At 36.4% G+C, this 106,893-nt stretch overlaps 2 protein-coding genes across 2 annotated transcripts; one reads left to right on the forward strand and one right to left on the reverse strand.

Annotated features, from left to right (window-relative positions):
- Positions 1 to 6,773: 6,773 nt before the first annotated feature.
- On the reverse strand, positions 6,774 to 51,156 carry NHLRC2 (NHL repeat containing 2). Its single transcript, XM_033131391.1, has 11 exons — positions 50,484 to 51,156; positions 47,447 to 47,599; positions 44,957 to 45,412; positions 41,978 to 42,099; positions 36,917 to 37,046; positions 25,633 to 25,732; positions 22,132 to 22,363; positions 21,202 to 21,324; positions 20,080 to 20,286; positions 18,791 to 19,010; positions 6,774 to 14,447 (listed from the first exon to the last, which is right to left on the reverse strand). The coding sequence occupies exons 1-11, from the start codon at positions 50,659 to 50,661 to the stop codon at positions 14,191 to 14,193; spliced, it is 2,178 nt and encodes a 725-aa protein (XP_032987282.1). The 5' UTR covers positions 50,662 to 51,156; the 3' UTR covers positions 6,774 to 14,190.
- DCLRE1A (DNA cross-link repair 1A) lies at positions 16,038 to 72,514 on the forward strand. The gene is made up of 11 exons (XM_033131392.1): positions 16,038 to 16,274; positions 16,797 to 16,871; positions 51,725 to 52,819; positions 56,099 to 57,775; positions 59,238 to 59,371; positions 60,459 to 60,577; positions 61,654 to 61,794; positions 63,204 to 63,349; positions 64,136 to 64,290; positions 70,249 to 70,390; positions 71,474 to 72,514. Exons 3-11 carry the CDS (start codon positions 52,336 to 52,338, stop codon positions 71,632 to 71,634), a joined length of 3,159 nt encoding a protein of 1,052 aa, XP_032987283.1. The 5' UTR covers positions 16,038 to 16,274; positions 16,797 to 16,871; positions 51,725 to 52,335; the 3' UTR covers positions 71,635 to 72,514.
- Positions 72,515 to 106,893: the final 34,379 nt, after the last annotated feature.

Here is a 106,893-nt window from a genome sequence, read left to right on the forward strand (position 1 = left end):
TATGGACTTGGGGTGATAAAGATGCATCAGTGTAGGTTCATCAGTTAGAACAAATGCACCACTCTGTTGCAGGACGTTGGTACTGGGGGAGGCTGTGCATGTGCTGGGATGGGGAATATATGGGAACTACCTGTACTTTCTGCTCAATTTTGCTGTGAACTTAAAACTTCTCTAAAAAAATAAATTCTCTTTAAAAATTCACTAGATGATTTGAACAAGCAGAAAAAAGTTAGTGAACTTGAAGATAAATCAATAGAAATTATGCCAACTGAAGCACAGAAAGCAAAAAGAATGAAGAAAATAAACAGAGCCTCGGAGAAATGGGGGACACCACAAAGCACATCAATATACGCATAAAAGGAATACCGGAAGGAGAGGAGAGAGAAAGCAGCAGAAAAAACAATACAACCAAAGAAATGAAAAAATTCCCCAATTTATTGCAAAACAATAACCTAGACATCCAGGAAATTCAACTAACTCCAAATACTATAAATGAAAAGAGATCTATGAATAGATACATCATGATAAAAATGATGAAAGTCGAAGATAAGATAAAAATCTTGAGAACAGCAAGAGAAAAATAACTTATCCCATACAAGGGTGTCTTCATAAGATGAATAGCCCACTTCTCAGCAGAAACAATCGAGGCCAGAGACAGCGGAATAATGGATCAAAGTGCTCAAAGACAACAACTGTTGACCAGACAGAGTTAGTATATGCGTAGACGCCACACGTTAAAGGGCCTGGTCCACAAAAAGACTGATCTCATGTCAGATCAACTGGCCATAAGCCCAGGGGGTTCCTATGACCCCCTTGGGTTTAATTAGTCACAGAACTCGGGAAAACACTACACTTGAAACCCAATGAAGAGATATGTAGGGTGAGGTCTGGGAGGATCCCAAACACAGAAGAATCTCCATGGAATCCGTCACCTTCCTGGTATATTGATGTGTTCACTAGGAGCCTCCACCAATTGTGTCCAGAGTTTTTGTTAGGAATTCATTTCACAGGAGTGATTTAGTTAACATGGGTCATGTGATTGAACTTTATCTCCAGCCCTTTTCTTTCCTTCTCTCCTGTCCTCTCCCCTCCTGGGAGGTTAGGAGGCCAGGCTGACATGTGGCTCAGAATATAACCCTTTAATCACATGGTTGGTCTTTACAGCCTGCACTGCCCCATCCTGAAGCATTAGTGTAAAATTAGATATGATCCAAGGGTTCATAAATAACAAAGATACTTCATCAGGAAATTCCAAGGGTTTTAGAAGCTCCAAACCAGGAACCTTGGGGAAAGGCCAGGCAAATTTGTTAGTATACAGCGGTCATGGCATGTCATTCTTTCTATATGTTGCTAGATTCAGCTTGTTAATATTTTTATTGAGGATTTTTGCATCTATATTCATAAGAGATATTGGTTTGTGGTTTTCTTTCCTTGTGATGTCTTTGTGTTATTTTGGTATTAGGCTCACAGAATGAGCTGGGAAGTCTTCTGTTATCTTTTTGGAAGAGTTCTGTGAAAAATTGGTATTAATTGCTTCTTAAACATTTGGTAGAATTTCCCATTGAAACCATCTGTTCTTGGGAATTCCTTTTGTGGGAAGTTTTTAAATGACTCAATCTGTGTTAGAAATCTTTTAAGATTTTCTATTTCTTCTTGAGTCAGTTTCAATCATTTTTGTCTTTATAGAAGATTTGCCATTTCATCTCAGTTGAATTATTCATATTATTTATTCATAATCCTTTTTATTTCTGTAAAGTCGGTAAGACCATCTTTTCTTTCATTTCTGCTTCTCTGTATTATTGTTTTGAAGATGGGAGTGGGGATTGTGCCCTGTTTTCTATGGATTGACACTCATGCTTTGTGAGCATGGTACTGGGTGGCGTTGTCTCGGCTACGGAACCTCTGGTGTCTTCTGCTATGGCACCTCTGTCCTGTGAGTGAGGTGGAGTGAGGGTGTCCAGGGCCCCGGTATTCTTGGCTTGCTGTGCCTGGGGTAGAGCCTCCATTGTATGAGTGGGGCTGGGTGAAGGAAGGGAACCCGACCTCTTGGCTGTACTCACCGGGAATCAAGTCCTTTCCTCACAACGGTAGTGTGGGGAGGGGATGGGATAAAAATCCTGGCAGCCTGCCCTCCTGAGGAACTATTGCAGCCCCTTACAAGGAACTGGGGGGAGGGAGTCTAGTCTTCTTTGCCACACCCACCTGGAGCAGAGCTTCTGTTCCACCAATCCGTGGCAGGTGCAGACAGACTGGGTACTGGCTCTAGTGGCACAGATTCTCGAGGTTTTAGATTTTCTTGAATACATGTTTCTTCATTTGCTGTATGCCCTTGGGACAATTTACAGAGATTTTAGATGGCTACTTATAATTTTCACCAGTTATAGTTCACCGGAAAAAGGGTCCCCAGAGCTCCTCATGTGACATTCTGGCAGTATCCAGCATTAGTTTATGTAATGTGTTGCTTACTTCTTGGCTTTATAACTTTAGGTGACTGTGAACAGTTCAGGGAGGGCTGACAGGAAACAAGACTGAGAAAGGGAATTTAGGAGGCATGTATGTGGGGAATTAATATTAAAGAAAATGTTAAAATATGAAATGATGAACTTTGATTAGAGAAGTTAAGGTTATAAAGAGCTAGTATATGTGTTCATGGAGTAACTAATGAAAAGCTTACAGGCAGAGCAAGGTACATAGATTAGAATGCAAGAAATAGTCTCTTTGCAAGGTTGTTAAATAATAGAATGTAGCACTCAGAAAGACCGCAGAGTCGCATTTCACAACAGGTTAGATCCTTCAGGTGATCTCACGAGTGACTGAAGTGCAGCTTCTCCATTACCTCATTCACTATAGAATTTGGCAGAGGCTCTTTATTCACACAATTATGAAAGTAGCTTCAATATTGTACCTTTCACCTACCACACTGAATCTCAGCAAAACACCCGAGAGTATTTGTAATAGCAAGGTGCCAAGGAAGCCAAATAAAGCTCTCGGCCATGCAGATGATTATTTTGTTCTTCTTCCAGAAAGTTAAAACAAATAAAAGCTTCTGTCTTTTCTACTTGACTTTCTACAAGGCTGACTGAGGTGTGTTTCTGCACCAAGACTGGGGCACAGGGTAAACAGCCTCATTAGATCCCCTGTGATGCTTGAATTCCTAGGGCATGGCAGTTTCCTGAACATGGGCAAGCTATTGTTTTTCCCTTTCCAAGATGGGGAGATAAACTATATTTCAAATATTTATCCTCCTTATCTTGCTTACTCCAATAAGGGAATTTGGTTGTATTGTCATTTCAAGTGAAATGCCAACTACAGAATGATTTCAATTTAAAGAGATAGCTATTATTTTAGTGAGCTCTTTTCAAATTAACATCTTAAAAATATTAGGGGAAACGAATGCTCTCATGTGTTGGCAGGATTACAGAACTTGGTCTTTCTTAGGGATCCTCCCACTCTTCTCATGGCAGTTCAGTGATTTCTTCCAGAAGAAGCAGAAATAACAACAGATACGGTGATACTGTCAAGCTTCTCTTAGCAACAAAATTAAAAGATGCTGGCCATATATTTAAATTGTAATTTGCAAAGTATGATCAAAATTACTACTTATTAAAATGAGGCTCTAAGATTGACTAGAATTTGAAATTGAATTTGGGTGAAAAAAGGGAAACTAGAAACTACAATTGGTCAAATATACATTTAATTATGCATACTAAATTATATATGTGTCACAATTGTCTATCTGTATTTATTTATTGATCGATTGACAGATAGTGATAAACTGATTTGAAGTAATCCTGTTTGTTTATTTTAAGGGGTTTATACTCCTCTTGGAAAATAATTAGCACTGACACATCACTGGGCTGCTTTACACATTAAAAGGCGAATTTCAGGTTGTAGAAGTTTGGAAATGCATTTGCCTGTCATTTCAGTTATCCAAGTTCCTTGACTGTATCTGCTCAACATCTGACAAGCTTAGAATTGAGCACAAAATATCATCAATGTGTAGATGTATTCCACGTGTTGTGAAAAAAAAAATCACATAATAATGAGCAGTACATATATTTTTTTGCAAAGTTTTAAGATTAATGTCACAAATCTATCAAATAGAACAATTACGACATGTTGGATAGCCCATGATTTTTTATAAACCTTCATTTTAATGGCGTTTAAAAATTTCCTAAATAAGGTTTTATATACTTAAAGGATATTTCAAATCTTTTTTGTGGCATATTCATAATAAAAGGGAAGGGGATGAATATCCTTTTTTTTTCCCCTTCAAAACCTTTTGCTTAGAAGTTTCTTACCTAGTTAGGAGTTCAAAATGCAATGGGATTAGCTAGAGATTGGAGTTAAACAAAATTATTTACACTAACAGGCTGCATTTGGTTAGCTAAGTGTTTAAAATAGTTTTCTGAGTCTTATTAAAAAATCTGTGAATGTTTAAATGTATGGATATTTGAGTTGTAGTGTGTTTTATTCTAAAAAATTATTCTCCTAAAGTCTTAAGGCATAACAAATTTTTATTATTTTGAACAAACAGATTTTCCTGTACGTATTTCAAATCACAGAATCTTTGAATGGCTTAGAACTTGAGGTCATCTAATTCCATGTCCCACCCACTGTGATAAATACTTAGATCAACTATCTTACAACCTCTATTCGAAGACACTCACGGGCAGAGAACTCAGGGCTCTCCATGACATGAATGACTCAGTTTGGAGCATTCACTAGTTGTTAGTCACTGGGCTACGTGCTTTTCTAATATTATCATGAAACAATTGGGAGGTATTAATATCCAGTTTAACAGATGAGGAAACTGTTGATGGAATTGAAGTAACTTGCTCAAGGCCATTCTGTTATGAAGTGATCGTGTCAGGTTAGGTGGGATGGAATTGGTGTTTGGGACACGATACTATGCTGTGTGACAAATTTACTCTCATTTTTACGTTTTCTCGTCACATATTCTGAGATAACCATCATAGGCTGCCCCCACCCCCAACAAACATTTATTTATTCAACACTGTTTCTCATTACCCTTCTGCCGACCTTTTCTAGGATGCACACAGAGCAAGTAATGCGATTGTGGGAAATAGAAATATCTTTTTCCCACTTTAGTTTGCTCTAAAAAACTCACAATATTAATTCATAAAAGGTCCCACAAAATATAGGTAACTAGTCCCTCCCTATCCTCTGTATTTAACTTTATATACTCATTAGGAGTTTGTTGTGTCCTTCCGTTTATCTATTTTTTTTATATGTGCAGGCAGCCCTTGCTTTAAGCCATTCTGAAGTGCACAATCTGTTACTAGTTTAAGTGACACCAGCCCCCCAACAACACAATTTCAAGTTGTTACCATGGTATATTACCTGAGCAATTACCTAAGTACAAACGTCACTGTTAGCTCTTCAGTTCACACACTGCTGTGTAATAATAGATGTGTCCCATGACCAGTGACAAATAATGTCACTCCTTTCCAAGTGTGTTGGTGATGGGTCACTGCATGTTATTCAGTTAGTGCACAGACAGCACGTTGTGTAGTTGTGTCACCTTCTTTCCTACTGGTAGAACCATGTGCCATTTTACAAAACTGGATAATCAAAAGAGGGAATTGGCCTCCAGGACAAAAATACAGCGAAGAAATGAAAACTGCAAGACTCTGGAAGTGAAATTTGAATTGGATGGAAGTGGAGTTGTACATAAAGTAGCTGACCATGGGAATGTTTACGAGGCGCTAGGTTCGCAACCAGAGAAACTTGGTTGAGGGTGAACTTACTGACATAAATCAGGAGAGTGGCTGTGATGAAAAGGATGATGATGTCCCAGAGGAAGTGACTCTGGCAAAAAACTTCACATTAAAGGAACTCTTGGAAATATAGCACAACATTGAAAGGACGAAGATTAAAATGGTAGCTGATACAAACTTAGAAAGGAGTATGATAATTTGCCAGGGCAAAGATACTTGCTCTGCAGTATACATTTTATAATGAGAAGCAAGCAAGCCCTGTTCAAATACTCTCGATGAGTTTTCTCACAAAGAAATCAAAACTTTAATTCTCAATAATTGTAATGTTTTAAATGACAGTGTACTAAATATTAGCTTTATTTTTTTTTCCATTTTCCCATACATTTATATTTGGCACTGAGTTTTTAATATTTTTAACAAACATTTTTAAGGTCATGGGACAATCATTTTCCCCATTAAGACTGCTTTGCAGTTTCAGCTTGCATGGTCATTTTTATGGTTTTACTGTACAAAGTAAGGACTGTCTACGTATTTTATGTGTGTATGTGTAAACATGTAGAGAGCTTTGTTTGTCACTGAAAGTTTGTACCTTTTGTTCCTCTTCACCCATTTTGCCTCCACCCTTCTCTACCACTGGCAACCACCAATCTAGTCTCTATCTATGATCGAGTAATTTATTTTATTTTTTTGTTTTAGATCCTCACTCCCAACACTATATTCTCCTTCATTTCTTCTGGCATTTTTTTTCTTTTTATCTTGTTATTAATTCCATTCAAATTCTGTGTATAGTTTCAAGTAGAGATCTATTTTTTTCTTTTCAAATATTCCCAATACCATTTACTGAATGGATCACCTTTTCTGAATGTTTTTAAAAAATCTGTTGTAATTATGATTGCATTTTATTTTGACTTACATAATTTTTTTTAAAAATTCAGTATTATGCTCATTTTTCCAAAAGTTTAAACAAGAAATCATGACTTATAGTTTTCTAAGCAGTAAAATTATCTCATGATATACTTAAAACAGAAAGCATGTTAAAATCAGAAACATGGCTTTAGAGAGAAAATATTTAATCTGTTTCATGAAAAAATGTACAAAGCTTTAGAAAAGAGTCATTAGGTTTCAGTGTACAGTACAGTATAAATACATCCTTGCTTTCTACAATCACATACATTACACTTCTTTTGAGTTGGTGATAAAGACCACTGCACACTCATTCCAAACCATCTTCTGTTCACACATGCACTTGAAAAAGTCACTGAAAGTAGTCTTGAAATAAATGTAGAAATAAAGTGTACAAAAATATATTAATCTGTCTACATGAAATGCTTGAAAAATGCAAACCAAGTAAATTCTTTTAGAACTAGACCATGTCTAGAAATATCAATATGTCCTTGTAAATTGGATTTTCATTGCATTTTTTATTTTTGGAGAAAAAAAATAAATATAATCAAACCTTTGGAATGACAGATATGAAGTCAGTATAGCAGACCAACTCTATTCTCAAAAATAAAACCACAAGTTTATCCACACGAGAGAGGGGAAAAGTTTGTCTCTAAAATTTGACAAATTTATGAAATGTTACAACTTGAAAGTAATTACATATATATATATATAATTATCATAGATAAATCAGTTTTCTGTGTGAATGATATTACACAGAAAACTTTGATATGTCCATTATCCAGATGTAAAGTAATGACAGCAATGAAAACATATCTAAACTGGCTCTCAGTGGATCCTAACAGTGAGAACTTCAACCTTCTTTTTTCTATATTAACCTATGTAAAACGTAATTAGAAAGTACTCCTCAGAGTAGAGAGAAATTAAAGTCACATAGGATAGGGTACTGTTCTCCTCCTTTGGAAATTGAGATATTAGGAATTCTAGGAAAAAAAATTTACAACAAAATCATTGTTTTTTCTGTTGTGTGACCACAATTCTTCACTGAAACTTGTACAGAAACTACTATTGTTTTTAAAGAGAGGGAAGCCTGAAGTGTGGGGAGGAAGTGGTAGTATACTCTTTGCAGAGAAATTTGGATGACTATCAGAGGCAGGCAGGAACAATACGTTTCAACTCTGTACAAACAAACTTGTTAGCGTCTCGAATACTGTAATGAACACAACAATCAACACTATATCCTTGCTCACAGAATGAATATATTTCTGGTGGGACTAAGAATAATGGCTACAAATTCTAAAACTAGAAGCGAGTTACATGGCAGAGTCCTACTATTTTCAGAGAGGAACAAACATGTCTATTTTTACTCTTCATTACCATAATTTACCAACTGATGTTTTGCCCGATATATTTTAGCATGTATTTTTCATGAACACAGCGCAGTAGGTAATCAGAAAGATACTGCTTAAATTGGGCCTATTTAAATCTGAGGGCTATTTTTCCCCTCTGCTTCTCAGTATTCTGAGGCCTCATCTCACTTTATTTCAAATGTAAGTATGTAACCAAGCGTATTAAAAGCAAAAGGGAATATATTCCGTTTGTCCATCTAACTCATAGTTTCAAATTTCCAAACCTTAGAAATAATCTGACAATTGTGCCTGGAAGTTAGTGCTTAGAGGAAGGACTGCCTGTTCTTACCCGCCGTTGGTAAGAACGCCCTCAGCTGCAGGCTGTTCAGTGCTGCTGTGCTGTGCTCGAGGAAGTGCTTTTCAGTGTGCGATTGCTGGTCCAGGCTGGGAAGTGCATGGGACAATCCTTGGGATTCTTTCCTTTGGACTGTGGAGCTTTCAACAGAATGAACTGTCCTTAGTACACTTGAGAGCGACATACCAGCAAAAAGGGACATACCAAACAATGAATAACTACACTAGGCAAACATTCCACAGAGAGTAGCTAGGGTTTTCGCTTTCCAGCTCTAATCTTTGAAAATAATTAACCCCCGTCAGCACACTAAGAAATGGAAGGGGTGCCGCCAGAGGAGCTGAGGGGCGCTGCCTCCTGTCCCACTTCCCCAGGCTCTGTGGTGACACCGCGGGACAGCCAGAAGCTGGCCCACCTCACCTCTCCTGCAGGCTCGTATCTGAAGGGCCGAGGCTTGCTGGACATGGGATCCAGACAGATCAGTTGAGCCTCTAACTTGTAATACCAATCTTTCTACTACCCTATTGCAAGGAAATGGGAAAATGCCAACTTTTAATTATTCAGAACGAAATAATGACCTACGGTTAGTGTGAATTCTTTACTTAAATAAATTATGTATGTGCCACTGGAGGAAAAAGGAGGAAATCTTGGTGAGCAACAGTGAATTCTACTTCTAAAGTATGACACGATCATTCCTGTTTTAAGTTGACGTATAATTCCTTACGGATTCCAGAAATGGGATTTTACAACAAAATTAACAAATTCTAATGTTTCTTAATTTAAACTAGCAAACTGTTTAACAAGGAAAAGATGTTTACATTCTTTTACCTGGATGATCATGGACCATGATCGGTGGTAGATAGCATTTTACTTCATTCCTTTTAATACTAGAATAATAAATAGGCTGACCTAGTGTGTGAGGGGTGAGGTCCACCTACTGCAGTGTTATTTATGAAGCAAGTAAGTTTTTATGTGTGTTAACAGATTGGCCAAATGTTATGTTTCTAGAGCTGACTTTGGTTATTAAAACAAATTTTTCTTAAAGAAGCTTTTTGGATTTGAGACAGTTCTATGCTAAGAATTCAGTTATACTTTATGACAAGGTCTTATAATTACCTTTTGAAGACCAATTAAAATAGCATTCATTGTTGGAACTAACACTGAAAAGATATTTAATTCCTTAATATATCCATCTGCCAAGAAAAACTTTGGATAATAATCTGAATTTAAGAAAGAATGGTACAGAAAATCTTTTGGAGAACAACAATAATCAGATTGTTTCAAACCCTGAAGGATAAGAGTGTAGAATGAAAAGTCCAAAAATATAATTAAATGGATTTAATTTAAATTTCAAAACCAGTGATCACTAGGACTTTTTGGATTCTTTGGATTGATTCATTACTACTTAAAACTATGAAAGATTTATGTTTTCAAGAAAACTACTTTAAGAGGCAATGCAGCACAGTAGTTAAGCAGACTCATCCGATTCTTAAATGCAGGATCTTGACTATGTTTGCGTAACTGCTTATAACTTCTTTGTGTCTCAGTTTCCTCATCAGGGAAATAAGGAAAATTAGGTCCTCATAAAGTGGTTGTGAAGAGTAAATGAGTTAACATGTATAAAGCACTTAGAAAAGTGCCAGGCACATAGTAAGCACTCAATACATTTAGCTATTATCTTTGTGACTTTATTTAAATACTGAAAGGCTCAAGAAAGCATTCACAAAAGTAAGGTAAGTACTCCGAATTCCGCAGCCCCTTTTCATTCTACATCTAGGAGTAGAGCTAGGAATTACGAGACTGGTGCTCAAATACAGGATCCATCACTCACCCTTTACCCTCTAGTCATCCAACCCGACCGGCCCAAGCAACTGCTCCTACCAGGCACTGCTCTAGCATCGGGCATTGTTCTGGGAGCTCTGATGTTGAGATATGCCACCAACTTCCTACAGCTGTTTCCTATTCTGCAAAATGGACACAACATCTACTTGTCTGGTTCACCAGATTACTTTAAGGCTCAAATGAGGCAAAAGGCACAAAGGTACTCTGAAGATTTCGTAAAGCACCATCAGGGGGTGTTACAGGAATGTGATTCAGGATGAGTACATCTAGACCCTTTCAAAGGGCATTAATTACTCTAGAGGGTCTTCAAAAACATATTTTTAATAAGACTGTAGGCATGCTTCTTTGTAACTACAATATTATTTATAAAATAGTAATATGCTTTATTTCTCTTCTTGTATCCCAACTCTATGGAGTATATTAACATATCAAATAGTTGGTAGAGAAATAGTTTCCTATAGAAACTGGTTGCAGAAAAAATGCCAAGCCATGTGCTTATGGCCATAAATTGTTATTAACTAAGGCGGGAACTAGCAGTTTCATTAGTTACTAAATGCTTTACAAACACCATTTCATCGAATCTTTAAGCCACCCCATGAGGCAGGGCTAGCAGCCTCATTTTATAGGGTCAGAATCTAAGTGAGTGCGCAGTCCCTGCTCTTAACCACCACACTGCACAATGAAGAAACCAGAAGAACCACAATCATTTCTGTCTCCACCACACCACACACTTAGAACCGGGAGATCCAAGAGCTCTAAACTATGTTTTGATCTTTGGTAATAAAAGTGACCCTAGAAAAGTTATTATATAATAAATGCTTACTATGCAGTTCATTTAAAATCTTTAAAAAACATTTCCAGTTGGGTTTTTTCAAAAAAATTAACTCATTGCTCACTGAAAAAAAAAAAAAAACAAAAGCAGAATTAAAATAAAAATATTCATAATTCCGCCATTCAGGAAAATTGCCATTGACACAGTCCCTCTGCATATATTTTTATGCAATTGTGAACTATGGAATTTAGTTTCTGATGACTGTTCTTAAACATGATGCCAAATATAGAGGCCAGACTGAAGTCTTTTTAATTGGCAGATATAAATTATAGTAAATTTTGTGCCGTATCTTCCCAAATTTTCCAACTATGGAAAAACAAGCAGAGAGTAACTTATTTCAGTGGTATTAGCTCAAAAATATATTGGCCATAAGAGAAACTTACGTGAGAAATTCTTGAGTTGATCTTTGTATCTGTGTATGTACATAGTGACAAACATATATACATGTACATATACTCATTCATACATATTAAACCTTTTTGTAGCTGTGTTAAGATTTATAATATGATCAGACCTATGGAAAGCTAAAACTAAATATATTATTAGAACAGTTAAGGAGAAAATTGTTTTTTTAGTCACTGAACTTCGCCAAAGTTACACTTATGGGTGATTAAGCTGTAAAAGTTTTTCCTTGTGAATAGTTGTTAAATATTTGCTTGAAACAGCATATTCGAGATAAGCAAAATTCTTTTCAGGGATCATATCAATCCTGAGTATACATGATATCACAAAGAGTGGTGGAAAAAATAGAAACCAGCAGAATAATTTAGGACAAAGATTCCAGGTATTATGTCAAAGTGTGTGTAACACCACAGGCACTTTGATTAAGGTGACTTACGTACACTAAAGTCTTACTCTTCATAAAAGTTAAAAAATACAGACGTTCTTATAGGAAACAAGGCAGATGAGGATCAAGAAATTTTTAAAAATAAACTTCCTAGGACTTCCTCTTATGTAAGCGGCTTATGTTAGAGGCTTATGTTAGTCATAAATTCTAGGAACCTATTTATATTGCTTTAGTATAATTTACAAAAAATCATACTAATCATATAAGTAATATTCTGAATGTAAAAAATGCAGACTGGTGGCTGAGTAAGAATAAGAATGTTCATTAAGACTGTACTTTGAAAGTGAAGTATAAGCTTAATACTAACCTAAAACTGTCTAGACAAAGGGAACATTATTAATAGATTCTAAAAAATATTTTTGGATTTTTAATGTACATAAAAATACATACTGTATGTGTGTCTGTGTACAGTATTGAAAAATTATCAGGTACATCTGAGTTAGCAAGTTAAAACTGCATAAACTTCTTTTAGAGAGTGAAACTGTTTATATCCTTAAATAGGAAAAGATTAAGCCAAAATATTCTTATCCTGTCCAACTGGAAATGAGACATATGATAATGAGATTAAAAAACGACTATGGCCTGTCCTTCATAAAAAAGAATATTAACATTATACATTCTTTTATTACGGAATAACATTTTTTTGTGTGGAGAGAAAAAGTTTATGAGGTAATTAGATATAATTTTAAACATGATTCCTGTACATTTATATTTCTCTTTAAAATAGCTTTAGCAAGTTATAAATTAAGTCTAAGTCTTAATGTATGCATTTCCTTACTTCAGAAATTTAGGTAACCTGTATAAAAGAAGAGAATAGTTATGTTCAAAACTGTATTTCACAAAATATATAAAGAACTGGGCAGATGACGGTGCTTAAAAAATTACACTTCAAATTTAGCACTGTTTTTGAAGGGGGAAAGGTATATTATGCCATATTGTCTATAAATATTTATTGAATAAATATGGCTCGCCTGATTTTTTAAAAAAATCTTGTAACCTTATTAAATAACAAACAGTTGAATAAGTTTTAGTAAAAACGAGAATAGGCTTTCAAAGAGTTACGAAGAGAAATTATGACTATAAAAAAACTTTCAGTATCTTTTAGTGACTATAGCTTTTGGGGTTAAAAAGAAAACCCAAAACAGTGTCATCAAATCACTACATGTTTCAGCCTTAATATTTTAAAGAGGAATATATTAGCATATACTATATATATTAATAGCATGAAAGTGCATCATATGGAAATTTTCACTTTGAAGGCTTAAAAGTGATTTTTAAAACATCACCATAAATGATCATAATTTAAATTTTGAATATGTGAACCAAAAAACCCAACAAATCTGTATTTTATGCTTACAAGTGAAACGTAAATTTCTAAGACAACATACATACCCATTCACATCAGATTCAGCTGTCGCAATTAATTCTTTATCATTAAATAATATCACAAACAGTACTGTGTCCTTACATCCCTTTCTCCGTGAAAGTCATATTTCTGAGGACTTGTTTGTTATTTAGTAAGACTGTTCATTCAGAAAACAATTAAAGGAGTGAGTCTGTATGTCCTCAGAGCTTCTGTCTTTACCTTTTCCTGTACAGAGTTATAAGGCATTAATAATGGTAAATTAAAATAGCTAATAATTTATAATAAAAATAGATAATTCTCTTTTAAATATATCTCTCAACTGTGAAAACTGCAGAAGAGAACAAAGAACATATTTACCACCCAGGTACACTTTTAGTTTCTACTGTGATGAAAAGACTTTTTTGGGGGGAGCTTAAAATAGACCTTACACCTTGAATGTCAGGCATCCTTATACCAACATGTGGATTGGATCTTAGGTTCTCTTTACAGTTACTGTGAAATTCACACATTCAAATGTGCTGCTTGCTATTAATAAAGGTAGGAAAAGTTAGTTAAAATATTTGGTATCATTGTTATCCGTAATCATTGCAAATTATCTCATAATGATATTCTATACTATAGTGTGGACTTAAGTCTTACGCCAAATAGCAGCATAGATTACAACAACGTGGTTCAAAGAATGGTCAGTGACTGAGCTGATACACAGCCGGAATGAAGGCATTTGTTCACAATAAATAAATAAGGAGCAGAGCTTTACTGTAGTATCAGTTGCTAGAACTGAGCAGTGGGTTTCTTGGTAACCCAGAGGCAGCAGAAAAGCTTCTTTCGTAAGGTGCAGTGATGGTGAGGATGGACACAGGCATTGCCAGCTATTGGGTGGGTGCAAAAGTCGTTGCGGTTTAAAAGGTTAAAAATAACTGCAAAAACCGCAATGACTTCTGCACAACCTAATAGCTTGCTAAAATACATACTTGAGCTCTACTGGAGCTGAGGAACCGTGTTGTGCACTGGTTATCTGTAAAGGCTGACTGAACAAAATTCCCTTCATCATGCAGGCACTGCCGTCTGCGCTACAGTAATAAAGAAACACGCTGATAGATACAACGGCTTCGGGTGATAAGCAATCTCCAGGAACCTGCAGGGAGATGGTTGGCTGATTGGAAATGTTCTCTATTTCTCCAGATGGTGTCTGTCCTTGAAGAAGCCATTCATTGCCTGGAAAATAAAAAGGTAAATTATTAAGACTGTATAAGAAAAAGTGTTCAGTAATATAATACGAAAATACAAAACTATCTAGGGAGTACGAAGGTATGTACAACTCTGCAGGGACTGGCAAATTAAGATTATGATGAATTATTGAATATGAAAAGGTAATAATAAAAAAAGTAACAGTTTTTAGAAACAAGTAACACTGCATATATTATTCTAATAGGCTCAGAGATTTTGTCTACCTCTTTTTAGTACATAAAACTCTTCCAAGACTTAAGGACATAGATTATCTATGTAACAAGTCTACTAAACCACTAAAAATCTTTAATCTTCTAGGACTAAAAGATTTAAATGTCTTTATTCCTGCAGTGCCTTCTGGCAGAAGGCACACACATGTCATATGGAGGAAGCACATACTTACAGGTATTCAGCTTTACAGGGGGTTAGATATCAAGAGCCAGCATTTTGAAATGCAGGACATGCTTTCCTGCCATCTTAAACAGAATACACTGAACAAAATCTAATGACTCATCAATGATGTGGGGCCATTTGCATAAAAAACGGTACCATCTATTGAGTAGTGATGAAATTCTATGCCTACTTTTTGGCTTCTGTCTCTTTTGACCTCAGTCATCACCCAGAGTACCTGCCTCTACTGGTCCTCTCCATCTTTTAGTTTATTGCTTCTATATTCTGTTGATTGAAAAATTCAATTTGAGAAAAATTTGTCAGGTAAGAGTCAGGAGAAGGTGAAAGGTAAGAATCTAAAGAGTTAAGTCCAGAGCTTTTATGCAAGAGCTTGTAAACAATTCTTTTAAAGTTCTCTTTAAAATTCGTTGGCCTTTGCTGATTTCTGGACTGAGGAGAGTGTTTCATTTTATTTAGTGTTTGGTTTTGCTAGATAGCAGATTGATGGGGAACTTCTTATATTTTACATCAAACAGGAAAGTAAATTGGGTTATTTTAATGTCTAATTCTAGAAATAAAATACGGAAAATGTTTCTTCTGATATTTTTCAGATGTATCACACATGGGATTTGTGAGGTTATAATATGCTAGTGGTGCTTTTATGCTTTTTTTTTTGGCTTAAAACCTTCACATATGCTGAAAACTTTAAGTTTATACAGACCAAAATTTAGTTAAAGTGTTCCTGTCTCTAAATAACTGGTCAAGAAGAAAAAGTCCTTTAATCGTAGGTGTATAAATGTACCCTATAAAATAATTTTCAAAAACCTGAGTTAGGATTCTTGCCTGAAACCTTTTTTGTCCCTATACAATAAAAATGCAGCCAATATCTTGGACAAGTGATAAAACAGCGAAGAATTTGCTCTATATACTACTTTACTCTCCTTTAATACTATCCATATTTATATTCCAATGACTCAATATCAATTAGTGTTTGACAAAGTAGAGTTATCATAAACACATTAATGTGTCAATATCCTATTTCAAAAATCAATCCACTGCTCTTTAATTTTATGCAGAGAAGTTAAATTAACAGTGATCTCCAACTGATGCAATACTGCAGACTAATGGACGCAGGCAGGACCTTTGAACTGGCAGTCGAGAACTGACTCTGAGCCTGCAGAGGAATGACAGGGTTTGCGTGCTCTTCTGTCCACAAAGCTCTTGGCTCCCAACATCCTCCTGTACTGCACCAGCTCAGCTCTCTCCCTTGTGGGGAGTCGGAGGGGGTGTTTCCCCACAGGCTCAGTCAATCACCCCAGGGCCGGCCTCCCAAACCGAGCAGTTCCTCCTGGCTAGACGACGGAGGTCTGTTCTTGATGGAGGTCTGTTCTTTTGGTGTGGATGCCGCCCTGAGAATGCTCCAAGGTAAACGGCAGAAAGCCTGGGTCTGAGTCACGTACAAAAGAAAAGTGTGTGAGAGGGCACGAGGGAGGAGGGGTGGGGGAGGAAATGGAAGCTTGAGTGAGAACATGGGAAAGAGCGTGGGAGACTAGGTCAGAGGAAGATCACGAGAGACAAGAAGTCAGATTTACTTCGGGACTGTGAGTATTTTACTTTAAAATTGTGTCCATTCTGTTAAAGATGTTGGAAAGCACTGCTATAAGGCAGGCAGTATACTGACTCCTTATTATAAATTAATAAGTTCACAGTGTGATTCAAACACACTTCAAATCTTTACCTAATTTGCAGTAACTGAATACTTTGAGAACAGACCAACAGGAAGTGTTCTTAGATTAAGCGATCACGGATTAGTGAGTGAGGCTCGGCCTGGATTCTGATCAATAGTAATTCACTTGTATTTAAATTACATATCCTCCAACAACGTTTTATCCTTCTACTTGAATGACATACTTTTAAGATACGGCTTTGGAATCCATTTTCTTGTAGTAAGCAAGTAATGGAGCTCAAATTCTACCTCTGGCATCTCTAAAGAAGAAAATGCAGCTTCGGGCTTAATAACTGGTAAGTCAAGTCTTAATGATACTACCACATTGAAATAAACCGCGATTGAAAGCTCTGAAGCATTTGATAGATGCTATCTGGAAAAGTAAAGAATAATAATGAAACAACTGAAGAATTGAATTGGAAAGTGCTTATGTCAAGTTACTTCAGTTAAAAGAAAGGCATATGTTTTTTAAAAATGTCATACTCAAGGGGAAAATCAATTTAATTCTTTAAAATAGAATCTGTGAGATTTCTATTGCTATATTACTGAAAGGTAGAGTGGTAAACACAACTAATACTAAATCAGTGTTCCACACCTGAGTTAATTACCTGCCATTGTAGCACACCTGCTGCTTAACACTGTTCAGTAAATACTCTACCTACACTGCCTGCATCCTGTGGCTCAACTTGGCTGGAGGAAAACAGGGGGACTAGCCTGGCTTTCAATTCATGACAGCTAGCCTCAAGCTGTTCAGCAATCACACTGTGCTTCTGTATTTCCCTCGGGTAGTCACCCTCCCACCTTCCTGGATGACCCTCTTTTCAAACCTCCAAAAGCTTCTCCCCTCTCTCTCATTCCCTCTCAGTTGATGGCCTTACTTCCCAATGTACTAAGAAAACAAGCATTTAGAAAAAAGCTTCCACAAGAACCTACTCCCCCACTCACCCATTTAGACCTCTGGATCACCCTTGAGCCTTCTCTCCTTCCTGTGCGAACGTTGTCCCCGTTCCTGGCAAAGGCCAGCCTTCTACGTGTGCACTCATCCCATCCCCTCTCATATGCTCAAGGATACCCACCCATATCATCAATTCTTGTCTCTATTGGATCTTTGCCATAATATATGACATGCTGTTCTCTCAACTCCATTTTCTCTCAACTCCATTTTCCCTTTCTAGCAGCTGTTCTGTTTTCTCTTATCCCGAAAGAGTTATCTGTATTTGCTTTCTCCAGTTCCTCTCCTACTCTTTTTTAACCTCCTCTAATCAGGCATCTCCTCATCCATCACTATGAAACAGCTCTGGTGGAGGACATTAATTAACCCTTCACATTAAATCAATGATCAATTCTTAGCCCTTATCAATAGCACTTGACACAGCTGGTCGCTCGCCTTAAACCAGCTGGCTCCAGGAAACGACACTCTTGGTTTCGCTCCTACTTGCTTATTCACTCTTCAGTCTTCTTCCCTGGTTCTCCCTCCTCTCTTTGATCTCTTTATGTTGGAGTGTTTTAGAACAGTGCCACTCCAAGCATAGTCCGTGGACTGGTGCTCATCCACAAACCATGATGTATTAAGTACAGAAATTGAGAGTAAGGTTTAAAAACTTTTATAACATCCAAATGTGTAACTGGTGGCACTGAATTTTATATGTCTTCTTAAAAAATTTAATTTCGTTTTTAGGGCTAGAGCTATTTTGAGAGGGAATACACAGTGAAAAAGACACTAAATAAGAACAAACAGAACTGGGTTCAAATTCCATTTTTTGACCTAATTCAATATATGCCCTTGAGCATTGATCATAATGAGCATTTATTATAATCACTTTATCTCTTTGAGCCATTAGTGCCCTCATTTATAAAAGAAGAGGTTTAGAATAGATGGTGTCCTTTGGCGCCTTTCACAGCTCTAACATTCAAGAACCTGTTTTTCTGAGACTGCGGAAGTCTGCCTCAACTGATGGACTTGTCTGGCAGCAAATGGGGGCAATTAGGATTGAGTAATTTTGGGTGCGTTACACTGCTCTTTACTGAAAGAAGAAGGAACCTCAAAGACTAAAAACTGCTACCGTGGAGTTAGATCTGGATCTGTTTTGTCACAAGACCTCCCTCAAATCCTGCCCAACTAGAGAGTCAAAATTCACATAATAAATGAGAAAGATTACTAGATTAAACATCAAGAAGTTCTGGAAAATTTGCATTTCTAAGATTATTCTCATACCTTCAGCTGTTAGAAACCAGCAACTGGCTACTCCTTCAGTTAGCTTTGTTCCTGATGGGAGGTCTAATCTTAGCTTGAACTGAAGAGTCTGTCCTGGAGATGCGGCCACTGGGGGAAGACTAATGACTGGAGCAGATTTAGGCAGTTTGGGTACCGTCTTCTGTTCTTCTGCTAGGAACGGGCCATCTACCATAGCATTTTCAGATGTGAAGACTGGCAGCTAGGAAATAAGAAAATCTGTTTACGAAAGCACAAGTACTTTACAGCAACTGTAGACTGAGAGTTTACTTTTAGACTTCAGTCTAAATTGAGATTTTATGTCATAGAGCCTCATTTTTCTATGAGGTTCTATCTTAATGAAACTTAATTGTCATTCCAGTCTGAATTAAAATGTGTTTACTTAGACGTCCTCATGATTATTTTGTAGGTTCAGAAAAATATTTCATCCTGGCCAAAAGATTACCAACACTTACAAGTAAAACAGAATTAAATTAATTGTTCAGTATGTTTACAGATAGTAGGAAATTAAAATAAAACTTTATCATTTTAAATGTAGTGGATATAATATACATCTTATAATGTTGATTGCCAGCTACAAGATGTCATTCATCTTATAGCAAAGATCTATGTTGAAAGGAATGACATTTATGATGGCAATCTGTGTTTTTATTTTAAAACATATCTTAGAAATTCCTATAATTTTAGAAACAATAATTTGCATTTTTTTTCATCAAGGGAGAAACATCAAGGGAGAGCTTGAAAATTTTATTAGAGACCATGTCCATATCTTTAAAAATTGATTAGAACTTATTTTTCTTCCAATCTTATTTTCAATGTCTTGAGAAAGTGGCTTCTAGAACTTCCTTTGGAAGATTGTTTGGTAATGGATTTACCATAGGAAACAAAGATTACACGTTAATCTAAGAATCATTAAAAATAAAATAAAAAGACTAAACAACCCAATCCACATTGTATGTGTGGGTAGTGTGTGTGTCAGTATGTCTTCACATTTAAACACAAATCTGAATCCTCTTTTTCCTTTCCTGAAAGTTCTTTCCATCAAATCTTTTCCATCTTTCAGTATCTTTCTCAAACACTTTCAGCACAAATGGAATTTTTACTTTAAAAATAATAGGATATCCTTGAAACAGACATTCCCTTATGACTCTATCTATGTGTTTCACTTTCATCACTAGAGATAGACTAACCAAAAGTGCCTCGGTCAGTGCTGTGAGGATCTCAGTAGCATTTCTAAAATCTCTTTTAACTTATATTTTAAGATTACTTACCACAGAAATCGTTTTTGTTTCTAAATCCATCACTTTAATTTGATGGTTATTGGTGTCTGCTACATATAATAACTGACCATTCTCTCCAATACACAAGCCTCCTGGTTCATTAAAAGTTGACTCGGTAAAACTGGAACTGATATTACTTGCATCTCCAGTTCCTGCTAATGTTGTACAGTTTTTTGTTTTTGGATCCACAACTTTAATCTAAAAAGAGAGAAAAACAATTTGTATACCTGAAGCTTAAGCTCATGTTAGTAGTATAGAATAGTAACAAGCAAGCCAGAGAATTTCTGCTTGTTATTAGTATTCTTAAAAAACAAATCTCAGAAAAAGGCATTTCCATATTTGCTTGAAAAAACCAAATATTCAAATTAAAGTCTAAGGGGACTTTAATTTACTCCATTCTGACAGCTAAAAACTATGTAAAATCCCCAGTTACATCTTGCCCTCTGTAAGCAATCTTTGATGAAATTACTTATGAAATTAAAATTTTTTTAAATATTTTTTTCTCACAATGAGACATAGTTGAACTTTCTTCTCATGAGCACCTAACATTGGCTGAGGATTTGCTACATATTTTAAACTTAATGATTCCCCATGTGTCTCAATTGTGTTAAATGTATAGTCTCTCATCATAAAATATTAATATTTTCCACTGATTTTTGTGAAAAATAAAAATAGAAGTAAATAGTCAATGCAACAGAGACAGAAATTGAAATGCTGCTTAAAATGGAATTATTTCCTAGCAGGCATTGCAATTATTCAATAGCTCAAAATATTCATTTGTTAGTTGACATATTAATTTCTCTGCTACCTGCCTTCTCCTTATTTACTGAATTTGTTACTAAGCAGTTTTGATGGGTTGCAATTCACAATTCTGGCTATTGCCATTGGGAATTTATCTGTCAGTGCTTTCCCCAGCTCAGAGTACCATCACATCCTCCTTGCAAAGAAAGGACCAAAAACGAACAGAGAAGACTGACTTGTATATATAGTTGTCAAAGACTGTGATTCCTCTCGACATTTCCGAGTGGCAGTTGTAGGAGGCTCACAGATCTTGCAGCACTTTAAATGCCACAAATGAAAAGCAGGGTATCATTTAATCCTGTCAAGACTCACCTTGTGATTGTAAGAGTCTGTTACATAAAGTAAATTCCTTTTCTTGTCCCACGTTACTCCCAGTGGGTGCTGAAGCTTTGCGTCCATTCCTACTCCATCGACATCACCAAAAGCAAATAAATTCTTTTTTTTTGAAAGAAAAAACAAACAAACACGTATTAAGATTTTTACGATGCTTTGTCAGGGTCATAAAGTGAAAATTAAGGCGGCTGTATGTGCTACTTCAGTTAAAGGGGGAAAAGATCTGATTTTGTATAAACAGGGCTGTGCATTTGATCCAGACTCCTCTCCATAATCAGTGTGGTGCCCTTCCTTTCTCCCTGAAGCCTGGACATCGATACAGAGGGTGCCAAAAAAATACATACAAGTGGACACTTTGGTCAGCGTTGCTCAAGCAGTAGTTCTCTTTAATCAGAAGTGTCTGGATGCTGATGGGAACCACTTTGAGCACCTCTTGTAATTGCAGAAGTCAAACGTGACTTGTATTCATCTTTTTCTATCGGTATATATTTGAGTATTACAATTTCAATAGTTTTTTCCTTCCTTAAAATATGTATACATTTTTTTGACACCCTCTGTATATAATCAAGTAGAGTCAGTTTATTTTTCTTAGATGGTTTTGTTACTTGTTTCTTTTTGTTCAGATTTCCTTTGGTCTGACTTCCACTTTTAACTTATGATTAGGTCCAAGAGCTGACTGTTTCTCCCTCTCTCTCTCTCTCTCTCTCTCTCTCTCTCTCTCTCTCTCCCCTCTCTCTCTCTCTCTCTCTTCTCTCTCTCTCTCTCTTCCCTCTTCCCTCTCTCTCTCTCTCTCTCTCTCCTCTGTCTCTCTGTCTCTCTCCCCCCTGAATTTTACTAACTCTTCACAGTTCAGAAAACTGCAAGCTTGGTAAGTGTCTGGGCACACGGGACGACCACGACTTTCAGTACCATGGGATCTCTTTCGCCTCCTACGAGGTGCTTCACTGCTCCATCTTTCAGCGAGACGGTTCGCACTGTGCTGCTCTCACTATCGGCTACAAACAGGCAGTTCCATGGATCTTCTGGGGCCAGAGAGAGACCTGAAGGTTGGGCAAAACCTGCCTTGTGAGGATATGCATTATTTCGATTCTCTTCATTTCCACTACCAGCAAACCGAAGGCAGGTTCCTTTTTTTAACTCACTGAAAAAGATAAGTTCATAGGTCAAGTCAACACTGTTACATTGTGCCCAATTTAGTTATTAAACAAATGATGAAATCAGTGGTGATAAGCATTATAAAAAAACAAACAGACAAAAAAAAAAACCTAGTGATCTTGGCCTAGTTAAATTGTGCAAGTCAGCTTTCCCGGTACTTGTTCTAAATCATTATTTATTCACTGTGTAGGGACCTTTCTTTCCTTCCTTCTTTACCTTCCTTTCCTTCTTTTCTTCCTTCCTTCTTTTTTTGACATACAAAACTGAAACTATTCTCAATGGCCAGATAGGAAATCACTGAGAAGGTTAGAATTATGATGATCGCATCACTGATGGGATAGATTTTTTTTTTTCTCCAAATGGTCAGAGATGGTACAGCTGGATTCCACCTTAACTTCTTGACCTCTTCTTAGCCTCATGTAATATTAGGTTCTGAAAGGGAATTGAAAAGATTATCTAGCTCTTGATAGTTAAAGCTTAAATTTTCATTGAAAATGTTTTGTTTTCTTGTACATAGTAAAGACTAGCAAAAGGAATTTAAAAAAAATTATTTTGAAAGAGAGCCAGGTCAAGCATTACCCATTTTATGAAACTGACATAGGATGATTATGCTGCTTTAACTAATCAATTATACAACTCAATTTCTTATATACACTAGGGAAATTTCTATTTAAAGGATTATTGCAATGATTTTTTTTGTGATGCAAAAAGTAAGTTTTATACCTTAATTTCTAAGTTTATGCCAGATAAATTGTAAGGAAGGGAAGAAGCTGACATAGAAAGCAAAATAATCAGAGACTCTGTGTATATCAGATCCAAATATGGCACATGTAAAAGTCTAAAATGACCATCAATCACTACTGGTGGATATGTTCCCAAGGCTAAGTTAGTAGGGAGCAGAGGATGGAGGCAAAAGGATACAGAATGTATAAAATATGGCCAATTATTCAAGGAACTTATAAAAATAATCTAGTCAGAGAAACACATGTAATAACTAACATATCAAACAAATGAATTAAAAGGTAATTACTATAAGGAGTCTCAACAAGTTAAAAAGGAGTTCCCTTAATTAAATAAAAGGTAGGGAGAAACAGTAACTTCTAAAATGTTAGGAGTCATTCCCTGTTGAAGATTAGTAATAAATAAAGCACCCTTACAATTATGATACAGGTAAGTGTGATCTGGGTGGACATTTTCCTATTAAATATGAGAGTGACCACTCTACTTATTTGGAAATTTAGTCCACTCTTGACTATCTACATCCAAAACAGCCATCACTTAGAAAGGCGTATTCTGGCTATCTCTGTTATTTCTTTTTACTGTTTCTAATTGTGTCTCACATGAAATGTTATTGGTCACTTCACTGTTCAAGCCACTACCATCTCTGGCCTATAGAGAAGCAACAGCCTCCTCACTGCTGTCCCTAGTCTTGTCCCACTCCCAGTGCTGACCAGTGTTCTTTCAGAAACACAAATATAATCATGTTCCTTCACAGCTTAAAACTTTCTATACGGGCATGTAAAATAACGTTCAAATCTCTTAAAAGGGCTCACGAGGCACTTCTTGATCTGGCTTGTCCTGACATCACCAGTGTTGTTTCTTCCCCGGAAAACCTCCACTCTCTCTGTCTCACGTCTACTCCTCCATCAGGATTTAGTTCAGTAGCTTCTTCCAGGAAGCTTTCCTTGATACCTCAGATCCATCCGGGTGATCCTTATTTATGTAAGGGATGATTTCGGTTTAAAGGACTACTGTAGTGATTCCTTTTACACACAGCACCTGTACTTCCAACTTTGTCTTGTCTGTTTGCTGATCTGATGCTTCCTTTATACACCCACTGAGGACAGCAACCATATCTTTTCATTTTATTCTTAAGTAGTGAACATGTTTCATCCCTATTGCCTAGCATAGTGCCCAGCATTTAGTATGTTTAATATTTGTTAGATGGATGATTAAATGTTGCAAATCATACAAAGCCACACACACACACACACACACACACACACACACACACACACACACTATTTGAAATATACCTGATATTTTGGGTTATCTATCTCTTCCTTTCTACTGATAAAAATAACTTGATGACAGGCACGTACTTTCTGTGGTGACTTGACAGTCTATGGGCTATGACTTTCATTCTTTTATTCTGCAAACCCTTACTGGGCTCCTATTATGTACCAGATACTGGGCTAGGTATAGGGGACACACAGATGAATGAGGGTCCTTTCCTTTAAGAGGCGGTCTAGTAAGAGGAAATAGCTAAGAAATAGGTAAACAAGTACAACCAAAAACAGAGAGAGAGAGAGAGAGAGAGAGAGAGAGAGACAGCGCGCGGGAAAGAGAGGTGGGAGGGGAGCGAGAAGGAACTTACCAGTGCAGCAGTAACACTGTATGCCAACCACAGACAAGAGTATGGTCAGTTCTACTAGGGTGTTAGGAAGCAGAGGAAAGGCTCCATCGAAAAGATGTAAGAAACTCTGTGCAGACACCACTTTTTTATCTTTATAGCCCCAACAGTGGCAACAAAGCTACCAACATTTACTGTATATGCCAGGCACCAGGCTGAGCTCTTCACACTGAGTACTGATTCTTAAAACATAATCTATATAAATAAGGAAGCTAAGGCTTAGGAAGTTAAAGTGGCTCTCCTAAAGCTCACACAGATAGTTAAGTAGCAGAGCCAGCATTCAATTTCAGGCCGAACTACGAAACCTGAGCTATTCACACTCTGCTGTACAGGACTCAAATATCTGAACTAACAATTGGGGATGTCTGAACTACACGTTAAAAGATGAGTGCCCACCAATGTTTCCAGTTCTCTTTCTGGATCCTTCGGGGGATTGCGCTTCTCAGGTTCCTTGAAGTTAGGTGTGGTCACGAGACTTACTTTGGATGATGAAACATAAGTAGAAGTGACATGTCACTTTTGAGTAGGAGCTTTACGAGCCAGTAAGCGACTTCCCACCTGGCTTTCTCTCTGCCAGGATGACTGGCAAAGCTCCAGATCATGGTTTCGTCATCAGCCACGGGCACAGAGCAGGTTTGCTCCCCAGCAAACCTATGTGACTGAGCAGAAAACCAACCTTGTCTTAAGCCACGGAGGATCTGGGTTGTGTGTCATGGTAGTTAGAATATAGCCCAGCATATGCTGACTAGTACAGTGGGTGGGGCAACAACGGAGACTTTGGGAAAGGGAATTATGTGAACCCCAAGTCATGCAGTTTACCCAAAGAGATGGTTGCCACTTACTTTTTCTTTGGTAGTCTTCCACTGTCCAGTAGGAGTGCCCATATCTGATGAGTCCCTGCCATGGCTATCCACAAAATGTCATCTCTTTGGACCTCTAAACCTTTATAAAAATGAAGAGTAAATATTATATATATATGTAGGTATCTGGGTAATACAAACATGCCAATGGTTTGAGAAATTTAAATTAAGGGAAGAGAACAATATATTTATAAATATCTGATAGAAGAAAATAAAAATATTGCAATGTTTTAAGTTGTTTTTGAAAATTTTTTGTTTTCCTTGTGAAAGGAAAAGTACTTGTTTACTTATCAATTTACTTGTAAATTCAAAGAAATCCAAACTATTCTTAATAGCAGTATGTCCCTCTCTATCTCTGGGCACAAAGTTTTTAAATATTTGAATCTCTTATTTTATGTGATAAAAGAAATGGGTTAAAACATGGTTTCCAAAGAAATTCTGGCAGTCAAATACCTATCACTAACCACCTAAATTATAGGCTTTAGTAACAGCTTCTTTTGAATAATTTCCCATGAAAAAAACTATCTTTTAATGGTTTAAGAAATGTATATTTCTGCCACAGAATTAGCTTTTAGACTTAGATATACATCACAACTACTATTTAAAAATAAACCAATTGGTTATGAAACTTTTTCAAAAAGATATAGTTGACATACAAAAAAGCTGAGTACAGTATATTACAATATAGCTGTTTATCAAAATACTGTTTACTAAAATTAAATAATACGAATAAATAAATAGTTGTAAAAATTAAATTACAAATTATGACAATGTGGCAAGGCTCTATTTCTCAAATTAATTTTACTGTTAGAATATTTAAAGAGTTTAATTTTAGATGTATGTCGAGTCTACTTTCACATGTAAGTGAGACATTTTAACTAAAATAATTTGGTCAGACATATCTTATACTATAATAAATATCTTGGTAAGGCTATTTTATTTTCTTTAACTTGAAGTAGTTTGTATCCAGGAGGAACTCTTCTTCCTTAACTTGTATTAACTTTCAAGTCTTTCAATTTAACAACAAAAATGATGATGATGGTTCTCAATAAATTGTAGTTGCTATGTGCCAAGCACTTTACAGATTATCATTTAAGTTTTCTCAAAGCCCCAGAAGACAGGTAGTGTTATTAGGCCCTTTTTACAGGCGAAGAAACAGGCTTAGAGAGGTTAGGTTAACTTGCCAGGATCACAGAGCTAGCAAATGCAGAAAATGGAAGCTGAACCTAGGCAGTCTAACAGAAAAATCTATTTCACACATTGCCTCTTTCTCTGTATTCTTAATTGCTATCCTATGAAATATAAAGGAAAGTAATTTACTTCAATTTAATTTCTCACAGTCAAATATTTTTATAAACATAAACTGTATTAAAAATGACAATGGCACCCACATATTCTGGGGACTCAGTCTCTGTTTAATCACTCTAAAACTAGATCCAAAGCTTTTCACACTTATTTATTTTGGCCCTTCCATGTGAGGAGCAAAGCGTGAAGGTGACCATGTATAAGCCAGAAGAGAGCTCTCATCAAAACCTGTCATGCTGGCACCTTGACCTTGTATGTCCAGCCTTCAGAACTGTGAGAAAATAATTTTCTGTTGCTTAAGCCACCAGTCTGTGGTGTTTTATGGCAACCTGAGCTGACTAAGACATTCCTCTGAGAACAGAAATGAGACAGGATATCTGCTATCAACACTCACTTAGCATCATATAAAGGTCCTAATTTGTATAGCAAGTATGAAAAAGAAGCAAAAAGCATGAAGATCAGAAATAAAACTATAAGTAGGAGATGACATGCTTTTAAAGCCTCTACCTTGCCTTGCCAAAGGAGAGCTGTGTTGGTATATATGTGAGAGACCAAGTCAGGTCTCTGCTACCTAGTTATCCAAATAGGCCAGTGTAGTACAACTAGGGTCTACTGTGTAAAAGTGAAAGCTTCAAAGTGTGAGAATCTGTTTGGTCTTTGTCTATCTAATCTGTCTGTCTGTCTGTCTGTCTGTCTATCTATCTATCTATCTATCTATCTATCTAATCTATCATTTCCTTAGAAGCCTGAGAAATGAGAAAAAATATAGAAGTACAGGCTAGTCAGGTCAGGATTCAGGTATCTGGGACTCTGCATACCAGATGATGACGATGATGAGGGTGACGGTGAAAATGATAACCATCCAGAACACTTCCTATGTTTAAGGCACTGAGCTAATAAGCACTTTACAGGGATTATTTCCTTTAACAATCTCGGAAGTCTTATTATCATCTCTATTTTATAAAGAAAGGGAAAATCAAGGAGTTAAATAATTTGTTGAAATTCAGACAGCTAAACCTGGAATAATAATCCATGAGTGAGTCTGATTCCAGATTATTAGTGTTCTGATCAGAATGAAGGAATACAGAAGGGAGCCTGTTCTTCTGGCCAATTCTCTGCCTGGCTTGTTCTCCCCTCCCTTCCTTCTGCCTCTACCCCATGAATCAGTGCACTTGGGGCCTTGAAGCCAGAGCTATCCTGTGTGATCAGAAACAAGGACCTTATCTAATGTAACCATGGCTTTCTACTCTAGGATGTGTGGCTAGGTTCACGCCTTCTGCCCCTCTCTCCCGATAGCCTCTGGAATAGTGTATGGCTGAATAATCTCTTACCAGTATTTTTTTCCAGTCCCTTGCCTTTCCATTTTTGGATGGTGCAGCTTAGCAACTTCTCTTTGTGACTTATACGATGAGACTCTATCTTATAACAATGATAATAACAAACATTGATATACATTGCAGTACTTTCTGTGCCAGGAACTGTTCTAAGTGCTTTCCATATATTCATGTTCACTAATTCTCATAACAAGCCTTCGAGGTAGGTACTATTGGTATCTGCAATTTAGATGAGGAAACTGAAACATATTCTAGGTGTTAACTAATAAGATGTGAAATTAATAAGAACTCAAGTGGTCTGGCTCCAAAGTCCATGCTTATAACTATCTTGCCATACAACCTCTCAAGAAGTTTTTACCTTGCCTGATCATTTCACTGAGGCCTGAAGAGTGTGTTCTTACAAATAAAATGAGTTTTAAAAAGATGGCATTTATAATATCTATCAAACTAACAAGAGTCATATTAATAATTTATACTGTTCATCCTGGATTTTGAAATCTGAAGCACATAGTTGTGTCACTGAGCATGGATATTAGTTTTGTCCCTTCTAAGAAGAATGTGGCAATCATGAACATTTCAATCTTAAATTAAAAGTACACTTAATATCATTGACTTTGAAAAGTCATAAATTAAAAATAAAAAAAAGAACAGTGCCAAAAGCTAAAAAGGCTTTGGAAATATTTAAAAAGGTAAAACCCCTCATAATTAACAGTAAGGATTAGTGAAATAGTTTCAGAAAACAGGAACAGAATCAGCAAATGAAATATGAAAATGAAAAAATTACCTGCAATCCAGCTTTTAAAAATCCTGTGTTATTTTAAGCAACTATGATCAAAATATATCCCACTGACTAGAATCCTCTTAATAGCATCTGTGAAATTGTCCATTAGTGTAAGTAGTTTTTTGTACAGTCTCTAAACCTCCTATGAAGCAAAGCCTTAAACCTCTAGGAAAAAGCAGCAAAGCCTGTCACCCATAGGGCACAGCAAAAGTGGAGGAAGGGTAGAAGAAAAAATCTCTACTTCTTGGGGAGGGACAGGCAAAGATCCCATACTGATACCAAGCAGACGTTCCCCACTGCTCAAAACCATTCACGGATACAAGGCAGAGTTTGGCTGCCAGAGAAAGAAGGAACAGGAACAATGAAAAGCTCCCCACCTCCTTTCATGGATGTCTAAGCACACAGGGCCTCCCTAAGATTGAAGCTGATCAGAACAACAGAGAACACTCCCTTACAACCTAGTACACAGAATGAGAAACAGCAGTTTATCCCTCAGGGAGTTACAGTGTGAACAGATAACCACTCGTGACTGCCATGCAGGGTGACTGAAAGCTGAGGGTGGAGTATTAACACTGAGAAACACCTTCCATTATCTAGGCCCCCATGCTTAGGCAACACCAGCCCACTGCTAGAGAAAGTCAAACTATGGTGAACTGACATAGCAATAACACTCAGACCCAGCCCAGCTTCTGACTATACTGACTCAACCTCCCATAATTCCTGCATAAATACTACTGATCTCAGCTTATATAGTTCTACATAAGATGACTGGAATTTTATAAAAAATGAGAAGACACAGATAAAGTAAGCAAAAACCAAACAAAAACCCAAACAAACAAAAAACCTCAGCAGAAAAAAACAAACAGGAAAAAAACATTTTCAAGAGACAAAGCAAGTAACAAAAATAGACTCAGAGATGACCTTAAATTTGAAACTATATGACCACGGGCTTTGAAATTACTGTGCTTCCTGTGTTAAAGAATCTACAGAAAAAGGTGGCCAACATACTTAAATAGGTGGGGAATTTCAGCAGATAGATGTAATCTATAAGAAATACTAAAATGGAAATGCTACAAAAAATGTCAGAGATGAAAAATTCCTTCAACATGTTCAACTAGACACAGCTGAGGAAACAACGACCCTAAAGATAAATCAATAGAAATTATCCACACTGAAAAATAAAGAGGAAAAAAAGGTGAAATAAAAAGAATATGTAAGAATTGTTGAATATAATATCAGAGTCTAACATATGAGAAAAATGATATTCCCCAAAGAGGAAAAAGGAGCAGAAATAATATTTGAACAGATTACAGGTGAGAATTTTTCACAGATAATGAAGGACATCAAACCACAGACTTAAGAATCCTAAGCAGGATAACTCCTAGACATACCAAACTGCTAAAAGCCAAAGAGAAAATCTTGAAGGCAGCCTGAGAAAAAACATACTTTATATACAAAGGAACTAGGAAAAGAAAGAAATAACACCTCTTATTTAAAACTATGTGAGCTATAAGAAAATGGAATGACATTTTTAAAGTATCAAAGAAAAAAAGAGTTAATCCAGACATTAATGGAGTAAAAATATCTTTCAAAAACAAAGGCTAAATACTTTTCCGGACTTCCGTCACCCATCCCCACCTGCCCCCACCCCCCAAAAAAGGCCAATAGAAATCATTGTCAGTAGACACATGCTCCAAGAAATGTTAAGTAAGTTCTTTAGGCAGAAGCAATGTTATTCCAGAAGGCCACTTGGGACTCTTAAGAAAACAGTTACTTTGGAAAACAGTTTGGCAGTTTCTTATAAAATTACACATACCCTTATCATATGACCCAGCAATTTCATTCCTAAGCATTTGCCCAAGAGAAATACATATGTCCACATAAAAACCTGTATACATATGTTTAGAGGCTTTAATCATAATTACCATAAACTAGACACCCGAAATGTCTATCAACTGATGAAGTAATAAATTGTGGTGCAGCCAATACTACTCAACAGTAAAAATGAACAAACTTGACACATGCAACAGGAATGAATCTCAAAAGCATTATGCTAAACAAAATAAATCAGACATACCGTGTTTCCCCGAAAATAAGACCTAGCCGGGCCATCAGCTCTAACGCGTCTTTTGAAGCAAAAGTTAATATTAAGACCCGGTCTTATTTTATATTATATAAGACCTGGTATTATATTATATTACATTATATTATATTATATTATATTATATTATATTATATTACATTATAATTATATTATATATTATATTATATTAATTATAGACCTGGTCTTATAGTAAAATAAGATCAGGTCTTATATTAATTTTTGCTCCAAAAGACACTTTAGAGCTGATGGTCCGGCTAGGTTTTATTTTGGGGAAACACGGTAAAAGACTATACTGAGGAATAAGAAATACATTGTTGTCAGTGGCTGGAGTGGGTGGTGGAGGTGGTGGGAGGGAGACTCAACAAAAGGTCATGAGAGAATTTTTTGGGATGATGAAAATATTCTATATCTTGATTATAGAAATGGTTATAAGACTGCATATGTTTGTCAAAATTCATAGAACTTATACCTAATAAGAATGAATGTTACTTTCTATAAATAATACCACATTAACCTGACCAAAAAAAACAAAAGTCTTATAAATATCAAGTCAGTGTGGTAAGATAGTATAATCATCTCTCAAATTTTAGACATAAAAATACAACTGTTTTTAACAAAATAAAAACACACTAGTCACACTGCATAAAATTTATTCTTCAAAAAACTCCGCATTGTATGATTATTTTTAAAGGATAAATATTATTTTAAGTATGACTATTTTATCTATTTATTTGAAGCACAGTAAAAAAAAAATGGTACATTTTGGAAACTCAGTGGCATAGGATAAATTTTTTATGGCATTTTATAGGATATTAATGGAACTCTGAGAAGCATATTATCTAAGAACATAAGTACCAACACTGCAGATTATAAGACTAGCATACTAAATAGTTGGATTTCAGTCATTAAAGGTTGTATAAGAACAGCTAAACTTCTATCTAGAGAAAATACTGATTAAAGGACCAAGGAAGGTTAATGGGATTCGGGTACATTATCCTTTCCATAAATGATTCTAAATTAGGTAAAGTCTACTTAGAGACTAGCAGGGGTTTTAAACTTTATGATAAAAAAATCTCTCAGATTATTGTCTGGCATGAGTTAAGTCATGAATTTTAGAAACATGACAGTTTCTGCTGAAAAAATGAATTTATTACAGTAATTATTTTTAGTGCATTATGTAGTTTTGACCATAGAGTGATAATCAAAAATGAACAAAGATGAAACAATCATTTTTTAAAAATCACTTTCTGTTCATTATTTTTATGCTTTTATCTCTGTAATGCCATAATTAGGTTAAGTATTCAGACACTATTTAAAATACCTACACACACATATTTACATGTTACATGTATGTTTAAAATAATCAGAGGTATTTCAAGTCTCTTTCCTTACTCTCTTCTTGAAATAAGTTGTTTATTAACCGGGCTTCTTGGTAGGGTATATTTAACTGTGTATTTGTCCTTGTTATTTTTAATTATCTTTACCTATTTTGCTTTTTTTAAGGTTTACTTTTTAATTAAATATGCATATGAATGGATACATTATAAAGTTTAAATAATAACTAAACATCCACATGCATACCACCTAGCTCTAGAAAGAAAACATTAGAACACCTCGTGCATCCCTCTATGACCATTCCTCCCCCTCTTTCCAGAAGGAGCCACCAGTCTAAAATTTTTTACAGTCTTCTCTTATTTTTTCATGCTACTATGTCTGGATGGATCTCTCAATATATATAGTCTTGCTATTGAACTTTCTATAAAAGAAATCATACTGTAGGTCTTATGTATCTTGTTTTTTTCTCACACAATAGACTCCTTCTGATACTTGCCCATGCAGCTAGGTGTAGCTATGCTTCATTATTTGCACTGTAGAACAGCCTAATATATAAAGATATAATACCTAATCTGTTCCTCATGTTTTCCTCCTGATAAATTCATCCATTCTCAAATTCCTAACTATGGTAGAATTTCAGACTGTCTATAAAATTCTTAAAGTATTGAAAAACTTAAGTGTTTACATGAACAAATTTTCTCAGCCACAATCCTCTTCAAGTTGCGTTTAAACCCACATCTGTTTAAACCAGTTGTACAATTATGTAATTTGAATTTATCTGAACCAATTCAGTATGAATGCAAAAGGAAGTTGTTTCTATGAAAACAAAGTTGAATATTTTGGAGAGACTCAATAAAGGCAAGAAGCTAAGTCAAATTGTTGTTGAATTAAGTGTGGTCCTAGATCAAAATATTGGCTAAAAATTGTACATTTATAGTTCTTTAAATAAACCTTTTTAGTTTTATGACTGGCAGACAATAGATTTTTTTTCTAATAGATTATCATAGCCAATTACTTCAGTAAAGGATTCTACTACACTTATTTACTTCTACTTTTATTACATAAAGGATTCAGGTAGCTTACAAAGAAATAAACCCTAATAAAATAAATACGTTTAAATAAGAAAATTGAAGCAATAGGTAAAAAGGGAAGAAAAGAGATGCAACCATACTAGTATTAAAAACCAAATGCCATGTTTCTATTAACCTTTGCTAAAGATAAATTTGCCTCTCAGTTTCCTAGCAATCAATACAACAATGCAAACACAATCAGTTATGATATTCAAATTTCCTAGGAACTTAAAAAAAAGTTGGATATTTAGGAAAAAGTGTAACTACCTATAATACCGAGAGGTTATTTAAAAGGTAATAATTGAAACTACCAGCAAATCCTACGGTAAAAACAGGAACAAGTCTCATAGGGCTGTGTTTTGATGAAATACATACTATGAAACACATGCACAAACATATAAATATAAATGAATGTGATGCTTATGCACTGATGCATTTTTTAATGAATGACATGTTGCCAAAACATAGTTTAGTAAAAATAATTGTAAGGAGAGCAAATATTCTCTGACCCAATTTCTCCACACTCTGACAATGTACATTAATCCAGGATTAGATTTTAGACTAATTTAAAGAAGTGGCTCTTAAAATGTTTTGGGTTAACATACCACTTTGCAACTCTGAAGAGAATCTGACCCATTTCCCCAAATTTTAAATGGAATTTCTGGGATGTTTAAGTACCTCATAAAGCCTAACCATGAACGCCTTGGGTATACAACACAAGGTTAAAAACTCTTAGGTAGAGCAGTCATGGTTATTACAGGTCCTTCATACAGTGCTTGAAAGCCACTTTCTCTTAGCCAGCATCTTGAAGGGTGTTGCACTTACGTACATTCAAGATTACTCCTTTTGCCAAGTACCCAAAGTGAAGCTATTTTAAGCTGTTTAAACGCAGAGTCACATGCTTATAATGATCTGTTGAGCTAAGTAAGGTAGGACTTACTTCCTTTACTCAAAACTGAGCTTAATAATGACACAAGCTTCAGACAGCACGTCACTCCAGTTGGAAGCTGAAGGAGTACTTGTCAATAGAGCCAAGAATTTCTTGGAAAGCAATCTGGATGCATTATCAATAAGAGACAGACAAGTAGAAATTCCACGCCATAAAGTATGACTGAAAAACTTTCAACCTAGAAAAATATTTAAGCACTCCTTAGCCATTAAATAAACCCAACTTAGTAAAGCAACCAGGAAAGAACATCCTGTATATAAGCAATGTAAATTCTGATGCATGTGACACATTGAATGACTGGTCTCAGTTCTTGACTCCTCTGTAGTAACAGCACACATCCACACCCTTGCTACGGCCTCACTGTAAGGGCAGTGCCTCGCCTGCTCCACAACTTTGAGCTTAGTCATGTGACTTGCTTTAATAATAGTAGGTAAGCAAATATGACCCAAACAAAGGCTTAAAATATGTGTAACTGGGCTTACTCTCTGTGCTCCTGCCTTTTGCCAAAAGAATATGCCTGAGATGGTGCTGGTCCAAGGAGGGTGAGAAACAAATGAAGCAGATCTGCACCCAAGAAACACCTTGGAACCAAGCCCAAGCTCAGCCTTGATCAGCAGAACCTCAACTCTATATATGAGTGAGAAATAAAGGCGTAGGTTTATATGAGTTTGGGGATGATTTTTTTATGAAGCATTATTGTGGCAATTACTGACGGTAAATACAGGACGTAAGTTGCAAAATGTAAAAATCAATAACTGAATACTATATGGACTATTAGCTATAAATCATTAGGGGCTTACATACTAAGGGCAGACATTCTTTTTTCCCTGGAGGGAGGGTAACAGCATACCAAAGTAACAATTCTCCTTCACTTTCACTATTTTACTGATAGATGTTTCAGAGTATTTTTCGATCTATAAGATTTATGTTGAAATAGTTCAGTAGTGTACCAAAGGCAGGGAGGCAGGAGTGGTAAGTCCTAGTGGGGATAAGTATTTTTAACCCTGAAAAGATTTAAAATTGCTGATGCATGGTGATAAAAAGAAGACTGAGTTGTTGTTGGTTTTACTACTGTTTTTAAATTCTCTACATATATTCCCCTACTGATTGCACCTGGGACGTACGGCTCTCTCTACCTTTCCAACTCCTTCCCCAGTATGAGCTACTAAAACCACTCATGATAATTAAGATACAGAATTCCAAAAATGAAAATCTCAGAAATAATTTACACAAAATACCTAAGTTACATAGATTAACTACCGATAGTACCAGAAGTTCATTCAGTTATTTTATGAATATTAAAAACTTTATAAAAAGTTAATCGTAATGAAAAAATTAAGGCCTTTGAATTGTTAAGCAAATTGGCCTCATCATAGAATATTGTCTCAGATGTAAAGCCATTCAACTAAACTGGTGCTTATTCGCTCAATAAATTCCAAGGGTGCCAAAAAAAATGTATACAAGTGGACACTTTGGTCAACGTTGCTCAAGCAGTAGCTTGCCATAATCAGAAGTGTCTGGACGCTGATGATAACCACTTTGAGGACCTCTTGTAATTGCAAAAGTCAAATATGACTTGTATTCATCTTTTGTTATTGGTATATATTGATCATTACAATTTAAATACAGTTTTCCTTTCTTAAAATATGTATCCATTTTTTTGGCACCCTCTGTATTTTAAGACCGTACAAACCAGTTAGTCCCAAAGTCCATTTTCAGTATATTCTACTAACTTACTTTTGCATTAGTCTAGTTTTAGACATGTAGATAACCATCTTAGCATCACTGAGGGCCAATAAAAAATAAGTATACTTATGCTCCTGGATTATCTTATAATTAATTAACACAGGTAATAAAGATTGTAAAGATAATGTAAATCTTATTCATTATCACTATCTACATAATTCAGTAAATTCTTTTAATTGCTCAAAAGAAGCGATCATATTTCCATACAAATTTTAATAATCTAAAAAAAGCAGTTGTCACTTTTAATTTCTTTTTCAAATGAGAATGAAAAGGACATTGTTAAACGGTATCGTTCATAATCTTTTGAAGTTCTGAAACTATAATCCTTCCAACTTAAGAATATTCAGAACTATATTAATTGAAAGTTGCAACTAAGATGAAATTCCTGAACATTAGTTTACAGTAATATATACCTTATTGTGTGTATAAAATATGTGTGATGTTATATATAATAATAAATACTCTGTCTTGTACATATTACTGCTGGCTTTGCTCGTACACAATTAACAAATCCTAGCCACAAGTATAAAAGTATAAAATAACTAGCAATAATTAATCTAAATGAATGTCCCCAGAGTATTTTTTAAATCTTACATTTATTAAGCAAAGCTTACTTATATTTAATATTAAAAGTTTACATACCTGATCTTCCAAAAACTACATCCCAAGGGGAACTAATAGGCTGTTGTTCTCCTTTAGCTCCACCTTCTTTATCTGTACCTTGAATTCCAATGCCCGCTACGGTGCTCACCATCTCAGCTTCTAGGTCAATCTATAGAAATTAATACATATTTTATACAATACATGTTCTTTTTTTTCTTTTGGTACATGAAGATTTTCAATAGAACACATAGAAAGCATTTGCAACACAAATACTCTTTTTGGAAAAAAAAAAAAAGCATTAAAAAAAACCCCACTAACCCAATATAGGGTGACCTTGTTATTCAAAAACACAAAACTCAGTCCTTTTCATTTCCTCACCCATCCATTTCCCAAATTTCCTCTTGCTCCCCCCACCCCCAGCATGCCTCTACCAGAACTGGTGTTGATCTCATCTTAACTATAAAATATTTAAAAAATGAAATTTGAAATTTGAAAGGAAAATCTAGAAAAATGCGTGTTTAAAATTAAATGTATATATTTCAATTACTGACACTATAGAGCTCAATGTATGCTAGGCACTGATCTAGGAGTCATCCATCCATCCATTCATCCTCATAATAACCCTATGATTGTGTTTTTCATTATTTTAGAGGAAACCGAGACACAGACAATTATGTAACATTCCCAAGATCCCATGGCTAATAAGTCCAGGATACGGGATTTGAACACAGGCAGTTCTAGCTCTGCTATGCTATACTGCCTCTACTGCATAAACTGAAAAACTAACGCATTCCACTGAAAAAAAGACGCTCTGGTTTCATCTCCTGAGACCCTTCCCCCAACATTTTACCACGAAAATTTTCAAACATACAGAAATGTTCAAAGAATTTTGCAGCATATACCCATACACCCACCACCTACTATCAACATTTCACTTATTTGCTTTATCACATTTTATCCAGCTATCAATCCCTCGATCCATTTGTATTTTTGATGCATTTCAAAGTAAATCATAAACCTTAGTACACTGTTCTTAAATATCTCAGCGTGCTTATCATCACCTAGAGTTCTGTATTTTCTGCGAGTTCCTTGTTCCTTTATTAAGGCAAAACTTACAATGAAATGCACAAATCTTAAGTGTATAATTTGATGAATTCTCATAAATGCATAAACCTGAGTAGCCCCAACTTACATAAAGATATAAATGTTACCTTCACTCCAGAAAAGTTCCCTCGTGCCTCTTTCCAGTCATTCCCGCCCCCAGAGGCAAACAGTATTATTATTTTTTCCAGTCATAGGTTAGTTGTATCTCTTATAGGACTTCAGATAAATGGAATCATACAGTATGGACTCTTTTGTGTGAGGCTTCTTTCATTTAACATGTTTCTGAGATTTATTCATGTATCAGCAGCTGTTCCTTTTTATTGCTGAGCAGTATTCTAGCACAGGAATATACTACAGTTCATGCATACATTTTCCTACTGATGGACACCTGTGCTCTTTCCAGTGTGAGGCCTTTAAATAAGAGTTGTTATCCATATTCTTGTATAAGCTTTTTGTGAATATATTTTCACTCCTCTTGGGTACATATATAAGAATATAACTGCCTTGTTAAAGCATAGGTATATGATTAGTTTGATTAAAAAAGCTGCCAGCAGGTTTTCTCCAGCTGTCCGCCATTTTACATTCCCACCAACCATTGTTCCAATTGCTCCATGTCCTTGACAACCTATAGTGTTCTGTCACCACGCAAATTTTAATCATTATGGTGGATGTACAGTGGTATTTCATTGTGGTTTTACGCATAACTTACAATTCCTTTTAAACTCATGATGATCACTTTTTTGTGTACTTGTGCTCATTCTTTCGTCTTCTTTGAAAAATGTCTGTTCAAATCTTTGACCCATTTTTTACTGGGCTGTGTTCTCATTTTTCAGTTTTATGAATTTTTGTGACTATTTTCTGACAGCCTGTGGCTTTTCATTTTTTTAACAATAAATTTTAATGAGAAGTTTTAAATTTTGATAAATCTGAATTTATCATTTTTCTCTTTTGTTATTACGTTTCTGTGTCCTGTCTTTAGAAATCTGCCCGCTTGCAAGTCACAAAGACGTTTTCATCTAAAGGCTTTATGGTTTCAGCATTTGCATTTAGGTCTGTGATGCATCTTGAATTGATGTGTACTAGGTGTGAGGTATGGGCCATGTTTCTTTTTTTCCTATAGAAGAATCTAGCTGTTCAAGCACAATTTGCTGAAATGACTTGCCTTTTCCCCTTGACTGTTTTGATGCTTTTTTTGAAAATCAAATAACTGTATAGATCTGAGGTTTCTTCGGGGTGCTCCACTCTTTCTTGTTGATCTAGATTCTATCCTTATGAAAGTATCACACAGTCTTGATTGGGCTTAACATTATAGTAAATCTTGAAATCAGTCTTTTAACTTTGTTCTTTTTCAAGATTATTTTAGATATAATGAATCCTTTGTTTTGCATTTCCATGTAAATTTTAGAACCCACTTGTCAGTATCTACAAAAAAAGCCTGATGGAATTTTTGCTGGGATTGCACTGGATCTGTTAATCTATTTGGAGAGAACTGACATCTGAGCCTTCCAATCCAATACTGGATTAATTTCTCTCAGCAACATTTTATGGTTTAAAGCATACAGGTCTTGTACATATTTTGTTAAATTTATTCCAAGTATTTTATGTTTTTGGTTGCTACTATAAACAGAAAATTAAAATTTCACTTTCCAATTGACTGTGACTAGTATATAAAAATGTAGTTGGTCTTTTTATACTGACTTTGTATTCCGCAACCATCCTAAATTCTCTTATTAGTTGAAGTAGCTTTTTCATAGACTTCTTCGAGTTTTCTATGCACATGACATTGGCAAACGAAGATACTTCTTCCTCTTCAGCCTGTATGCCTTTCATTGCTCTTTGTCGCCTTATTACAATGGCTAGTACTTCCAGTGTAGGCATGGTGAGAGTGGGGATCTTTTCCTTGTTCCCAAATTTGGAGGAAAAGCGTTCAAAATCTTGTATTAAGGGTAGCTATAGGCCCTTTATCATATTCACAATGTTCCTTTCCTTTTCAAGTTTACCAATTTTATCATGAATAGGTATTAAACATTTTCAAATGTTTTTCTGAATACAGTAAAACAATCGTATGGTTATCATCTTTTATTCTGTTACTACAGTGAATTACATTGATTTATTTTAGTGATATCCTCTTGCATTATTTCTAGTGACTGCTCTATAATCTCTTAAAATTGTAAAGAGTATTATCAGTGTAACCTTTTATATTTTTACTGAACTCAATCTGCAAAAATGCAATAGGCAGGTAGGGATAGGCCCTTGAAATAATCTGGATTTAAAAATGTATCACTGAAACTGATATAATAATCAAAGAATTCATCTTGTAAAAAGCCCCAGGCCCAGGTAATATTACAGGGGCATTTGAATGAATGTTCAAAAACCATTAATTCCAATGTCAGACAAATTATTCCCAAAGTAAAAAAGAAATGAAAATGAACCAGCTCATTTGATGAATTTAGTGTGACCTTGATTCCAAAATCAGGGAGAACAGTGCAAGAAAATACAGAGCCATTTAATTTATGAACATGAATTTTTAAATATTAAATATAATTTTGGATAACCAAATCCAACTTTACTTTTAAAACAACTCATCATTAGTTAAGGTTTATCCCAAGAATAAAAAGATGGTTTTACATAAAAAAAAGAAAAGAAAAAGAAAATCTACTAATTCATCACATCATCATACTAAGGGCAAAAAACTTACACATTTCAATAAATGTAGAAAATGTACTTCATAAAATTATATAATAAAATAATTCTTAGTACCTAGGAATATAAAGCAAGTTTCTTAATAAATATTTTTTCCTCAAAGTTACAGAAACTATTAAACTTTTGGGAGAAAATTTACATGTATTCCCTATCACTACTAATGCTTAAAAGCAACTGAGGTTCTGTCTAGCAATATAATAGAAGAGAATAAGAAGGGAAGATATAAAACTAGCATTTGTTTTTTACAGACAACATAATTATACGAGAAACAAACAGAAGTTTTGCAGGAATGGAGAAGCTGATCCTAAAATTCATATGAAATTGTAAGGGACCCAGAACAGCCAAAACAATGTTAAAGAAGAAGAAAATGGGAATATTCATATTTACTGATTTCAAAACTTATTAAAAGTTATAGTAATCAAAACAGTGTGGTATCGATCAATGGAATAGACTTGAAAGTCCAAAAATAAAACCATACATGTATGAATAAGATTTTCTACAAAGTTGCCAAAATTATTCAATGGAGAAAGAACAGTCTCTTCAATAAATGGTTCTGGAATAATGGGACAGTCACATGCAAAAGAATGAAGTTGGATCCCTACCTCACACCACACACAAAAATCAACTGAAAATGGATTGAAGGCCTAACTCTAAGGGCCATAACTATAAAAATCTTAAGAAAAATAGGAGTAAAGTTTTGTGGCTTTGTATTTGAAAATGGATTCTTACATATGACAGCAAAAACATAGGCAATGAAAGAAAAAAAACAATAAATTGGGAATCATCAAAATTTAAAACTTCTGTGCAAAGACATGATTAAGAAATTGAAAAGACAACCCACAGAATGTGAGAAAGTTTCTGACAATCATGTATCTGGTAAAGGATTTGTATCTAGGATATGTAAAGAACTCTTACAACTCAATTAATTTAAAAAAACACAAATAACTCAATTTAAAAACTGGCAAAGAATCTGAATAAACAAATCACTTCGTAAATAGCAGTTAGGAAAATACCTCCAAATGAGGAGCTTTGGGTGATTTAGTCACGATTTTGAAACAAAGCACACACACACAAAAAAGGACTTGATTGATGGGTTTGTCTTCCTTGACAACTATAGGATGATACACAGAAAAACAAGATACCTAAGAATAAAACTAAAACAAGTACCTATGAAGACAGCCAACTAAGGATGATTCGAAGCATTTACGCATTACCCTCTCACTTTAAATATGTAGCAAGCAAATATCAGTTTTTCTGATTAGTATTAAAACTTTATTTAAAATGGAAAATTACCTTTCTTATAAGGTGGTTTTCAGTATCTGCCACATATATGATATTATTCATTATGGCTACACCCTGTGGTGAATTAAAAGCTGACTCTGAAAATATTCCATCTTTTCTTCCCGGGTTGGGTCCTAAAAGACAAGATAGCCATAAGATAAAATTTTTCCACTTAAAAAGTTATCTCAAAATAAACCCTCCAAAATAAAATTTGTGCTTAATGCTGGGATTTTAATATAAATTAACATGATGTTTCTACTTGAACACTAAAATGCTTCCTAAGATACCTATTTTTCTCAAGAGTAACAAGTTTTACTAATGATAGGGCTCTGGATAATGCTACTTTTGCACTTAAGTATAGTAAGTAACATATCAGAAGAAAATACTTTTAAAAGCATCTAATTACCTATTACCTAGACTACAAAGAATAAAATATAAATTTAATCTTTTAGCACCTAGGTGAATGATATTTAATAATTTTGGAAGATATGCTCATTTGATAATACCATTGACCTCTGAACAACATAGGTTTGAACTACGTGGGTCCTCTCACATGCAGATTTTTTTCAATAAATACTGTAAATGTATTTTCCTTATGACTTTTTTAATGACATTTTCTTTTCTCTAGTTTAATTTATTGTAAGCATACAGTATATAACACATATAAAAATATGTGCTAACCAACTGTTTATGTAAGGCTATTGGTCAACAGTAGGCTATTAGTTAAGTTTTGGGGGAGTCACAAGTTATATGTGGATTTTTCACTGCACGGCGTGAGAGGGGATTGGCACCCTAAACCCTGCATCGTTCAATGGTCAACTGTATGGTGAAAACTATGAACACTTTCCTTATAAAAAAATACACATGCCCATAAAATGTGACAAACTATTTCAGTGGGTGCCTAGATCCTGAAGGTCATTCAAGCATTTCTTAATCGTCCATGGACCCTAGGTTAAGAATTCTTCATATTTACTATTTCACTTTGCCACAAAGTTCTATAATATTTCATAAACCCTTTAAGAGAGACAGAATGATTCTACTCTCATGGCCTACATCTCTTCCATATCTGTGAAGATTCAAGGGTGGAGAATACATAGTATAATGAGCTATAATTGTTACTTCGGTGACCAGAGAACAAGCCTCTACAGCAGTGTTTCTAGACTATGCTTTGTAGAAGTCCACTGTCCGCAAGATGTTAGTCAGAGAGGTAGTACAGTGTGGTGGGCAGGAGCATAAACTCAAGAGCCCAACAGCCTGGGTTTCAATCCCAACTCCACATCTTCCTCGCTGATGACCTGGGCAGGTTCCTTGTGTCTCAGTTTGTCTTCTGTATAACGGAACTAATAATATACCTAACTCATAGCATTGTGAGGACTAAATAAATTAATACAGGTAAAGTGCTCAGAATAATGTCAGGCATATACGTATTACTATTACTATTATTACTAGTATTCATAACATTGTTGATGAGATTTCTCTTAGGGGGAGAAAGGGAAAGTACTGTGGCCACTTCAGATTCGAAGATACTGTGTACTATAATCCCCTCTTGGATATTTATGAGGTGAACTAGCAGAATAAAAGATATGAGAAGTCCAGTGAAATTACCACCAACAAAAATCTGTTAAACCACATCTAACCAGTACTTCTTGAGTATATCTGAGCACAGCATTCCTTTTAAAAAATTGTAGAATAACTATTAATTTGTCACAAGATAGCATTCCTAAAAAACATGTTTGGGAAAGCTAGCTTGCTGCTAGTTTCTCTGTTCAACAAAAAAGAACACTCACCTACACTATCTTAAAACTTACAGAATCTATTAAAACCTCTTTTAGCCATTTAAATTCAAGCTGCTACAACAGATACTCTTTGAGTAACAATTCTCATAACTGCATGTCATAAATTCAAACACGAAGTTGCTAAAACAAAATAAACAAAACACTCAAATACTAACAAAAACCAAAAAATTCAAGAGCTAAGGGAATAGTAATATCTTGGCACATGAAGAATAGCACCAGGGATTAGGACTAAGATTCGTTTATTAGCATGGAGGACTCAGGAGTCTCTCTGTACTAATGCTGCATGTGTTACTAAAGCTGGATCGCAAAGAGATGAAGTACTTTTCTCCCTGACTGATACACTATTAATTATTTTAAAAATAAGATTTTATTAATTTATTATTTATTATGTAGATGGAAATTTATTATGTAGATGGAAATAAGAGTGCTTTTAAGATCTAAGACCAGGGAGATATGGCACAAATCGATGTATGCTTGAATGATACTGACATTTTGCTACACACAAAAGGAAATGATCCAGAAGTATGCTTAAGTTCTTATGGAAGGAGAGAAAAGTAAAATTATGTACACATCCTACGTTATTTATTTTATAATCCAAGTCTCAAGTTCCTAGGGTATTGTTCTGGTCTTTAAAAAGACATGGCTATACTTTGATAGAAAGTGAAACACAATACTTCCATTCAAAATGCCCCAAATCCAAAATGTATATATAAAGTAGGTTCTCAAATAACATTGTTTCATTCAATATTGTTTTGTTATCATGTTCATGACATGCCACAGGAACTTACTTATCTCATCTTGATGTGACCTAGCCCACAGTAAAATTTTGTTTTGTTATACATCATTTCACTTGACGTCACAGAACCTATGATGACGTTAAGTGAGGACTTACTGTAATACTTTCATAAGATACAGTAAGTGTGGCAGTTTTTTGAAAAAACAAGATACAAATATGCTTAAAAATTATAACTTAAACATTTCTTCCTTTTGATTTGAATGGGGCTTTGTGGGTATTTTTGTTTTTTGAGGAAGTTAGAAGACATTACTTGAAACACCGTACAGTAACATCATTTCATGATGAAGTTAAAATTCAACTTATATTGCCCTTCTATAATTAGTTCGTATTCACATATTTCAATTTTGATACAGTTACTTAAACTATACATTACATGTCATAATTAGAAACAAACTTTACCTCCAATGCTGTACTGAATTTGTCCATTCTCCCAGACGACCAAAATTCTATGATGTCCAGTGTCTGCTATTACCAATCTCTTAGAAATATGGTCTACTGTTACTTTGCCAGGAAACAGCAATGGTGAAGGTGGCAAAGAATCTTTATAGAGTTTTATTCCAATTTTATTATCTCTGATCTGTCCTCTGTCTTTGTAATACTTTAAAGCTATTGAAATATACAAAAACAATTTATCTTTGTGTCCCTCTCCAATCAAAGAAAACAACATGTTTCCACGGGGTCCAAGTATGACCAGAGTTGGCCAGCAGGAAACTTCCAGTTCTTGCCAAAGACTGGCATCGGCATCATTAACCACAGGGTGGGTGATATTGTAGCGAAGAACGGCACTTTTAATGTTATCCAGGACTTTTTCATTTGGAAATTTAGCCGAGTGAACTCCAACAATCAGAAGACCATCTAAATGAAAACCAATTGTAAGTTAAATAGGATGAAGTATTCAAGTTTGAGTATCACGATCCACGCATTAGACGTTGGGTCATTAATAAATATAAACAGACCAGAGATTTAAAAAAAGAAAGAAAGGCAGAACTAAATTAGTGTCTTCAACTGCATTTAAACATGTGAATAAAAAAATTAACATTTAAATCTCATGACAACCTTGAAAACTACATAAAAACACATATGGTCAAACTCATGTGGCTATTTCAGGATTAAAAATGCCAGGTGTCCTTTATTCAGACAAAGCTTTAAAAAAATACATTCTATTTTTATATGAGATATCGATATTTTGTTAACTGTTTTCCCACCTTCGTAAGCCCCTTTGAAATTCACAGTGACTATGACTGTTTTTTGTTGGTATTTACTGTCACGTTACTCTCTTACATTTTTCTGACCTAATTACATTACACATTAACAGACCAATATAAGATGTTTACATAATATGGGGTCTTTGATTTATTTAAAATTCTTATTATGTAATTCTAGAACACACCTTATTATAGATAGCAGAAATGCTGAAAACTGAAAAACTAAAAACAATGTATTTCTTTTACTTAATACAGTATGTTAAAAAGATAGTATAAGGGAAAAAAGTGTTAGGCTGAATTCAGAGAAAAAGACTCAATACTGACTACCAAGTAGTAGAGGTAATAATGGCTATGTAAATTAGAATTTCCCAACACACCCACCAAAAACCAAACCAGCACAAAGAAATAAAACCACACAAACTGGGAGGTGTAATTCCTTGACAGCCCATCCTTCTTCCATTTACAACTATTAACTCCAAACCAAAACACACACACACACACACAGCTGAAGGACTCAGAAAAGTAAACAAGAGCAGGTAGACTGTTAGACATTTGGAAAAGCAAACCATTTGAGGGTGAGCTTCCTATTTTGCTTCCCCTTTCATGGCTTTGCACTGAGGATGGGTCCCAGTTTTAGAGCAATACAGGTGGCTAAAACTCCGTTAGAAATGCCACTACCTTTCTGGCCCAAGGAACCAGGGCAATTGAAAAGAATGGGGAAGAGAGCTAGAGAAGGTGAGTCCCCATTTCTGCGTATGATTACTCACAAGTCTCGGCTTAACTCCTAAAGTACACATGTATGAGACAGACCCAAAAATGGAAGTCCTAGCTAGAGCAATTGGGAAAGAAAAAGAAATTAAAGGCATCCAAATTGGAAAGGAAAAAGTAAAGCTGTCACATGTATACTCTATTCTCATCCTTCCTCTCACAAAATCAGCGACCCTCTCTCCTTTTTATCCACTCCAAGAGTAGAATATGTATTAATTTAAACCTAATCAAATGAAATCTCTAGTTTCATTTACCCCCATGCTCTCTTTAGAAAGAAGTAAACAGGAAAAAAATCCGAAAAGTATTCTAACTTCTAAAGCAAATACTAAGTATAATCTTTTACATATTCAGAATTTGCAATACCATAAAAGAGAGATTTCTTAGGGTGCTCTGGAAGACATTAACCTTTATAAATCATGTTTTCATACAGTAGGATCAAAGAAAAAGTACCTGTTATAATAGTTTGTATTCCACTGTTGCTCATGTCATTTGAAATTAAAGGAGGCCTAATCACATTTCCTAACTATAAATATTTTATGTCAGTGAGAAGATTACAAAATTAGTCACATGTCAATTTTCATAGAAGAAATTTATATGTAAGTCTAGATATATAAAATGACATTTTAAAAATACTTGATCATGAAAAAAGTAAATTATGTCCTTATTCTTAGAGAAAAACCATATACTAAATGCTAGTTCTTTCAAAAGGCAAACCAGTATCACTAAGCTTGACTCTTTCATGAAGAGTCATGAAAACATATATGGAGTCCTTAATTCATGAATTAGATTATTACTTTTAGAATTACTGAAATCTTCTTATCAAATGTTCACTCTCCTATAGGCAAACGAATCAGCTACTCTTCCAGTGCCTTTGCCAGGAAAGTCTGTTATTAAAAAACAATTAAAGGGCAAATACCTTTATCAGAGTAGGAGTGTTCTAAGGCATGGAGATCAGGCAATAGGTGAATACAATTTATGCAGCAATAGGTGAAGAAATCAAAGATGACCACTTTCCCACATAGATCCTTGTAGACAGAAATAGGTTCTTCAGTGTTCAGCCATTCTAATCCTGAAATTTACACAAAATTGTCATGATTAAAGGAAAAGACAATTTATCTAAAACTTTCCACTAAAAATGTGAACTACTGTTATTTCTAAGGAGAGGACGGGTCGGGGAGGGGATGAGGGGAACAAGATTGGAAAGAAGCTATCATGAGGTAGTCCGCAAATATAGCAAGAAAGAGCTACTAAATTTCTTTCAGAAAAATAGTATAATAGTCTGTGTGTGAAAGAAGTAAGATCAACACATTTAGGTAAAAACAAGAGGAAATATCAAATATTAAGAGGGACTAAGTACACAATTAGGTACAAATGTGCTATTGAGAATGAAGGTCAACCTTAAGAATAGCAAGACGTGACTAAATATCAAACAGGAGAAAAGTGTTAAAAGGATAAACATACAAAATGCATAAGCCAATTTCATAAGACAGAGCAAAAATGCTTTGTATTTGAATGAAACCTTAAATACAAATTATTTTAAAGTCAAAGTTAAGCAAAATACACTATTATAGATTTTGTGGAAGCAACATTAATATTGATGAAGAATGTTTTCCCTTCCCTACAAAGAAAAATAAAATCTCATTAATCTGTACTTTTGCAAATCACAATTTATAACCACTTGACCATGATTTACAATTTTAATTATGCACTATGAAGATTTTGTTAAACTAATAGTAAAGGTACAGCATCTTCATTCAACAAATTTAAGAAAGGAACCATAATGAGTTTGATACAAGAAAATAAAAGTAGCTACTAAAACAATTATACCTTTTTGAAAGTACAGTTGACATACAATATTTAATTATACATTGAAACAGATATTTGGAAATATTTTATAGAAACTGAAAGCCAGAGTTGGGTGGAACAATTGCTTAATAACAGCTAATGACTAATAACAGTAACTGGAATTACTCAATTATAACAAAATTCTAAAAAAATCTGCAAATGAAACTAACATTTCTGCCAATCCAACCTAGTGAGGTTTTAGGGTACAGTGAACTCTTAGTTATCCACTTTAATAAAGGGGATACCAGGTTAATTGTATACCAGGTCAAGTGATCATATAAAACTTCAAATTAATTAATGTATATTTTACATCCTAATTACAAAATACTTATGAATCTGTCTTCTAAATTTATTTTCTGTAAATAGTCAACAGCGACTTAGATGGGGGCAGGGAAAGTATTATTATATGTCAGTTGTTGTGTTAGGCGCTTATCAGGTTTAATAATAAGTTTTAAAATTATAATTACAGTGAATATAATTTTAAAAGCTGCTAAGACTTACGGAGCTCTCCTTTGAACTAAGAACTTTAGGTATATTAACTCCAATCCACATAATAAACTTGAAAAATAAATACTCATTCCTTTTTCTAAGTGAGCAAAGTAGGCTTGGAGAAGTAACTTGCTCAAAATCATGCAGCTAACAAATGGAATCACTTGGGATTTAATCTCAGGTCTCTCTGAATCTATCCACTATACCACTCTGGTTCCCATAAACGTGTTTAAGAAATGAACAAAGCATACTGTTTTTGAGATAGCGTTATGTTTATGACTTCTTGATTACAGTTTATTGATAAAGAAACCAAGAAAAAACTCATCTCTAGTATTCTGTCCTCAATAATTAGGTCCAGCAGAAAATTTCCCGTTGTCAAATACAAAGCCTGAATATTTTGTAACATTATTTACCAGTCACAGAGGTCAAATATCATGGTAATAAAATACACTCACTGTCAATACAAACAAGACTAGAAAATAAAAACATTGGCCCAAATCCTAGCTGATGACCTGCTTTTTTATAACAGTATACTATATAACTAACTTCTCACAAAGTTTTTTAAAAATGTGCACATATATATACAATCTTTTAAAGTTTCCTTGATAAGCACTCATGCACCCAATTCTTTTGTAGGAATTCCACAAACTTTCAAATCCAGGATAGGATTAATAATAGAAAAAAATAAGCACTTTTCAAGGTGGAAGCAAAAGGCTTGGAAAAGACATACAAGACTGTTGTCAGAGGTAAGGTTCCCATATACCTCCCGTTAGATACTGAACCCTGCCACATCCAACCAATTAACTATACATGTGGTTTCAGTGTCATGCCAGGAGACATGCCAACAGCACCAGGCAACACAATGACAGTCCCAACCAAAGAAGGTAAAGTAGGGTTTCATTTATCATAGCAAGATGTGCTTCACAAATAGCACTGCCGGGCATATCAGTTCCCTCACGTTCCCAAAACGTACAGAGCCAGCCGGGATTCAAACCGTGGAGATGGGCCACAATGGATTCACGGCGAAGTGTGGCACAAGGAAGAAACCGGCCAATCTGGGGTCTCTATAATCCGACTCTGGCAGATATTGGTTGTTAGGCCCTGGGCAAATGACTTACCCTCCCAGGGCCTCAGTTTCCTCAACTGTAAAATAGGGCTAATAATGAGTTCCTCAATGGGTAGAGAGGATTAAATAAGATAAACAATAGCCCTTCGGTGTTTAGAACTGTGTACCACATAAGTGATCACTAAATAAGTGATCAATAAATGCCAGCTAGGATGATGAAAGATGAGGACAATGACCATGTTGAGCAACCAGACTGAAAGAACAGGGTGGCGTCGACATTTCAGTCATTGCCAACTGGGGCCACTAAACATCCATGGAATGTCTACTTAGTTAACCCAAGTCCTGGATGGGACTCGGGATATAGGGACGAAAATGCAGGTCCCCACCCTCCGGAGGACACCTGGGAATTGCAGAGCCGCCGCTGAAGTTGGGCAAAGCGCCAGCCCGGGTGCAGCGACCCACCCCCGCCTCGCCCACCGCTTCAGGGGAGGGCACTGTCCCTGAGGAAGGGGAGGTTCCGGGAGGGGTCCCCACCCCGAAGCCAGCCCCTCACCTTCCGGGAACTCGGGCACTAGTAAGTCCTGCTCCCAGCCGTCCACCTTCTGCAGATACTGGTAGACCAGGTTATTCTTCTCCTCCTGGGTGACGGCGTCGAGCAGGGCGTACTCCAACGAGGTCTGAGCCGGGAGCAGGCCCGAGAGGCTGCAGCTCCGGGTTCCGGGGGCCGCCATGTTCTCTCCGGACAGTACAGAGGCGGCCGCCGGGCCCGCGGGGCAGGCTCGTTTGGGAAGAGAAGAAGCGTTTACTGTCCTTTGGTTTCAAAACGTCACTTTCACCGTACTCCCTCCACCAGGCCCAGTCCACACTAACGATACTTTTTTCTTTCGTAAGCATGCATTCAAATGCTAAAATACTACAAATCGCCGCAATTCCCGGGCACGGAATTAAACTACCGCCCCAAACCACCCCGCCCCTTCTGTATCTTCTCGCCACAGCCGAGCCTGGACATTCAGAACGCCAGATTCAACACGAAAAGGCCTCGGGGTTAGCGTTCTAGAAGCTCTAAGAGTACTGTCCCCCCACCTTTCACTTTGGAAATTAATGGGTTTTAGAACAAAAAAATAAATCCGTAGGACTTAAAAACGGGCACGGGTTTTTTTGTGGGTTTTTTTCGGCCTGTATAAAGCCTGGCTGTTAGACCGGGACCAGCCGATTCGACACAGCACTGGCGGGGGAAGCAGTTCCCGCCAAGGCAAGAAAGGTAAAGGAGTAGGGATATCCTTAAGGGAAAGGCTTTTTAAAGTTGGGGGTGACTGGCCGATGGCTTTGGCTTATACACAAATGCATTATTTCATCGCTCTGCAGGTGCTGAAAGTGCGGGCGAGAAGAGATTTGTAGCAGAGCTGGAGGAGGGGGGTCGCTGAGGGGAGCGGACGCAGCTGGAGCTGTTCCCTGGGGGTGCTGCTGGCAGGTGGGCGGATGCGAGGCTCTCCGAGCGCTGGGCTTCTGCCTTTAGCAGGGCAGGGCTGTGATTGCTTTTACGGAGCGGCTGTGTTAGCAGCTCATTCGCTCCCTGCCCTGGACGGGTAAGACCCCACTCTGTCCTCGCTGTCTCCTGTGTCCAAAGAGAAGGCAGAGACCTTGGGAGGCGTCGGGCAGGTGAACCTTGGTTTTGAGGCTGGTGGAGAAAGGGCTGGCCACCTCCAGGCAGACCGCCTCTGTGGTGTCTGGACTTAGGAGTGGGGCCTCAGTGCAGGCATGACTTCACACATTTGAATTTTGTTTATTGTGCAGTGTTTGTTCATTGCTGCTGGAGGAAGATGTTGGCCTGACCCAGGAAACTGAAGTTGTTGAATATCAACGAGTCACGGAGAAGAGCAATTACGTTTATTGAGAAGCACACACTTGGATTGTGGAGTGACTGTGTTAATTAGAAACTGAGGTAGCCATTTTACTGCTCAGAACACCTGCTGAGCCAGTTGTCCAGGGACTGTGAATTATTTGGGCAGTTGTCCAGTTGAAAGAGAATAGGAGCTTTATAACAATTTTACGAAGCTTGTTCTGAGATTGTCAGTACTTAATTTTCAAAGTATTACTGATTCTTATTTTTTTGAATCGAGTCATGGAAGAGGCCGAGGTATCTGAATGAAATAGTAGCCAAAATAGAAAACTTCTGAGATGCTACCCCTGGGGTAGGTTATCTTAATTTTATTGTGGTATAAATGAAACAGCAGGTGTTCTCACCTATAAGGTTTGTAGTTTGCCAATATATTCATTACCAGAGTTTTCGATTCCCATGAAGTTAGTGGGGTTTTTGTTAAGCTTTTTCTCAGCAAAAAAATTCCATTTAAAAATTTTGTAACAAGAAATAGACTCTCAATGTAATAAAGATTAGTGCTTCTTGAATGATAGAAATCATTTTTGCCATGTCAGAAGATACTTTTTTGGAAGAAGACATCTGGGAATACAAATCCAAAAGGAAAGTAAAACGAATACATCCAAATAATTGCTCTGAGAATATTCCAAAACCTGTTGGAAAAGCAACAGATGGAAAGAAACAGTCCAAACGAAACAGAAATAAAAGAACTGTGGAAGCAAAAGAGAAGATAAAGGACCCTGAAATGTGCCTTGGAGCATCAGATAATCAGACTTCTGTAGCTTCTAGTCAGAATTCTAGTTGTGGAGATGGTATCCAGCCGTCCCAAGGCAAGGAGACCACTCCAAGAAAGCAGAGTAGGACTCCCAAAAACAAACAAGTGTCTCCGAAGATACGCACAGTTTATGATGGCTACTGTCCAAATTGCCAGATGCCTTTTTCCTCATTGCTAGGTCAAACACCTCGATGGCATGTTTTTGAGTGTTTGGATTCTCCATCAGTCTCTGAAACAGGTAAGATTACAAAAAAGATGGTGGTCTTTAAATAGGCCTATATTAGGCCAGACATATCAGTCCAGTGACACAAGCAAGGCCACCAATAAACCAAGAGAGATGAGACACTGTTAAGTATAAATGACCCTAGAGGCAAACAAGGTAATTAATTGACTCTTAAGAAGGATAAAAAGATAACAGTTGATGGTATAATTATAAAGAATGTTGCAAACTTAAAAATAGTTTAAATGCATTTTGTTTCATGAAAGTCCCTAAACATCTCAATTATTTTTCATAAATGTTAATTGGGCACATACTATCCTAGATACATTCACTCTGTTGACTTGACTGTCACGACGATCGCACAAGGTAGGTGGTATTGACATTTTATAGATGTGGCTTCTTAAAAGTTAAACAACTTGCCCATTTTGTTATTTTTTATGAAACAGACTTTTAGAGAATTAAGAGTATAGTCCAGTCTTCTAAATATAGTTATGTGGATTCATCATGCTAATGTACAGAAAGAGGAACTGGGACTCTTAGGTTATGAAGATTCTAGTAAGAATGTGTCAGTTGGTAACTGAAGTAATGCTAAGTTTTTATCTTTTAAAATATATAATTAATGTCATGTTTAATATGTAGAAAATCCAACTTGGAGTATACGGAGAATGGTTTATGATGATTTGTATATTTTAAAGTTATATATACCATACATAGATTTTTAAATCTCAAAGAATTAAAATTCAGTAAAATAAAAATAATACTCAGTATGGCTTTCATGTTAAATATGATTCACAAGACATTTCATTATTAACCTCTAGTTATCATTTTAAAGTTCTGCATGAAGATGCAAAAGAACTCTTTTTAAAATTTGGCATTAGCCTTTCTTATACAAGTATAGCGAGTGGTAGCCTCATCAAATGCTAGTAATTTGCTTTTAAGTGGTTTGAATACCAGAAGTGGAAGTTGGAGTCCCATGGTGACCACCTCAGGGTCAAATATTTTATAGATAAAGCCACCTCAAAGAGATTTTTCTTTTTTCCTGACGAAACTCCTTTGTACAGAATCTCAGATGAACTCATCTTGAATTCAACTCTGTTCTATAACAAATACTTCTAGGAAGTGGTTTTAAGTTAAGTTTTAAGCAATGAAGTCTTCTAATTTAATGTAACATCTTTTTTTTTGGGGGGGGGAGATCATTTTTTTTTATAAACCTAGAAATGAAAATACAAGGGGATATGCCAAGATGGTTTACAGAATGTTTCTCCATCATAATGGTATGATAGGGAATGGTTTTCAGATTATTAAAGCCTTATTATTAACCAGTTTATCAAATTGAATTTCACATCTTAGAACAGAATCTAAATTATCCAGGGTATGGGCAACTATAATTAAGATTGTTGTTATTGTATACAGTGAGAATGTTAAATAAATAATGAAATCTGATTTGGTACAATTGTCATAAATCTGTTGCTTGGTAAGATAAACATATGTGTGAGAGATATACCAGTCTTCTTTATTTTTTATTGTCTGAGCAATAGTGAACTAGTGACACAGATGGTGTCAGTTTGTAGCACATGATTATGAAATACGTAATGCAAGCATACATGGATTTTGAAGCTCATATTTGTGAGAGTTACTTAGCGGGGACAAACGTGTTAGTCTTAAAAATTTTTTTGCGAAAAGATTATTTGAAAAGAAATTTAAGAGTATTTGATTTGAAAATAATAACTAGCACCTTGCAAAACCATACTGTACTACTGTTATTTTATGCTGAGCTTTTGATTTGCATAAAGATAGTTATTGTCCCAAGGCCTCAAGTAGGGCTGATGACTTTCTACTTATGTGTTAATTTATAGTGCTAATGCTGTTAAAGCTTCGTCTGTGTTTTGATCCTATAATACTTCTTTCTTTATTAAAATTTTCAGAGTGTCCTGATGGTCTTCTGTGTACCTCAACAATTCCTTCTCATTACAAGAGATATACTCACCTCCTGCTAGCTCAAAGCAGGGCGAGTAATGGTCCTTTCAGCAGTCCATCACCTGGGTCAGCTGGTAGTTTCAGTGAGACTAATTCAAGCTTTCTTTGTAGTCTTGAGGAAGGATGTTATCCAAATCAGAAACAAACTGAGAACTTACAAAATGTATCAGCTGATCACTTCTTGGTGACACAGTGTCTAAGAAAATCTCAGTTTCCAGCTGAAACAAATAAAAATATTTCCTTTTCAACAAATAGTGACACAGATGGTGTCAGTTTGTAGCACATGATTATGAAATACGTAATGCAAGCATACATGGATTTTGAAGCTCATATTTGTGAGAGTTACTTAGCGGGGACAAACGTGTTAGTCTTAAAATTTTTTTTGCGAAAAGATTATTTGAAAAGAAATTTAAGAGTATTTGATTTGAAAATAATAACTAGCACCTTGCAAAACCATACTGTACTACTGTTATTTTATGCTGAGCTTTTGATTTGCATAAAGATAGTTATTGTCCCAAGGCCTCAAGTAGGGCTGATGACTTTCTACTTATGTGTTAATTTATAGTGCTAATGCTGTTAAAGCTTCGTCTGTGTTTTGATCCTATAATACTTCTTTCTTTATTAAAATTTTCAGAGTGTCCTGATGGTCTTCTGTGTACCTCAACAATTCCTTCTCATTACAAGAGATATACTCACCTCCTGCTAGCTCAAAGCAGGGCGAGTAATGGTCCTTTCAGCAGTCCATCACCTGGGTCAGCTGGTAGTTTCAGTGAGACTAATTCAAGCTTTCTTTGTAGTCTTGAGGAAGGATGTTATCCAAATCAGAAACAAACTGAGAACTTACAAAATGTATCAGCTGATCACTTCTTGGTGACACAGTGTCTAAGAAAATCTCAGTTTCCAGCTGAAACAAATAAAAATATTTCCTTTTCAACAAATAGTGACACAGATGGTGTCAGTTTGTAGCACATGATTATGAAATACGTAATGCAAGCATACATGGATTTTGAAGCTCATATTTGTGAGAGTTACTTAGCGGGGACAAACGTGTTAGTCTTAAAAATTTTTTTGCGAAAAGATTATTTGAAAAGAAATTTAAGAGTATTTGATTTGAAAATAATAACTAGCACCTTGCAAAACCATACTGTACTACTGTTATTTTATGCTGAGCTTTTGATTTGCATAAAGATAGTTATTGTCCCAAGGCCTCAAGTAGGGCTGATGACTTTCTACTTATGTGTTAATTTATAGTGCTAATGCTGTTAAAGCTTCGTCTGTGTTTTGATCCTATAATACTTCTTTCTTTATTAAAATTTTCAGAGTGTCCTGATGGTCTTCTGTGTACCTCAACAATTCCTTCTCATTACAAGAGATATACTCACCTCCTGCTAGCTCAAAGCAGGGCGAGTAATGGTCCTTTCAGCAGTCCATCACCTGGGTCAGCTGGTAGTTTCAGTGAGACTAATTCAAGCTTTCTTTGTAGTCTTGAGGAAGGATGTTATCCAAATCAGAAACAAACTGAGAACTTACAAAATGTATCAGCTGATCACTTCTTGGTGACACAGTGTCTAAGAAAATCTCAGTTTCCAGCTGAAACAAATAAAAATATTTCCTTTTCAACAAATATCCAAACGTCCCAACAAGCTCTACAATTTGCACAATGTGTTAATGACAAACTGGTAGGAATTGGTTTGCCTCTTGCTGAAGAATTAGACAGCCAAAACAACTCAGAACACGTAAATTTACCATTGCCAAAAAATGACTTTAGTGACTGTGAAATCTCCTATTCTCCACTTCAAAGTGACGAAGAAATGTACAATATAGATGAGAAGCTGGATGATTCACAATGGGAACTACTTTTTACAGAAAGCTCTAGAGATGGCAGCCTCGAAGATGACAACAGCTGTACTTTGTTTAAAAAAATCCATAGTCCCTTATTGATACACCAGGAGAGTAGTCCCAAAGTGAATAGCTTCTTAACTCAAGATAAATACAATGAAGAATTGTATAAATACAAAACTCTAAATGTTTCGTCTCAACTTATTTTCCAAAATGAGAATATTATTTTATATCATGATCCAGCATATACTGATGGTGACTTTCTGTTGTTTCCTCCTGCATTAGCCGGGGGGTTTACTTCTTCTAGTTATCAGGCTACTAAAGTAAAACCTGATGAGCCAGAATTTCCCTCATCTCAATCAAATAAACAGAAACAAGTAATTGAGGAATCAGCTGTTTACAATCAAATTTCTGTTCCGTTACTTAAGAGTGCAATGTCAAAACCTTTTGAAAGCCAGGGAGGAGGGTGTTTTTCTTTCCATCCAACCCAGAATAAAATTAGAGAATTTTCAAGTAAAAACTTCAGTGCTGAGAACAGTACTAACTCAGCATGTTTCTGCAGAAAGGCGTCAGATGATATGGTAGACAGTAAAGTAGCAGTTTTAAATACAGAGAAATTTTCTAGTATACCTACTGCTGCTAAGTCTTCAAAAACATTGCCATCTGGCCCTAAGTGTAATGCAATACACCCTTCTACCAAGACAATGAAACAAATGGATATAGGTGTGTATTTTGGTCTACCGCCCAAAATAAAAGAAGAGAAATTAATAGGGGAAAGTGCATTGGAAGGGATCAACTTAAGTCCTAATGAAAAGAGGTCTCAGCGGTGCAAGAGGAAAGCAGAAAAATCTTTAAGTGATTTAGAATTTGATGCAAAGAATGTAAATGAGAACTGGCAGTCTGTGGAATTTTCTAGTAAGAGGTCACAGCATCAAAGAAAGAGACTTAAAAAGTCTGATTCACTACATGAAGGATCACTTCAGAAGAGGTCAGATCACCTTATTAACAAGACAGAAGCTGAAACAGTCAATTCAAGTAAAGAGAAAGTCTTCATAAAATCAGCTTGTGGCCGGCTACAGAGAGGCAACACGAAAATCCCAGAGTCATCTAATGCAGAATTAAGAAAAAGGACATGTCCATTCTATAAAAAAATACCTGGTAAGTTGAAGTATCAATGCTTAATGTATCTACAGACAATCAACTGTTTTGGATTTCATGTTCATTGCCCATGTTGTGTGTATTTGTATGAAACAATTTTTTGTGTTTCCTTTGTTTTTTATACTTCAGTGACTTGTAATACTGATTGTTTGTGTGTATTTAATCTTTTTTATTTTTTGCTCTGTGCAGTAAAGTTTTATTGAACATATTCTATATAGAAGATACTGTATGTACTAGTTAGGTAGGTATTACAGATTTGACAAACACTAGTAAAGATCAGCTTAAGATTGAAGGAGGAAAGGCTCTCTGAAAGTAAGTATAATAGAAGAGTCTCTAAGCACTTAAGAAATGCAAAGTACTACTAAATAGCTTCAAAGAAGGAAAATGTCACAGGTTATACAGGTCATCATAAATGCCAAACATTTTTAAACCTATCATAAATTAGTTTCTCAGCCTTTTCATGTTCCTATAATTTTTCATGCACTTATACATGAGTTAGTAAAAAAATAGTGAAATTAATTTTATTATTAAAGAAACTAATAACTCTTTTTCTAAAAAGAAAATAAAATAAAGCTAACAGAATACAATTGGTTTCAGAAAGATATTTTAAAGTGCTTTATTGATGTTCTAGAACTATAATTTGTTCAAAATATTTATACAGTGAATAGCATTTATGTACATCATAGCACTAGTTTTGTTTTTAATAATTATTTTGATTGATTTTCTGTATTTTAAATGAGCCTAAAACTAGTACGCCATGTGTTACTAAGTCTCAATAAAATTGTGAAGGTTTGCTTATTCACTTGCATATCACAGTCAGAACACGTGGGTAGTTCTTTCTTGAATACATTTTAGAACAGCTCAACCTTTTTCTTTTTAAATTAATGCTCCTGTAGGGAGACTGTTTTAGACCTTTTTTTCTTGTTTCCCTCACTCTTCCCTTTCCCCTACAATGAAATTCAAATACTACTGATATATTGTTTATCTGTTATTATTCTGTGGCCCTTTGGAGGGCCACAAACAATTGTAATATCATAGGGGCCTTCAATCATTTTTGCCCCCTTAGAAGTATATCACTACTGCCCCGTTGAGAATTTATGTTTTAGAAGAAAGTTAGCATTTTTGCTGTTTTGCAAAAGTAAAGGAATATAGGTTCCCAGTAAGTATCTTGAAAATATTCAGAGAAACAATATTCAAAATAAAACAAATAATTGCTTTGTAGCTTAGCACTTTGATTTTTTATTTATTTATTTTTTGTATAGTTATTCATTTAAAGAGCCCATACTAGAATATTTAGCAGAAACTTAGAAGACGTATTTGGTGTAAGTTTTAAATTAAGTTACCAAGTTAAGTTAAAAGTAAGATGTAAAGTTGTTGGAGGGTTTGGTATTTACAATCAAATTGGATATTTTTTCCTTTGTTGGCTATTGCTCAAGCAGCAGTGTTGGTATTTTCGTTGCAGGAACTGGATTTACTGTTGATGCTTTTCAGTATGGATTAGTTGAAGGTTGTACAGCCTATTTTCTCACACATTTTCATTCTGATCATTATGCTGGATTGTCTAAAAACTTCACATTTCCAATTTATTGTAGTGAGGTAAGTTTTAGTATTCTAAATTCTGAATTTGTAGAATGCAGTGAATTTCTAAGCAATTTGAAATAAAAAAGAAAAATTAAAATTGTAAGAGCTACTTGCAATTCTAGACAAGATATGAGAAAACAGATTCCACATTGAGATCCTAAAATTGAATGAGTTATTGTCAACAGTTTAAAAAGTTTTTTTAAGTATGTTTTATTATATAGAAACAATAATAGATAAACTACTTCACGATGTACTAAAAAAACCAAGTTTCATGTAATACACATTTATTGAGGGCCTAAAAAAATATTCAAGGCAAAATTCCTAACTTTGAGGAGCCTACAGCCTTCAGAGGACCCATTCACAAATAATACCAGGAAGGGATCAGTATTGTAATAGTTACATAAACAGAGTGCGTAGAAATAGGGAGAAAGGAGTGCTTTACTCTGTCCAAGGATAACGTTGGAAAAAGATTCATGATGAAATAGTTTGAACTAATTATTAAAAGATGAGCATTTGAATGCCTACTAAGGGCTTTGGCTAGAGGCTGATTTAATCTTCACGGCATTTTTGAATTCTCCTTTTTTTATTAGTGAAACACCTGAGGCTTGGAGAGGTTAAGTGATATGCCCCAAGTCACAGGGCTAGTAATGGCAGAGTCACAATTTGAACACAGGTCTGTCTGATTCTAGAACCAGGCAGAGGAAAGAGGAGAGAGCATTCTAGGTAGAGACTGAGGTTGGTTATAGAAGCACAGACACCTGAGAAATAGAGGCGTTCCAGGTACTTCCTATATTTCAGAATGGCTAAACATGAGATGGTAAATAACAGCAGATAAACCTACAGAAATGGGCAGGGGCCAGACATGAAGGGTTTTATGACTCATGCTAAGGATGGACTTATCACAAGTGAGGGAGAGTCAGTGACAAAGCAGAGTTGTGACAGTCATTTCAGGAAGTTCTTCCTGGCATTCTAGAGAGTTTACATTGAATGTAATTGGGAGAACAGGGAAATTATTAAGATGCTTGGGTTCTAAACCAGATATGAAATAAAATACTTATGTAGTGTTTTACTGGATCAGCAATAAGCACATCCTGTTTTGCAGATAACTGGCAATTTGTTGAAGAGGAAACTTCATGTGCAAGAACAATATATCCATCCATTGCCAATAGACACTGAATGTATGGTGAATGGTGTCAAAATTGTTTTGCTTGATGCCAATCAGTAAGTATTCAAGTTGCCTTAATAATAGCCGTTTTTAAAATATTCAAAAGGAAAGTACATTGGTATAGTTATTTAAGAACTCTTTTATTGGAACTACCGTGTTTCCCCGAAAATAAGACCTAGCCGGACCATCAGCTCTAATGCATCTTTTGAAGCAAAAATTAATATAAGAAGTTTTTGGGCTGGGAGGTAAGGGGAAGGTTTTACTTACAAATGTAATTATTTCCTGTGTTTTCTTAGAATTCAAAATGAAAGTTCCTTGTGTTTTGGCAGTAATTTCCACACCCCTTTGTGTCAGGGATCCCCGAGACCATCTTCAGGCTCAGTGATTCATTAAAAGGACGCACAGGACTCAGCAAAGCTGTTAAACTTGTGGTTACAGCTTATCACAGGGAAGAAATGCAGATTAAAATCAGGAGAGGGGAAAGGCCAATGGGAGGCCAACCCAGGAGGAACCAGGAGCACGTTTCCAGGGGTCTTCGTCTAAAGAAGTAGCACAGACGTGCTTTATTCTGCAAGCAACAATGTGTAACAGCCCATGGGAAGTGTTGCCAACCAGGGAAGCACACTGGAGCCTCGTTGTCCAGGGTTTTTATTGAGGGTCAGTCACGTATGCATGCAACACCATGTGACTGACCTCCTGTACTCAGACTCCAGTCCCCTAGAGCAAAAACAGGCATTCACTATAGATCCCATTGTTAGCATAAACTGTCTGATCACACTAGTACCACATGGCCCAGAGCAGTGCTTCAGGCATACAAAATGTGCTCTTCTCAGCAGAATATTCCAAGGGCTCAGAACTCATCACCCAAGGGCTAGTCCTAAAGACAGATCTTTCTTGGGAATGTGTGGAGTTTGAACAACCCAGGTCTACTGAATTTAACTTTCCGGCACGCCAATTTTTTTTTTTTTATGATGTAAATTTCCCTAATGAAAGTACGACATTTTCTATTTCATACAATGCTTTGTCTTTGTAGTCAGCTAATAAAGTGTATCAACTTGATATTGAAACAAGTACTCTTCCTTTAGGTGCTTTGCTTATGATACGATTATTTCTTTGAAATGTTTGTGTTCAGCTGTCCAGGTGCTGTCATGATCCTTTTTTATCTTCCTAATGGTAATGTCATATTACACACTGGAGACTTCCGAGCAGACCCCACCATGGAACGTTCTCTTCTTGCTGGCCAGAAAATCCACACGCTTTACCTAGATACCACGTAAGAGAGGCTGTGTTGGTGTGCTTCCTTTTCCCACAGGCAGTATTTGCCCTGTATATTATGAATAATTTGAACATTTGCTTAGGTAATCAAGATGATAGCTTTTTGTCAAATGTCATTTTAGGTCTGTTTATCAGAGGGATGCTGTTTGAAAAAACACATTTGCTTAGGGACAAATTTGGGATTACATGTCTTAACTGACTCAATGTTTTTGTAGTTTCCTTTTGAAAATGTGGTTTATGTGAGAATCCTATTACTTAAGTATAAATGTGAAGAGAAAACTGAGGCCAAAATACATTTCTATTTCTGAATATTCACAATTGTATTCTTTCTCACAAGGGTAGTTCATAAGTGACAACTTTGAATTCCTAAGTGCTATAAACATAATGGTATAAGCCATATCTTTTTATTGTATATTAAAATACCTCAGCAATTTGTTAGAAATTAGTCATGTTACCTATTTCAACCTGTTTTAAGGAGAAGTGAGTTTGTACGGCTTATTTTAGTAAAAGATGGTCTTTGCACATCCAGTTTTCTAACACTAATTTTTCCACTCCTTTATATTTACATTAAATACTAAAAAAATTAAGAAAAGTTTAAAAAAACCTTTTCTTGTTCCTTAATACTATTCTACATGCAATTCTGAATTTCTTTGTGGGTTTTTATAGGCAAAAGGACTAAGTTTCTTTTTTCCTCTATTCTGATTGTTGACCAGCAAAAACAATCTTGAAGATTGGGGAAAATGTTTCTTTGGTGTTTGTACATTGACCTTTTTAATGAAAAAGCACTTAGTTTTCATCTCAAATATATATAGATAGTAGCCTCAGGGTTAGTTTTTCATTAGGTGTTATTGTTTTGAGGTAGAACCAATGGATTTATTATATTCCTGTAATACTATATATGTATTTCTGTGTCTCCTAAGAAGAGAGAACAACCATATAAATATTAACTGTTTGATTTAAAACTACTTCATTAAATTCATGTTTTGTTTCATTATTTTAATAATTATATTTTTTACTACATCAGAATTCTTTAGTCCAAAGATAATCCCTGTCAACAGTATTTTTTTTTTTGATAGTGATAGGGATTTTTAAAAAAAGAAGATATTGAGATTTATAATTCAGATCTTAAAATAGCTGCCTGGCTAGAAAGATTCTTGAAGAAAAAAAGGCAATTTCTTTATTTGAAGATGATAAAAGAAACACAGTGATAAAAAGTATACTGAACATGCATAACTCCATCATAAATTATTACCTGGTAACAAATATTTTAACCACAGGCAGTGAGATAACTTGCAGTGGTGTTAGTATATTACACTGCTGTTGAGTGTAAATTTGCTAAAATAGCATCCAGCTTTATGCTCTGGCTTTCTTGTTGCTTTTACTAAGTACCATATTTCCTTATCATAGATACTGCAGCCCAGAATACTCCTTTCCGTCTCAGCAAGAGGTTATCCAGTTTGCCATCAACACTGCCTTTGAGGCTGTAACTCTAAACCCACGAACTCTTGTTGTCTGTGGCACTTACTCTATTGGAAAAGAGAAAGTCTTCCTAGGTGGGTGTTAGCTGTATCTAATTTACATTAATATATTATAAAGATCAACTTCTTTTTGCATAAAGCCCTTTCAGTCTTTATTCTTGTGCTTGATATTTATTTCCTTAAATGGTGCAACATTGCCTTTGAAGTTGAAGGAAAATTTGATAGAGTCTGATCCATTTAAACTCTGAGAGGCTTAACTTAATGGAAACATTTGATAAGTGTGTTTATGATAGCCTTTATATCTATAAAATGTTTATAGAGCAAATGCCCATGCTACATTAGTGTTTCAGTCAACTTTGAAAGATGACTAGTGCACAGTTGCATAACTGCATTCTTTGATGATAACCATCATTTATCTTACAGAATAGTTTTAATTTTTGTTCCTAAATGATTTCTGGATATGTAACTGTAGTTTATCTAGATAGCATTGTGCTATTCTGCGCAGTACTTTCCATTTCTTCTTAACTATGGTCACATAATGTCAGACATTAAGATAAGAAGTGATGAAGTCAGGGTTTTAACTCCAGATTTGGTTTCTTCTCATCATAAACCCTTTTCTATACATATTTTGCAGTTTGTAAATACTAGGTTTTTAAAAATAAATTCTTTGGTTTTCTCGCAATTTATTCCACACAGTTAACCAACAAAATTATTCAGCCTTTTACAGATATGGCAAAGTGTGAATATTTTGAATTTCTTTTTATTTGGTAAATTCTTATTTTAAAATTTGATTAAGTTGTAATTTTATTATTTTTTACAAGCTATTATTTTACTATCTTTAACCTTTTCCTTTGCCTGTAGCCATTGCTGATGTTTTAGGTTCAAAAGTGGGCATGTCTCAAGAAAAATATAAAACATTACAGTGCCTCAATATACCAGAAATTAATTCCCTCATCACTGTAGACATGTGCGATTCACTGGTTCACCTTCTTCCAATGATGCAAATTAATTTTAAGGTAAGCATTCAAGTGATATGTCTTTTTTAGGATGAGCTAGAGAAGGTAATCTGATGATTGTAAACTAGAATCCCATTTGTCTGAATTTAACTAGAGGAATTCAATTATAATGAAGTCACCTATAGTAGTAAAAATTGCCCTAGGAAAATTTTTAGGGGAATTTTAAATGTTTTCATTTTTTTTGTGTGTGCAGCTCTATACAGTAATTCATGTGCCCATTCATATCCCAGTTTGGGAACTAGAGAACTGGCATAAGGGAAGAAACAAATGTAAAACAGCATGCTCACACAACTATCTGGTTATCTAGACCTGTTTTTAAGATCGTTTTCCAGTTCTTCCTGGATGAGTGGGGAAATGAGGAGAGAATTCTTTTGAGGAGTTCTTACTTTTCTTCAGGTCTATTCTGTGTTACTATTAAGCCCTTATAACATGATATATGTTAGAAATTTACTTGTGAGGATTAAATAAAATAGTGGAAGTGCATCTTAAGAGGAAGTTCTAGTGTGAGTTCTGGGGGATAAATTAAGATACATAAGATATGACCTCTTGTGATTTGGGAGCTTATTTGTCAGGTTTATTTGTATTCTAGTCTTAGGATTTGCTAATCTTATTCCATTTGCTAATATTTTTTACACCTAGCAATGGCATGTATCAAACCTGTATATTAAAAACGATTTAGAACATAATGTGCACAAAAAATATTTTCACTTTTGCTGTGACATTCATAAAATAACTTTTATGGAACTTTCTGAAATAGCTTAGGATGCTGATTACTATATCTGTCTTATAAATAATAACACTTATATTGTGTGAAGAAAATGAATATTTAAGGTCTATCCCTTGAGTAAGGAAATTCTAATTGGTATAACTTCTCTGTTCATGAGATTCAGGTAAAATTTTTATGACCTATTTTCATGAGTATATAATTTATAAGACATTTCAGAGATAAGTCAGAAATTTGTCCATTAGTGTTTTAGCCGGCCTTGCAAACTTATTTTAAATTTGGGAGGCATTCAGTTTGTGTGGAGGCTAATGAGATAGTAGTGATTAATCATAACATGAACACAGATAACCTGAGGAAGGTATAGCATATTTTTGTTGTTTTTATTATACAGTCTTATTTCCTACTAACTTAGTTTGTTCCATTTGAATAAATTATCCATTTAGAGCACAATGTGGGTGGAGGAATCAGATTATTATAGAAATGAAAGGACTAAACCTTTTCAAGAAAGTGTTTAAAAGTGCTATATGCTGCATAGAGGTTATATGAGGAGAGAATGACAATTGGGCAATTAGGACATATTTGGTGACCTGCACAAAAACTGTTTCAGTGACATGATGTTGCAGGAAGCCAGATGGCAGAGGGCTGAGGAATGAATGAGAAGATGTACAAATCACCAAATGAACGAGAACATATACAAATGGCCAATAAGCACATGAAAAGAGTGGGCAATGTTGTCAGCCATCAGGAACTGCATATCAAAACCACAGTGAGATACCACTTCACACCCACTAGGATAGCTATAATAAAAAAGATAGACAATGCCAATTGTTGGTGAGGATATGGAAAAGTTGGAAACTTCGTTAGTTGCTGGTGAGATTACAAAATGGTATAGCTGCTATGGAAAACAGTTTGATAATTTCTTAGGAAGTTAAACATGGAGTGATCGTATCACCAGCAATTCCAGTCCTAGGTGTATGACCAAGAAAATTGAAAACATATGTCTACATAAAAATTTCTACACGAATATTCATAGCAGCATGATTCATATTAGCCAAAAAGTAGAAACAACTCAAATGTCCATCAAATGATGAATGAATAAACAAAATGGGTTATGTCCATAAAATAGGAGTATTTTTCAGCTGTAAAAAGGAATGAAATACTAAACATGCTACAGTATGAGTGAACATATTGCCAAGTGAGAACATTATGCCAAATGAAAGAAGCCAGGTCACAAAAGGCTATATTTTGTATGACTCCATTTATATGAAATGTCCAGAACAGGTAAAACGACAGAGACAATAAGTAGATGAGTGGTTGTCAGGGCTTGAGGGAGATGGGGAATGACGCTAATGGGTACAGTGATGAAAATGTTCTAGAATTAGGTAGTGGTGATGGGCATACAACTTTGTAAATATACTAAAAACCACTGAACTCTATACTTAAAAAAAAAAAAGGACTGGCAGTTACCTGCTTTGAAGACAAAATGAATGAATGAATGAATGAATGAATGAATGAATGGTGAGGAAAGGGAAACAAGGAAGCATAGAGCATGGCTGTGAAGAGGAGCCAGATGTGTTGATGGCCGAAGGCAGAGAGGTGCACAAAAGGGAGTTTCTTAGCTGTAAGAGATGAGGGTTTTCATAGTGTGAGGGATATGGAGAAATTAAAGATGTGTGAGAGAAGGGAATAATGAATGAAGTGAGGTTTTGAGAAGGATCTAGAAACACAGGTAGAGGGATTCATTAGCCTCAAGCAGGAAAAGGGCCGCCTCTTCCTGTCTGACAATTCCCTTGCAGCATACGGCTTTTACAAACTGTACTGATCCACGTTGCCTTCTTTTAGAGATCATATATTTACAAATCCAGACTTACATAAGAATTAAAACTTCAAACAGCTACAAATTTAAGTATGTTTTATGCACGACTTCAGATCAGCTTTAATATCTCAGAAATATTCATTTTGAACCCATTTTTGTTTTGTTTTGCTTTGTTTTGTTTTTGAAGCTAGTGTTTTTGAAAACAGAATGATCTGAAATCATTGTCTGTTTTTTCTGTATTTGTCATCTGTTATTGGTATTGCCTTTAGGAGACCTTCCCCTTCCTCCAGTAAAGTAACCAGATGTTAATGACATTTTTGATTATTTCTTATCTTCAAAACACAGATGGAGCAGAAGCTGATGGTTATTACCACGACGCTATATTTTAGTTAGTACTTAAAGCTATTTTCTTTTTACCAGCCAAAAATAGTTTTGTTGCATCAGAACTAATGACTTTTTGTGAAAATACAACCTGATTCAATTTCCAGGGTTTCTAAGGCATTTTTGAAAGCCTTAAAAACGCTATAAAGAATACCGTTCATGCTATCTATCTAATAGTTCAACAACCCAAGTTTATGTGTGTGATACAGACTTGACTACCACCCCTGGTTTAAACCTGATTTAATGAGTGTGGTAAAACATTATAACAGTAATCTTAGAGATGATTATTTGCATATTGAAAAAAAGAATTCTAGTGGCCTGTACTGAAAAGCATTTTTATCACAAACTGGTTACCAGTAAACAGAGAGACAAGTCATGTATCAGGGGCTTTATGTTGACTAAATCATTACTTTTTGGTTTTTTAGGGTAATTTTTTTCCTTTTTTTAAATTAATTTATTTTTGTATTAGTTTCAGGTGCACAAATCAACATAGTGATTAGACATTTATATACCTCACAATGTAATAACCCCAATAAGTCTATTACCCATCTGACATTGTACATAGTTATTATAATATTGATATTCCTTATGCTGTACTATATATCCCCATGACTATTGTTTTTAATTATAGTTGACATTCAGTATTATTCAGGTGTACAGTGTAGTGGTTAGACATTTATATAATTTATGAAGTGATCTCCCCAATCAATCTAGCTCCTCCATTTGACACAATACATAGTTTTTACAATATTATTGACTACATTCCTTACTGTACTTTACATTCCTGAGACTCTTTCGTAACTACCAGTTTGTACTTCTTAACCCCTATACCTTTCTCACCCTGTCCCCCAACCACCTCCCATCTAATACCATTTATTTGTTCTCTGTATCTATGGGTCTGTTTCTGTTTTGTTTATTTTGTTCTTTAGATTCCACATATACGTGAGATCATGCAGTATTTGTCTTTTGCATTGACTAAATCATTCTTAATAAAATTCCTCATGATAGTAGTTCTCCAGTTGTGGTTAATGAAGAACTAGTGACTGTTGGCAATGTTTTCTGTATGTTTGACTTGTGTGATAGTGTCACATGTTTTGTTTGTATCACAGGTTAATGATGTTTTGTGGTAAATCTAATTTGTCTCATGAAAAGCAGAAATTGCTTCTCACTTAATTCTCCTGAGTGTTTTTGCAGAGACAGGTAGGAGTGGATAAGTTTGATGACCTATAGGGAAAGTTGGACTCATAGTTTACGGGATCACAGGTATAATTGCTCTAAACCTCAGTTTCCTATTATTTCCTTTTTTTGTGAGGACAAGTGGAGTAGGATTAGTAATTGAGCAAATCATATTACATTCGCTAGGCCCTAGACTAAGCAAGACAGAAAACTTGAAAATTTGCAGAGCCAGGAATATTGTAATGAAAACTTAGTGATACATCCATAACTTAAACTTTTTTGTGTGTGGGGGAGTAGAGTTGGGAAGAAATATGACTGTTTAATGGTAGTTATTCTTGTACTGACTTCAAATTAATAATAAAAGGTTATTGTTTGACACAAAAGAGAAATAAAAGGATTGTTACTAATTCATCAGTAAAATGTAAACATCTGATAAACACAAAATGTTCAGCTTTTTATTAGTAATCAAACATAAGAGTAAAATAATAGTGGTATATTTGTCCTCTACCAAATTAACATTTTTTTAAAGGTAATATTTCTGTGCTGATGTTTAGAGAAATTGCCACTCTCATCCACTTGGATAGTAGTAGAAATTAAGAGTTATTCCTTTAATTCAACAATTCCATTTCTAGGAATTTATACTAAAAAATGAGTCCTTTATGAAAAGGTCAGTCTGTAAGGCTTCTAGGTTCTGATGATGTAATAGATGATGAAAGTTAGAAAAAGTTAAGAAAGGGCAGATAGTTTCCATTAAAAAAAACCCAGAAGGTGGGGTTTATTGACTGTCTCCCCAGTCGGCTGTTAGCTTCCAGAAGGTGAAGGCCGTCTCTCCCCCACCACTCCAAGACCAGCACTTGGCGTTAATACTGAGACAGATACTGGATGAGTGAGTTGAATAGGTAGATGTATAAATGGGTACCAGCATCTTTTAGAACATTAGAATAGTTCAGAATATGTATGATTAGGGAAGAAAAAGGAGTCTTTGGGAAATCCAAGATGACGCTGCATGCAGTTCAGATTTTATATTATTTTAAATAAAATTCAAATTTTATTATAAATTTACACTAAGCCTTTGAAACTCTGGGATTAGTCTGAAGACCAAAAGTATTAGATTTTTTTGGATCCCTTGTGCCATTTTATTTTTACTGAATTTCCTTTATCTCTCAAAGATTGAACTTTGGTTATTGATTTTCTAAAAATGTTATCAAATGTCATCTCTTGGAATGACTTTAGTTTGGAAAATTCTGTATTCTACCCCTGATTTGTTAGGGAAACATGTTACTCCCAATTGTAGCAGCATGAACATTTTAATATTATTCTAGTTCATATTTAAAGGTGGAAAGGAGTAAACACCTGAGAAAGCCACTGTGCATCTTTAAAATGTATGTCTGTGTTGAGTATATAAACTTATTTCCATCTTTCTATCCATCAATCCTCTCCTGGTGTATATGCATGGAGATATGTTTGGATCGATGTTTGCCAACCTCTAATAGGAATAGTATTAGATACCAGTATCTCTAATATTAACATCCTAATAGTAGCAGGATTTGGAAATTTTCTTTTTTTGGAAGTTCTCTGAATTGTAATGTTTTAATACATAGTTACGTTTAAAGTTACCCATGTTACTTTTTTTCAGACTGTACTTAAGCATGTTTAACTGTAGATAAGTAAAGAGGAAAATATTTTGTTTTTCAGTGATTTTATTCTTTCGGAAGCTTGGCACTAGATTGTTGCACACTAATGCTTACCAAGTGAAAACTCCCTGTGACTATGCCGACCTAACATCTTTAATCATTCTGTTTTATTCCACGTAACCCATCTTTATTGACCATTAAATCAATATCCTATTTTCATTTATCAGGATTTACAGAGTCATTTGAAGAAGTGCGATGGGAGATATGATCAGATTTTGGCTTTTCGACCTACAGGATGGACACACTCTAATAAGTTAACAAGTATAGCAGATGTTATTCCCAAGACCAAAGGAAACATTTCAATATACGGTATAACTATTAAATGTTCTCACTTTTAATGTTTGTAATTATTTTACATTTTTAAAAAAGGGCTGTAGAATTGAGATGCAAGAAAAACAGGTGCGACAGAATCTTTAAACAATTCAAAAGTTTCAAATCGCTCTGTGTACTCTAAACCTGTATCTTTCATACATTGTAAACTGATATAAAGGAGTATGACCGTAGTAAATAGACATGGACTAATACAGATCGTTTGTGTGATCAGTGATAAGTACAGGAAATTGTAGAACTACTTGAAAGGAGAGTGTGCAGTTGTGCCCTGGAAGTTTAGATGACGCTGTGAAACTGAGAGCAGGAAAACAACGGATTAGATGTGGTGACAGCCAGAGTTTCATCTTTTAGAGGAGGTTTACCATTGTCCTCAGAAGTGAGCTTATTATATTGATGGCTGATTTGTCACTAGCCCAGTGATTTACTTTCAGCCTCTAAAGACCCTCATTTACTCAGAACAAGCCCCTCTCTGCCTTTCACTGTACTTTATCTTCAGTAAAGAAGATAGAGGGATTTTTAGGATTTACTTTCTCTCTTTTTGCTTTTTTTATGTGTGAGAAGCTTAGGGGCTGGAATCCGCTTCCTTGCTCTGGAAATCAAGAGTCTCCTGCTTATTGTTCTTCAAAATTTACTCATATTTCTTGCAAGATTTCCCTGAAATTAATAGCTGAGCGAACTGCTTACAGGGAAGAATTCTTTCGAAAGAAAATTTCTCCCGGGATTTTCCCGAAATTCATAGCTGAGCAGATTGCTTCAAGGGAAGAATTGTTTATAAAGAAAAGCCTACTTATAAATAAGAATCTATAGAAATGCATATTGTTGTCTGAAAAGTAATAGAATTTTTTAATATTCAGTTTTCATATTTTAATATGAAAATTTTTATTTTAATTTTTGTTATTCATAAAATAACATTTTCTTTTTATCAGAAATAAAGAATCAGGGCGTTTTTGACAAAAATACTCTGGATTGCTTTTCTTTTCTCCTTTATTTTATTTCAGACTTGTGCATTTTTAAAAATTAATTTGATTTTTAGTAGGCAATATCTTTTTTTGTGTGTTTCAGGAATTCCTTATAGTGAACACAGCAGCTACCTAGAAATGAAACGTTTTGTTCAGTGGCTGAAGCCCCAGAAAATCATACCCACCGTGAATGTTGGCACCTGGAAATCTAGGAGCACGATGGAGAAATATTTTAAAGAATGGAAATTGGAAGCTGGATATTAATGTTACCTCGAAGGACTCCGTAGTAATTAAGTAACTTAGGTGTAGCTTGTTAGTTAAATCTTTAGTGATACAGAATACACTTTATGTTGAAAAACCTCATGAAGGTCGCTCATATAGCTTATTTTCTTATCTACGTTGGAAATAAAATGTTCAAGGTGCTGCGTGCCTCTCAGCATCATCGGTGATAACTGGGACTGGTCTCCCTACGACCTTTGATGCTTGTCCCTCCAGTTATATTCTGCATCCAACCTTCAGAGGGGAAATAAAGGCAGGTTTTGGGGCCAAAATGATTCATGATCATGGATAATTAGATTAAAAGCATTATGTATAAGTAATTATGTGTCTTTAAAATCATTTAACATGGAGCATATTTTTATGAGATAAAACTTTTATATGATATATATACTTAAATTAAAAAATAAATTTGCTGTATAATGTCTTGGTTTTTGGTATTTATACCTGTGCCTTTCATGCAATTTTATAAAATTTCAATGAAAATAATCTATTATTTTACTCTGAAGTGACTCAAAGAGTCTAGATAATTACTCAATAAAGGACAGAGGAAAGTTTGCATGAATGATATTTATCTGAACTATTTATTCCAGATAACAGATAACTGAAAGTTTAGATTGTAGTGTTTTTTTAAAAAGTGAGTTTAGATTATTTATTTATGATCTTGATCTCTCCAACACAGATTAAATAGCTGATCCAAAAATGAAAATTTTATGCAATGCATATTAAAAATATTTTTATGAAGTTTAAATAAGAAAATGGGCTAGCATAAAGAATATATTCATTAGTTTATATGAGTGGTTTTGCATTACGTCTGGCAATAAAATTGACTTGGGGATTTCTTAATAAACATTTTCATGGAAAATTATTTTCAGCTTGGATTTTACTCTGTTGTGGAGGTAAGGGCTGTAGGGGTCACATTTAGGGGAGGAAAAGCTTTTAGGGGCACAGTGGTAATAAATCCAGTTTATGTTCTCAGTTGACTTCAGTTACACACTTAAAATATTTTAACTGGTTTGGGCTTGGTGCCTTAAACTTTTTATAATTAGTTATAATTAGAAAATGAAAAACTATATAGTCTACAAATATTGATATTTTAATGTAGAGGAGATGGTCAAGTCATTTAGGGTCATTTCATTCATTTTTTTCTGGAATTATCTTTTTTCCTAAGAATTTTATTAAAAATATAGCTAACATACAATATTGTATTAGTTTCAGGGGTACACCATGATTATCTTGACATTTATATACTTAAAGAAGTGATCACCATGATTAATCTAGCAACCATCTGATACTGTACCACGCTATCACAATATTATTGACTGTATTCCATGCTGTACATTACATCCCCATGACTTATTTGTTTTATACCAGGAAATTTGGACCTCTTATTCCCCTTCCCCTTTTCCCCTTTTTAAATTTATCAGTTACAGTTGACATTAAATATTATTTTATTTCAGGTTTACAGCATAGTAGTTAGACATTTATATAATTTAAAAGTGATCCCCCAACTAGTCTAATACCCACCTAGCACTGTACAGTTACTACCATATCATTGATTATATTCCCTATGCTGTACTTTACATCCCCATGACTATTTTGTAACTACCAATTTGTACTTTTTAATCCCTTCACTTTTTCATCCTGCCCCCAATCCCCTCCTATCTATCATCCCAATAAATCTAGTACCCTTATGACACCATATATAGTTATTACAATATTATTGACTATATCTCTTACGTTATACCTTACATCCCCATAAGTACTGTGTAACAATCGATTTGTACTTAATCCCCCCTCTACTTTCACCCACATGTGCGACCCTCCTCCTATCTGTCAACCATAAAAATGTTTTCTGTATCTATGAGTTTGTTTCTGTTTTGTTTCTTTGTTCTTAGATTCCACATATAAACAAAATCACATTGCATCTGTCTTTCTCTATCTGACATACTCCACTCAGCTCAACACCCTCCAGTTCCATCCATGCTGCTGAAGATGGTGAGAATCCATTCCCTTCCATGGCTGAGCAATATTCCATTGTATATATGTACCACCTCTTCTTTATCCATTCTTCCATCAACTGACTCTGAGGCTGCCTCCACATCTTGGCCATTATAAACAATGCTGCAATCAACATACAGATGCACATATCCCCTCGAAGTAGCATTTTGGATTTCTTAGGATAAATACCCTGACGTGGGATTACTGGATCCTTCATTATCTCTTCTTATAGCCTTTGTTTTTAAGTCTATTTTATCTGGTTATAAGTATTGCTAACCCAGATTTTTGTTTGTTTGGTTTTTTCATTTCCATTTTCATGAAATACCTTTCTCCATCTCTACTTTCTGTCTGTACATGTCTTTCAATCTGAAGTGTCTCTTGTAGGCAGCATATATAAGGGTTTTGTTTTCTTACCCATTCAGCCCTTCTATGTCTTGATTGGAGCATTTAATCCATTTACATTGAAAGTAATTAGTGATAGATATGTAGCTATTGCCATTTCATTATTCATAATTTTGATTTTTTTTTTCCTGTCTTAAAGAAGTCCCTCTAAGATTCCTTGTAATACTGGTTTGGTGGTGATGTACTCTTAGCTTTTTCTTGTCTGGGAAGCTCTTTATCTGTCTTTTGATTGATAAATAATAGCTTTGCTGGGTAAAGTAGTCTTGGTTGTAGGTCCTTTCTTTTCATCATATTGAATATTTCCTGCCAATCCCATCTGGCCTGCAAAGTTTCTGTTGAGAAATCAGCTGACAGCCTTATGGGAACTCCCTTATAAGTTACTAGTTGCCTTTCTCTTGCTGCTTTTAGGATTCTCTCTTTGTCTTTAACCTTTGCCATTCTAATTATAGTGTGTCTTGGTGTGGGCCTATTTGAGTTTATCCTTTTTGGGACTCTCTGCACTTCCTGGACTTGTATGTCTATTTCCTTCACTAGGTTAGGAAAGTTTTCAGTCGTTATTTCTTCAAATAGGTTCTCAATCTCTAGCTTTCTGTCTTCTTCTGGTACCCGTGTGATGTGAATATTGTTATGTTTGATGTCTCAGAAGTCTCTTAAACTATCCTCATTATTTTTTTATTCTTTTTTTTCTTTTGCTGTTCCAATTGGGTGTTTTCTGCTACCTTGTCTTTTAAATTGCTAATTCGAGCCTCTGATTGATCTAATCTGCTGGTGATTCTTTCTAGTGCATTCTTCATTTCAGTTATTGTATTCTTCTGACTGGTTCTTTTTCATGGTTTCTATGTTCCTTCTTATATTTGTAATCTCTTTGTTGAAGTTCTCACTAAATTCCTTTGAGTAATCACTATTTTGAACTTTGTTTTTGGTAGGTTGCTTGCCCCCTTTTCATTTAGTTCTTTTTGTGGATTTTTCTCCTGTTCTTTCATTTCTTTGTTTCCTCATTTTGGCTGCCTCTCTGTGTTTGTTTCTATGTACTAGGTAGATCTGCTGTGTCTCCCAGTCGTGGCCAAGTGACCTTATGTAGTAGGTGTTTTGGAGCCCAGTGGCAGAGTCTCCCTGGTCACCTGAGCCGTTGCTCCAGAAGTGTCCCTTGTGTGGGTTGTGTGGGCTCTCCTGTTATAGTTGAGCCTTGATTGCTATTGGCACTTTAGTGAGTGGGATTGACCCTCTCAGGCTGAATGGCTGTGGGGTTTGGCCACATCCATAGCTTATGAGGTGCTGTGCAGGAGGATTACAGTGCTGAGTGGGATTCACCCCAGCGGGCTGTGGTGCCTGTTGAGACCACACTTTGTGTGTGTCACTTGTGGGGATAATTGGGCATGGCTCTGCTGTGGTCTGAAGCCAACCTCCAAGAATGTTGGTTCTGGGGCCTCTTGGGAGGGGCTCCGGTGCAGGCCTAGGGCAGCCACTGCCTGTGACTGGCCAGGGGCTACCTGGTAGGAGCTACAAAGTGATCTGTGGTTGTTTGCTGCCTGTGCTAAACCTGGAGGTTCATGGGAGAGGTGATGCTACAAACTGAGGGTGGCTGCCACCAGTACCAGGCCTAGGGTAACTCTGCAAAAAGTCAGGACACTGGGAAGCCTGCTGCCACCTACCAGATTCCTTAAGGTTCAGCCACTGACAAAGCCTTGTGCAATATGTGAGTTGGGTGAGGCAGCGTCTCAGGGAGTCACTAGAGTGCGAAGAGTTGTGGTCACCTGGTTAATGTAGACTCTAGTTTGGTGCCAGTGTTGAGCCTGGAGTGACTCAGCAAAAGTCTCAGAGCACACCAAAGCCAGTTGCTGCCTGCCTGGGGCCTGTGGACTCTTCCAAGAAAGAGTGTAATATGGGAGGGGCTGGCTGCTCAGGGAGAAAGTGCCTCTGGCACTGCGGGAGGTGAGTATGATGAGTCCCAGCTGAGTCAGTAGGGTGGAGCAGCAAAACTTACCAGGCCAATCAAATTCAGATTTGGCCAGAGGGGGTGGGCTCAACACAGGAAAGATGGTGCCTGCCTGCCAGCTGCATGGAAGGTGGACTACTCACTGAAAAATGCCAACTGTTCTGAGCCCTCCCCTGGAAGCCACATACCTCAGTCTGCCCCCCCCCCCCCGGTATGTCTCCAAGGCCCTCCGAGTCACCCTCCTTCCACTGGAACCCAAGGTGAGTGCTTGTGAGGGAGTGAGTCTGTGTGTGGGCCATTTAAGAGAATGTATGGATTTCCCACAGTTTTCCATCCCACCCGAATGGTTGGAATTCCCCACTGTTTTTGACAGCCAGATATTGTGGGTGCTCTTTTTCCCAGAACCAGTACTCTGGGCTGGGGAGGCTGGTGTGGGGGTCTGGGGTCCCTCACTCCTCTGAGGGGATCCTCCGTGGCCGAGATATCCCTCCTGATCCTCAACCAGCAAGGGAGGTTTGGGGTCCATTCTGTGTTTCTGCCCCCTTTTCCTTCTCAAGGTGGCCTCTTCTTTATATTTTTAGTTTTAGGACTTCTGTTTGGCTAGACTTCAGGTGGATCTCCACGTTGGTTGTTCTATAATTTAGTTGTAATTTTAATGTGTTCATGGAAGGAGGCAGGCACAGTGTTTATTCCGCCATCTTGGCTCTCTTTAGAATGATCATTTTCATTGGTAAAAAGATTTTTCATGATTTTGAATGTTTTACTTTGAAAATCCAGGCATGTTATTTAAGAACAGCTTTCAGTGCAAAAATATCTTTTTATACAAACAGCACTATGTATGGCAACTTAGAATGATTTTGTTTTACCGCGATTGCTGCAGAACATACAAAATCTCATTTAGGAACCATCCAAAATAGTTTTGTAAACAGTCACAACCTAACTTTCCTAGGCTCTGTTGAGAGCTAGATATGAGACTCTTAGGTTCCAATACCTAACACTTTGATAGGTAAAAAATTTCCATTTTAAAGTGAAATAGAAGAAGAAATTTACCATCATCCCAAAATAAGTGGATAGTAACTCTTGAGCATCCTAACCATGCATAGAGAAGGAGTAGAATTAAGGCAGCATAGGGGAAAATGTTTTACTATATATGTATTTGGAACTTTTCAGGAAGCTTCTTTACCGTCTTATTTGACATTGAACATTGAATGAGCAGATGCAGTGATTACAGGTGAATTTCAAGTTCTCATGACTTTGATGTAATAGGAAAATACTTTCCATTTGATATCAATGCCTTTTAAATCTAAGTCATTTATCAATTACTGTATATTTGTTAGTGTCTTCAGAACAACTAATTTAAATTAATGCTTTGTTCAGTTATTGAGTTATATTCCTGTGAATTTGCATTCAGAATTTCCTTATCTGGTTCTGAATAACCATCAGTAACTAGACTAAGGAACTAGGAAGTGTACTAATTCCCAAGATGATCTATCTTGAAAGAGTATTAGTAGTGGCTTGTAACTTTTTCCTAGGGGGCTGAGTAAAAGCTAAGGTATATAAAACTCTTAAAAGATAAATTTGAGTGGTTTTATATCTTCAGAAAGGAGAAATTGGGGTAGGCTGGAATTGTATGAGCTGGTTGGTGAAATAGGATACACATGAAACTAATTTAGAAATACAAAACAGTATGTAAACAATTCATGAGTGATCAATTGCACTGGTGTTTAAAAAGTTCATTTAATTTAAATCAAATTGGATTTATATACGTGCTTCTCTTATGATTAGGACTGTATTTTGTGGTTTAAATCCCTATAGAGCTATTGTAAATTACATAGGGGTTTAAAAACACCTAAGAACACTATTCTCTTTGTTCTAAATATGATAAACCTTATTTCAATGAAAAAAAAGAAGTTTTGTAAAGTCAAATTACATCATCTGTCTAAGCCCTTCTGTCATTTCAAAATGGAAAGCATGAGCTTAAGATCATACAATGGCATCAAAGCAGTACTTTAATACACTGTTAGATAATGTCATTAAACTGTGTTTTTAAGTTTATTTGAAAGAACTGTTATGGACTTCCTGTTGTGGCTCTGAGCTCTGATTACATATCACATGGGATAAGCAGAAAAAATTGTAAATGAACTAAAAGCAGCAGTGTCTGGAAGGGGAATAAAGGCCAAATACTCTTGTTTTGCTAAATCAGCCAATTTTTTTTTTGTAATACTGTTTTTTATCCTTGGAAAGAGTGCCAAACTCTGCTTTGTTATGTTTTGGATTTTAAAATAGCTTTATTGAGATACAATTCACATACCACATAATTCATCCATTTAAATTGTACAATACAATAGCTTTTAGCATGTTTATTAGAGTTGTGCAACTATCACCACAATCAATTTTAGATTATTTTTATCACTCAAAAAGAAATTCCTACCCATTAGTCGTTACTCCCCATGATGGAGTCCTCTCCTTCCCGCTCCATCAGCCTCTACCTACTCCTTGTCCTAGGCAACAACTAATATTTCTGACTCTATAGATTTACCTATTCTGGACACTTCATATAAATAGAACATGTGGCATGATCTTTTCTGATTGGCTCTTTTGATTTAATAGTATTTTCAGTTCATTCATGTTTAGCATGTATTAGTACTTCATTCCTTTTTATGGCCAAATAATATTCCATTGCTTGAAAATACTACATTTTGGTCATCCATTCATCTGTTGGTAGATATTTAGGTTGTTTCCAATTTTTGGCAATGATGAATAATACTGCTATTAACATTGGGTACAAGTTTTTATGTGAGGACATATGTTTTCATTTCTCTTGGGTATATGCCTAGAAGTGGAATTGATGGGTCATATGGTAACTGTGTTTAACCTTTTTGAGGAATTGCCAAATTGTTTTCCAAAGTGCTATACCATTTTACATTTCCATCAGCAGTGTATGAGGTTTCCAATCTCTCCATATCCTCACCAACACTTGTTATTTCTACTTTTTTGGTTACAGCCATCTTGGTGAGTGTGAAGTGCTATCTCGTTGAGGTTTTTATTTGCATTTCCCGAAGACTAACGATGTTAAGCATCTTTTCACTAAGTCTGTTTTGAAATAGGACACTTTAAAGAGAGCTCAATAAAATAATTATCCTAAAATGTGTTATTTAAACCTAAGCAAAATAGTCAGTTTGATAGACTTTAGCCTTGATTTGCTAGAAGATAATGATGTTTAATAATGACAAGCTTATAGTTTTAGTTCAATGAAAATTATTTGAATTAATAATAAGATAAATTTAAAATGCATAGCAACATTCGGGTATCATGAAGTGGTTATATTCAGTGCAGGAAAGACAGACTTACTGCCTCAGCTTGCAGAAAGGAAGCAAGACTTACAAGTTGGAGAGGAAGACTTGCGATAGGAAGGTTTTAAATATCAGGGTGGATGATACCAGCTGACCTTGAATAAGCAATGTCATTTAAAATGGCCCACAATGTTGATGTGAATATATAAATGTAAATTTGTATCCAATTTTTAGACTTCAAAATTGCAGCATGTTATTTGAAATCTTCTCTGAATGCTAGATAATGCAATAAGTAAGTTATTGAGTCCTGTTCACCCTAAATCCTATAATTATGTAATTCCTGGTTGACATCAAGTTTTTTTTAAGTGCATAATAAAAGCATAGCGTTTTAAACAACTCAGCTATTCCCATGCCGTGAGATTCAGCCAAGAAATTTATCTTTTTGTTTCAAAGCTGTTGACTTTTATATAAGAACGCTACACTTATTCTAGGTTGTGTCCTAGTAATTTATTCATATGTATTAAAATTTTTAACAAGTTTCTGACAAAGAACAGGTGAGGTAAGTCAAGAGTCATTAGAAGGTCAGCATAAAGTTCTTTTTGTCACCATTTGAAACCCTGGACAAAAGGAAACAGGTGGGTTTGGTTACATTACCCTTGCTGTGCCAAATAAATAGTTGAAGAAAACGTTAAATATCCTTTTGCTCCATGTCTGCATCTGAGCTAGGAATGGTGCTAGATGTTAACTGTGCTAGCCTTTTCAGCTGCTCAGTGTTTAATGGTAGAAGCTTAAAGCTTCTTTAATACATTGCTTGAAAAAGTTTATTGGACTCCTCATTGGATGACTTCTTCATTCAAGGAACATTTACTGAATGCTAATTTTGTGTAAGACACTGTTCTGGGCAGGGGAAGGGGCTTGGGTTTCTGAGGGAAATCCTCAGAGACCAGGTAGCATTTGTAGTGGGATTTTAAATATGAGTACAATTGGGATACTTATGGAGAAGATAAAAGCTAAGAATGGCAATGATAGTGGAAAATAAAAAGGGGATTGTAAGTAAAACTTCCTGTTAAGGAAGAGGTGGATAGCATCTATACATCCAAGAAATATTTTAAGTGTCTACACAAGGAGTTCAAAAACAACCAAAAAGACAGAGATGCCTGCCTTTACAGGGCTAATGACATATACAAAATCAACGAGAAATCCTAATACATTATAGGGGAAATATGATGGTGTGGGCAGAGGCAGAGTCTAAGCTGGGAGTTGAAAGATGAGGAGTACAGCTCAATGAAAGCCGAGCCAGCTCATGGTCCCCTCCTGACATTCAGTCACAGTCAAAAGAACAACTTGACAAAGACATATTAGAAGCCTTTTGAATCTTTTCTGCAGGCTCACAAAAATGTCAAAAGAGGAGTCTTATTTTCAATCTGTATTACCAAGTTAAAAGTTCCTGTAAAAGGAGAGAATTTTTTTTTTGGCCTTGCAGATAACTTCCTTGTTAAATTCCCTTATTAATTCTAATAGTTTGCCATAGATTCTTTTAGTTTTTCTCCATATATAGACGTTATATGCAAATGACAGTTTTATTCCTCCTTTCCAATCTGTATACCTCTTATTTATCTTGCATTATTAAACTGAATGAAACCTCAAGCAGTGTTGAATAGAAATGATAATAGTGAACATCTTTGTCTTGTTCCTGAACTCAGAGAAAAGTGTTATTTTGCTGTTAAGCAGAATCTTTTTTCTTTTTCACCCTTCGCCACCATCATCCTCCCCTTTGGCAACCATCAGCTTGTTCTCTATATTTATGGGTCTGTTACAGTTTCTGTTTTGTTTATTCGTTTGTTTTGTTTTTTTTAGATTCCACATATAAGTGAATCATACAGTATTTGTCTTTCTCTCACTTATTTCCCTTAGCCTAATATCCTCTAGGTCCATCCATGTTGTCGCAAATGACAAGATTTCATTCATTTTTATCACTGAGTTATATTCCAGTGTGTGTCTGTATACACATCTTCTTTATCCATTCTCCTATCAATGGACACCTAGGGTGTGTCCATATTTTGGCTATTGTAAGTAGTGCTGCAATGAACATAAGGGTGCGTATATCTTTTTGAATTAGTGTTTTTGTTTTCTTCAGATAAATATCTGGGAGTGGAATTGCTGGAGCATATGGCAGCTTTAATTTTTTATTTCTTTGAGGAAGCTCCATAGTGTTTTGCATAGTGGCTGCACCAGTTTATAATCCTACCAACAGTGTATGAGCGTCCTCCTTTCTCTACATCCTTGCTAGCACTTGTTATTATTATTTTTTTAGTGATAGCCAAAAGGAGAGAATTCTTAAGCTAAAATGTTAATGGAATTTCAGTTAAATTGGTGGATAGCACCGTCTTATTTTTATCCTCTCTACCCCAAGAGTCATTAGCATGGTAGTAAAAGTATTAAAAAAGAATAGATTTACAAGAATAATTGCACTAGTGAATGAGAGATTTCAACAAGTAATTTCTGGAAGACAGAAAAAGTGAACTGTACAGAATGGACAATAGATGATATGGAGAATCTGGAATGAATTGAAGTTGTGTATTTGTGTGTATATGTGTATATAATTGGGTAATGGAAAAACATATTATTAACTTGAGGCAAACTAAAAGCTGTACAAGAAAGAAAATGTAACCTTAGTACACTATGTGGATCTACAATGAACTGTATTTACAGACACGTGATGATGTAAATAGTGATTAACGATTTAATCAAAATCAGTGACATAATGCTATTAAAGAATGGAGAAAGAAGAAGATGTGAGAGAGAATGGTTAAGTCAGTTTCCTGCTGAAAACTCTTCCATGGTTCCACTTGTAATTTGAATAAAAGTGAAATTCTTTACCATGATTTAAAAATCCCTACGTTGTCTGTCCCCTGTCTGCTTCCTTGATCTCATATCTTCCCACTCTCCCCTTCTTTAACCACTGTTCAGTGACACTGGCCTTCTTTCTCTTCTTTAATCAAGTCAACGTCTTCTCCTTTGCTCTTGATCTTTTCTCTGCATAAAATGTTTTTTTTTGTTGTTGTTGTTGTTTGGCAGAGTCTAAGTTGGCCCCATATACCCATTTTCCTCTTCTTCCATAGTACTAGAATTTTAGCTCAGTGCATGGCTGCCCAGAATAGAAACCATCTTTCCAGTCTCTCTTGAGGTTAGGTGTGTCTAAGTGACTAAGTTCTGGCCAAAAGAATGTGAGCAGAAGAGATAGGAAATTGCTGAGTTGTGTCCTTGTTTTGAGAAGGGAGGTGCCCTTCTCCTTCCGCCATCTTGCTGTTTGGCACATAGATATGGTGGAACCATCTTGGACCTTACATATGAGAAGCAAGAATATAGAAGGTGCCCAGATCCCTGGATAGCCTACTCTCAGGCTATTATATAATGCAAAAATAAGCTTCACTTGTTTAAGTCATTATTATAGGGTCTGTCACATACACCCAACCCAAATCGTAGTTAATGGCGCGCTTGCCCTAGATCTCCATGATACAGGCTCAACTCAATGTCACCTCAGAGAAACGTTTCTTGACCACCCTCCCTGAACTCTGTCTTTTTAATCTCAGTTATTGTGTTTTATTTTCTTTATAGCACGTAGCAGTACATTGTTTTATTTACTTATTTGCTTTTAAATTGACTTTCTCCTAGAATTTAAGTTTCACGAATGCAGTGATCTTGTCTGTTTTGCTCCTTACCTGGACCCGTGCCTAGTACATAGTAGGTGAATAATATGTATTTGTTGAATGGTTGATTACATCACACTGCAAGTCAATAGATAAAATAAGTGAATCAATAAAAAAACTGGCATACCCATATTATTTGGAAATACAGAGATAAATTAAGAGAAACAACAACTAAAATGTTCTTAAATGGCTGCTTCTGGGTACCAGGGCTGAAGCAGGGAACTAATTTAACCATTCTTCTCATTTCTTCTTTCTCTGTTTTTTAGTAGCTTTATGTCACTGATTTTGATTAATTCATTAATCACTATTTACATCATAATGAGTCTGTAACAGGTAGAATGGGGTACTAGTGTTTGTTTTTATTATAAACCCTTTAAAGCTACTTGATTTTTGTTTTTTTACCTTGTGCATATATCACTTTGGAAAAGATCAAATTTAAAAATAAATAAAATACTATGCGGTCCTAAAAGTAATGTGGTAAAAGAATGTTTAATGACATGGAAAGATATCCACAACATGAAAACAAAAAGAGTAGGTTAATAACATGTCAATATGTAGAACAGGATCTATTTTTGAACATGCATGACGTGCGTATGCATAAAAAAGATGCTATCTTATAGTCAAAGCATATGGGAAATTCCTAACTTTAGACATAAATAGACATTCAATTTTTATTAATAGAGTCAATTTTTCTCGATTAACAATGTTGAATGACCATGAATATGTAAAGACTTCAGGTGCGAAGGAGCACATGTTGTCTTCCTTCGAGGGTTCCTACAGGCCTTAGTGACGACCTTCCTTTTAGCCATTTAATGAGGAGTTTTACCAGCATCCTAAGAGCAGTGAGGAGCCACTGAATCTGTTAAGCAAAGATGGTGTGATGAGACTGGTTTTAGGCAGATTTCTTTCCCTGTATTGTGGAAATGGTTTAAAAAGAGAAGCCCAGAATCAGAGAAACATGTTGATACATGTTTGGTACATGTTGACACTCAATAAACACTGAGTGTCCTTCTAAAGAAGAAGGAAGACTCAAGAATGAGGCTCAGAATTCTGACCAGGTTACCTGGCTGCACAATAGGCTGTTCCTGAGCAGTAACACAAGAGGCAGTTTGGGCAAAAGGGAACCAGTTGGACTCATTAGTTTATAGATTCCTGATACTCATTCACGTGAAGTCAGTCAGTGAACAGTCGGATCTGCAGGGCTGCAAGACCCTGGCTAGAAATAGGTTTGAGAGTCACCAGCATAAAGATGCTAGCTTGAAGTCAAAGGGGGAATAATATTTCAGTAGAATATACACATAGGGTGAGAGGAGAAGATAGGACAGTCCCTCCAAGCACCTCCAAAATTAAAGGACAGAAGCCATGGAAGAGAATAAATAGGAGCAACCAGAGAGGAAAGGGGAAATCTGGTGTCACAAAGAAGGGAGAGTCGCAGTGAGGAATGCTGTCATAGACCATTAAGATCAGTCCTGAAAAATGCCCGTGTATTTAGAACGAAGGAGTTGTTAGTGGTCATCGCTTGGAGAGGTTTAGAATAGACAGGGAAGTCATATATTGGGAACTATTTTATGGTGTTAAGGAGACTGATGGAGTGATCAGCACCTTTTTCTCCTTTTCAGTTTTTTTTCCTTCCCTTAATTTAATGCATCTTTGAACTTGTACCCACTGCTAAATTGTCACCTTCTTATCAAAGTTCCAATGACTAGTTTGGCAGCAGGGAGGTTTTTCCACTTGGTCACATTTGTAATCAGTTCACTATCCGTGAGCTGACAGGGACCTATTTGTGCTGGTTCAGAATGCGGCTCTCACAAAACCAGTCCTCCAAATATTTGGCTTTTTCTACTTTATGATTACATCCACAGTTTCTGTGTGTCTTGTTCATCTTTTCTAGAATAAAGACACACACACGCATACACACACACACACACACACACACACACACACACACAAGATCCAGAAAAGGATAAAAATTATGCTACCATCATATTCTTGACTATTGATTGACGTTTGTATTGTGTATTTTTCCAAATTTTCTTGGCTAAGGATATTCTCAGCACATGGTTATTTTCTGAATACAGCTCTTTCCCCCTTTATCTGCCTTCCTTCAAGCCATTATTTCTCTTTTTATCACAGCACCATAATATTATTACTTTTCCTTCACAATTACCCAACCCTATTTCTTGCTATTACTTAAGCAACATGAAACCTCTCTGTTATCTTTACCATCTTATATTTCGTGATTTTCTCTTTTTACTAACTCTCAGAAGCAACAGTGATTTGGCGAATTGCATAGGGATACTAAGGACATCATTGTTTTATGTACTGTGTTAAAACAAAATATTTCTAATCGTATACCACCTGTTTTGTCATCAAAACATTCATTCAAAACACACTCTACTGAGTGCCTTCTGGGTAGTGGGTACCACGTATGTGCTGTAGATTTCAATAGCAAATACAGGCCTTAGCAGCTATTTAATAAGTCTGTGAATGAATAAGAAACCTCAGGCAGCCACTGATACTGACAGGAGTTTTGGGGGAGCATAGGAGATGAGATTCGGCCTCACACTTGGAAAACCATGGAGATAAAGCCATGCCAGCATTCCACAGGGGAGTGGTGATCCCTGCCATCTCAGCCCAGACAGGAGAAGATAAAGTGATAGGTGGCAGGTCTTGAGTAGCTTTTAGAGATAAACATGAGTGAATAAAGCACCTTCACTCCCCAGCATGTCTCTGTGATGATGAAAACCTTTTGGTGCGGATGGCCACCAACCAAAGAAAGAGGAAATTTTTCCAGCTCCAGTTAAACATGGTGAAATTATCCAAGTGAGCTGGGGATACTAACAATATTTCGTGCTGATCAGAGGGGTCCAGGGTTAGCTGTACAAAAAGGCTGTTGGTGTCATCATCATAAGCCTGTGATTAATTCAGAACTCTTTGAGAAGAGATATTACTGATGCAACAGGTCTCGTAATGAAAGTTTTTGGCTTAGTTTTCAGAGACTATAATTTATCCCCGGCGCTGCCACTAATTTTGTGACCTTGAGCAAATTAATTCACTTCCCTGAATTACTGAAATAGATCTATTTCTTCCACTAGAATGAGAGAGCTGTTGATTTCAAGGTCATACCTCTATGATTCTATGAGTGTGTTAGGTCCGTTGCTTTTTATTTTTTTTTCCCCCAGAGTGTTTCATGCTTTTGCAGGACTTGGAAAGGATGCTTTTCATCAGACTACTTATTACAATGGATATGTTCTTTAATATTAAAATATGTCAGATGAGAAAATGTTTTGAGCCAATTTAATTTGTTTATTTAGTATCCTTTTTTTTCCCTTGGATATAAACAGCAGGACTTCCTCCTGCTTAGGTTCAGGGCCTTGGAGGAAGCACAATGAAAGGATCGTCCCTTATAGTGGTGTTAAGTAAAATGCTTGTGTTAGCTCTAAAATGGGGCCAGGAGCCAGTAACAACCTATCAGTAAGTAACAAGAGTGAGTAAGCATAGCACATTCATTCTTTAGCATTCTTAAAGTATGGTGAGCATCCAGGATCAGAACAAATCCACAGATGCAGATGATTCATTTTGATAAGTAATGTGTCGCTACAAATAAGTGGTGAGACCTTTATGTTACATCAGTTGCCAAGTAATGACTTATAGCTCAGAACTGCAGTTCCCGGAGTCCACCTGATGATACAGTACGTAAGCAGGCTTTGGTACATCTATGGAACCTCTTTGGTAATTCCGTTAGTGGATAATACACTTTAGTATTTGCTCCTCCCCTGCACTGAGAATAAATTGATAGTCCACGAGGCATCAACAAAAAGGATATATTTGAAGGTTTGAGGTGGCTTCGGGGAAAGTTGGAAGTTAAAACATACAAAAGTTGAGGGACCCTGAATAAGAACTGCTCACTTCTTGCTCAAAACAGAGAAATTTTGCATCCCACCTGCTTCGCTTACTCAGGATTCCCTCTACAGGCATATGATAGCCAGGTTTCCAAATGGAAAATGGGTTACTTCCCTATTAGGCAGGGCAAGACTGAGGTCTGGCACCTGATGGGAGCACAAGAGGACAGAGCTGTTCTACTTTTAGAAAAAAGAACAGCTTTTCAAAGTTCCATTCTCTTTTCTTTTTCTGGATTATTCTCTGAAGACAGCTCTTCAACCACAAAGGTGATGGATACACACTGCCAGCATACAAATCCCACTGTTCATAATTCATCCGTTTTTTGCAACTCCTTTCCTTCCATTGCAACAGCTAAATGTTCAAAAGATACTAAGCATGTCCCTCTGTTTATCCTTAAAGAGGTCCACGGAGACGTTTTTTCATCATTTCCTGGCTTGGAGAGAGGATGTTGTTAACCAACTGCCATTTTACTGGTCAGATTACAGTGTCAAGACTAACAGGGCAGCTGGTTTGCTTCACCGATAAAAGAATGAAAGACCTTGCTTGTAAATAGCTTTGTCTGTGTTAGCAAACTCTTAAATTAGTCTTGCTACCCTCACATTCCCCAACTGCTGCTTCAAAAGCTCTGCTCCATTCCCAGGCTGGGAGTCACCCTGGTGACCCTGGTGACTCAACTTGATAATCAGTTCTTGGAGGTTTCCATTGTGCTGTTGGCTTTGAATTTGGTGGGACTAGGTGCCTCTGTGGACTGTTTGCCTGTTCCTGGTCATTTTTCTCTTGGAGGAGGGCAGGGGTTGTTGGGTGCAGGGGGGTGGGGGGAAGGAATACTCCCTTGTTGGCGTTTGAGCAATGGTGTGCTCTGAATCTTTCCACCACTTTACCTCACACCTATCATTAGCATTTTAAAAATAAAAAAGGTCATTTATTCCCAACCAATGCCAAGACTCTGGAGTTAGTGGCCTCTTGGCTTTTCTGAAATTCTGAATCTCACCTCTAAGTTCTGCTAACAGTTGATACTTACTCCATCTTCTTAAAAATAGTCACCTGACAACTTTGCAACAGCTTCTGGAAAAGGAGGTTGGATAATAGAGGAGAAAAGAATATAGTGCCTAAAAAGAACCAAAAGAGAAGGAAGAAGAAGAGGAAGACATGGAGAACAGGAAGGCAAAGGAGAGGAAGAAGGCAACCAGATGATGAAATGAGGCCAGTTTTTGAAACAAAGCATTTGCCTTTATCTCTTCCGGAGACATGCAGTAACTTCCCACTGCGAAATGTTCGGTTCAGTCACAGAAGGACTTTTTAACTCTTCATAGGTATCTTTCTGAGCTTCGGAAGAAATTACTCCAGACGACGGTTTAATAAGTGGGTGAGAATAGCTGAAACAGCTCTTCTTCATTCTAGGGTTTCTCAGAGCATGGTCTGTGGGCCGCTAAGAATCACCGAGAGCCCTAGTTTAAAAAAACAAAGACAAATTGCTGGACCTACATGAGTATTTCCAGGGATGGAGTCAGAATTTGCAACCTACAGTGGTTTTTCTGTGTTTTTGAGGAGGAAGACCCTGGATGATTTTTAATGCCAACAAAAAATTGTGTATCACTACTTTAATCCGTGGAACTCAGAGCTCTGTAAAAGATAAAATTTAACAATTTTTTAGCACTTGAGTCATCAGCCAAGAAATGTGGGTGTTGCTTAGCATTAAGCATCCTGCAGCATTAAAGAAATATGTGTGTACAAATACTGAGAGAAAACAGTTGCTGCATTGCTATGACAGCAGTCAGATATCATAAAAGATACCAGCATAATAGGTCATGAAAAAAATAAGAATTAGAAAGGTCCTCTGCCGATAGCTTAAGAATATAAGTATGTATGAGGAAAAAGATGACACACCTGAAAGCAAAGTTTGACTAAGGAAGTGGATTTGTTGGGGGTCTCTTAGCAGACTGCACGGCAGTGAATTTCTAGCACAAGCTGCCTTCTCTCCACACTGAAAGCACTCTTCACTGCCTCGTGGAGGGCGCAGGCTCATTCTCAGCGTTTGCGTGCTGTGGTGCCAGGAAATGCAGCTGACTTTTAATAGTACTTTAATCTGAGGCAGAAAAACACATCTCATGCCTAGCCAGGTGGCTGGCTTCTCCCCACAGTGCAAACAAACTCACACTGCTGGATTTTCTCCGCTGTGAGCTCAATGTGCAGGAGCTTCCAGAATGATCATAAATGACCCACAGAAGGGAAGGGAGTAAGGATTGGAGAGAGGACAATCCAGCTAAGGGTATAGTGAAAGACCAAACGTCAGGTACGCCTGAAAATCTGGTCTCTGAGAATAACCCAAGGCACAAACAAGCAAACAAACAACCACAATAGCCCCTATGCTTTCCATTTTATATTGTGTAATGATCCATCTGCAAAACCGTTGTTGTTTTTTAATGGATAGGAATAGAAGGAAGAAATTCCCATGTGTGTTTAAACTTAAACCAAACTAAATCTATCAAAAATGAGATTGTTTTAGATAAGCAATGAGGTAGAAGAACTGAACATTCCAATAAAAATAAAAACTGTCAACAATAGTTTATTTGGGGTATCCAGAATTAAGATTATTATTTTTTTTTTTTTTTGGTGGTCAATAATCTACTTTGAGTGGGATTAAATGAATATTTTATGGAGGAATGAATTGGATAGAAAACAATTGTCTGTTTTTTATTTATAAAGATTTATGTTGATAGATTAGAGAGTTTTCCATTTTTTACTCAATCCTAGTAGGTTTTGACAAATACTGTTTCCCTATTGACCCCATATACTTATTTTTTGTTTTTTTCTAAAGAGGTGACAGATGGGAAAGACATAACCAGCAAAGGTAGAGGAAGAAAAAGCTGGTTAGCAAGACGGAACAGTATGTACAAACGTCTTGCTGTGGGACAGAACGTAGAGCAATCGAAGTGCTAAATGAAAACTATTGTGGTTGGAGTATAGGGGACACAAAGCACAGTGACCGTGCTGGGCCAGGCTGACTGTGGCAAGGTGACTGCCGAGGGTGACGGAATGCTCTAGAGGGCTTTGTGAGCGACCTGATTCACATAGTCAAGATAAGAATTTGTTTCTCAAAATTTGCAATAAATACAGACTAAGAGGAAAATGTAATAGCCCATATTTTGTTATCTTGAATGTTGGTTGGTCAATCTGATCATTGATTAGACTTTGTATTATTTTAAAATAAATAAGGACTTAAAACAATTAACCACACTATGTAACTAGCTAAACATGTAGTCAGCAGCTAGCACAGGACCCTCAGTCATACCTAATAGATGCTTGCAGGTTTCTTATTGCTAAGGCTGATCAGCCTGGGAAGGAAATAGATGATGAATATAGATCAATGATCTCTGTAAAACATTATCAAAAGGGATACAAAAGGAGATTAAGACTGCAATGAATGGAAAGGAGAAAACTTTGTCATAAAATAGTTACTGAATATCAGAGCCGTTAACTACATATGAGGGTGTGAAGTCATTGTTCATGATTTGTAATAGGTCTTCACCGCTAGAGCTTTTTATTCTTCTGTTTATTATTTTCCTAGGTTATTACTGTGTTTCCCCAAAAATAAGACCTAACCAGAAAATAAGTCCTAGCGTGATTTTTCAGGATGACATCCTCTGAACATAAGCCCTTATGCGTCTTTTGGAGCAAAAATTAATATAAGACCTGGTCTTATTTTCGGGAAAACACAGTTGGCTTTGCTGATCATTCATAACTTTTGTATTTTGAAAAAAAATTGTTGTATTTCCAAATATCTTTACTTCCCTCCCCTTTTCTTGTCATTGCTACATGTATCTTTGCTTTGAAAATCAGTCAGTTCATCAATTTTTTACAGACCTATGCTTTTTTGTCCCCACGTTCTCCCAAATAAAATTGTGGACATGCAGGAACCTGAGAAAGTTAAGTAAAAATTTTCTAAGTAGATTAGACTCTACTTCATCCAGCATAAAAATGACCTTGGAGAGTAAACTAAGGGATGTGATTTGAATGCTCTGTCATTTCCAAAGGATTAGAGATGTCCCTCAGACATTCCCAATGTCCTTTAATAATCCATTTGGGCTTATCATCCAAGAATTTTTTTTTAAAGCTTTTTGAGCTCCTTTGTGTTTTCATTCTGTACCGCTTGAGTGGGTGAGCCATTCCTTGATTTTACAGGCATTTGGAAATTTGTCTATCTTAAATTCACTTCTTTCAAATTACACTTCCAAAACGTCACTAGTGCGCTGCTCTCCAGTTTGGTGGCTTAGCGCCCTCTCTTCCAGGGGGAAGTTGCAAGGAGAGGGAGAACAACACCCCTCTGTACTGCAAGAAGAGGGGCTGGTGAGCAGACATAGCGGAAGGGGCATGACCCAGACACAGTCAAAAAGGAGCCACTGGTTATTGGCTGCAGTCTGCCCTCCTTAGGAGAAAGGAAATCAAAGGTTCTTATGAAAAGCCTAAAAATGGAGGTAAGCATAGTCAGAGGCTCGGGAATCCAATAGCCTGGGTTGGAATTCTTCCCCCTTACTGGCACGTTATTTAATCTCTCTAACCTTCAGTTCCTTCTTCTGTAAAGTGGGCTCGTCATTACTCCTCACTTCATGGGGAGGCTGGATGATAAGTGAGAAGATACAAGCAGGCTGGATGCTTAGCCCAGAGCGGTGCCTTCAGCACTCTACAGCGTTTGATCCACCGCAGCTCTTACTGTACAGATTGTCATCTCCACGCTTTCATCTCAAGGAATCCTGGTGTGGCAGCACCTCATGCCCTTCAGATGCATCTCTACCCCTTCTCCAATGGGTCTTGGAATATGGCCATTAAAATTGTCTGAAAGATTCTGAGTGCGTTGCAATTTCTACAGACTTTAGTTTGCACATCCCTTCCTGAGCACCCTGTATGTTTTGTTAGCATTTGATTTTAGTTGCATCCTTGGAGTTCACACTCTCAGAAAACTCCAGTGACAACTGTTCTGTAGTCTAAGTGGTACTTGGATCCTATCATTATTTAAGCATGGCTTCCTTATTCTCTTGCCTACACTGAAACTTTTCTATTTCCATTCTGGCCACTCTCAGGACTCATCAGGCTCTCCTGCCATATTTCCTTATTAGCTTGGCATTACGCTTCTGGAAAAAAAAAAGTAGCATGATGTGCAAACCCAGAGATTTCAATTCTGGATCATTTATGGAAATTTAGGACTAATTCTGGCACAGAAGCCGAGGTCATTAACATGGCTTTCGTGTGTACTGTTGGAATTTGGAGTCAGAAGCAAACAGTACCAAGAACGCTATAGAATTCAACCGTGGCTTTTAAAATGCAGAATTGTATTTTAAAATACACTTTTCTATTTTGGCTTGTATTCAGAGAAGAATCATCCATCTATCCTTACCCTTTGCTAGAGTTTCCAGTTCTTCTGGCCTGGATTTATTTTAGGACTAAATCCATGCTCCTGAGCTAGTTTGCATGTTAGCTTTAGATAGTCATTCCATCTGTATCTGAGGTTTGGCTTTTTTGCACAATTAACTTTTGGTTCCTGAGACCCATTATTGGGGATAACGTCTGTCCCCGGATTGGAGAAACAATGCATTCTCTGACCATCAAGGACACAGCCATGTTAACTGTTCTGCAAACTCTCCTCTGCTAGGCATTGTGCCAACACACACCGGCGCACGTGAATTACAATTCTAATCGTTTTACTGTCTTTACTATCCCCAGAGATTCCTTGTCATGAATCAAGTAACGTGGCTGAGATTGTTATTTAACTTTGTAGAGTACATGTGCCAGGACGCCTGGAGTTACGACATTACACGAGGATTACTTGTAAAGCTGTCCTGCTGTTCTTGTGTTTTGCCAGCCTTTGAAACATTAGCCGTGTGTGGATTTGAATCCAATAAAAGATATGTGCTACCTATGTACCTTAGAAGGAGGCTTGCGAGTGAACTTCACTTATAGCAAGTTGGGGCTATCCTGTGATGAAGGGAACAGGTGTGGCAATTCTGCATTTTGAAAGCCAAGATTAATTCTGCAGCATTCTCGGTACTGTTTTGTTCTGACTCCAAATTCCAACAGTATTAACAAAAGCCCAGTCTTTCTTGGATTAAAATAAATGATGGGCAGTAATCTCCCTCTTGTTTCTCTAATGCTTTCTTATTTACAGATCCTTGCCTCACTCATCTCACTAACTCAAATCCAGACCAGTCTGTGTAGATGTCCTGAAAACCCTTGCTCAGAGCTTTGGTAAATCAGTTTGTTCTCTTATAAAAACCAGGTATGGACAAGCTGGGAAAGTTCCTAGATGCAGGGTAGAAAAACCCTCCTACTTTTTTTCTCTATCTTCATATCCCTCCAAATGCAACTGCTTCCACTTTTGTGAGTTCTACTGGAACTTGTTATCTAGTGTCCATATATCATAGGGAGCTGCAGGGAACTGGAGGGGATAGAATGACTCCACACCTTTTACTCCTTCCCAATGGCAGCCTTTCAAACCATCAGGTCTTTTATGAGCTGCTTACTGCTTCTTACTGATTCATCCAATGAATCTGGAAGTTAGGAGTCCTAGGTTCAAGTTCTCGTCTTGCTCCTGAGTTACCTTGGGCATGTCCTTCAACCTCACTCTGTAGATGAGAATGTTAGATCAGATGGTCTTGCAACTCCAATTCTCTATGTGTTATGGAGAAGCTTTGAGTGTCTGTTATGAATGAGACATATAGGAGGGACCTGAAACAGCCCTCCTGGTGCCTGTTGTTCAGTAACCGTAGCGCAGCTGTGGAATGAAGGTGTACAAACACGACTGTGTCCGTCTAAGGCTATGTGGTATGAAATGCCCGAACAGCTGACGGCTGAAGTTCACAATTTTGATTGCAAAGCTTGAAAATAATACTCAATATAGTTTGTAAACAAATCTGGGAGCTCTTGGGAGGCCAAATATCATCAAGATGCTTTTGCAATTTGTTGGAGTAGCGACAGACATCTGCAAATGGTAGATATTTACATAGATGAAATATAATACTCTAAAGGGATTAGACTACATCTCAGTGAAAATGAAATGTCCAGTCACTGTGTTATAAATTTAATTCTGACCAGAATCTTTATTAAGCCTCTTGGGGCAGGAGAACGTGGGGATATAAACATTTTAAAACTTGGCTACAATCCAGAAGCAAGCACTCTAAAATGTGGCTGTTCTCCTTCCCGTTGCTGAGAAGATAATGTCCTATTTTAGTCACATGTCAGTGATTTTCTTTGAACTATAACTCCTTAATAGCTAATTCTTGGGACACGAAGAAAAAGTCAAGGTGTGTACCAGCATTTAGAACAATGGCTACATTTTGGGTGAATATTCCTAACCATACTTGTTAGGGTCAGGGTCTTTATTAGACCACAGCCCTTATTATAGGGCTCTGTACGTGGGAGGCCTTCACAAAATGATGGCTGAGGGATTGACCTTGAAATCCCAATATACCCGAAAGCCTACTTTAAAGAAAATAATTAACACTTGTATACTGGAAACTTTTATAAGTGGTTTGTATTTCTGTTATTTTTCTATCTGAAGCCCATTTTATAAATGAGGAAACTGAGGGTCGTAGAGATTAACTTGCTCAAGACCACACTGTCGTGGCATCAAGATTCCTCTACTTTAAAGAACCATTGTAAATTCCATGGTTCTTTCCAAAATCCTGAAGGCTTAGAATATAGATAAATACCGACATAAATATAGACAGGGATACATACTTCTCCCAATAACTTTGCATTTCTTGGTGGCAAAGAAGTCCTTGAAAAAGAAATGCTCTTTTATGTTGTGATTTCCGTCCCCCCAGCCCAACCCCCACCCCCATGCCCGTTCCCATTTTCCAGGCTTTCATATACCTTGCCTTGGTTGCATGTGTTGAGCTTTCAAAATATTAGACCCAAGTATAAGTTTCAGAAAAAGCCAAAAAACACAACCTTGAGAATAATTTTTAAGAAGTTTTCCAATCTTTAGATTCCTTTTGGTGCCCAGTGTGCATTGGCCAGGCTTCTTAACCAGGGCTGGCATCTGGCCTGGTTTTTTATTTCCCTCTACTGCTACCTGCTGGTAGTAGGTCTGCCATGGCAACTTCCAGAACACAAACCGTGTGATCGTTAATGTTTCTAGAGTCAGACTCTAAGCTGTCAGTCATTCTCAGCTCCGACTACCTATTAAAATCATATGGGACATTTTCAAAATGGTTGATGCCCAAGCCCCACCCTTAGAGATTCTGATTCAATTTGGTTGGGGGAGGGGCTGTGCATTGGTATTTTTTTAAAAGCTTACCAGAAAATTCAAATATGTAGCCAGGATTGAGAACCACTGACCTAATCAATCAAATCTCACTAGTACAGATAATAAAGTTAATATAATCATGAAAAATATGCATTCAATTTTGTAATATCTAGACTAGGTACTCCAATTTATTTCATACCCTTCATACAATTCATTTCAACTCTGTGTGATTTTTGCGGATTAAGAGAAGTTGAAATTAATTATTTTCTCTGCAAACTTTCAGGATTTTCCTTATGACCAAATAGGAATCTAGCCTAAAATAAGTCAGCTTTTATTATTTTATCACATTTCATAATATAGGCTCTGATATAAATGAGTATTAAAAATTCAATGAGTTATGAAAAATGTATAATTCAGAAAAAAGTAAGCATGCCTTTCCTGTTAATGTTTCTGTAAACTTAGTATTCCTTTACCACTTCAGTCTACTAGTTAGACTAAGTTAGACTATTAGTTAGACTACTATATTACCACTAATTAAACTAAGAAATCAGAGGCTTTGTTACTATTTTAAGCAGGCAGATTGAAATGCCAATTTATTTGAAATTGAATTTCTGTCCAGTTACAAGGAAAACTGAAAATTTGCAGAAGGAAAAAATAAAATAAGCTTTAAATACACATGCACGCATGTACACGCACACGCATGCACACACCCCATGTATAGATCTTATATATATTTACAGATTACAAATGAGTGGGAAAAAGGGTTTGATTTTTTAGAACTGAATCTAACCAACGATCCGAAGGACAGCTGTTAGCGTAAGTAAATGTATATCTTGTGTTCCCAGGAGGTATTCTCTATGCCTGCAGGTCAGGAGGCGTCCCTACCCTCTAGCTAACCCCAGTCTCAAACAGCCCAAAGGAAAACGCTTATCCTATAAATCCTCATTATCACTGGGCTGCTTTATATCTTGTTGGGACAGAATGTCTGAATCTTGTATCATCACCTGTGCCTACGAGGCTTCGAATCTGTGGGGCTGGACTTCATGGTATTAGGGAAATTGCAGCTGTGGCATTTTCTCCTTCACTGTGTGAAATTTCTGGGGGGTCGGGGGGGAGGGGTGAACAAAAAAAGCAAAACCAAAACCAAATCAACACACAAAAACCTCACCTGGTATCTTTTAGGCCTTTTTCTTAGCTTAAAAAGTTTTAAGAACACACCCAAAATTCAGTCTTGTTAAGGACTGTTGTCCAAGTCTAATGGGAGAGAATGGCCACTATTAGCCTCAGTGGCAATTTCTATTGGAAAAAAACAAATTTATGTAACAGACTATAACCCATTCCTTAACAAGACGAATCTGAAATTTTCACTGAACTTAAAAGATTTCCAATAAATACAGCTTTTACCAAAAACAAGGAAATGTGAAAGAAAAGCAGAGTGAATTCAGTTGTTTTTAGTCTGAATGCCTGACTTCGATCTGAATTAAGTCCTGAAAATATTGTGTAATTATTTATTTTCATGGGTGAGGAAATGAGTTACAATACTAGGGAGATGTGATTTTGAAATAATTTGAAAACAACCCCCACCATCCCAGTCTCTCACTCTTGTTTTACTAAGAGGATTCGATTATAGTCATATGGGTGTCCCAATATTATTGCTTTGGATTTAGCCAAGATTCCAATTCTGATCATTCAGAACAGATCTAGGGAAGGTAATATGATTTTAAAATTTCTGTTAAAATCATTTTGTACATGAAAAGAAATAATTTCAGTGCCCTCTTTGATACTGTAAAGTAGATGGTTCTAAATTCCTGACATGGATGTCAATATCAACTAAAATGCTATCACTGAGATGAATTGTTCTACCTGGTTCTAGTTAGAACTCACAGAAATCCAATCTACTTGATTTCAATGTCATCAAATTGTTTAGGAGGGAAGGCTCACTATGGTTTAAAATGGAGAGTGGGGTGGAGAACCGGAGAATTTGTCACTTTTCTAAGGTGGCACAGTGAGTCTGTGGTGTAGGTCAGACTGAATCCAGGTGTTCTGCTGTTCCCCAAAACCCCACTGCCTTGGGAACCCCACTGTTGAATTCCTTGGTGACATTGCCCTCCTTTTGGTGCTTTTGATAAATGCAAACCTCTGCAAGTCTTTCACCAATTTCTTGCTTTTTCCAAATGGTGCACTTTATCATCTGAATTTTAAATTCCAGGCTCTTGATAGTCAAAAGATGTTGCTACGAAATGTCTGATCCATTCCATTGCAGAAATGCAGCAAAATTATGAAGTGAAAAATATTTGAGGCCTTTACAAGGGTACACATGTGGAATATGTCTCAGTACAAAAACAAGTTATTCAAGAGATTGCATGTGTTGGAAGGAGGAAGCCAAGATTATACTGGCAGCAGAAACCACAATCCAGCAAGACCCAAGATCTTAGGAACAACTGCAAATTCACAAAGCGTTTTGATATTGTCGGCATGTTAAATGTATTTAAAATTTTTAACGATTAATTAAAAAATACATTTAATCAATAACACAGTTATACTTAATTTTAGGGTAAGTACACTATTAATTTTTAAAATAAGGGTGTAATTAAATAGTAACCAGTATGCCTATTATTTAGAAAGTTTATTTTCAATTCGGATGTTAGTCAATAAAATTCTTTCTAAAAATATTGGCAGAAAATACATAGTCTTTATCAACTTTGTATGGAAAACACATCTATTATTATAATTGCTATTATTTTTACCAAAATGAAGCTCCCCGAGAGCTGCAATTTCTGCTTCTTTTGTCTATTGCTATAGCTCTGGACCTTGAATAATTTTGGGGACATAATAGGTGCTAAAATATTTGTTGAACCAATGGATTTTCTTAAACAGACAAAAGCTGGCGAACAGAAAGCTGGGACTATAAATTTGGGGGATTTGCCAAGGTTAAATAGTATTTAATACTTGGATCTTATTCCCACTTTCAGGTTAAGTTTGGTTATCAATTTGGGGATAAGAAGGGATTTTGGCTTTGACATTGATTTTCCAAATCTTCAGCCCATGTGTTTGCAGCCACGTGTTCACCTTGATAGTTTGCAACGCCAGAGATGGCACTAGAAAGAAGTATTATATTTCATCCATCTTTATATCCTCAAGGTGTCTGTCTTACACATAGTAGGTATTCAATGCACATTTGTAGAGTTGCACTGGACTATGCAACTTAAGTTTTAAGTGTACCTTTCTATTTCTCTTGGCAAATGTTACTCTGGGAAAGAATCGACATAAGGACTGAACACATAGACATGTTGTTATTCCATCCTGCCATGATGATTAAGTTTGGTTTTACTATTTCCAAACCTGAAATGAAAAGCAGTTAACATATGGGAAAATGCTGCACAATTCCTTTCCACCTGCCAGTCACTTTCAAAGAAAATGCTATCTGCATAATTTTCCATGTGGTTGTACAATGGATTTATGTTGTAGTAAGATACTTCACTTAAGCATTTCAGTATGAGGCCCCTGCAAGGGCTGGCTAGGTTGATATCAATTGGCTAAGCTTGCTTTCTGCTGCCCTCACCTCATCAGGTTTCACATCACACCGCTAGGGAAATTGCATGGCTGAATTTTCACATGAGGGCAGCAGGGAGAGCTGGGCACTCAAGGAGGAGATACAGGGATTGTGCCTTCCCACCTCCTCACCACACCTCCCTCTGTCAGTAAATAGTCCTTAGAGTGAGCACAGTGGTTATTATTAAATGCTGACTTTCAGCACAATGTACTGCCTTTCCAAATGGTAATCTTCACATCTAGAGCCATGGGACCCAGAAATTTCCCATCTGAAAAGACATGCTTTTGCTGGGTATTCATTTTCGTCTTTAATAACCGGCATCCCAGGAGAGTCTACGCCGTGTATAGCAGTGGTATCTTGCCCTGAGGGTCACTGAGGGGCCAAGTGGTTGCCTCCTGCCAGGCATTCAGGGCACAAACTGCCACCTAGTGCAGGGGCCCCTAACCTTGAAGGAGCAGTATTTATGCCGTGAAGTTGGGTGACAGGTTGACTGAGTGTTAGCCATTGTGGATGCTTCACATTGTGGTGGTCATCAAAAGAGTAGTGCTTTCTGAACCTGAAAGGGCCAAGGGATCAAAGGTGGCTTAATTTGACCCCAGATCACTTCTATTGCTATGCTCTGGACCTTGAATAATCACAGTTATGCATTTGATTGTCCCATTTTGTGGAAGGCAGCAAGGCAATGACTTGTTATATCATGTCATGTGTACATTAGAGGTCTAGCTGTACATTCTTGAATTGCTTGGAGCACAAGGACTAAATATATGATAGAACAAAAGCCTCTAGCCTAGGAATTCTCTGATATAATAACGTATAGAAAGAGTTGTATTAGATAAAGAGCTCAACAAGATGTGCGGGGAGATAAAAACCTGAGAAAAAGAGATAGAGGGGAGAAATATCAATAAGTACATGAGAAATGAGTCTAGAAATTCAAACAACAATAGCAAAACTTGGAACTGTTTGTTAACCATAATGACATTAAAATAAATTTAGGCTACAAAACAAAGATCTTGAAGACTATCTTCCTCTAACGAATCCTTGGACAATGTGTCTCTGTAAAATATTTCATTGGCTGCCATCTATCACATGATATTAAGGAAATGAATGTACTTATTCAACGACCAGCCAACCTCTCATTGTTCTTTCAACAAGGAATAATAGAAAAATTAAGTTAAAAAAGTAAGAAAAGTTATTAGATATTAACTAGAAAAAGGAAAAAAGGGATAATTTTCAAAAGGAAAGAAAAGTATACACTGGAAACCACCTTGATTTTATGCTGACATCTGGGTATAGCAAAAAAAAAAAAGGAAATCTGTTCACATTGGCAAAAATGAAATGATACAGTAAATACCCAGAAAAGGTCAAATCAAATGAGTTGGATTTGTTGTTCTATCAAAGGATAGGAGAAGTTTTAGGAATTGGGGGAAGATATCTTTAAGGTATTGCCTTACTTAAAATTTTGTGCGGGGAAGTCAGTTCACATAGACTGATAATCTCATGGACTGTAGAGGTCACCTGACTTTCTATATTCCTCTCCATAACCTATCTCCAACATGTGCCATCGTTCCTAGTTAATCAAGAGCATGGAGTCAGACTCCTGATTCTACAACATAAAAACTGTGTGATGCTGGGCAAATCACTTCACCTCTCTGATCCCTAGTTTTCCCATCAGTAAAATGAGGATAAGTAAACAGCTTACCTCATAAGGTTGATGGGAAGATTAAATGAAATAAAGCTTACAAAGTGTTTGGCACACTTCATGCTGTATAGTAACCACATAGGAAAGGGTAGTTTTCATTTTCGTTACGTGCAGCGGTCTTTTCACTATCACGCTCATTTCAAACTCATTGTTCTCCACTTGCTCAACCTGCTCTCTCCCTTTTCTTTCCAAATGTCATTCATCCTTTCAGTCCCAATTTAAGCCCACTCTGTTCCAAGATGGCTTCTCTGAGAATATTAGTTTGTATGCATGTCTTCCTCTGAATTCCTGCATCACATATTGTTTATATGGTAGATTTTAGCACTTAAATACTTCCTTATTGTTGCACAATACTTGTTTCATGATAATCAGTCATATTCCCCTGAATAAATGTAGAATGATAGGCCTGAGGGTTACAAGAGTTCCTTAAAAGATGAAATGATCATTTGTCAAGAAAGGGCATGTTATTCCCATTTTACAGATGCAGCAATTGAGGTAACTGGAGATGCAGTAACTGGAGAGGTAAAGTAAATGTTCCAGGTCCAAGGTCAAACAGCAACTAAGGGACAAGTCAGTGGAACTCTAAAGACCATGCCTCACATGGTGTTACATGGGCTTCGGAGCCAGGCCAACCTGGGTTTGAATCTGTGACCTTGGGACATTACTTACTCTCTCTGAACTTCACTTTCTTCATTAGTTACTACTTAAGTTGAAGAGTTGTTGAGAAAATTAAATGGAATAATGTACATAAAGTCTCTAGTGCAGAGCCTAGTATTGTTGAATAGATGTTAAAAAAAAATCAGACTCCTTTCCATTGCTTTCTATACCTTTAAAAATAAAGAAGGTATCTTCTACAGCTTCTAAGCTCCAAGGCTGTATTAAGCAGCAGTGAATAAAAACTTGTTTGTTGACCCAAAATGGTGGATTTTTGTTAAGGATAAATGTTAGAACTCTATTATACCTAGAGTCTCTAAACTATACAGTCTTAAGGACTCATCTTTGTAACGAAAACCAAGTAGAGACTTGTTATACTGTAGGCATTGTAGCTGGATTTGGGGGAAAACTCTGCATTGCGAAGTTGTAACTTGTATTTCACTTTAATTGACATGCATTTATTATTACTCTGAGCGCTCTTAAAGACCCTAACAATATAAAGTGATCGAGATACGACTTTGCTTGCAAAGAATCCAGACTTGTGTGGAGTAACAGATATATTGACAAATAGCTTTAATAAGTTTATATGCTACAGAGGAAGTGGCTATAAAATGATGTGGAAACATGGATAAGGCAATCAATTCTAAGAAGGGAAAACAAAGATTTGGGAAAGATGACATTTGAGCTGGATTTTGTGGATCGAATGTTTGCCAAGTAAGTGAATACTACATTAAAAGTTCTCACAGCACTGTGATTTGCTTTACTCTTATTTTTCCTTCAATTCCTATGTTATAGAGAGTTATTCAGGCAATTCTGATCTGGTTTCAATGATCTGGATTGTCACCTACACTCTCAAATCCAGCAAATTGGGAGAGAAGGATTGCGGGGACGGGAGAGTGTCTGTGGACAGGGAAATGCTGTGAGGATAACGAGTCATGTGCAAATGCCTAACAGCCAACCTAAGACCACATGATGAGAAGCATCTTTCCTAAACTGATGGTGACACTAACATCACATCTATTTATACAGCTCAGTAAACAAATACTGCATTCAAAATGTTCCCAGCATGGCCTAATCCATAACCCAGCTCAAGTTTGGCTAGTGTAAGCTGAGAAGAATCCTGGAAGAGTCCTCTGCAATTTCACCCACTTTGTTGGGAAGTGTGAGACATTAATTAAAGAAAAGCTGTGTTACAGCATCCAGGCCCATTGGAGCTTGAAGCATCTTGCTAGCCATCTGTGATTGGCTACAATCAATTTCTTCCTAAATCTCCCTCTTTTTGAGTTCAAGCCCTCGCCCCTCTTCTGCTCACCTATTTGCCAGAGCTTCTGATCTCCTACGGGGCCCTCATGATTTGGTCACTGTTTAGGCTTTGCAAGACCAGTTTACTGTGGTGTTAAATTTTGTGTGATTTCTTGTAGCAAGATAATGGGATTGTAAAACAGCTTCTGAAAAATCAGTATTGGATTAGCATACAAGGTAAAAAAAAACATTTGATCAGGGAGTTACTTTTCTTTGGAGCACAAGAAAATCCTGCCAGTCCTAAATATGACTTTGAACAAAATTAGCAATTATGTTTTCTCAGCAGTTCCTAGAAGAAGGCTTTAAAGGTGGAAATATAATTTCTGGCTACTTTAGCCGGTATTAGTAGCTGCTCCCCTATTGGTAAGTTGAAAAATATGTTATTTGTCTTTGATAATTTATTGGTTGGTATCTTTTCTCTTTTTCTGTAGCCTAGCTCTACACATCCTGCTCTAGTAGGTACTGAGTGCCCTCTTGTTCTCTCTTGCCATCCTTCTGCTTTAAGACTTGTGTAGTCATTTACACCTTAGTATTAGGTTGGTGCCAAAGTAATTGCGGTTTAAAAGGTTAAAAATAATTGCAAAAACTGCAATTAGTTTTGCACCAACCTAATATAAATGAGTCTTAAGTCGGATTCAAAGTCCTTGAGGTACTTTTAAGATTTGATGGTAATAAGAATTATCAACTATGAAAAAGTTAGGGATTATTGTTAATCAGGTAATCAACTGTTTCTTACACGGGGATACGCTCACCATCTTCATATAAAGTAATGTTTTACAAAAGGCTTCTTAATCAATCCACGAGGAAGACAACTCCTGCACTTATTTGTTATCAACTGTAAATGAAGCCTATCTCCAAAGTTGGGGTGATGTCTTAATATCCAATTTCCCTACCCCAGTTTAGCAGCTATGAGGGAAATTTTTCTTTTATGGTTTTTTTTTAATTGAGAGTAATTTACATACCATAAAATACACTTTTTAAAAGTACACTAGTCAGTGATTTTTTTAGTATGTCCACCAGTATCTAATTTCGAAACATTTTCATCACCCCCAAAAGAAGCCCCGTGTCTATTAGCAGTCACTCTCCATTGTGTCCTCTCAGCATCCCTTGGCAACGATGAATTTGCTTTCTGTCTCTATGGATTTGTCTATTCTGGACATCTAGTATAAACAGAATCATACAACATGTAGCCTTTTGTGTCTGGCTTCTTTTATTCAGCCTAACGTTTTCAAGCTTCATCCATGTTGTAGTATGTATTAGTACTTCATTCCTTTTTATGGCTAAATAATGTTCCGTTTATGGCTATACCCCATTTTATTTATCCATACATCAATTGATAGACATTTCCACTTTATTTATTTATATTTTTATTTTTTTAAAGATTTTATTGGGGAAGGGGAACAGGACTTTATTGGGGAACAGTGTGTACTTCCAGGCCTGTTTTCCAAGTCAAGTTGTTGTCCTTTCAATCTTAGTTGTAGAGGGTGCCGTTCAGCTTCAAGTTGTTGTCCTTTCAGTCTTAGTTGTGGAGGCCGCAGCTCAGCTCCAGGTCCAGTTGCCGTTGCTAGTTGCAGGGGGCGCAGCCCACCATCCCTTGTGGGAGTTGAACCGGCAACCTTGTGGTTGAGAGGATGCACTCCAACCAACTGAGCCATCCGGGAGCTCAGCGGCAGCTCAGCTCAAGGTGCCGTGTTCAATCTTAGTTGCAGGGGGCGCTGCTCACCATCCCTTGCGGGACTTGAGGAATTGAACTGGCAACCTTGTGGTTGAGAGCCCACTGGCCCATGTGGGAATCGAACCGTCAGCCTTCGGAGTTAGGAGCACGGAGCTCTAACCGCCTGAGCCACCGGGCCGGCCCCATTTCCACTTTTTAACTAATATGAATAATGATGCTATGAATTTTCATGTACAAGTTTTTGTATGAATATATATTCCAGTTCTGTGAGGAAAAAACTTAACCCTAAGCAATTTTTGTACCCATATTCTTTATCAGGCTATCACTTCCCTGAGAGAATTTTTTTTCTGTTACTATCACCAGTGCTTGGTACAGTGCGCTGAACTGGTAGGTGCTCAGAAATTGTGATAATTCAGAGTTTGAATTGCATAAGAATTAAGCAATTCTATAGGACCCTTGAGAACTTCTTTGGTCCTGCTGATTACATTCTGATGGCTGGGGGTTTCACCTATTCTAAAAGATCAAGAGAATTCTATTCATCCTTTCAGATATAAAATTTCACCCCTAACACTCTGGGGGTTGGGGGGAGTTACTCTTCCTATGAAGCTTTTACCAAACCAGCTAGATAGGATTAGTCTTTAAATCTTCCTCTCATTTAGCACTGAATTTGTACTTGAACAAAAGATTTAGCATAATTGAACTCGCTTTGTAGTTATCGGTTATATGGTTGTATAAGATTACCCCCACTTGATAAGGTTTGCAAAGTCAAGGATTCTTTATTACTCATCTCACGTCCAGAGGACCAGCCTGATAACTTTATCATTGGAGCTGTTACATCAATTGCTTGTTAACTGGAATGTTATATGGAGCCAGATGGCCATCTAGAAGGAGAGGTATAAAACATGTTAAGTAGTCATAACAGGAGCTTCCCCAGAATTCCCTTGGTTCCTGGAACATAAGGTATGGACTCTTATGGTACTCCTGGGCGAGAGGCCCAGAACATGATTAGATATTGAAATCAGAGATGTGAAAAAGCCAAGTCATTGCACACATTCCTTATTTTCACTTAGAAAGTATGTTTCATACTCACTCCAGTCTGCATCACTGCCCTGTATGGGTTACCCTTTCGCTTCACTTCCTCGCCCAGGAAGCTTTCAGGTTGGCCTCCAAAGCCAACCCGTCTGGTTGAAGTTCTGGCTGTGTCATGTACCAGCCGTAGCCTTGAGCAAGTTATTGAACTTCTCTATACCTTAGTTTCCCCATCCAAGAAATGGGGACTGGGTATAAGGACAGTCCTGGTTTTACAAGGCTATAGTAGGATTCAGTAGTGTGTACTCACTGAATGTTAGTCATGACTAGCACTCCCTTCCTTCACCATCTCTTTCCTGTCTAAACTCCTCTATCATCACATGGTTTGGTAGTTACTTTTCTCTAATTTTTCTTATAGAGTAATGTTACTTAGCCCCAGTCATTTTTCTGGTGGTCTCACCTATCCAGAACTCACTTGAAAACTAAGAGGCATGCAAATGACAATGCCACCAAGGCCACCATCAAGATAACCGAGCACTCAAATCAATATCACAGAACCCATGTCCTGAAAACGAATGAACTTTACTCATAAAATCTTATGGCCATGCTCATAGCCTCTCAATTGTTAGTGTCTGTATAGTAAGAACAAGCTGCATCATCTGCTTTCCTATCCCACAGCACAAGCAAAAGCAGCCCAGGAGCATCTGAGGGGGAAATGGTCCTCCAAGACTTAGTACTCTTTAGGAAATACTTAAAGAGTGTGGTGAAATAATGCCCTTTGCCATGATGCTGAGAAAGAAGGCAAGAAAATGTTAACCAAGTCTCGAAAGACTATGACTAACCTGATTTTAAAATTAAACGTATAGAATAGCGCCTGCCGTAACAAGAGCAGGTAAACAACAGATCATAGTATGCTCATTGTTCTCTTCTTCACCATGTCACAAGCTCTTGTGAAAGAGTTTTAGATCTTGTATTTCTTTGGCATCCTCATGACAGCTCCTCAATCAATATTGGCTCTTCTTAGAAACCCATTAATCGTCGGGAAAACAGCTTACAGTTAAAAGGCCCATAGCTTGTTTTTTAAGTTAATTGGATCTGACCTCATACCAAAAGGGGGGGGGGGGAAGTGACCAGAATCATTGATACGAAGATTTTATTTGAAGACATTATCAACATAGAATAATGCTTCTGAACAAGGCAAAGGTGAATTGCTCCCCTGTCGGAGGTCTAGTGCTCTAGAGCAGTGCTGATCACTAGAACTTTCTGTGATGATAGAAAGAGTCTATATCTGTGCTGTACGATACTGTAGCCACTTGCCATGTAGGGCTGCTGAACACTTCAAATGTGGCCAGTGCAACTGAGCAACTGAATTCTATTTCATTTCAATGAGCTTCAATTTCAACAGCCACATGTGGCTAGTGGCATTCAGGCAGCCTAGCCCAGGAACCCAGGACGGTGAGTGCAGGTTCACTTAACCACTTTGTGTTCCAGAATTGTCCAGCTAGAGTGAGAATGGCTCCTGAGATCCTGCCAGATACTTGATCATTAGACAATGATTTCATTAACTCAGACAGTTTAAAGAGCTTTTCCATAAAACACATTTCTTGCATATCCAAAAGCCAAACTTCACCAAAGAACGCTGAGTTAATCCAGGTTCTGAATTGGACAGGCCTCACCCTTTGGGTCTGTTTATGATACTTTAAATTCTCCTTATCATCCCAAGGGAAAGTCACTTGGCACAAGCCCTGAAGAGAAAGGGGGAGAGGGGACATTGTGGTGCTTTTTCTTCTAAGTTTATTAAAGATTTATTGCTGTTCCCTACCTGTTCGTTTTCTCTGTCTCTCTCTC

The sequence above is a fragment of the Rhinolophus ferrumequinum genome, chromosome 16 (assembly GCF_004115265.2).
Source record: "Rhinolophus ferrumequinum isolate MPI-CBG mRhiFer1 chromosome 16, mRhiFer1_v1.p, whole genome shotgun sequence".
NCBI classification, from domain to species: Eukaryota; Metazoa; Chordata; class Mammalia; order Chiroptera; family Rhinolophidae; genus Rhinolophus; species Rhinolophus ferrumequinum.

Excerpts from the sequence above, each read along its gene's own strand:
- NHLRC2 (XM_033131391.1), bottom strand. The coding sequence starts at position 50,661 with ATGGCGGCCCCCGGAACCCGGAGCTGCAGCCTCTCGGGCCTGCTCCCG. Across the intron at positions 20,287-21,201 it reads CAGACTCTTACAATCACAAG|ATTAAAGTTGTGGATCCAAA; the intron begins GTGAGTCTTGAC and ends CTCTCTTTTTAG. Across the intron at positions 19,011-20,079 it reads AAACAAAAACGATTTCTGTG|CTGCCAGTCTTCACATCTGA; the intron begins GTAAGTAATCTT and ends CTTATTTCCTAG.
- DCLRE1A (XM_033131392.1), top strand. The coding sequence starts at position 52,336 with ATGATAGAAATCATTTTTGCCATGTCAGAAGATACTTTTTTGGAAGAA. Across the intron at positions 61,795-63,203 it reads ACGCTTTACCTAGATACCAC|ATACTGCAGCCCAGAATACT; the intron begins GTAAGAGAGGCT and ends TCCTTATCATAG. Across the intron at positions 70,391-71,473 it reads AGGAAACATTTCAATATACG|GAATTCCTTATAGTGAACAC; the intron begins GTATAACTATTA and ends TGTGTGTTTCAG.